Source organism: Spermophilus citellus (assembly GCF_964194105.1).
Source record: "Spermophilus citellus genome assembly, chromosome: 10".
Taxonomy (NCBI): Eukaryota; Metazoa; Chordata; class Mammalia; order Rodentia; family Sciuridae; genus Spermophilus; species Spermophilus citellus.
In genome coordinates this window covers 75,940,391-76,084,569 of record NC_138197.1, presented here as the reverse complement: position 1 = coordinate 76,084,569, position 144,179 = coordinate 75,940,391, and the positions used below count along the sequence as shown (strand labels likewise).

General features: G+C 33.0%; 7 protein-coding genes and 2 pseudogenes across 9 annotated transcripts in view; 7 read left to right on the top strand and 2 right to left on the bottom strand.

The window, feature by feature from the left end:
- Nucleotides 1-6,874: 6,874 nt before the first annotated feature.
- LOC308658266 (uncharacterized protein) lies at nucleotides 6,875-22,057 on the top strand (the record flags this gene model as incomplete). The annotated part of the gene is made up of 3 exons (XM_081310842.1): nucleotides 6,875-7,789; nucleotides 19,630-19,698; nucleotides 21,092-22,057. 3 exons carry the CDS (start codon nucleotides 6,875-6,877, stop codon nucleotides 22,055-22,057), a joined length of 1,950 nt encoding a protein of 649 aa, XP_081166968.1.
- Nucleotides 22,058-29,188: 7,131 nt separating this feature from the next.
- Nucleotides 29,189-30,124, top strand: LOC308658853 (olfactory receptor 6C2-like; the record flags this gene model as incomplete). Its single annotated transcript, XM_081311769.1, has 1 exon — nucleotides 29,189-30,124. One exon carries the CDS (start codon nucleotides 29,189-29,191, stop codon nucleotides 30,122-30,124), a length of 936 nt encoding a protein of 311 aa, XP_081167895.1.
- A 16,290-nt stretch (nucleotides 30,125-46,414) lies between these two features.
- On the top strand, nucleotides 46,415-47,314 carry LOC308658871 (olfactory receptor 6C68-like; the record flags this gene model as incomplete). The annotated part of the gene is made up of 1 exon (XM_081311785.1): nucleotides 46,415-47,314. One exon carries the CDS (start codon nucleotides 46,415-46,417, stop codon nucleotides 47,312-47,314), a length of 900 nt encoding a protein of 299 aa, XP_081167911.1.
- A 1,716-nt stretch (nucleotides 47,315-49,030) lies between these two features.
- Nucleotides 49,031-55,938, top strand: LOC308658265 (olfactory receptor 6C6-like; annotated as a pseudogene). The gene is made up of 3 exons: nucleotides 49,031-49,085; nucleotides 51,046-51,722; nucleotides 55,768-55,938. The product of its transcript is annotated as an olfactory receptor 6C6-like (transcript).
- Nucleotides 55,939-59,141: 3,203 nt separating this feature from the next.
- Nucleotides 59,142-60,086, bottom strand: LOC308658816 (olfactory receptor 6C6-like; the record flags this gene model as incomplete). Its single annotated transcript, XM_081311735.1, has 1 exon — nucleotides 59,142-60,086. The coding sequence occupies one exon, from the start codon at nucleotides 60,084-60,086 to the stop codon at nucleotides 59,142-59,144; it is 945 nt and encodes a 314-aa protein (XP_081167861.1).
- Nucleotides 60,087-72,411: 12,325 nt separating this feature from the next.
- LOC308658264 (olfactory receptor 6C3-like) lies at nucleotides 72,412-82,216 on the top strand (the record flags this gene model as incomplete). Its single annotated transcript, XM_081310841.1, has 2 exons — nucleotides 72,412-73,293; nucleotides 82,142-82,216. The coding sequence occupies 2 exons, from the start codon at nucleotides 72,412-72,414 to the stop codon at nucleotides 82,214-82,216; spliced, it is 957 nt and encodes a 318-aa protein (XP_081166967.1).
- Nucleotides 82,217-108,975: 26,759 nt separating this feature from the next.
- Nucleotides 108,976-109,914, top strand: LOC308658834 (olfactory receptor 6C3-like; the record flags this gene model as incomplete). The annotated part of the gene is made up of 1 exon (XM_081311753.1): nucleotides 108,976-109,914. One exon carries the CDS (start codon nucleotides 108,976-108,978, stop codon nucleotides 109,912-109,914), a length of 939 nt encoding a protein of 312 aa, XP_081167879.1.
- Nucleotides 109,915-111,320: 1,406 nt separating this feature from the next.
- On the bottom strand, nucleotides 111,321-115,208 carry LOC308658263 (ubiquitin carboxyl-terminal hydrolase isozyme L5-like; annotated as a pseudogene). The gene is made up of 2 exons: nucleotides 115,140-115,208; nucleotides 111,321-112,158 (listed from the first exon to the last, which is right to left on the bottom strand). The product of its transcript is annotated as a ubiquitin carboxyl-terminal hydrolase isozyme L5-like (transcript).
- A 23,465-nt stretch (nucleotides 115,209-138,673) lies between these two features.
- Nucleotides 138,674-144,179, top strand: part of LOC308658835 (olfactory receptor 6C75) — a gene marked incomplete at both ends in the record, with an annotated part of 9,152 nt that continues 3,646 nt past the window's right edge. Inside the window, one exon of the mRNA XM_081311754.1 lies at nucleotides 138,674-138,821. Coding sequence (XP_081167880.1) covers nucleotides 138,674-138,821 — 148 coding nt within the window. The remainder of the gene's footprint in view (nucleotides 138,822-144,179) is intronic.

Genomic DNA, 144,179 nt, shown 5'->3' with positions numbered 1-144,179 from the left:
GGCCCAGGAAGCAGGGTTCAGGGGTTCATGGCTCCAGCAGTTGAAAGAAGCTGGGAGGCATGGTTGGGATAGTAGCCCATCTTTATCCAGAGATGACAATACACCCTAGCCAGCCTCCCAAGCCATTTCCACAGGACATTTTTTTTATGTGCAGGTCAAAGAAAAAGCACAATTTCAACAGGTTACATAAGTGGGCACATGTTCTCAAGCAAATGTTTATGACCTTGAGTACATACACTGAATCAGACATTTTTATGACCTTGACTACACACTGAAAACATAACCCTCCAGAAACTTTGGTAAGGGAGCTAGGCTATAGCCATTTTGAGCTTACCCAGCACTCTCTGCCTCTCTCTCTCTCTCTCTTCTTCTTTTTCTCTTTCCACCAGAGACCTAAAAACATGAGCAGTCTACCTGCCTGAAGACCTTTCTTCACTTGATTGCCATGATAAGACATTCACCTGGTATTCTTCCCACTCACCTTTCTATGTTTGCTTGTTACTTGTTTTCTCATCTCTCCTTATTTTGATTGTGCATATTACATTGGATTTTTGGTCCTAAACTCTTGTCTTCCTATACTTACTCCCACATGTCCTCATTCTGGATCATGTCTTAAAGCCAATATACAGTCTTATAAATTCCTAATTTTAATCTCTAGTTCATACCGCTCCACAAACTCCAGACCTGTATGTACAACTATGTAGCTGACTAAACAAATCCCACTGCTCCAAAAAGAATTATTTATAATAACCAATTTTGTTTACTTCTAACTCTTTACTCACAAGATACTAGAGCTAAACCTTAATTTCTTTCTTTAGCACTAAAGGTTATTTTTTTAGAAAATAGCGACAGATCTTCAAAATATTTCTGGAATTTAACCACACCTCATCTTTCTCACTGCCACTTTTCTGGCTATAGCCACTCTTATTTTTTGATATTAAAAAATTGTTTAGTAGACAAAGAGGTTAATATTGAAGCCATACATATCATGAGAAACTCGCATTAGCCATCAACCAAAGGTATGATAATTATTTTTATTATTTTTAAATATATATATATATATATATATTTATTTAGTTATTGATGGACCTTTATTTTATCTATTTATTATTTATTTTGTATTTTATACGTGGTGCTGAGACTCAAACCTAGTGTCTCACACATGCTAAGTGAGTGCTCTATCACTGAGTCAAGTCCCCAGCCCTAATTATTTTATTCTTAACATAAGTTAATATATAGATAAAGATTAGCATTTTAGATAATACTTGAAAACATATCACCACAGATTTTTCTTCTTAGATTTTTATCTTTTTCAACCTATGAAGAAGATAAGTCTATAGATTCAGTGGAGGTGAAAAAAGGGTGACATGAATGAATTAGAAGAGACCAATCAATGAGCAATATGTTGGATGGCAAAGGAGAAGAGGAGGAAAAAAACATGACTATCAGGAATGTTCAGCACATGTAAGAAAATACCTTTTAAGCGTATTTTTAAGAGGTTTTATGAAATATCCCAGTAGATCATTAGTTACACTCCCATTGTTTTATTTCAAAAATTTAATCAGCCCTTAGTGTTAGTACTAACTACATCTGTCTCTGAGAATTTCTGTACTATATAAAAACCTCAGGGCAAAACTGGTTTACATGTACCTTATTCTTCAATTACATCTAAATAAAACATTAGTGTCTTAGTCCATTTGTGGTCCCATAACAAAATATTGGAGACCAGATAAATTATAATAAGCCAACTTTATTTTCTCACATTTATGAAAGCTAGGGATTCTAAGACCAAGGTGCCAGCAGGTTCAGTTGTACAGTGAAGCCTGCTTTCTTCTTCCAAGAGGCACCTTGCGACTGCATCTTTCAGAGGGGAAGAATGTTGGGTCCTCACATGGCAGAAGGTGGAAGGTGAGAGAACCAAATGCTGAATAAAGTCTCTTCATGAGGACCTCAATCCCATTCACTGGAAAGGAGCCCTCATGATCTACTCACTTTTAAAATATTCTGACACTTAGGACCACATTGACCATTAAATTTTGATAACTAAATTTGGGAGAGTACACATTCAAGCTGTAGCAACTATTTTTTTTTTCTTTTTCAAAATTTAAATAGTTATGTTCATTTACTTTAATATTCTATTACCTGTGAGTATCTAAAATCTTATAATTTCATTCTACATATTCTTTGGATATCAAGACTTTCTATAGATATGAAATGATGGGTATTGTAATAACACCATAGGTTTTTTTTATTACTCTTTGATGAATCAGTGAATTGGAACATTTAATAATTACTCTTTTACACCTATTATTTTATATTTTTAGAAATATAAAATATATTTTACTTATTACTTTATATTTTTAGAAATAGAAAATTTTTAGATGAGTCCAATTCTAGACCCATCTAATTTCCACTTCTGTTAACTCAGTCTTCTATTTATTACTCTTCTTATTCAACAGAGAAAATGGATTAAAATTAAAAATATTCAATCATCACTTGTGAGTATCATGACCCTCCATTTATTGTTTATTGGACTTTTTTGACACCATCACCCTCCTCCATAATGTAATCTAGTTCCACTGGCAAATTATCTTTTTGTCCTTGTCCCTATTGGTTATTAATGGACATAATATTGGACATGTAGTAATCCAATATTATGTGTCAGGAATCCTTTCTATTTCCCTTCCAGTGGATCAATTAATAAGATGATATAAATATGGAATGAAAATGAAGCAAGCAAAGAGGAAAATTGATCTTTCTGGGTGTTACGAATATTTCAAACCTTATAGACTGAAGATGGCTCATTTTGTTCCTTTCTAAGTGAAGAAATAAGTTCTAAAAACAAATTGAAAGATGAGGAAAAAAACAACACAATATTTGATTGTTTAGTAAGTCACAACATGGCTAATCACTTGGGGGAAAATTACATATCCTTATACCTTACACCAAATTATGATTCAGATAGGACACAGATGTAAACATAAACAAAGTAAATAATAAAATTATTGGAAGAAAATATAAGTAACATATATGTCCAGATCAGGGTCATAATAAAACCTCAAATAGTCCGCTAAATTTAGAATCATGAATCAAAATCAAGAATATATTTTATGATGTAGTAGAAAATTTTTCTAAATATCAGTACTACTATTAGTATTAAATATTAAATCACGAAGTAACATTTCTAAGATACAAGGCTTCTAAAGACTTAACAACTAGATGTTAAGCACATGAAAATATCTTAAGAAAGGTAAGAATTCAGCTAGCATTTTTATCCAAAAATAGCCACTGGGCAGTAATATCGAATTAATTAAGAATAAATTACAAATACACATTGAAGAAATTTCTATATCATTATCAACCAACATGATGTGAATAAAATGAACAAAAACCAAAATATTATTTGGATCATTATTTTTGGCAAAGATACTATACTGATAATGCATCTTGACCTTGGAACTATAATGCATTGTCATTCTCCAAGGACACTATCCTAATTCCTATGTGCACTAGTTAGCTTTTGTTTTGTCAGTAACAAAAATTACATTTTACTTTCATTAGTGACATTGAGGCAGTGTCACCAAGGACACTTGTTTTTTTAAGCTTAGTTAATCCTTCGTGATACAGGATGATCAAATAAAAGATTCTCCATCATGCCTGTGGTGAAACTCTTAAAGGACTCATCCTATTTCAATCTTGTTGAGATCGGACCCTTCGGTTTTAAAAAATTAAAGAAAATTTCTGGTTCTCCACAGGCAATTTATTACTCTTGCCTTCTCTTAAGCCACCCAAATTTGCAGAAATAGTTTCCTTTTAAAATTTAACATGATATTGGGATTTGTGATAATTGTTAGACATTAGGATATAAAATTTGAGGTAATCTGGTATATATATTTCTACTGCTCCCTTTGAGTGCCAGTTCAATAAGAAAACATGACTAGATTGTATTCACATCTCTACTTACAAATTTTACTTAGTTGTGAAATTGCACTAATGAGACTATGGATAAAATAAAACTAATGCCTGAGTGACAGACTAAAGTGTAAGTAGTTTCATATTTCTCAAGTCAATTTTTCTTTTGTAAATTTGGTTAAATAAGATTTTTCCCATTGCTATTGGAGACAGATAATACAAATATTGATATTGGCATATGTGTATTTGTGTTAATTTAGTTTTTAAGGATATGAGCAATTAATTTCATTTCTTGAATGTCATTTCTTTGTTGATATTATTAACCACAGACACAAATTAAGAAGACTTTAATCCTGTTTATGAATTGAGAAAATGTCTGGGTAATAAAATAGTCAAATACAAAAAGTATTCTCACACAGTTAGGAGTCTAAGTAGATACAGTGCTGTAGAAAAGTTATTAGCTAATATCTACAACTTTTTAAATAACTTGTTACCTTACTTTTATCATTTTTTACATGATCTATATTAGAATTTAAATGACTAGTTGGGCAGATGAAACTCCTATTCTGAGTAATTATATCATAATGCTCAAAATTTGTACTGAGATGTCAGGGAAACACCTGTTTTTCAGGGAAACACCTGTTTTTCTATTCAGTATGAATGTAGTACCTTCTATATGGACCACAGGAGTAAAGACTTTTCTCAAGTAAAGAATACTTCCTGGTATTTGTCCATCAATATCTATGATATGTACAATCAATATCCAAGAAATATATTCTAGGAAATGGATTAAGTATGCATCGTATTGTATAACATAGGGTCTGATCTCAAAAATATCACAGTTTAAGTAGGCAGATTGGTAAATAGCAATACAAAACAGCTCTGGAATTGAGATGATGGTTCTAAAAATGCAGTGGAGATGGATTTAGCTACTTCTACAGGAATTGAGATGGTATGTTAGGACCTACTTTAGATGCAGTATGGAACATGGATTGAAATGATCAGAACAGAAGATGTGAAGTCCAGTTAGAGAATTAATGTTTCCTTCTGAGTGTAAGATCAAAATAATAGAAGTGAGGTGGAAGCATGAAATAGAAAATATGAATTGTGTTTATAATATATTAAGCATCTTAAGAATGTAGATCCTGAAGAAAATGGTCATTCATTATTTAGATGTGTCCAATCATGTGGGATAACTTTAGAGAAAAATCAACACAGTTTTGGGTTTGGCAAGAGGAATGACATTAATAATTATGGAAAAATAATGATTGTGGACTAGTAAATAAAATAGTTATGTATATATTTAATTGTTTTAGAGAATAACAGCCAGAATAATTAAATGCAGGAAAAAGTATAGCAAACTATAGACTGCACAGAAATTAAGAGGGTATATATTGGATTTGGAATGTAGCCCAGTGGTAGAATACATGCCAGCAGGTGCAAGGCCTTGGGTTTGATACCCAGCACTAAAAAACAAAGAAGTATACCCACACACTAACAAGGTGAATTTATGATTTGATTCGAAAGCTTTATATAAATAGCATGGCTTTTGAAATACCATGATTGAGTGTATGTAAATCTGGGCTACACTAAATCAATATAACTTGTGCCAAGCTTTTCATTATATTGCAACAAACTACTTATAGATAAAAAGAGTTTTGTGTATTAATCATTACCAAAATGTATAGAAATAAGGAACTGTTATGAAATATTAAAGGGTCAGATGAAATGACCAACCTCCATAATTTTTCTGTATTTATATTTGTTAAATTAAAAATATTTTTCTTTCATTTTTATTAACATGAATTAATTGTACTTATGAACGGGGTTGTGTGTGATATTTGCACTAATTAAATCTAGCCTCCTTTTATCTGCCCTTGCACCCACCCTTCCCAACCTGCAGTATTCACTATTCTACATTCAGGTTGACAATTTTTGGCTTCCATGTGTTAAAACATGTGTAGTTGTCTTTCTTTCTGTGTCTGGCTTTTCACACTTAACATAAGGCTCCTCCATATAGTTTCATCCATTTTGCTGCAAATGTCAGGATTTCATTCCCTTTTATGGCTTGACAATATTCTGTTATGTATATATGCCACATTTTCCTTACCCAGTCATCTATTGATGGGCATCCAGACTGATTCCTTATCTTAGCTATTGTAAATAGTGATGCAATAATCCTGTACAGCTATTTATTTCTTTGGTGAGTTAATTTCATTTCCTTTGACTGTGTGCCCAGAAGTGACATACCTGGATCATACGGTACATCTATTTTCAGTTTTTAAGGAACCTCCCTACTGTTCTTCACAATAGCTGTGCTGATTTATATCCCTAAGAGTTCCTTTCTCTCCACATCCTTGTGAGCATTTTGGTATTTTGTTTGTGTTCTTGTTTTTTTTTTTGATAATAAAAAAACATCTCACTGTGGTGAGAAGGTGTCTCATTATAGTTTTGATTTGCATTTAATTCCTGGGAAATCTCTAGTGATTTCCTCTTTTGGAATTCCTGATATTTCTAAAATGTGTGTTTTCTTTCTGTTTGTGATATTTTTTTGTGTGTGTTTTTTGTCAGCCTGGTTAGAGGTTTATTAGTGTCATACATCTCTCAAAAGTCAATTTTGCATTTTGTTAATTTTTCTCTATTGCCTTCTTCATTTTCAATTTTATTGATTTTATTGTCCTTATTTTTGCTTGTCTTAGTATACTTCGAGTTAGTTTTACCTTTTTTTTTTAATCGTACTTCATTGTCAAAGCTTATAAGTAGGGAGTTCATAGCCCACTTGAATCAAATATATGAAATATGATATGTCAAGAACTATGTAATGTTTTGAACAACTAATAATAAAAATTAAAAAAATAAGCAAACAAAATAAAACAAAAAATAACTTATAAGTATTATTTTTTCTTCTGTTTAGGTGCTTTGACTTTTGATTTGCAGATTGCCTAAAACATCAAAATCAATTATGATAAATCACACAGCAATAACAACATTCATCTTGTTGGGACTTACAGATGACCCACAGCTGCAAATTCTGATTTTTATCTTTTTATTCTTGACATACATTCTGAGCATCACTGGTAATCTGACTATTATACTTCTCACCCTGATGGATTTCCATCTTAAAACACCTATGTATTTTTTTCTTCGAAACTTCTCCTTCTTAGAAATCTCATTCACAACAGTCTGTGTTCCCAGATTCCTCTATAGTATATCAACTAGGGATAACACCATAACTTACAATGCTTGTGCCAGTCAAATATTTTTTATTGGACTCTTTGGGGCCACAGAGTTTTTTCTCCTGGCCGCCATGTCCTATGATCGCTATGTGGCCATCTGCAAACCCCTTCATTATATCACCATCATGAACAACAGAGTCTGTGCCATCCTAGTCTTCTCTTGCTGGATCTCTGGGCTGGTGATCATCATCACACCTCTCAGCATGGGCCTCCAGCTGGAGTTCTGCGACTCCAATGTCATTGATCATTTTGTCTGTGATGCATCTCCTCTTTTTAAGATCTCATGCTCAGATACGTGGTTTCTAGAACAGACTGTTATTATTTGTGCAGTGTTTACTTTTATTATCACACTAATAGGTGTGATTCTTTCTTACATAAATATTATTAGGACAATTCTACGATTCCCTTCAGCTCAGCAAAGAAAAAAAGCTTTTTCTACATGTTCCTCCCACATGATTGTGATTTCCATCACCTATGGCAGCTGCATCTTCATCTATGTCAAGCCTTCAGCCAAAGAACAGGTGGACATCAATAAAGGGGTATCTGTGCTCACTACATCTGTTGCCCCTTTGTTAAATCCATTTATTTATACGTTGAGGAACAAGCAAGTGAAACAAGCTATCAAGGACACAATCAGAAAGGTAGCAGAATACAACAGACACTAATATGGCATTATGTAAAAATGTGAATATGTAACAGATGTGATTCTGCAATCTATATTTGGGGTGAAAATGGGAGTTCAAAACACAATTTGAGTCTAATGTATGAAAGATGATATATCATGAGCTATGTAATGCTTTAAATAATCAATAAAAAATTAAAAAAAAAAAAAAAAAAAAGGACACAATCAAAAAAATTGCCTTTATCTTACACAAATAGGAGTGTGCTGGATATAAGCAATTAAATGAAAATGAAAAGTTAGTTCCTTTACATCTTTCTTGAAGTTCTCACTAGATTCGCTAGATTATCTTTCTTATGGTCCTTTATTGATTTGTGACAATTTTGTGATTTTTTATACTAATTTGTTATATGTGACATCAGAATGCATTAAAGTTCATATTACACATATAGAGCGCATTTTTCATATCTCTGGTTGCAAATAAAGCATATTCATACCATTTGTGTCTTTATACATATACTTATGGTAATGATATCCATTTCATTCCATTATCCTTTTTACCCCCATGCACCCTTCCTTCCCCTCCCACCTCTTTGCTCTATCTAGAGTTTGTCTAATCCTCTTATTCTCCATCTCCCAACCCCACTACGAATCAGCCTCCTTACATCAAAGAAAACATTTGGCATTTGATTTTTTGGGATTGGCTATCTCCACTCAGCATTATATTCTCCTCTCCATCCATTTACCTCCAAATACCATGATTTTATTCTTTTATTGTTGAGTAATATTTCACTGTGTATAAACACCACATTTTTTTATCCATTCATCTACTGAAGGGCATCTAGGATTGATCCACAGTTTAGCTATTGTGAATTGTGGTACAATAAACATTGATGTGGCTTTGAACTGTAGTATGCTGTTTTAAAGTCCTTTGTGCATAGATTGAGGAGTAAAATAGCTGGGTCAAATGGTAGTTCCATTCCCCAGTTTCCAAAATATCTCCATATTGCTTTCCATATTGTCTGCACCAATTTGCAGTCCCACCAGCAATGCATGAGTGTACTTTTTTCCCCACATCCCCATCAACACCTATTGTTGTTTATATTCTTAATATTTGCCATTCTCACTGGAGTGAGATGAAATCTTATAGTAGTTTTGATTTGCATTTCTCTAATTGCTGGAGATGTTGAACATTTTTTCATATATTTGTTGATTGATTGTATATTATCATCTGAGAAGTGTCTGTTCTGTTTTTTTTGGTGTTAAGATTTTTTTTTAAAGAGAGAGAGAAGATTGTTTTTAAAGAGAGAGAGACAAGATTGTTTTGAGAGAGAGAGAATTTTAATATTTATTTATTTATTTTTTGTTTTTCGGCAGGCACAACATCTTTGTTTGTATGTGGTGCTGAGGCAAGAGTGCTACTGCTTGAGCCACATCCCCAGCCCCGGTGTTAAGATTTTTGAGTTTTCTACATACCCTATAGATTAGTGCTGTATCTGACATGCATATATTAAGAATTTGGTCCCAATTAGTAGGCTCTCTATTCACTTCACTGATTGTTTCTTTTGCTGAGAAAAAAGCTTTTAAGTTTAAATCCATCCCATTTATTGATTCTCAATATTAATTCTTGTGCTATAGGAATCTATTTAAGGAAGTAGGAGCCTAATCTGATATTGTGGAGTTTAGGACCTACTTTTTCTTCTAATAGATGCAGTGTCTCTGGTTTAATTAAAATCATAGGTCTTTGATCCACTTTGAGTTGAGTTTTGTGCATGGTGACAGAAAGGGGTTTAATTTCATTTTGTTGCATATGGATTTCCAGTTTTCCCAGCACCATTTGTTGAAGATGCTATATTTTCTCCAATGCATGTTTTTGGCACCTTTGTCTAATATAAGAAAACTACAATTATGTGCGTTTGTTTCTGTGTCCTGTATGCTGTACCCATTGGTCTATGAGTCTATTTTGATGCCAATACTATGCTTTTTTTGTTCCTATTGCTCTGCAATATATTTTAAGTTCTGGTATAATGATGCCACCTGCTTCACTCTTTTTTCTAAGGATTGCTTAAGCTTTACTGGGTCTCTTATTTTTCCAGTATAATATCATGATGTTATTTTTCTATTTCTATGAGGAATGTCATTGGGATTTTGATTGGAATTGCATTAAATCTGTATAGTGCTTTTGGTAGTACGGTCATTTGACAATAGTAATTCTGCCTATCCAAGAACAATATTTTCATATTCTAAGGTCTTATTTGATTTCTTTTTTTAGCATTCTGTTGTATTCATTGTAAAAGTCTTTTTATCTCTTTTGTTAGATTGATTCCCAAGCATTTTATTTTATTTTTTAAGGCTATGGTAAATGGGGTAGTTTTCCTTGTTTCCCTTTGAGAGAATTTGTTACTGATAATCAGCAGAAATACCTTTGATTTATGGGTGTTGATTTTTCATCTTGCTACTTTGCTGAATTCATTTACTATTTCTAGAAGTTTGCTGGTGAAATTTTTTGGGGGTCTTCTATATATAGAATCATATCATCAACAGATAGTGCTAATTTGAGTTCTTCTTTTCCTATCCCTATCCCTTTAATTTCTTTTATCTGTCTAATTACTTTGGCCAGTGTTTCAAGAACTATGTTTAATAGAAGTGGTGACAGAGGAATCTCTGTATTGCTCCAATTTTTATAGGAAATGCTTTCAAATTTTTTCCATTTAGAATGATGTTGGCTTGGAGCTTAGCACAGACAGCTTTTATGATGTTGAGATATGTTCCCGTTATCCCTAATTTCTCTAGTGTTTTGAACATGAAGGGAGCTGTATTTTGTTGAATGCTTGTTCTGCATCTCCTAAGGTGATCATATGATTTTTATCTTTAAGTTCATTGATGTGATGAGTTATGTTTGTTGATTTCCATACATTTAACCAACCTTGCATCCATGGGATGAATCCCACTGGATCATGGTGCACAATCTTTTTGATATGGTTTTGTATTTGATTTGCCAGAATTTTATTGAGAATTTTTGCATGTATGTTTATTAGTGATATTGGTCTGACGTTTCCTTTTTTTTTGATGTGTCTTTGCCTGGTTCTGGAATCAGGGTAATATTTGCCTCATATAATGGGTTTAGAAGTACTCCTCCCTCTTTTTCTATTTCATGAAACAATTCATAGAGCATAGGTATTAGTTCTTCTTTAAAGGACTTGTAGAACACAGCTGTGTATTGGTCTGGTCCTGGGTTTTTCTTGTTTGGTAGTCTTCTGATGGCTTCTTCTATTTTCTTGTTTGAAATCGATCAGTTTAAGTTGTGTATATCATCCTGATTTAATTTAGACAAGTCATATGCCTCTATAAATTTGTTGATGCCTTCTATATTCTCTGTTTACTAGAGTACAAGTTTTAAAAAATAATTTCTAATTCTCTTTTGTATTTCTGTACTGTCTGTTGTGATATTTCCTTTTTCATCACGTATGTTAGTGACTTCATTTTCTCTTTCCTGCTCTTTGTTAGCATGGCTAAGGGCTTGCCAATTTTATTTATTTTCATGACGAACCAATTTTTTGTTTTGTCAATTTTTTTTTCAATTGTTTCTTTTGTTTCAATTTCACTGATTTAAGCTCTAATTTTAGTTATTTCTTGCCTTCTATTGCTTTTGCTGCTGCTTTGTTCTTCTTTTTCTAGGGCTTTGAGATGTAGTGTTAGGTCATTTATTTGTTGACTTTTTCTTGTTTTAAGGAATGAACTCCATGCAATGCTTTCCTCCTATAACTGCCTTCATAGTTTCCTGGGCATTTTCATATGTTGTATCAGTGTTCTCATTTACTTCTAAGAATTTTTTAATCTTGTCCTTGATGTCTTTTGCAGCCCATTGCTTATTCAGAAATATATTGTTTAGTTTCCAGGTGTTATAGTAGTTTTTATCTTTTATTTTATCATTGATTTCTAATTTCATTCCATTGTGTTCTGATAGAATGCAGGATAGTATTTCTAATTTTTTATAATTTCTAAGATTTGCTTTGTGGCACAATGTATGGTCTATTTTAGAGAAGGATCCATGTGCTGCTGAGAAGAAAGTGTATTTGCTTGTTGAAGGATGAAATATTCTCTATATGTCAGTTAAGTCTAAGTTATTGATTATATTATTGAGTTCTATAGTTGTTTTTCATTTCCTCTTTACAGAATATTTTGCCAAGGATGTTTTGTAGTGTAGGATTTTTTTTTAGCTGTAATTCTTTTTAACTTTTGTTTATCATGGAAGGTTTTTATTTCATCGTCAAATCTAAAGCTTAATTTGCAGGATATAAGATTCTTGGTTAGCATCCATTTTCTTTCAGAGATTAGTATATATTGTTCCAGGATCTTCTAGCTTTCAGGGTCTGGGTTGAAAACTCTGCACATAACCTAATGTTTTTCCCCTATACGTAATCTGATTCCTTTCTTTCGTGGCTTTTATTATTCTGTCTTTATTCTGTACATTAGGTATTTTCATTATAATGTGCCTTGGTGTGAATCTGTTATGATTTTGTTCATTGGTATCATTTACATTCCCACCAACACTGTATAAGAGTTCATTTTCAGGAGGAAAGATGGTGGAATTGGGCTAATCAGGGTCTCTGGAACTCTACACCGCCCTGAAAGGAAGCAGTGAAGGAGCAGCTGACTAGAGAGGGGGTTAACAGAGTAAGTGCTCTGACACTCAATATTGAGCAGTCTGAGACTTGGAGAGGCTTGAAGTTTGATCACCAGAGCTGAAAATAAGGACAGTATTTTTAACGCTGAACCTGAATCAGGTTTGGGGAAGTGGACTGGGGTATCAGAGAGAGAAAAAGGAAGAGAAAAAGCACATAAATTCACTTCCTTACCAACATTTGGAAAGAAAAACAGAAGCAATTAAAACATGAGAGAAGCAGAATAGTCCGTGAAGGAGATCAAGCTGTTTAATTTAAATTGTGAACAGAAAGCCAGTCAAAGTGTGGCAGGCATTTCATGTAATATATACTTGGCCAGCCTCCCTAGAAAAAGTTAAATCAATACAGCTTCTCCCCCCCCTTCAGATAGCAACAAATAAAACCAGAGAGAGCACGTCTGCAGCAGGAAATCTCAACAATACATCTAGAAAAAACTTGTAGCAGGAGGGCTATTACCAAGGAGGTGCTGAAACCCCACAACCACAACATAGACAAGGGGATTTGTTCTTTTAAAGGATAAACATCACTGATAGACCCTTAGCAACACTATCAAAAAGAATGAGAAAGAAGACCCAAATCAACAATTTAGAGGTTAAAAAAAGGAGATATCTTCACAAACACTTCTGAAATTCAGAGGATCATCATTAGGAATTACTTTGAAAAGTTATACTCCAATAAGCTATAAAATCCTGAAGACATGTACAAATTCTTAGAGACAAATGACCTACCCAAATTGGAGCATGATTACATAGAAAACATAAAGAGAACAATATCAAACACTGAAACTAAAGCAGTTGTTAGAAGGCCAGAACCAGATGGATTCTAAGCTGAGTTTTACCAGATCATTAAATTTTTTCATGAAATAGCAAAGGAGAAAAAACTGTCAAATTCATTTTATAAAGCCAGTATAACCCTGACACCAAAAGCAGACAATAACACATCAAGAAGAAAAAAACTTCATACCAATTTCCCTGATGAATGTAGATGCAAAAATCCTTAATAAAATATTAGCAAACCACAATCAAAAACACATTAAGAAGATAATCTACCATAATTGGTTGGGTTTCATGTCAAGGATTCAATGTTGTTTTAACATGCACAAATCTATAAATATAATTCACCACATAAATAGTGTTAAGGAGGGCTGGGGCTGTAGCTCTGTGATAAGCGCTTGCCTCACATGTGTAAGACACTAGGTTTGATGCTCAGTATCATATAAAAATAAATAAAGGTATTGTGTGTCCATCTACAACTAAACAAATTTAATAGAGTTGAGGAAAAGTATCTCATGATTGTCTCAGTAGATGCAAAAGGCCTTTGATAAAATATAGCACCCAGTCATTAGTTCTCCCTAGCTGGAGAAAGTAGGGATAGAAGTAAATTACCTCAATTTTGTAAAGGTTATATATGACAAACTGAAGGCCAACATCATTTAGTATGAAGGAAAACTGAAAGCATTACCTATAAAATCAGGAACAAGACAAAGATGTGCACTCTCACAACTTCTATTCAACATAGTCCTTGAAACTCTAGCCAGAAAAATTGGACAAGAGATAGACTATAAAGGACCTAAATAGGAAAAGAAGAAGCCAAATTTCTCTTTTTGCTGATAACACAATCCTATATTAGAAACAGCAAACATTCCACCAGAAGATTTCTAGAACTTATAATTTAGCAAAGTAGAAGGATAGAGCATATACAAATCAATTGTTTTCCTAAATTCCAATAATAAATCTCCTGAAAAGGAATTAAGAAACTATCCCATTGACAGTAATCTCAAAGATTTTTAAAAAATAATTGGGAATAAAACTAACCAAAGAGGTGAAAGACCCCTGCAATGAAAACTATAGAACTCTGAGGGAAGAAATTTAAAAAGACCTTAGAAGATGGAAAGATCTTTCATGTTCTTGAATAGGCAGAATTGATATTGTCAAAGTGGCCATACTAACAAAAGTGTCATGCAGATTACATGAAATCTCCATCAAAATACCAATGATGTTCTTCACAGAATTAGAAAAAACAGTTCTAAAATTTATAGACCCAGAAAAACAAATGCCAAGCAAAAAAAGCCTGGCTGGAGGCATCGTCACAATACTGGACCTCCAAGTATATCATAGAACTATAGTAACAAAAACAACGTGGTATTGGCACCAAAACAGAAATTAAATTCCAACAGAATAGAAGACACAGAGAGAAATCCACATAATCCATAGAGTCTTCTGGTCCCAAAAACCATACATTTGAGAAAAGATTGCCTTTTAACAAATGGTGCTGGGAAAACTTAATAACCATATGTAGAATAAAAAAAACTTGACCCCTATCTATCACTGCCGCAGTCTGGCTGGGCACAAATCACCAGCCACTGAAGCAGGAACAAACTTTATTTCTGAACTCCAGCAGCACACTCTACAGGCTCCCGGGAACTACCCGAAAGCCCTGTGGCTCATCCAGGAACAGCAACTGGAAATATCCCTCCTCCAACACTTCCCCAACCAATGGGAACTCTCCATGAATCCCCGCAAGAGCTCAAGCGGAGCTCAAGGGGAACTCTGCCAGAACTCAAAGTCATCATCTTAATGGCTCACTAGCGTCACCGTCACCTCTCAACCACTACTTCTGGCAAAAATGCCATGCGTCATCCTTTCTCGGCTGTGGCCCTCAACATATCACTTCACACAAAAGTCAGCTGAAAGTGGATCAAAGACCAAGGAAGTAGACCAGAAATTTGGCAACTGTGGAAGAAGATGTAGACCCAACATTCCAAAATGTTTGTATAGGCACTGACTTCCTTAACAAGACTTCTGAAGACAAGAAACAAACCAAGAATCAATATGTGGGAAAACACAAAATTAAAAGCTTGTGCAGAAAAGGAAACAATTAAAAGCTTGAAGAGAGAGCCCTCAGAATGAAAAATTTTGCCACCTGTGCTTCAGTCAGGAGATTAATATCCATAACATTTAAAAAAACTCAAAAAAGCTTAGTACCAAAAAAAAACAAACAAGGTGATTAATAAATGGGCAAACGAACTAAATAGATCCTTCACGAAAGAAGAAATACAAATGCCAAGTGAATACATGAAAAATGTTCATATCTCTAGCCATTGGGAAAACACAAATTGAAACTACATTTCGGTTTTCTCTCCCTCATCAGAAGGGCAAAGATCAAGAATACAAACAAGAATAAATGCTGGATGTGGGAGGAAAGTACGCTCATAGATTGTTGGTGGGACTGAACACTAGTACAACCACTTCAAAAAGCAGTATGGAGATTCCTCAAAAAACTATGAATGGAAGCACCATATGACCTAACTATCCCACTCCTTGGTATATATCCAAAAGATCTAAATCAGCATATTTTAGGTAATCAGCCATATGAATGTTTATAGCAGGTGCAATCACAATAGCCACATTATGAACCAGCCCAGAAGCCTGTCAAGAGGTGAGTAAATATAGAAAATCTGACATATAAAACTCCATTTTGAGTTTTACTCACCATAAAGAAGAATAAAGTTATGATATTTGATGATAAATGGATGGAACTGGGGAGCATCATACTAAGGCCATGATCCAGAAAGTCAAGGGTAGAATTTTTTTTCTCATATGTGAAAGCTAAAACAAAATAAGGGGAAAATGTGGGGAAAACTCTATAAAATACAAGAGAGATCAGTGGAGTGGAAGAAGGGAATTGAGGGGTAGGGAAACAGACTGGGAAAAAGGAGAAGTGGTGCAATTTGATACAATTCAACATTCCATTATTATAAAGCTCTCAATAAACCAAATCCAAATGTAAGTACAGGAAATAGCTGATTCTACTGAATGAGGACAGTTTAAAGCTCTTCTTTTAAGATCTAGAACAGGAAAAGATACTCACTTTCACCATTCCTATTCTATACAGTGGTGAAATCCCAGACAGAGCAATTACGCTAGAAAAAATAAAGGGCATACAAATTAGGAAGGAGAATATTAGATTGTCCCTGTTTGCAGGGACAATTTTTATATAGAAAAAAACAAAATACTTTTCTTAAAAATGTATTAAAACTGATTAGCAAATTCAGTAAATTTTCAGGATACAAAATTAACATGCAAAAATTAGTAGAATATCTGAAAAGTAATAATAAACTAGCTGAAAAAGAAATCAAGAAAGTCATCCCATTCATAAAAGGTATTAAAATGCAAAATTTGAAGGAATAAACAATGGAAGCAAAAGATCTCTACAATGAAAACCATAAAACAATGATAAAATAAACTGAACAGGCCCAGCAGGTAAGGATATTTCATGTTTCTGGATTTGAAGAATTTATATTGTTAAAATGCAATGCTACCCAAATCATTTACAGATTCTGTGCAATCCCCATCAAAATACCAAACATATTCTTCACGTAACTGCCAAATACTCAAAACAATCTTGAGCAAAAGAGGCAAAACTGGAGCAGCATAATACCTGATTTCAAAACATAATATAAAGCTACTGTAAGAAAAACAGCCTGGTACTGGCATCAAAGTAAATGCACTGACCAATGCAACAGAAGAGATAAGGTCGAAGTAAATCCATAGATATACAGCCAACTGTTTTTCATCAAAGTTTCTAAGAATACACAATGAGTAAATGTCAGTCTTTTCAATAAATAGTGGTAGGAAAAACATGTATTCTCATGCAGAGCAATAAATCTAGATCCCTACCACTCTCTATATACAAACATAATTTGAAAATGGATTTAAGACTTAAATGTCAGGCCCAAACATTTGAAATTACTATCAAACATAGGGAAGCACTTCAGGATATAAGTCCAGGCAAAGTTCTTTTTGGGTAATTCACAAAGGACAGGAAACAAAAGAAAAATAAACAAATGGGTATTCTATCTAATGAAAATGATCTTCTACACTGCAAAGGAAATAATCAACAGAGCTAAGTAAAACTGAAGAAAGGGAATAAGTCTTTCAAACTATCCATTCAACAAGGAATTAATAACAAGAATATATAAGGCACTCAAATACTCAAAAGCAGAAGAAGAAAAAATCCAATTTTAACATGAGCAAATGACCTGAATAGAAATGTCCCCAAAAGAAGACCAGCAGCCAGGTGCCATGATGAGCACCTGTAATTCCAGTGACTTGGGAGGCTGAGGCAGGATTAATGAGAGTTCAAGGCCAGCCTCAGCAATGGTGAGGCACTCAGCGAGACCCTGTCTCTAAATAAAATACAAAATAGGGATGGGGATGTAGCTCAGTATTTGAGTGCCCTGAGTTGAATCCCCAGTATAAAAAAAAAAGAAGACCTACAAATGGCTAAAAGATTATGAATATACACTCAACCTCAGTGATATCAGGGAATGAAAACAAACCACAATGAGATCCTATTTTATCCCAGGTAGAATGGCTGTTAACATAAAGCTAAAACAAAAACACAGAAAAACAAAAAACAAACACACACACACAAAAATAAAACAACTCAGAACTGGTCAACTGGTGAGGCTGCAGAGAAAAAGAAACTCTCATACACTATGGATGGAAATGTAAATACGTATACCCATTATGGAAACCAGTATGGAGGTTCCTCAAAAAACTGTAGAACTACCATATGATCCAGGAATCCTACTGCTAGATTATTTCCTTTTGGAAAGGAAATAAGTATGTGGAAGAGATATCTGCACTCCTGTGTCTACTGCAGCATTGTTCACAATAGCCAAGATATGGAATCACCCCAGGTTTCCATGAGCAGATACAAGGATAAAGAAAGTGTTTGCATACTCACACCCACATACACACATTTTCATAATTGAATACTAACTCAGCCATAAAAATATTGAAAACCACGCACAGAAAGACAAATGCTACATGATCTCATATATAGAATGCAAAAATTAGTTAATTTCATAGAAATCATGAGTAGAATAGTGGCTTCGAGGAGTAGGATAAAAGAAGAATAGAGAGAGCTTGGTGATTGAAGTCAAAAGTATAGGTAGAAAGAACAAGTCCTAGTGTTCTATAGCACAGTAGGTGACCTTAGTTGACCATAAGTTATGTATATACAAAATAGCTAGAAGAAATGATTTGAATATCCCAAAGAAATCATTAATGTTTGAGATGATGAACTTGCTGATTTCTCTAATTTGATCATTATATGTTATATACATGTGTTGAAATATCACACTATAGCCCATAAATATAGACAATTATGTGTTAACTAAAAATAATTTTTAAAAAATAAAATAAGGGCTGGGGTTGTGGCTCAGAGGTAGAGTGTTTGCCTCACTTATGTGAGGCACTGGGTTCAATTCTCAGTACCACATATTAATAAATAAGTCAACAACTAAAAAAATTAAAAACAATAAAATAAATTAATTGCAAAAAATGATTCCAATATGATTACATATATATTAATTTGGAGCATATTTAAAAGTTTAAGAACATTTAACTGGGCTCAGTAGCTCATTCCAATATGATTACATATATATTAATTTGGAGCATATTTAAAAGTTTAAGAACATTTAACTGGGCGCAGTAGCACACACCTGTAATCTCAGAGGCTTGGGAAGCTGAGGCAGGAGGATCAAAGCCAGCCTCAGCAACTGCAATGCACTAAGCATCTCAGTGAGACCCTCTCTCTAAAGGAAATACAAAACTGGGCTTGGGATGTGACTCAGTGGTGGAGTGCCCCTGAGTTCAATCACTGGTACCCCTACCTTAAAAAAAATTAAGAACATTTGGCATTGTATATCCAAGTAAACAAATTATGTTGTTAATGTTTATTTTTAAATAGTGCTTATAAATATATTGATATATTTGTAGAAAAATTACATAACATGGGTTATGTAATTTTATGTTTTTCTTGTCTAATTGAAATTTCCTAACTATAATGAGTAACTCATGTAAAAAACTTTTAATGAGAAATGTGGTTTCTTATGATCTTCCCTCAGTGTATGTGAAGTGAAAGTTTTTAAAAGGAGCTAAAGTTGTATTTTATTTCATAATCAGATTCTTTTTTTTTTTGTTCTATTGGCTTTTATCCACAGATGCATCCTCCTGTCTCTAAGGACACTGTCTCCAAGGAAGCCAAAGGTAGGATACTTTTATTTTTTTTTTTAACCTCAAATTTGGTTACTCCATAGATTTACTAGTAACCATGTGTAGGTCACCAGAGACTCTCTTTTTCATTTAGTTCCATTTTTATCAAACAGAGCAAATTTAAGCTAGATACAGCAAAGGTACCCATTGACCTGAAAAGTCAGAGTGCCAACTATCCTCAGGTAAAGATTCCTAACATTCCACAGTCTTCATATTAAAATGTTTTCTTTTCTTTCTTTGTTTTATTTTAAGGGTTAAAAATAGAAGGAAGTCCAAGGAACTGGTTGAAGAAGGATACCTCTGAGATGTTTATGCAACCTAGAGTTGTCATGAATTTGACAGTGGATTCATAAGCAAACATGACAAGACGTTCATATGACAGTCATCTTAAATATCTTTTCCAGTTTAGAAATTGTACGATTTTGTGCTTCAACAACCAACAGAAACTATAATTGACAGTTAAAATAGTAAGTGCAATAAATTTTATTATTTTAGTTTAATTATATTTACTTTTTTGTAATCTAAATTTTATTATTTCTGGAAGAGAAAAAAATCACCTATTTGTTAAAAAGAAAAAATGTGATAATTTTTATATTTAGTAAAGCAAGCTTTTTTCATTTATAGAATTTGGTTTCCTTGGATATATAAAATGCCACTTTGGGGAGATGTTTATGCATTTAAATTTGACATTGAAATGTTAAAATTTGATAGTTATCCAGAAATATATTACCTATATTATCACCTCACATCAGATACTAAGATATATGTACATATAACTACCCCCAGCCCTCCAAAAGAATGACATCACCTCATTAGAGATCTCTGTCCTCATTTCAAATTTACATTTTGAAAATAGAATAAACAAAAAACAGTCTCATTTAGAGGATGACCAATATCCAGTGGTGATAGGGCTGATTAAGTTTACTCAGTGATGTGATCATTGTGTTACCTGAGAGATCAGAGGGGGAACTGGAAGAAGGAATTATTCCTGAAAATAGTAGCAAAATGAAGGCAATTTCTCTATTATGAGTATGAAGATAATAAATAAAAGCAGAAAATTTGATCTCTTGAAATGTAAAAATTAATAAATTAACAGTGGTTCAAAGTCACAGAAAACTTAAAGAAAATTAATGTTAAAACTTTTAAAATTCAGAGTCCAAATTGAAAGGAAAATGGCTTAGGCATCTAACTGGAAAACATGCAATAGATGAATTCATTTAGGAACATTTTTTGGACAATTGAAAAACATGTGTATAACAGTGTATATGGTGGGGACTGTGATGATGAGAAAACACTTGCAGGCTGATCCCCACCCCAAGTTAGTATTCTTTGTTAAGTGTCAATAGAGTAGCACATGCCCTTTTCTACTATAGGACATGATAGCAGACATCAGACTTGCAGAAAACTTTCCAGACAGCTTAAAACAGAAGTTTAAACTGATCAAATTAAGTATGCTTATTGTAATGTAATGTAATGAATGTTAAAATGTAATATTTTTAAAAATACATTGTGAATAAGAATAACCCAAATTAAAACTGCTATATAGTCTATAACAAACTGTTTCTGAATGTTAAGTGTAGATCTGACAGAAGTCAGAAATCAACAATGAGGAACAATACTGTAACAATTTTCATTCTACTGGGACTGACAGATGACCCACAACTGCAGGTTCTGATTTTTATCTTTCTGTTTCTCACCTACGTGCTGAGCATAACTGGGAATCTGACTATCATCTCCCTCATCTTAGTGGATTCTCACCTTAAAACAGCCATGTACTATTTCCTACAAAATTTTGCTTTCTTGGAGATCTCATTCACATCCGCATGTATTCCCAGATACTTATATAACATAGCAACAGGTGACAAGATGATTACCTACAATGCCTGTGTCAGCCAAGTATTTTTTACTGACCTCTTTGGTGTAACTGAATTTTTTCTCCTGGCTGCCATGTCCTATGATCGCTATGTGGCCATCTGCAAGCCCCTGCATTATGTGACTATCATGAGTAGTAGAGTCTGCAGGAGACTTGTGTTTTGTTGTTGGGCAGCTGGTCTCTTTATTTTAATCCCCCCACTCAGCCTAGGCCTGAATCTGGAGTTTTGTGATTCTAATATCATTGATCATTTTGTTTGTGATGCATTTCCGCTCCTGAAAATCTCTTGCTCAAATACTTGGTTTATGGAACAGACCATTATCATCTGTGCTGTACTGACCCTCATTATGACACTCATGTGCGTAGTTCTGTCCTACATTTATATCATCAAGACAATTTTAAGATTCCCTTCTGCCCAGCAAAAGAAAAAAGCCTTTTCTACCTGTTCTTCCCACATGATTGTGGTTTCCCTCACCTATGGCAGCTGCATCTTCATCTACATTAAACCTTCAGCAAAGGACTCAGTGGCCATAAATAAGGGGGTGACTATCCTCACTACTTCCATCGCTCCCATGCTGAACCCCTTCATTTACACACTAAGGAACAAACAAGTACAACAGGCCTTCAAGGACTCAGTCAAAAGAATTGTAATATTTTCCAAGAAATAAGGGACATGAAGTTGATGTTTGGTGAATTTCCCAAACTCCGCTGGCAAGTTAACTTTTTCAAAATGCTCTTGCTCATCCTCATCCAGTGGCATCTTCTCAACAAGCCTCTTTTAAGATCACGTCATTTCATAATAGGCATTCAAAATTTTAAATCCTTGCTTCATTTTCAAATTTGAAGACCAAAAAATAAAATAAGAGAAAATAAGATAGATATAAACTTTTAGTCATTTTTTACATTTTCAGGGACAACAGAACAAATAATCATCACCACTGTTTCTTCCAATCCAAAATGTCCAAATGATTCATTCATTAATTCACCTAATAAATATGTATTGGGCACTTTCCTTAGGGTAGGTACTGTTCTAGGTCTTACAAAGAGAAGACAAAGCAAAATCAGAATAAAAAAAAATCTTCCTACGCCCCCTCAGAGGTAAAAAGAAGAAATGGAACAAGCAAGCTAAGTGCTTATCAGCTGAAGAATGGATGAAGAAAATGTGGTATATATACACATTGGAATACTTCTTGGGTATAAAATGAGATGAAATTCTGTCATTTGCAAGAAGATAGATGGAAGTGGAAATCATTATATTAAGAGAAATAAGTTGGTGCAGTGGTGCATGCCTGTAATCCCAGTGTCTCAGGAGGCTGAGGGAGGAGGGTAAAAAGTTCGAGACCAGCTTCAGTAATTAGTGAGACCCTGAGGAACTTAGCAAGACCATGTCTCAAAAATAGAAAATAAGAAGAGCTGAAGATGTGGCTCAGTGATTAGGTGCTCCTAGATTTAATCCTCAATCCAGAGAGAGAGAGAGAGAGAGAGAGAGAGAGAGAGAGAAAGAGAGAGAGAGAAAGAAATAAGCCAGGATCAGATAGACAAGTACTTCACAAGTACTTCACTTACTTGTGAAATATAAAAAAAGTATATATCATTGAATTTGTGTGTAGAATGACAGTTGCAAGAGGCTATGGAAAGTAGAATGGAGAAAGGTAAATTGATGAGTAGTAAGTTATAGATAGGAGTAAGAAGTTCTGCTGTGCTACTGCCAAGAGGAGTGACTTCAGATAACAATAATATATCAGATATTACAAAAAGCTATAAGAAAGGATTTTGAATGTTTCCATCAAGAAGAAATGATAAATGTTTGAGAAGATAGCTTGTTTTTATCCTGATAAGAATATTATACAATGTATACAAGCATTGAAAAATCATGTAGTAAATATGTATATTTTTTATGTTTTCATGTTTAAGTTTAAAAAATAAATTTAAATAATAAAACCAAAAAGCTTAGGTTGCACCAAAAATAAGTGTTTTTGTCGTGAAATGGAATTATAAACCTTTCAATTTGAGAAAAACATCTAAAATACTAAAGCTTGAAAATTGCGAGATTTTAAAGTATATCAAACCAATAAAGTCAAAATTTTAAATAGAATAGGCTTTCCTAAAAAAAACAGATTTAAAAGGAATAAGGTAAAAAATGCTATTTTGGGAAATTTAAATGTTTTTGTACTGCAAAATAATCTGCCAGATGTAGGTAGTTATATTGAAACATTTACACAAAATGTTACTAAAATGAGCAAACACAGAGAAAATGAAGTGAAAAGAAATAAAGGAAATAAAAGCAGCCAAATATATGGGATCTTAAAAATTTAAATAATTTTCTAACAGGAATATAAAAAGCTGTAAATAATATGACTGCAGTTTTAGGATGTAAATAGCTATATAATATAAGAGTTCAAATTGTTTACCACATTCCTCCCAAAAAGCTTATATGGTTTATCATCTGAAACTAATACCTTATCCCCAGAGGTATTTGAGTTTACATTTTCCTACTTTTTTGTGCCTCATCTTTTCCATATGAGGTTTACATATCAAATTTTTTCTTTCTTTATTTTTCTATGCCTTGGTTCTTAAAATAACATTCATTCCTCCTGCCCAATCTTACATGCCCCAAACCCCAAAGAGTCACCATGCAGAAACATCCTGTATGTCTGCTATTATTTTTATGTAAATTTTTAAAATTTATATATCACAACATAATGCATTACAATTCTTATTACATATATAGAGCATAATTTTTCATATCTCTGGTTGTATAGATAGTATATTTACACCAATTCATGTCTTCATACATGTAGTTTGGATAGTAATGATCATCACATTCCACCATCATTAATTACCCCATGCCCCCTCCCTTCCCCTCCCACCGCTCTGCCCTATCTAGAGTTCATCTATTCCTCCCATGCTCACCCTCCTTATCCCACTATGAATCATTCTCCTTATATCAAAGAAAACATTTGGCATTTGATTGTTTGGAATTGGCTAACTTCACTTAGCATTAAATTTTTCTCTACCTAGATTGTCAATATTGAAAGCAGAAACTTTGTCAATATAGTTTGTGTCCTTGAGTATGATTAATTTCCAGTATCTTAAAAGCACACATTTTTTTAGTAAAAACGACATTTGAATCATTGTAACAGAAAATAAAAGGGAAAAAATATTTTCAACAAGAGGAATTAAATGTATCAATGTTGAAACAAAAGATGAATTCATGCTATATTGATTATAACATAAATATGCTTCCTGCATTTCATCTTTGCTTGCTGCTTTCAGTGAATATATAGTTCAAATTCATTATACACATATACATTAATTACTCTATGTATCATGTTATTGATTTTCTTGTATATATTTAAATTGTACAACATGATATACATGAGGAAATGATTAGTACAACCAAGAAAACTAATATACCCATCATCTCAAAAAAGTTTTTGTTTTGTGTAGAGGCACCTGATATATCATTAATTTTTCAGTATAAAATACAATATTATAAATTATAGTCTTCCTACTTTATATTGTCTCTAGATTTATTCATTTTGCATAACTTCAAGTTTGTACCCTTTGACCTACATTACATAGATTGGTTGAATATCAAACATTTTATTTTCCTAATAGATGCATACAGATTCTGCTCTGTTGGTTGCAAGTTTCCTAGTAAAAGATATAAAATCACAGACCCTGGGATTTTTCAAAGTTATTCCCTGTTTGAAGGAATATCTAAGCACGAAAACATGGGAAGTGATGGATGCAAGCACATGGCCACCAAATGATGGAGGCAGGAGACAGGAAGCAAACCTCGGATCAGCAAGCTTTCCTCTATTCTGCAGCAAAGTCCATTGATCAGACTTGGGAGGGTTCATTTGTGGGTACAGGAAATGGCCCTCTGGGTTACAGAAGGAGTTTGGGTTTTATAGTTTACAATGAGTGTGACTTAATCAATGGATACTGCAGATGTGCAGTTTGGACAGTCAGGGACCTAGTTGTGCAGGTTAAAATTTTAGCTCAGGAAGGCAGTTGTAAAAAGGTAAACTTGTTGTCATTGGGGAAAGCTCAAAACTCAGTGTTCACTGCTTATTTCTGGTACCCCCTGTTATCTAGAGCTTCACTATTTGCTTTTCTCCTTCCAGGACTCATCTGCAATAGGAAAGGGTAAAAGTCCAGGCTCAGCATTTTGGTATTTGCCTCCTTCCTTCAGGACCCATTGTGTTTGGGAAGGGATGAAGCTTTGCTTTAGGTGGAGATGCTGATGATGAACCGGGAAAGGATGAAAGTTTGCTTTTTCCCTTAGGGCCCATTCTTAATGTTTGGATAATTTCCCTCCCTCCTCCCAAGCCATACTATCCCTCCATGTTTTTCTTGGGGAACTGTCTTGTAGGAGTATTATTTTCCATAATGCTTCACTGGATATGCTAATTAGCATACTTTGATCAGTCCTCATTGTACACATATATCAAATATATATATATATATATATATATATATATATATATATATATATATATATATATATAACACATATATACAATTATGGTTTGTCGAATTAATTCTGTCATTAATTTCATTTTCTTTTTTGAGATTTGGATCATATGTGACTCTAATAAAATATATTTATTTTATGTGAGCTTCAAGTATTCTTATACTTTGTGGAATTACAAGAAATTTGCTTAACTCAACAATATTTTCATGCAGTAGGTTCTATTATATTTCTATTCCCAGAGGAATTATAAAATCAATTTTATGAAAGAATAAATTTCTTATTGTGAAGACCTTTCTGTAGATTTGAAGACACAGAAATTCTGATTTTAACATACTAGATTTTACTATATGTACTAGTATGTATAGTAAAATGATTTTAATGTACTAGATTTTAACATAATTTAAAATACCATATATGTTAGTGCACAAAAAGAAATTGACATTTCTGCTTTCTTTTAGAATGCTCACGGTTGAATCTAGGCATGTTTATTGAAATTATTTATTTGTTTTGACTGAAGAATTTTTATGGTTTGTGTAATAAAAATAACATTCTGAGAAAGGAAGCTGAATGATATTTTTAAATCTTTATGTAAATATATTTTTGGCATAAAAATTGATAAATCAGAAAAAGAAACAGATCTTTTAGTTACTTTGTGTGCTAACAATTAATTAAAAGAAACTGGATTAGTTTTGCTTTTAATGAGATTCTTAAAGTTGTCCTACGAGTCTCTTTTAATGATCCTCATGCTTTCTTCTGTCTCTAAAGTCCACGTTCCCATTGTTACTACGGTAGGTTTGATTGTTTTTCCCCAAGTTAATTACACAAATGATTCATTAGTGGTTTTGAACCTGGGTCACAAAGGACTTTTTTGTTCAACAACTTTGTTGCAGATTTGGCAAATAAAATAAATGTCTAGCTTCAAATTGGAAAACACTTTCTCTGAACAAAAGAGTTCTGAACATCAATTATTCTAAAGGTAACAAGAGTTCCCTTGGACCCACTTTTCAGTGATAGTTAAAAATAAAAAATAATTTCCTGGGCTTATGATAGCACTATATCTATTGTGAGAAAGTTGGTGGAATTTATAAAAGAGAAAATTCAAGGATACTGTTAGTGTTGAAGTGACCAAATTCAATCAGTAGTGGCTAAAAATTATCAAGTTCATTCTTAACATTTTCAAGTTGTGTCTGTAAAAATACATGTAAACAACTAATAGAGGAAGGTTATGATTATCTGCCAGAAGGGTAAATATAATAAATTCTATCTTTAATTTCATTTTCTTTTTTGAGATTTGGGTCATATGTGACTCTAATAAATGAATCTTTCCTGATTGCACTAAAATTTAGAAATGCAAATTAATGTGGTATTAACAGTATTTTTAGAGTGCTTTAATCTTGGGTACTATATAGATATTTATAAAATTATATTAAACAACAATGAAAAAGTAGCATAATTTGAGTCATGTGTAAAGTAGTAATATCTCCAATGAAAGTTTCTGGAAACTGAAAACTAGAAACTACTGGCTAGATATGTACATTTCCCATAAAATTGGATACTGTGGGACAGAGATAAAAATGGAAAAATACAGAGCATTGAAGAGAAGAATACTCCAGATAATCCATGCAAAGTGTTTATTTCAATGTCTAGTCTATAGTAAAGTTTTAATAATTAAAACACACTAATTTGATTATAAAGAGTACAAGGTGAGATGTAAAAAGGGGTGTGGAAAATCATGATTTTCACTTTGGTCGTGTTTGGGGTACATCTAATTATATGATTGAGATCATAAAGAGCAATAACGTTTTAGAGCTGAGAAATTCAGGAAAATAATCCATCAGGAAGAAATAATGCAGCATTAAGAACTATCAACATAAGAGACACCAGCAAGAAAATAAATGTCTAGAAATGACAAAGCAAAAAGGTAAGAAATTCAATATGTACGTAACAATAGGAAAGTAAACAGAGGCTACTAGAAATACTGTGTGGTTGAAAACACTTCTGTGCTGGGGAGGGTGGCACACTCTAATAATCTCAGCCATTGGAGAGGCTGGGATAGGAGGATCACAAGTTCAAGGCCAGCCTGGGCAAATTTGTTGGACCCTGTCTCAAAATTAGGAAAAGGAAAGAAAGAAAACACACATTATAACGTTATACTTAGAAATTTCCTAAACTTCAACAGAAAAAAAAGAGGTGGTTAATAAACTTTCATATAATTCATTTATTTAAAAACATGGGGACAAAATATGATTTCAGTATACTAATAATTGAATGTATGGTAACCAACAAAAGGGTAATAATTATGAATCAGGGCACTGAAGTAGTTAAATTATATTTATTACTAATTATTTATAAATATTTTATATAATATATTATCACATAGTATATGTATGAAGGGTAATAATTTTTTCTATTTTACACTAACAAACTGAGTCACAGTGAAATCAAACCATGCTTGAAGAAATGTGTAATAGTTTAAACCTGATATATTTTGAATTTTGGCATATTAATACAGCATTTTGGAATGTGCTCAACACTTATAGATATTAAAAACTAAAAACAGTTGTGATTTTCATAGGTATGAATTCCATATCTAACTTATCATCCTATACAATAAACTCATTCTCAAAATTCTCTTTCTTATGTACCACAATAGGGAAGGAGTATTATAAATAGAAAATTATGAGGAAAAATCAGGGGAATAAGTAAGGAAGTAGTTGTTTAAAGAAAACACATGTGTACTTGACATCTTAAGCCACAGAAAGAGAGCCTGTATAATTAACTGTTTGTGTGATATAATTGTATTAGTAACAAGACTTCAAGGAAACATGAATATGAAAAAGAAAGTTTAAAATTCAGCTTTAGGATTCACAGAGTAAATAAGGAAAATCTCTCAATCTTACAAAACACTAATAATCAAATCTAGCTGTTTGGGAAAATTAAATCTGAGATTCAGGTAAAATAAAAAAAATGGGAGTTCATAACCCACTTGAATCTAATGTATGAAATATGATATGTCAAAGGCTTTGTAATGTTTTGAACAACCAATAAAAAAAATGAGATCAGAATGTAATAAGAAGAAAGCAACCATAACATTTTGGAATTGGTATAGATAATGCAATTTGATATTTTTAATGTACCCTGAAATGACCAAAAATATGTAATTATAGAACCTAAGCTGCCGTGAATGACAATATTTGTAAACAAAACAGTTAAATACATGTGAATGGGTTTTCAAGGTTCTTTATCTGTGAATTACCATCGCACACAAACATCTCTGAATTTTAAATGCAAATTAAATAGAAGTGAGAATCCAGTTATGAGAAATCACACAATAACAACATTTATCCTGCTGGGACTGACAGATGACCCACAACTGAAGGTCGTGATTTTCATCTTTCTCTTTCTCACCTACATGCTGAGTATAACTGGGAACCTGGCAATCATCTCCCTCACCTTCCTGGATGCAGGCCTCAAAACTGCCATGTACTTTTTCCTACAAAACTTCTCCTTCTTAGAAATCTCATTCACAACTGCTTGTATTCCCAGATACTTGTACAGCTTATCAACAGGGGATAAGACCATCACATATGACAGTTGTATCATTCAGATATTTTTCACTGATATCTTTGGTGTAACAGAATTTTTTCTCCTCGCCACCATGTCCTATGACCGATACCTAGCTATCTGCAAACCCCTACACTATGTGACCATCATGAACACCAGGGTCTGCAGAAGACTCATCCTTTGTTGCTGGACAGCTGCTTTGTTGCTCTTACTTCCACCACTTAGCCTGGGCCTGAATCTGGAATTCTGCAACTCTACTGTTATTGACCATTTTGCCTGTGATGCAGAACCCATCCTAAAAATCTCATGCACAGAAACATGGCTCATAGAGCAGATGGTTATAATTTGTGCTGTGTTAACTTTTATCATGACTCTCATATGTGTAGTTCTATCCTATGTATACATCATTATAACTATTTTGCAACTCCCTTCTGCCCAACAAAGGAAAAGGGCCTTTTCTACCTGTTCTTCCCATATGACTGTGGTCTCCATAACCTATGGGAGCTGTATCTTCATCTATGTTAAGCCTTCAGCAAAAGATTCAATGGCTATTAATAAGGGGGTAACAATCCTTTTTACATCCATCAGTCCCATGTTGAACCCCTTCATTTACACACTGAGAAACAAGCAAGTAAAACAGGCCTTCAAGGACTCAGTCAAAAGAATTGCATTGTTCTTAAATAAGTAAGGGAATTTGCTAATGTAAAAGTATTTTAAGTTTACTGAAAGGATTGTTGATTTCTAAATATGTGTCTTTGACTTTTTACATCAGTCCTCTCCTTGCAAGGAAGGAGTTTCAGGATAAGTTTTCTCAAAAACAACAACAACAACAACAATAACAACAACAACAACATACTTCCAGGCAACTAAAAGACTTCACATAATAGCAAATCTCAATAGAAACTGCGAATAAAATGAAACAAAAAAACAGAATCAATGCATTCATCACATATTTGGGATTGAGTAAGTGTGTTCATAGAATTTGCCAATTCTAATATTGAAAGCCTTTTCTACATTTCAGGCAGTGGGGATGAAATAAATAGAAAACCCACTAATTTCCTGTCCTTTTGAGACTTGTGTTTTAATGGATCCATGGAACGAATGAATTAAAAAACATGATAAAACATATTACACATAAATTATAAACACCGAAAATAACAACTATAAAACAGATGCATTTCAATGTTTAATAAATATCTTTATAAATGTTCATGTCAACCTGGAAACTGAATTATAAAATATGAAATCCTACAATTTTGAATATTCTAAAAACCACAGTTTTTCATGAAGTAACATGATAAAGATCTTTTTAAAAATATTTTTAGTTGATGGACCTTTATTTTATTTATTGTTATTGATGCTGAGGATCAAATTGAGTGCTTCACACATGATAGGCAAACGTTCTACCACTGAGCCACAACCCCAGCCCTAAAAATTTTTGAAACACTAGTATTTACAAGAAAAATGTTCATGTATCTATATCTTTATTTGGTTTTATGATTTATCAATAACTAATCATTTGCTGTTGAGAAATTAAAATTATTAGAAGTTAGGGTCTGTAAACAAGTCAAGATGGCTCCTGGCATTTTGCCAGAGGGAGTGGTTTGTGAAGTAACGCCAGGGAGCCATTAAGTGTGGATATTCCTTATTGGTTGACTGATGTATCTAGTTTATGTTAATTAAGATAAGCTGTGTGGAATGTATATATACCCCTTCTGTCCTACAATAAATGGCTCCCACTCCTGCTGTATCAATGTACACAAGTTGCTCGTCACCTCCAGGCTACTTTGCCCTGCCAGCCAGACTGCGGCAATTAGATGATTATAAAATAACTTAAAAAGTGAGAAACATGAGGGGCTGGGGATATAGCTTGGTAGGTAGAGTGCCTGCCTAGCATGCACAAGGCCCTGGGTTCAATCCTAGCACCACCGAAAAAAAAAAAAAAGAAAAAGAAAAATATGGAATGTATGTAAATTAATTAGCCATATAAATGACTACAACCCAAAGTAAATCTATGTAAGCTGTATCTCCATCTATTTTAAACTTTCTCTGTGTTTATCTCAAGATAGGTAAGGGGCTTTATTGCAATCCAAACAACTTCTTCTTCTCCTTCTCCTTCTCTTTCTCCTTTTCCTTCTCCTTCTCCTTCTCCTTCTCCTTCTCCTTCTCCTTCTCCTTCTCCTTCTCCTTCTCCTCCTTCTCCTTCTACTTCTCCTTCTTCGTACCAGGGAGTGAACCCAGGTGCACTTTACCAATGAGCCATATCCCCAAGCCCCCTTTTTTTATTTTGAAAGTGGGTGATACTAAGTTGCTTAGTACTTTGCTCAGTTGCTGAGGCTGGCCTTAAAATTGTGGATTTCCTGCCTCAGCCTTCAGGGTGGCTGGGATTATAGGTGTGCACCACCACACCTGGCTGTTTATAACAGCCATAATAAAAGATGCTCAATGCAACATACCTTTTTAAAAAATAATTGTTATTTTAATGGTACAACTATATGAGATATAAAGTGATAATTCAATACAAGTGTAGGGTGTTTAAAGGTCAAATTACAGGCTATTAACATTTCCAAATACTAAAACTTAAAAAAAATTTGTCAATGCATCTTATCAATATAAGATTCATAATGAAATTTATCTATGGGTTAACAACTAAAGGAACTATTGGATGAAAATTTCAGTGTTGTGACCCAGTATAATTTGAGATTTTCTGAAAAAGAATTGAATTTTGCATACATAATTCAATACAAACAATGGAAATGGAAATATGTAAAGTGTGCCACTTCTTAGAGCAACACCTAGTAATATTGACCAGGCAAAGAGGGGAATAGAGTAACATGCATTAGGGATGTGGAGAAGCTCTATCTAATGTAGGCATTTTGAGGCCAGTCATATTTTCAGTTGTTCTACAACACTAACTTCAATTTGGTCTCCAGTTCTGATTCTTGTGACTTCTCTTTTCATCACTTTTGAACTTTTTCCCAACCTTCCCACATTTTTTCAGTTGACTCAGTTCATGCCCTAACTCCAAGATCAATAACCCTGTTAATTATATTCTACCAGTTCTAAATCCCTGAATGATAAGCACTGGGTGTTTATGAATGGAAATCAGTGGACTTAGTGACTACTGAGTTATTAGAAATTTTGTTTCAAGAAATTTAGATTGCAGCCAGGCACAGTGGTGCACGCTTGTAATCCCAGCAACTCAGGAGGCTGAGGCAGGAGGTTCACAAGTTTGAAGCCTACCTCAGCAACTTAGCAAAGCACTAAGCAACTTAGTGAGACCCTGTCTCAAAGTAATAACTAAAAAGGGCTTGGGATATAGCTCAGGGGTAAAATGCATCTGGGTTCAATCCATGGTACAAAAAAAATAATTAAAATTTAGATTGTAATAATGCTCTTCACCTACCTTGAGATCAAGACAGTGGAGGAGACCTGTAATAAAGTCACATGAAACTTTGGGTTCACTTCAAACAGATCTAAGGGCCCAGACTGAGAAACAACATCAGGCCATATTTGGAGCCTTTTTTTCACAGCTTGTATCCTAAATTTCTTGAAATGTCCAAAAAATGTTAAAAACACCTTATTAAGAAACATTCTTGAAAGCTTATGCTTTGCCAGATCATATTCTAAGCATTTTACATCTACTAATTTTATATTCACAGAAATAGATACAGTTTCCTTATGAACACCTCTATCACAGTGTCAACAAGTTATCAATTTAAGGCCAATATTGTTTTTTTTTTGTGTTATAATGTATGCATTGTTAAATAATTAATGACAAGAAAAGAAATCTGTATGTCTTCAGTACAGACATAATTTTTCCCAAATATTTTCAAAATGTGGTTGGTTGAATTTATAGTTATACAACCTGCAGATATAAGATCAATTATCTTATATGCAATCAATATGTACCATGTAGCTACCAGGTGGCTTAAGAAATAAAAATTAACAACATCAACATACCTCTCTTGCATTCTCCCCAATCTCTGAGCCCTCTTGAGAGGTAACTACTTTCCAGAACTTGATATTTATTATTCTCATGCATTTATTTTTTTAAATTATTTTATTTTTATTTTTTTAATTGGTTGTTCACAACATTACAAAGCTCTTGACATATCATATTTCATACATTAGATTGAAGTGGGTTATGTTTAATGCAATGCCAATCAAAATCCCAACAGCATTTCTTGTAGAGATGTGTAACCAATATTGTTTTTAAAAAGTTTTTATAGTGCATCTTAACTATATATAATACTTCAGGTCATTTTGACATAATCATACATGCATGAAAAATAATTTGCTCCATTAAAGCCTTCCCTTCCTCTCTCCCCCTATTCCTCATCCTGTACTCTACTGGCCTTCCTTTTATAATTTATGGGAGGAGGGTGCTTTATAGATATATATATATAAAGGGGAAATTCACCATGATATATTCATATATTTACAAAGCATAAATTGTCAATTTCATTCTGCAGCTCCTTCCTTTTCCCGTCTCTCCTCTCAGTGATCTCTTTTCTCTCATCACAGAAATCCCCCCTCCCCCACTTATTTTGGTCTAGCTTCTGTGTACGAGAAAAAATATTTAACTACTGAGTCTGGCTTACCTCACTTAGCATGATGTTCTCCACTTCTATCCATTTAGCAGAAAATGCTGTAATTTCATTCTTCTTTATAACAGAAAAAATACATATATAGTATATATATATATATGTGTAATATGTATATAATATATATAATGTATGTACATATATATGTATATGTAATATATCATATTTTATTTATTGATTCATCTGTTGAAGGGCACCTGGGCTGTTTCCAGAACTTGTCTATATAAATTGCACTACTACAAACATGGGTGTGCCCATATCATATAATATGCTGATTTTAGTTCTTTTGGGTAAATATCAAGGAGTGCAATAGCTGGGTTATATAGTAGTTCCCCTCCTAGTCTTCATACTGTTTCCAAAGTGGTGGTATTAATTTGCAGGCCCATCAACAATGTGTGAGTGTTCCTTTTTTACCACATCTTCATCTCGATTATTATTTGTATTCTTCATGATTGTTATTCTAACTGGAGTGAGCTGAAATATCAATGTAGTTTTTATTTGCATTTCTCTGATTGCTAAGGATGTTAAATAGATTTTAATATATTTTTTTGGTCATTTGTATTTATTTTGAGAATTTTCTTTAGTTATTTAGCTCATTGACTAATTGTGGTTTTATTATATTCTTATTTTTGATGTTTTTTTGAGTTCTTCCTATATTCTGGATATTAATCCTCTGTCACAGGAGTAGCTGGCAAGGATTTTTTTCCCATTCTGTAGGCTTTCTCTTCACTCCCTTGTTTTCTTTGTTGTGCAGAAGCTTTTTAATTTGATGCCATCCCATTTATTGATTCTTGGTTTTATTTCTTGAGCCCTATGTGTCTGATGAACGAAGTCAGTGCCTCACCCAAATAGTTGGAGTGTTGACCCTATGTGTTTCCTCTAAAATCAGGAACCTGTCTTTTTTCCAATGTATGGTTTGGCACCTTTTTCAAGTACCAGATGACTGTAGTTTCATCTATGCATCTTCTATTCTATTCCATTTTAATACATGTCTGTTTTGATGCCAATGCCATTCTGTTTTTGTTACTATAGCTCCATAGCATACTTTGAGACTGGATATTGTGAGGTCTCCAGCATTGCTCATCTTGCTCAGGATTGCTTTGGCTATTGGCTATTCCTTTGGCTATTCTAATTTTTCTAGTTCTATGAAGAATGTCGCTAGTGTTTATGGGGATTTCATTGAATCTCCATAACACTTTTGTTATTATGGCCATTTTGACAATTTAATTTTGCCTTCCCAAAACATAGGACATTTTCCATCTTCTAAAGTCTTCGATTCTATCTAGTGTGTTCTAAAGTTCATTGTAGAGGTCTTTCACTTCCTTGATTAGATTTGCTCCCAAGGTATTTTTGTTTTGTTTTGTTTTTGGAGGTTATTGTGAATGGGATGATTTTCCTGATTTCTTTTTCAGAAGTTCATTATTGGAGTACAGGAAAACTATTGATTTAGGTATTTTGATCTTGTATACTGCTACTTTGCTGAATTTGTTTATCAGCTCTAGAAGTCTGGTAGACATTTTTGGGTCTTCTAAATATAGGATTATGTCATCAGCAAACAAAAAATTGACTTCTTCTTTTCCTATTTGTATCCCTTTAATTTCCTTCTCTTGCCTGATTACTCTGGTTAGAGTTTCAAGAAATATAATTCAATAGCAATGGTAAGAGTGAACATCCTTGTCTTGTTCCTAATTTTGGAGGAAATTCTTTCAGTTTTTCTCTGTTCAGTATGATGGGTTTCAGTTTGTTGTATATAGCTTTTGTAATGTTGGGATAAGTTCCTTCTGCTCCTAGTTTCTCCAGCATTTTAACACAAATGACGCTGGCTTTTGTTAAAGGCTTTTTCTTCATCTATTGAGTTGATCATGTGATTCTTGTCCTTAATTCTACTTATGTGGTGAATTACATTTATTGATTTACGTATATTGAAACAATCTTTCATTCATTGAATGGAACCCATCTGATCATGGTGTACTATTTTCTTAATCTCTTTTTGAATGTGGCTTGCCAATATTTTATTAGGGATTTTTGTATTATGTTCATCAGGGATATTGCTCTGTATATTTCTTTCCTTGATGTGTCTCTATCTGGTTTTAGTATCTGAGTGATACTGACTTTATAGGATACATTGGGAGTGTTCCGTCCCTCGCTATTTAATAGAATAGTTTGAGGAAGATTGGAGTTATTTCATCTTTAAAAGTCCGGTAGAACTCATCAGAGAATCCATCTGTTCCTGGGCTTTTGTGTGTTGGGTGGATTTCATTGCTACTTCAACCTCATTGCTTGATATTGATCTGTTTGTGTTTCTTATATCCACATGTTTCAATTTAAGTAGGTCATATGTGTCTAAAAATTGTCAATATCTTCTATATTTTCCAGTTTATTGGAGTATAACTTTTCAAAGTGCTTCCTAATGATTCTCTGGGTTTCAGAAGTGTCTGTGGTGGTATCTTCTTTTTCACTTTAATTTTATTTATTTGATCCTTCTTTCTCTTTTGGTTAATTTGGCCAAGACTCATCAACCTTGTTTATCTTTTCATAGAACCAATTCTTTGTTGAATTGATCCTTTTTATTTTTTTATTCTTTATTTTATTAATTATGGGTCTCATCTTAATTATTTCATATCTTCTACTGATTTGAAATTAGTTTGTTCTTCTCTATCTAGGGCCTTGAAGTATAACATTTGATTATTTATCTGGGATTTTCCTATTTTTTAATGTAGGTGCTCAATGCTATAAATTTTCCTCCAAGTACTCTTTTTATACCATCCCAGATATTTTGATATGCTGTATCTCTGTTCTCATTTGTTTCAAAGAATTTTTTTTTTAATTTCTCTTTGTTTTTTTCCCTATGATTACCAATCTTGTTTTATCTCTAAACTGATTAGTCCATTTCACCAACCCTTACTGTATTATTTGAAATGGATATACTTATTATTTTATCTGCAATGTTTTAAGATATATCTTTTAATGTATAAATACTTTGTTGAAAGTACTGGAGAATGAACCAAGGAATATTCTACCACTGAGCTACATCCCCACTGAGCACTTTTTATTTATTTTAGTTGCTGAGACTGTCATCAAACTTTTTTTGAAATTAGTTTGATCCTCCTGCCTCAGCCTCCTGGGTGACTGTGATTATAGGCAATGTGCCATCATATATGCTTAAGATATAAATATTTAAAAATATTAATATTAATATTTAACATAAAGTGTAAGTTATAATATTACCAGCACCCAGTCTATTTTCAGCATCCCAAAATCTCTTTAATGCCCATCCAGGTAAATATGCTATTAAATATATCTGCTATGCTAACTAATCTGAAATAAGTTAGTTTAGTTATGATCATCATACAAATACCAAGGCAGTAGTCTCTACCTATTTACATTAAGTTTTGATGTTCACTTTTTAAATACCCTCAATCAATTGTGGTTTGAAATTCATAAATTTTAAATTGCACTCCTTCCAGAGTAGCACGGTAGTATCTCACACACCATCTCACTATATCCTACCCCCACCCTGATCATCCCTTTGTAAACCACATCCACACTCTTGTAGTAACACCCAGCTTGTAGTATCATAGTTACCTCAGTAACTCTTGCTTTTAGTCACCATATGGTGCCAAATAATGAAGCCAAAGCCTAAGAGTAGTTGGTGCTAACAATTCAGATATGCCAAAGAGAAGCCATGAAGAACTTCCTTTAGGTGAGAATGTGAAAGTTTATCATTGCTCTGGATTTATTTTTTAAAAGGGATGTCTAGTGTTTGGTATTATCCACAGTTTCAAGAATTACCTGGTGGACATAGACTGTATAGCCTATGGATAAGGGAGGAAATACTGTACAGAACGTTTATACTTTTGTTCTAGTTTTATCTACTCAACATTATGTCTGTGATAGTTACTCAAGTCATTATATTGGCAACAGTTTTTTTTTAAAATTTTTAATCAACAAATAAAATTTGTGCATATTACTATGTAATATTTTAAAACATGTATCCATTGTGTTACATTCAAAGGCAATCCCTTCACTTCCTAGGCTGATGTTCCACTATTCATCCAAGGCTTGAGTCTTATGTGAGACTCATAGTCTCAGGGACCAACAGAGTTCCAGGGAAATCCCCAGTCCATACCATGGCTGACAGTGCTATATGTTGACATACAGATCCATCCCACTGAAGTTACAAATTTCTACCTGATATCAGGGTAGGTCACAATGTTCTATCCGCAGGCGCTGGCCTGGATCAGGGGCCATGAGGTACACCCTGGTATTAGGTTTTATTGTGACAGGTCTGGTACTGGGTTCTAAGGTCAGCTCTTAATTTCCTCTATCTCCAAAGATATCTCTTACCACACTGCACTCTTTGGTGATGTGGGAAATGTAATATAGGGAACTTTTTCCCTCCTGATTTCTTCAATGAATCTTTTCTTCTTATTATGCTAAAACCAGGTGCTGTGATCTTTCATATGGCTTCCTTAGTTCCCGCAGAGGTAAATTACAAGTGTGAATAGTTCTTCAAGTTGATGATTCTGTGATTAAAGGATCACTGGATGGTCTTGCTCCACAATTATGCTCTTCCTCCACCTAGCAATAGTTCAGTCATTTAATTTCTAAGTTATAGTCAAACATATATAGTTTAGTCATTTAATTTCTAAGTTATAGTCAATCATATATGACGAATATTTACATCATTTTCAGTATGTAACTATTAAAAATAAAAATACTAAAACATTTTTCCAAGCATTTTTATAAATTTATGCACTCATATTTTTAGAATTTTTATAAATTTATGCACTCATATTTCACTTAGGAGTGAAACTGGTAAGCTATATGATACCACTATGTTAAGCTTATATGACAATGCCAAATAATTTTTAAGGATGCTGTATCAATATAGTCTTGCATCACAATGCTGAAGGTTCCCAATTATTGCCAATACTTAACTTTACCAGATCTATTAATTTTAGCTAGTTTGGGACTAGTAATATTAAATACCTTATTATATGTCCTTTGGATTTCAGATATTCTGTTAGTGAAGTGCTTATTCAAATAATATTTCTTTTTGTTAAATTGTCTTTTCATTTTAAAAATTTACTTTTTGGAGTTTGAATGCTCTATATTTTGCATGTGCTGAAGTACCTACCCCCTGTGTCTTGTCTCTTCATGTTTTAAGTTATGCTTTGAAAAACAAGAGGTTCTAAATTTTAATAAACTCCAATTCATCATTTCATCTTTGTTGTTAATAGAATTCTTTATATTTTGCTCAGAAATCTTTGCCTAATCTCACTATCATGCAGACCATTAAACACATTGTATTACACAGGTTTCAATCACAGAGGTGAATGAAGTATATAAAATTTACTTTGTCTCTATTTTGAGGCAAGGAACAATTTCATTTAATCCATGGATAACCAAATAATCCAGCATTCTTTTATCACCCTTTCCTCACTGCATCAAGTGGTAATTTTGTAATAATCAATTGTTACTTAAGTGAATATTTTTCAGGTCTCATTGTTCAATTCCATTGATGTGTTTCTCTACCTTTGAATGGGATACTCAGAGGTACTCTTGTGTTTTAGGTTTTTATTATTGTTATTTGTTTTGTTTGTATATTTTGTATCAATTTCTCCAAATTAACAATTACTATTATATTTACTTAAATGATTTACTTGTAGTGTCTTCTAAATGTTGCTGCATATACAACCAAGTAATCTTCAAATAAAGACAAATTTATTTATTTACCTTTATTGCACAGTGCATGAAAAGTAGAAATTGTGGGATAGGATGCCCTGTCATACGCTCAACAGAAAAGCTGTTAATATTAAAAATAACATAATATTTTCTGGATTCCCTCTTCAGATTAATAAATCTTCAGATTAATAAATCTACAAAAACTTTGCTGAGAATTTGTAATCAGTGAGTCTCGCTCACCTCCTGCATGGGTGAGGGAATAAGTCTGAAGGATGGGCTGGCTGTGAAATAAAAGCTATGAAAGTATAACCATGAAACAGACACCAAAGATCAGAAATATAGTTTACAGAGAGGGGCAGTGACAGGTTAAGCTGAGGGGTACCGCTTCTAACAAAGATGGAGCCTGTGCTTTATTTAGGTATAAGGTTTCAGTGAGTCTTGTCTCAGGAGCTTGCTTCTTCATGAAAAACAGGATAAGGTGAGGGTAAGCAGGCTGTTTGGCTCTTCACGGGTCCCATATCCCATGCTATGCTAGAACTTGAGCAGTGAGCTAGGTAGTGAGCTTTATCAAACCAGTGGGTTCCTACTGGGAGTTCCTGATACAGGCTTTCCTGCCTAATGGTGGAAACACAGCTTTAGTTCATGCACGGCTCATGGATGGCTCCCTGCCATCCATATTTTATCAAACTATTTATATTTTATCAAAAGTTTATATTTATCAAACTATTTTTTCTACTTTATTGAGATCATCATATTTTTATTTACTTACTCTGCCAGTGTGGTGTATTACATTGAGAATTTTCAATTGATGAGCCAACCTAGAATTTCTGAAATAAACTTCATTTTATGCTTATGTGTATCCTTTCCTTTCTTACAATATTTAATTCAATAATTTATATTTAGAGATCCTTACATTTATTTTAACATAAATAAGCTTGTAATTAAACTTACAATCCTTTTAAATTTGGTACCAAGTTTATATTACAAGTTGAGAATATTTCCTTTTACTTTTCTCTGGATGAGTTTATGCAAAATCAGTGTTAATTGTTTTTTCAATGTTTGGATTAATTTACAAGTAAAACCATTTAATCTTGAATTTTATTTGTGAGAACATTATGGATTATGGAATTCATAACTTGACATGTTTTGGAATATTCATATTTCCTGGCCTTACTTGTCTCCATCTGTTTCATTTTATTTTTCAATTAATCTTTATTTTATATATACAATTTTATTGGACTAATATCTTCATAATACACCATTAATAATTGTTGGGTCTGTAATGATGTTCCCTTTGGGACAATTGCCATTTAAATAGTTTCTATTTTATTCCTTTTTTCTGGATAATATTTGCAGATATTTAACAATTTAATTAACTTATTTTTTAAAAATGAATTTTATAATTTTCTTATATTTATGTTAAATAAAACAAATTTTTTTTTACTGTTTAATTTTCTTCCTTATATTTTGTTTTAATTTGTTCTTTTGTATCTTCTTAATATAGATACTTATATTGCTGGGTTTTCTACTGTCATATTTTCTAAAATATGGATTTAAAATAAACATTTTGTGTTCAATAATGCATTAGCTATAGTCTACAAATTTTTATATATTATACTTAATTTCAAAATATGATTTAATTTATATTATTCCCCCCTTTCACCTTAGAAATCATTTAAAAGTTTTAAGTATTTATATTAAGTATTTTACAGGATAACAAGTACGAAAACACAAGAGTGACATAGATAAATTCTGCTTAGGTGCCACCAAACTATATGTAGGTAAAAAGGTGCAATTTAATAATTAAAATATCTTTCTCAGTAAAAAGACAAAGAAAAGATCAAAACATAGAAAATAACATGACATAGACTTAGGATGTAGAAGGGTATCAGACATAGAAATTAATATGAAAACATAAGGTCTGTTTATAAAAATAGAAAAAATCCAAAACATGAGTTTTTATACATCATAACAACATAAACAAAAAGTTAAAACAAATGATAAACTGATGAAGAAATTCTCACATCATATGTGATCACTAGACATAGTCATAAGTATTAGATTAAATGTGTTACATAGCGAGGTCATAAATAAAATTCAACTGTATAATATGGTTTAACCTTTTTGAGGCCACTTTAATAATTCAATATAAAAACCTCAATATGTGAATTTATTTTTATTCTGAAATTCCACCTTTAAAAATCTATCTAGGTATATTTTCTCTAGCAATTGTTACTTTTAAAAATATCCCTGCAAACTAAATGTTTAAAATGATGCAATCATGCAATTGATTATGGTGAAGCTATTTTTAAAAAATAATGATAATTGCACATATATTTAAAACTAATAATAAAGTTTTAAAATACTAATGGATATTCAAAAATCCATATGGAGCATCATGTAATCAAGTGGGATAAAAAAGTAAGTTACAAAGGTAAATAATAGAAATAATATTTTATTTTTAAAAAATATTTGTGTAGCCTTATATTACTTTAAAGTATTTAAAAAATTATCATTTGCTTTGAGTTTTCCAAATTGTTTTCTCTTCTATTGTCTTTTTTAATGTTTGAGAAAAATTAGCAGGTAGGTTCACCTTGTGATCTTTCAACTATCATTTTTAGTAAGGAAAAAATGTGGACAAGACAGATTCATGACCCCTGTTTTTCTACTATTGTATCTTGACCTGCAACTGTGGCTGTGATTGCATCTTTGTGTCCCTGAGGACACTGCCCCCACTGAAGCATCTTTCAGGATTTTTGCCCAAGTTCATTACAAAGAAGTCTCATTAGTAATGTTTGAACGTGGGTCACCAAGGACACAGTCATTTATTTATTTAAATTCAGGTTCAGCAAGTAAATCAAATGCAAATCTTAATAGTGTAAAAGGCCCTCACCCCATCCAGAGAAGCCGTAATACCAATGCCTTGAAACCAATAGAGGAAAATATTGGAAACAATATTTTATTTTCAACCCAAAGAGAAGTAGAAAATATTTCTCATGTAAAAAGGGGACTAAAGTTCTTTGTTAGAAAATCTTCCCAATTTGTTGGAGATGCAAACCTTGAAGAAGCCAGGCATGGTGATGCACCCATATAATCTCAGTGGCTCCAGAGGCTGAGGCAGGAGGATCGCAAGTTGCCAGCCTCAGCAACTTATTGAGGTCTTAAGAAACTTAGTGAGACCTGTCTCAAAATAAAATATAAAAAAGGGCTGGAGAGGTGGCTCAGTGTTTAAGTGCCCATAAGTTCAATCCCTAGTACAAATAAATGTGAAGAATTCTAGGATTTCTCCAAGCAACAATCATAGAAAATAAAGGTGGGCCCTATACCAAGTCAAGAAAATCACTCATAAACTTTTGCTGTTAGGTGATCTTCATCAAATTAGGCATTATCACTCTTGTTAAAGAATCAGTTCAAGCTATTGTTAAGTCTCAAAAGAGTAAGTACAATGGCTATTTCATTTAATCTTTTATAAATCTGTATAATGATTTTCTTGAAGAAGCCAATTGAATTTACATATTGAGGCTTTTATATTGAATTACTTTAGCCTCAATATGTGAATATATTTTTATTCTGACATGATTTAACAAAATTGTATGTGATTAGTTATTTGAATTATTATATAAAGATCCACAGATTTTATTGGGTTGTCTTTTGGAATGCTGAATTTTGTTGTTTTGTAACAATAATGTGAATTTATAGATGGGGAGATGTTATTATTTTCATACCCTAACTTTCCTCTTTAAAGGAAAAAAAAATTAGTATCTGCACTAAAGCTATCCAATGTGACTGTTTATCTGATATTGACAAATTAGTTATCCCTGCACTTTTCCAAATATAAAAATCTTTGACAGTTGTAACAATTTTCCTAAACTTTGCCTCTTAAAAGCAAGCAGTATTAATGAAGGAAATAAGTAAGGGACATTTTTGGGGAAAAAGGCTAACATGCAGAGGGTTCAGAAAAGGGCCTGCTACCATGTAATACCTTTTTTTTAATTAGTTGCTCATGACAATACAATGATCTTGACATATCAAACATTTGATTCAAATGGGGTATGAATTCTCATTTTTCTACGTGTACAGGTTGTAGGATCACATTGGTTATATGGCCACATATATATATACAGCAATACTAGTGTCTATTTTATTCTGCTCCCCTCCTATCCCTCCCTCCAGTCCCCTCCCCTCCCACCTTTACGATCAACTGGGTTGAAAAAAAATGGTTTAGAAACAGAAGTAAGGTGAAAAGAGCATCCTTCCCTTCAATTAAATTATTCATTGTAGTTATTGTGTCCCATAGTTCCTAGGGATGTCAGAAGTCTTCAAGAAATTATTGTCTTTCCTTCCCAATGGTGGTACAATAAAACTCAGGATTTAACTGCAGTAACTGGTCATATAATGAAGAGGTGATCCACCCTGATCTCTTGAAAAAGTGACTATTTTAAAGAAGAAATGGCATTCACATAATATGCTTATTGAGTTTTGTTAGGAAAATGGGGGGTGGTGGTTCCTGTTTATCTACATAAGATAAACACTGGAGATATTAATCTGAGTATGGTAATAAAATTGTGTGACAGCTGAGGAAAACCTACAGAAAACCTGATTCAAGAATTTAAAATTCATTAACTCTTATTTTGAAATATTATTAAAATATTCATTGGAGAGGCTTAAGTGGAAAGTCTAGGGGAAAAAGAAATCTTTGTAGAATAAAATGATGAAATCCTTAAACATAAACTGAACAGAAGATTTTTCCATGGTATAATTGTACGAATTAAACCAAATGTGATCAACACCCATGCCAACTAAAGATGTCAATAATTTTTTCAAAAAGACCTACCATAAGGTACAGTGATTTGAGTGTTGGAACTATAACAGTCACATGTGAGTTAAAGGAAATAAGTGCTATGAAGTTTATAGATGATACAACAAAGGTTGTGTATGTATGTGTGTGTGTGTGTGTGTGTGTGTGTGAGTGTGTGTGAATTTGTGTGTATACACATGCAAATATATATTCTTTGGAATTACATTTCTGATAATTATAAAATTGTGCAATGTTTCTAAACATGCTTTTTTCAGACATCTTAACAGTTGTAGAAAACAAATGAATGTATAATATCATGTTAGGAATTGGTTTAAAATTTGTGGTATATTCATAAATTTATTTTAACATAGGTGAAATTTTGAAATGATAAGAATTTTATAAAACTAAAGAGAAGTTTATAAACTGATAACAGAAATTAAATGGTTTGAAATTAGAGTTCATTGCACTTATTGAGATGTAAAAATACTCATTTTAAAATACTCATTTTAAGATGACTGGCATGTAAAATTGTATATTCAGATATGCAAATTTCTTGACTTTTGGTTTGAATACATTACTGACAGATTCTTCAAGAAAGCAAAAATATAACAAAGATATCTGTTGAAGAGCTAAAACAAGGAAGAGACACCAGCGGACATTTTGGTTGGCATGGAAGTTAACAACATAAGCACAGGAGTGATACTTTCATGGTATGACTTTATTCACTAGCAAAGAAAATAAATGTCAAATATAGGCTCATATGAAATTTAAGTAATTAACTTCAGTGACAAAGTAATTTCAAGATGAAACCCAAATAGAACTGAAGCTAGCTTTGAACATGTAGGCAAATTATATAGATATGTATCTATTCATACAATATTTCTTAAACACACTAATCATAAATCTATGATTGTGTTAGTTTGGGTAGATATCCTAGTTTAAGCAAAAAATATAACATTCTAATTTCAACAAACTTAGTTTCTCATGGGAAATGCTAAAGCTAAAGCCAAGTTAAAATTGCTTGTCACAGGAGCAAAAATGAGCAATTAACACAGACTGCAGATTTTTAGAAGTCTGTCCAATAGAGCAGATGCTGAAACTGAAAATCACAATAAGAGATGTACACAGGCAGACTGTGGAGAGCTTATTTAGTATTTGGAATTTGATTTTGTACTTGATTCTAGTGTTATCAAGTTGTTAGAGTATTTTTCATCGTTAACAGACTGAAAGTATGTAAGTAATATGTTTTATTTTTCCAGCTGTATATCCTTGGATCAAACATTTCTTCATTTGTAGTCACATGTGCACCCCAGCGGATACTGCATATAAATTACACACAATCAGAGAAATGTAAGGAGAATCAAAGGAGTGAGCCAACAATGTGGCAGTTACATTTTAAAACACAAAACAAACTACATATATACAGGCTTGATCATAGCTCGCAAAACATGAAATGCAAGTCATAGTGGACTGGCAAACCTATGCATGGAGTCCAGATGAGATGCTATACATTTACATTTTGACAAGGATCAAATATTCTATGAAAAGGCTGGAAAAAACTTACATTTAAATATCCATTTTAAAATATAGAAGAAATCTTAGAGATAAAAATAATTCATAATTTTATTGAATCACAAGACATTGTGAGCCAAAGCCAACAACATGGAACAACCCAGTTGGATATAGATTACAAATATAAAATAAAAGGAGTAGTCACACCTATCAGGGTATTGACAACATCAATTACAACTTACAGAAGAAACTACATGTGCATTAGTTTTCTGTCTCTAGTAGTGACTATATCTGTCTGGCTTTCATGTTACTCTTGTTAAATAAAATAGCTCTAAATTTTACATGAAGATTGACTAAATAAAAGTAGTTAGTGATGAAAAACTATACAATAACAACTTTCATTCTGTTGGGACTAACAGATGACCCTCAACTTCAGATTCCAATTTTTGCATTTCTATTTCTCACTTACATGTTGAGTATAACTGGGAATCTGACCATCATATCCCTCACTTTATTGGACCCCCACCTTAAAACACCCATGTACTTTTTCCTACAAAATTTTGCCCTATTAGAAATTTCATTTACATCTGCTTGTATCCCTAGATATTTGTACAACATAGTAACCGGTGACAGGTCCATTACTTATAATATTTGTGTCGTTCAAGTGTTTTTTACTGACATCTTTGGAGTAATAGAATTTTTTCTTCTGGCCATCATGTCCTATGATCGCTACGTGGCCATCTGCAAACCCCTGCATTATGTCAGCATCATGAGCCACAGAGTCTGCAGGAAGCTTGTCCTCTGCTGTTGGATGGCTGGTTTGTTGATAATACTCCCACCACTTACTCTCTTCCTAAATTTGAAATTTTGTGATTCAAATATTATTGATTATTTTTTCTGTGATGCATCTCCTATCTTGAAGATTTCATGCTCGGACACATGGCTCATAGAGCAGTTAGTGATTGTTTGTGCTGTGCTTACCTTCATTCTGACCCTTGTGTGCGTTGTTCTGTCCTACATATACATCATCAAGACTATTCTAGGATTCCCCTCTGCCCAGCAAAGAAAAAGGGCCTTTTCCACTTGTTCTTCTCACATGATTGTGGTGTCCATCACCTATGGAAGCTGTATCTTCATCTATGTCAAACCTTCAGCAAAGGAATCTGTAGCTATCAATAAGGTTGTGGACAGTGCTAATGACATCCATTGCTCCCATGCTGAACCCATTCATTTACACTCTGAGAAACAAACAGGTGAGACAAGCTTTCAGTGATTCCTTAAAAAAACTTGCTTTAATCTCAAAGAGGAAAGAAAGTGGTCAAATATAGAAATAAAATATTAACTAAGCACAAACCATTAAACACCACATCTGTTTAAATCTGCTTGATCTGATTTCTATTCAGTTAAATCTTCTCAACATTTCTTGCACCCAGAACATACAGTCTCCGAAACATAAATTCAGTCCTTTAATCCCACTTCAAATAAACCTTTTTCAAGCTAAGTTCCCAATCTAAAGAAATGATAGTGTTTTTGGAGTTCATGTAAACCTGGTTTATTACTTTTAATCTATGGAGGAAAAGAAAGAAAGAAAGAAAAAATAAAACAAAATAAGACAAAAGCAAAACCCAACAAGGAAATAAATAGCTTAGCTTGTATGCATTTGTACTTCTAAGAAAATCATTCATATAGATTTCTCAGTATCTTTTCCACTCTAAATGATGCTAGATGGTTTTAAAAAAAGTTTTTTTGAGTACCTAGCTCTTGGTACCCAAAAAGAAAAAAAATTATAATATCCTTCAATTTATTTAGTTCACTAATAATCCTCTATAACTAAATTTTTTTCAAATCACCATTATCAATAAAGGACATGATATAATTAAAAAATAAAGAACATTAAAATAAATGCATATCCAAATAAATGTGTTTTAAATAAAAGTAGATTTGATATTTAGGATCCTAAAGTTTATTACTATGTATGTAATATTTGCATACATATAAAATGCTGAAATTTTAAAATTAAAATATTCATAAATTATAGGGACTAATAATTAAGATGAGAAAAAAGTTCTTTTCTAGTAGGATATGAAATTATAATTACAATGTCAAAATGTTAACTACAGCTTTAGAATTAAGTTACTAAGAATGGAGAAAACATTCAAATGCAAAAATGGAATATGAATATTTTAAGTCAAATGTAGCTAAATAAAGCAATAAACTTTTGCATATCATGGAAACATCATTTTAATATAAACAAGAAAAAGTCAGCAATATATGTGGAATCTCAGATAATTTATTAAAAGTCAGTTCAAATAAATGATCATAAAGTAATAAACTTTTTCATGCCCTAAAAATCTTATGAATTTGAACACAAAATGCCTATTAATTTCTTTCAAAAGAGTTCACACAATTATTAAATAACTTTTCACATTGAATTTTCTCCTGTCTCTGGGATGCAGGCTAGGTTGTTATCTTTGGAGTCTCCTGGCATCACAAAGGCTTTACACTTACTGTTGTCTCTGTTTAAAAACGAAAAGTTCTTTTCCTTTTCTTCTAAATTTCATTCTTTATTTATCTCTCAACTTAAATGTTATCCATTTAAACATAACTGTTCTTCCTGTCCCCACCACACAGCCTACAAACCAAGTCTAGAGGAATTGTCTCTCCTGTCTGCTCTACTGACCAGAGGTCTCCCTGCTGTGCACCAATATTCCTTAAGTTTTGTTTATATTGTACATTTAATATCTGCCACAAAGACAAATGCTTTATTTTTCATGTCCATGTGAGTGTATATAAAACCTAGTAAATAAGTGATACTGAATACATAATTTTCAAATATATTGAATAAAAGGCTCACAATCCCTACCAAGAAAGGAAAATATTTATTTTTATGACATGAAAAAAATAATTGTAAAAGGATCACATGACTACAGTATAGCATGCATTTTTAAAAAATATGTTTTTTAGTTATACATGGATCTCCTGGGGAAATATGATTCCATTCAATGATAGAAAAGTAGCAAAAGCCCAACAGACCATGTTTTCAGGTGGTGTATATGTTCATTACTAGCATAATAAATAATTAGTGCTGGCTGACTAGGGGTAGTTATTGCTCCATGAACAGAAGCTCAGTTTGTTCCTCTATATGAAGACTACACATAATCATCAGAGATTACATCAACAAAAAAAGGCCTGCAAGAACTCAATATTTTTGCAATCCTGCATTTGTATCTACATTATAATGCAAATATATGAATTTATATATACCACCTCATGTTAAGGGCCACAGCCAAGTTGGGATGACACATGGCATTTTTGCCAGAAGTAGTGTTGAGAGGTGACACCAGCGAGCCATTAAGATGATGACTTTTGAGTTCTCGCAGTGTTCCCGTTGAGCTCTCGCGGGGATTCCTGAAGAGTTCGCGTTGGTTGGTGAAGTTCCTGTGGTGGGAGTTCCAGTTGGTGGTTGGTGGTTCCTGGAGGAGCCCTGTGGTGTTTGGGAGATTTCCCAGGGAGTGTGTGTGTGAAGTGTGCTGGTGGAGTTCAGAAATAGTTTGTTCCTGATTGAGTGGCTCATGATTTGTGCCCAGCCAGACTTTGGCAATCTCAACTCTTATATATTATATAAAAAGGTACATTATTCAAACTTTATGGGTCTTCCAAATATTCATAAAATAATACTACTACATTTATAAATTTGCTAGAATATATGAAGTTTTAATTTTACCATCAAGGTATTCTGGAAATACAAACTATTTTTCTTAGCAGCACACTACCTGTAAAACATGAATGAGCATTGCATAACTCTACCTGAAACATAATTTTGCTAGCTCTAACTTAAGCACTAGCTATCACTCTTATTAGATAGAGATTCTCCTTAACCCTCATCATTTAGACCTGATAAAAGACAGAGGATGGTAATGGAAAACCATAAAGTAGTGACAATGTTCATCATAGTGGGTTCAAATGATGACCCACATTTGAAAATTGTGTTATTTATTTTCCTGTTTCTCAATTATTTAAGCACTGCTTTGATCTGATCATTCCTGCACTCACCCTGCTGAATGCTCACCAGAAACTCATATGTTTTTTCCTTTTTTATAAATTTCCTATACTATCACATGTATCCCTTAATTTTTAGGTATTATGGATACTGGGAAGAAAACTATTTCTTATAACCATTGTGTCACTTGAATGACAATTAGTTTGAAATATTATCAAAATTGAAAAAAAAAATATCAAGCTAGGTGTGATGGTGCTTGCCTATAATTCCATTTGCTCAGGAAGTTGAAATAGGAAGACCTCAATTCCAAGCCAGCCTCAGTAACTTAGTGAGGCCCTAAGCAACTCAGTGAGACCCTGTGTCTAAATAAAATACAGGAAAGGCCTGGGGGTGAGGCTCTGTTGTTAAGTGACCCTGAGTTCAATTCTTGGTTCAAAACAAACAAATAAACAAAGAAACAAACAAATTAAATATTAGAACAGTCTATTAAGATAAAACATTTGAAAGATTGGTCATAGATTAACATGAATCAAACTCAGGAGCTACATTTCAAATGAAGTGTCCTATAAACTCATAAGTAGGACCTACTTCGATTTGGACAAGGGAAGGATTTCTCAGTATTCTAATAAAGATGATGAGTGAAGCGGAAGTTATTTCCATTGTGATGATCTCTAAGCTATTTGAGAAATACTTGTGAATCAGTAAGTTTCTGAAAATGGAACATTATATAGCTGAAAAGGAAGACATAATTTCTTGTGATACTAGTTTTTATTTTCTGTAAATTTTATAGGACAAAAGAGAAATGAAGAAATAATCAGTGGAGATAGAGTTCATTTTGCTTGGACTCACAGATGACCCTCTGCTATAGATTGTGATTTTCTTCTTTCTATTTTTCAATTATATCTTGAGCCTGATGGAAAACTTAGTCATCATCCTCCTCTCCCTGCTGGATCCCCGCCTCAAGACTCCTACATATTTCTTCCTCTGAAATTTTTCCTTCTTAGAAGTTTTGTTTACAACAGTCCGTATCCCACGGTTCCTGATAAGCATTCTCACTGGAGACAGAACAGTTTCCTACAATGATTGTGCAACTCAATTCTTCTTCTTCTTCTTTTTTTTTCCTATTAAGGGCTACAGAGTTTTACCTCCTGGCTGCCATGTCCTATGACCGCTATGTCACCATCTGCAAACCTCTGCATTACCCAGTCATTATGAACAGCACAGTGTGCTACCAACTGGTGCTCAGCTCCTGGGCAGCTAGATTCTTAATCATCTTTCCTCCTTTGCTCTTGGGACTCAAACTGGATTTCTGTGCTTCCAAAGTGATTGATCATTTCTGGTATGACATTTCTCCTGTCCTGCAGATCTCTTGTACAGATACACGATTCATAGAATTGATGGCTTTTGTTTTAGCTGTGATGACACTTCCCCTCACATTGTTCTCCTACACATTCATCATCAAAACCATTCTCAAATTCCCTTCTGGTCAACAAGGAATGAGGCTTTTTCCACCTGCTCCTCACATATGGTAGTTGTCTTTATCACTTATGGGAGCTGTATATTTATGTGTATGAAGCCATCAGCAAAAGAAAGGGTGACTTTAACTAAAGGTGTAGCAGTGCTCAATACCTCTGTTGCCCTTTTACTCAACCCTTTTATTTACACCCTGAGGAACCGGCAGGTGAGAGAAGCTCTCCAACATATGCTCCGTGGGTTTTGTTCTTTTCAAAACAACAAGACAGAGTTAGACACAAATAACATTCTTGGGAACATGAATGAGAAAACTCAATATGGTTATCTATTGCATTACTTTGGATCTCTGCCATTTTTTCCCTTGACTATTTATATCTTATTAAGTTTGCTCTGTCTATCTGCACCTCTCCCCTCTTCTTTCTGAGTGGATCTTCCTAATCTCTGGGAATAAACTGCCTTCCTCAATCCAGAATATAAAATTCTAACTTTACCTAGAAATGTCTATTCTCATAAAGGGCTGCTTTATATACTGAATGCTTTTTGCAAACTTGCTAGACATAGTTAGTTAAATATTTGATACATATATTAATTGCTAATAAATGCATCCACTCTTAAGTATTTTACATTGCTAAAATTGATAGATACACAAAACATGATGATTTATATAAAGTAATTGATGTTGTGATAGAAAAAGTAGAAAATCTAAGTAATTTTAAAGTGCAAAGTAATCTTTCAAGAAGAATCATCACTTACAATGAATCTTGAAAGATGAATAAGGAAATAAAATTCAAGGGTGTTGCAATGAGAGCTATAACACATGAACAGAATGGATATTCCACTGAAAAAGTTTCTCCTGTGGAATCATAATAATTACAAATAAGTTATTTGTAAACATAAATAGATGTCATTTGTGGTAAAAATAATTGAATACCAGGCTTTGGTTCTAAATTTACAGTCTCTGAACACTACAGATGATACTAACTTGTGAAAGAAATTCAACGTACAATTCATTTATATCTTGGCTTGGGAAAATATTTATATATTTGAGGCATGTGTATAAAAACACCTCATCTCATTGAATCAAAGTATACACTGATGATCTTTAGTCACTGCAGATTAGTCATGCGTGTTCTAAAATTTCATATAAAAAAACCTGCACTGTTTGAATTTCATGTCTGACTTCTTTTGTTCAACATAGCAAAGTTCACCCATGCTATTGCAAGCATCCATAGCTCCTTCTGTATGCTGTTGTGATTCAGCAGCATGTCTCCTGTCCTTTGGAAATAGCCCATTTTTCCTCCCTTATTCCAATCCTTTGGTATTTTATTCTCTGAGGGATCTCTCCACAAAAGTGAATCATTTTCTTTGGTGTGGGAAGTGGGTAAATTGAAACACCAATCTCTGAAAACTATCCTTCCATGTCCTTTTGAAATGAAATATGTCAAAGTGGAGTTAATAGGAATGGGCTGTTCTCATGTTATTGCTGAGTCCATTCCTCCATTCCCATCATCCAGGAAGAGACGCTTAAGAAATTATCCCTCAGGGAAAAGAAGAAGAATGCCTTTAGAGGAATACATTCCACATTTTGTTCCTCTCTTTATGAGCTCACTTCAGCAAAGAAAAAAAAAAGCACCTAGATTATTTGTTTTTATAATTTGATAGACTCCAAGACTCTACTTGTTTTTCAAGACCCGAGGGAGCCAAAAGCCAAACTTTGAGTGTTGATGAGAGAATGTTGAGAAAACTAATACTGAAGATTTCAGGTTATGTTACCACTGTTGACCAGTGACAAGTCCTTGCTTCCCCAATGTTGAAGAATAACACCAGAGAAGCATGCCCAGGCAAGGTCAGAGTGGAAAGTAGAGGCTTTATTAAAGGACAGCACAAAAGACATCTCCTGGAGGAAGAAGGGGACCCAAGAGGTGGAATCCATTGAAGGGCAAATGTGTTCTCCTTTTTATAGTTCTTTCAGTGATGGATGTAGGTGGGAAGGCCCAAAGGGTGGGACACAGGTGGGCCAAAGAAGTAATCTGGGCAGGAAGGACTTTTGAGTCAGCATCTTCAAGTTTGCTGGGAGCTGTTTTATTAACACTTCTTTGGGATGGGCTCTGGGCCTTGGGGACATTAACATCTCATGAGTTGTCCTGCGTTTCCAGGACTTCATTAACATTCCAAGAGTTGTTCAGTTTTTCCCGGAATTCATTCTCAACATGGCCTCCATTTTGGATCTTACTCGATATTAGACCCGATTTACCTAACTACACTGACTACCTAACTTTAAATCTGGCTTCAGTTGGAGGCCTGCAGAGAAGGTGCAGGAAGTGTGAATGGGAAATGGCAATGAATTTCTATAATTTCTGTGAGAGTGCTTTGGATACTGCTAGTTACTAGTGACGAGTTATGTTTCCCCACATGTTGAAGTATAACATTAGAGAAGCACACAGAGGTAAGAATATAAAGGAGGGTTTATTTAAAAAGCAGTGACATAGGCTTCCCCTGAGAGGGAGAAGGAGGCCATAGCTGGTATCCTGGTATCCTTAGAGGTGAAGGCGTTCTGGCTTTTTTTTAAAATATAAGTTTTAGGGTTCCTTTGTCTCCTGCTCTCTTCCCCTGAATATCTCTCTCTTTCCTGCTTTCAAGATTAGGCCCTGTGATGTTCAGTGGGATGGCAAAAGGTGAGAAGAAGATTAAAAATAACACCTGTGAAGAAACCCTGTGAAGAGACACATGCGAAGTAGAAGCAGGCAGACAAGGTGGAGTAGAGTGGAGAGAAGAAGTGAGAAAGAGGTGTTTGCTTTCTGCTCTTCCCTCCTGCCAAGTTTATTAACTCAAAAAAGATTACATATTACCCATATTACCCTACACTCTAACCAGTATTCCTTTAACCCTAATGCTACTTAACTGAGATAAGGTCCAGATTAATACAAACACAGAGTCTCTCACATCCAAGGATGTTACTATGGAAACCAGGTAGTGCCTCTGCATAGTTATCTTAATAGCCTCAGTGGGGAACTGCTGGGCATTCCAATCCTGGGAATCAGGACACCAGTTACTCCCAGGGCATCTGCTCACCCGGGGACAGAGGCTTTCCTATTTCCATGGTCAGAATACCTTCAGCAGATGGGCTGGAGGAGCCAAAGTGGGATGATCTGGGCTGGAAGGGGAAGTGATTAACAATTTCCTGTAGGGAGGGACAACCCCTGAGACAAGTTACCTTAGCCACAGGTTGTAGCAGGGGCAGGTTATCTTGATAAGGGTGTAGAAAGGGCTCTGAAGGCATTAGCATTTCAATCTCTCTCCAACTTCCAGACTTACTCAAATTGGCCTCCTTGATCCAACCTGACTTGATTTACCTATCTATACTAAATGCCTATCTAATTCTGGCTCCACTTTTCAAAACCTTATCAGCAAATTAGGTAATTCTAAAACACTTAATTAGAAGGTACTCTGAGTGTCATGTTAACTCATCAGTCTGACTTCAAACCCTTTTGGAGAAAAATAACCTTTGCTTCTCTTTCCACTTTCAAGTTTTGCACAAAGTCCTCTCATGGCTTTAACATACCGTACTGAGAAGGAAACTCTGAGAAGTGGCCTCCTAGTTGGTCATCTGCTCTTAGATAATGACTAGGAAGGTCATGTGTGAGGTTGACTCAGCTACATATACTTCAATGTAGATTGTATGAAAACCAAAACCATGGTCAGGAGTGCAAATCACTGCTTCTATCACTGGCTGGACTCAAAGTGTGATATTGCTGGTGCAGTGGCACATGCCTATAATCCCAGAAGCTCGGGAAGCTGAGACAGAAGGATTGCGAGTTCAAAGACAGCCTCAGCAAAAGTGATGTGCTAAGCAACTCAGTGAGACCTTGTCTCTAAACAAAATACAAAATAGGATTGGGGATGTGGCTTAGTGGTCCAGTGCCCCTGAGTTCATTCCCCAGTACCCCCCCCCCAAAAAAAAAAAGTGATGTCAGTGTTGTGGACAGGTAGGGAGGGATGAGAAATACTAATTAAGTTTTCCCCATCATATAGGGCTGTTTGAAGTTCCTGGCCATTAAGAATGCTTAAATCCATGAAAGCTATTCATGTTGATGTCCTGGTTGGTTTTACAGGGCATAGTAGATGATTTCTGATGCAGGGAAGAATCAGTAAAAAGAGCAACAAACATAAGAAAATATTTTACTATTAAAGCAATTCAATTTTGTCAAGCTAAAACAGGTCTAGGTTTTAAGATCTATATGTGTTCCACGTAGAACAATATCTCTACTCCAAGATCTTCTAGGACAAATTCTTCTCAGTCATTGATTCACAAATCCTGGGATGAAAACTGCTCATTCATTCATTCATTCATTACCCCACCAAACAACTGCCCAAGAACTTGTATCAGACTTGACAAAATGGACAAGCTTCTGGAAATTGAATAACAGTAGAAGGAGGTTTATAAAATAAAATGTCATAGTACAAAAAATATATATTTGGATACTAAAATATATGATAGAGAATTCTAAGTATTTAGAGGGGCAGGAGTTTTTTTTTTTTTTATTAATAAGTTTTCTTCTGCTTATTCCTTACCTAAAGAATCCAAAGTCCACTAACCATAAGGAATTTAAGTTTCAACTACTAGAAATCTAAGGATCTTCTTTGGGCCAGTAAGGTATTGTTAGTAATGGGTGGGATAGATAGGAATAAGCAGGAATAATGGGAGGTCACAGGGACAAAGTCACAGAAGGAGATAAAATCAGCTTTCTCAGGCAGACAGTATGTACAGTCAGCTTTCTCTAGATAACAGGGTGTCTCATCCTGATTCCAAGTGGGGCACACAAACCTCAAGGGCAGAACAGGGATTTCCCCCCCTCCCACATGGAATTCAGGCCTTGAACATAAACCAATCAGTAAAGATTCTAAGGCAAATTGAAGACTTAAAAAGGGTCCTATAAACATACCACCATGGTCATTCTTGGTAAGGATGTGGGGAAAAGGGAACACTCATACATTGTTGGTGGGACTGCAAATTGGTGCAGTCCTTCTGGAAAGCAGTATGGAAATTCCTCAAAAAACTAGGAATAGAACCACCATTGACATACTCCTTAGAATATACCCAAAGGATTTTAAATCACCATAAAATACAATAATATATACATGTGTATAAAATTATGCAAATATTTCTAAAATATTGCTTCCATAGTTGTTTATTACAATAAACCTGCAACCTAGGAAACTTTGATTTCAGAAAGGGATTTGGGAGAGCTTGTAAGGAAAAAGAATGTGCAAGGTTGAGGGGAAAACAATGTGACATTTTCCTTTGGGCTAAGAGAATGAGTTAAAGATGTGAAAAATGGAAAGAAATGAATAATTAGAATCCAAACTATAACTTAATATTTATCAAGTCATAAATGCAGCAGAAAATAATTAAAACAATATTAAAATATCCTAAAATATTTTTATCTTTTTTCTTCTTGGTTTATTTTTTACGTGGTTTACCCAAGTCCTTATTTGATTGAGGGATCTGGTTCTTTGGATAACTTCTCATTTAGGTAATTTCTGTGTGCTTCAAAAGATTTATTAGATGATTATAAAAAACTTTTTAAAAATAATTTAATGTATATTTTTAGGGAGTAGAAATGGTAAATTAAACCCAATTATATCTATTTGATTATTCTCACTAAAAGTTTAAGTATTTTTAGGAAAAAAGAATTAGACATTTAAACTTTTACTTTGTGAATTAAACAATTAAACTTTTAATTTGGGAAAATAATAAAATGGATATAATTGTATTATATAGTGGGTATAATTGTTTCTCACTCTATAACCTATATGCTAGACTCACTATCAATTCTATATCATAAGCCTCAAAATTTATAGAGGTTAAAGCAATGATCTCTTCTTTGTCCTCCTCATTCTAAGACATCCGTGCTCAATTTCATTTCAAAAGCAAACTCCCTAAAATAAAAGAAGTGAATATTGAAATTTCCTTTTTACATACTCTTTCAATGACTTTAGTTGAAAATGTTAAGAAAGTCTCAAAATAATGGGAGGTGCTTATTTAATATATGATGTATTGACTATGTATGACCTTTCCCTTATGAAGCCCTAGGAATAAAAACTTGGTACATCAAAAGAACTGGTGAATATATGAGGCCATCTATATAGTAAATATACTGATTTGAGTATTTATTTATTTATTGAATATTACATTTATTGAATATTACACTGTATACCATAAATATATACAAATTTTATGCATCAATTGAAAACAAAAAATAAGTTAAAATTTAAATCTACCTAGGTAATCACTATAAAGGTATTTGAAAATTACTGATTCATTAGGTATAATTCCAAAACAGTATTCTGGCTAATAGGCTCCTGTAGGTTTTAACCTTTCCATCTCTTTGATTTCTTTTTCTTCTTCTGTTTTTTTTTTTTTTTTTTTTGGTTCAAGGGATTGAACTCAGGGACACTTGACCACTGAGCCACATCCCCAGGCCCAGGCCTATTATGTATTTTACTTAGAGACAGGTCTCACTGAGTTGCTTAATGCCCTGCTTTTGCTGAGGCTGGCTTTGAACTCTTGATTCTATTGCCTCAGCCTCTGAAGCCTCATTGAACCTTACTGCACCTCTTTAGTGTTGTTACCTGCATCAGCATATCAAACAGCGTATTCTTGAATTCTTCACAGACTTAAATGTTATCCTTCAAAGAGCAACTCAAACAGAATATTTTTACTGAATGAGAGGAATGGCTTTTATTTCTCTTGCATTACATATGGAGAAACTAAGGCAAGAAAAGTGCATGACTTATGAACTTTTATTTTCTAGAGAGTGTATGGTAAAACTTTTACTGAACCAAATTAAATATCTCAAAACCCTATTCTAACCATTAGTCTTACTGTCTCCAAATGCATATAGTTACCTAATAGCCCTGTGTTATTTGTACCTCAGTCTTCTTTCCTTACACATATTTTTAGTTTCAGCAGAGTTATTACTTTTTTCTGAATAATATTCCTCATCTTTTAAATGCCATATAAGTCATCTTATCCACACCATAATATTTTTGTAGACTTTTATTATAAAACTAATTACACACACTGTGCAACAATATTTGGCTTATATATATGTGTCCTTCAGGTAACAAAAACTTCTTAAAACTAAGGATTTTACTCCACCCAATGTCTGGAACAAAACATGATGAATTAATTAATTAATTATATCCATCAAGGAACATTTATGCAAATTTCAAAGTCATGTTTTGGGGAATCTAATATTTTATAAGGAAAGGTTAGTTACAGTTTGGATTTTAAAACTGCAGGACATGGGGCTGGGATTGTGGCTCAGCGGTAGAGCACTCGCCTATCACAGGCGGGACCCGAGTTCCATCCTCAGCACCACATAAAATAAAGGCATTGTGTTGTGTCCATTTACATAAAGAAATATACTCCTAAAAAAAAAACCTGAAGGACGTTACCATAGCAGAGCAAAATCCTTTGTGAGAAAGAATAAAATGAACAGTGGAATACAGACTTTTCAAGAGAATCTCCTTCCTGAAGTAACTGATGAGGTAGAAAAACATGATCATAACAAATATATGGAACTGGTTTTCAGTTTTTAAGTTTATAATTTATATCATGTTCTTAAATTTTGTTTTTTGAAAAACACATAATCTTGTGTAATACATCCCAGAAGACTTCTTTCACCTGCTGGTTTCTTAGAGTATAGATGAAGGGATTTAGTAAAGGGGAAACTGAGGTATACAGCAAAGCTACACCTTTGGATACAGTCACTCTTTCTTTTGCAGATGGTTTTATATACATAAATATACAACTACCATATGTCATGGAGACCACAATCATGTGGGAAGTACAGGTGGAGAAAGCTTTGGTCCTTTGCTGTGCAGAAGGGAATTTCAGAATGGTCCTAACAATGCAAGCATAAGAGAGAATCACTAATACCAACGTGATTGCAAGTGTCAGAACAGCTAAGACTAGCGACATCATTTCAAGGACATGTGTGTCTGTGCAAGAGATCTGTAGGATAGGAGATGTTTCACACATAAAGTGATCAATGATTCTGGAAGCACAGAAATCCAGCTTGAGTCCCATGACCAAAGGGGGAAAGATGATTAAGAATCCAGTTGCCCAGGAGCTGAGCACCAGTAGGTAGCACACTCTGCTGTTCATAATGACTGGGTAATGGAGAGGTTTGCAGATGGCGACATAGCGGTCATAGGACATGGCAGCCAGGAGGTAAAACTCTGTAACTCCCAGTAAAAGGAAAAAAAATAATTGAGCTACACAGTTATTATAAGAAATGGTTTTGTCTCCATTCACAATGGTTATCAAGAATCTAGGAATACACACTGTTGTGAATATGATTTCCAAAAAGGAGAAATTACGGAGAAAGAAATACATGGGAGTCTTGAGGCGGGGATCCAGTAGAGTGAGAAGGACAATGATTAAGTTCCCAGTTAGGCTCAATGAGTAGTTGAGAAATAGAAACAGAAAAATCACAATTTGAATTTGTGGATCATCTGTCAGTCCTAACAGAATGAACTCTACTTCCATTGATTGGTTCTTCATTTTATTTTATTTTTTTGGTGAACCTTATCAAATCTGTATAGGAAATGAAGAAAAATTTAAATAAATGTGCATTAGAACACACACACACAACACACACACACAAAGAAGAAAAAGATAAACATTCTTAGATTTATGCATTTGAAAGGTTTTTTTCTAGCCAAAAATATTAGATGACACGAAATTATATGTTATAGGTTAATTCAAAATTCCTTCTAGTCAGCTTTCTTTAACATCCAAACAAAATTTCCCCAGAATTTTAATAATGTATATATTTTTGTTAATATGTACTTACTACTTATAAATGACCTCTTACATGTACATATAATTAAATTATATGTTAATTATTTAAAATTCATTTTTCTATTACTTTCATTATACCTGCACAAAGTGTTCTAAATTTGTCTTTTTAGAATGAGTGTCAGCGATATTTCAAAATCAGGATCATATTACAGTTACTGTGTTGGTCAGTGACTAAGATACTATAGATTTCTAATAGTTGAAAATTTTACTTTTAATTTTTTTGAAATATTCTCTGCATTGAGTATATGATTACTATTATCAATTTTCTTGTATTTTTTTACTCAACAGAATATTCATTTAGCAGTGTTTAGGACAAACAAAACAAAGAATGATAAAATCATATAAATTATATATTTTAATAAACAATATTTTGTCTTCTTTTTAGATGGTCTTTTTGAAAAATATTCTCTTACGTATTTATATAATTTGGGCACTTTGTTTTACTTCCACCTATTATTTACAAAACTGTCTAGAATATGCAGAAGAGAATTTTTTTTCTATTTTTTTTTTACATACAGGAATTCTATTTAGTCTCATACTATTCCTCTGTTTGATTAAACATGTCCATCTGCTTCATTATATGCTTTATTTGTGGACTTTTAAAAGAAATGGGTTTCTGAAGCATTGTGTGTTACATTTATTCTTTTCCTTTGTTTTATTAATATTGCTTTCCTTTCCATATTAATATTGTTTTCCTTTATAAACTAATATGAAAAAATAACTGGTATATTTCATGTATAATGTGATTTTCCAAAATAAATATTAGTGAGCAGTTTTAATATTTTAAAATCAAAACTGAACACCTGCAGTCTTCATCTAATAAGTGGTCACAAACTTTGTAGAATTGCATATTTCTGTCATTGTTATGTCTAAGATTTCCATTTTTGCTCTGTTCTGATTTTCAAGCTTTTCTAGAAGTTAGTCCAATCTTTTCTGAAATATGTGAGTCTAAGAGACTGTTGTAAAACCATGCTCTCCCAAATTCTAGGGAAAAATTTCTCAGTATTTTTTTTCTACATCACTTTACCCATGCCAATATTTGATTAAAAGGGTCAGAGAGAGAAAATAACGGTATGTGAATAGATTATATTATTAGTATATAGAGTTGGGAGTTCTCCTTATTTATTTGCCTTAGTTTCTGATTTTGAAATTAAGTTAAAATTATGGTAGACTTACCTTTTTTGAGTCATAATTCATTCCATTCTGTGACAATTTCACTTGTTTATATAATAATATTTTATAATCCAGTAAGATTTATTACCAATGATTTTTGTGGAGAGAGGCAAAGGAAAGAATTTCCACCTTTCCTCAGATTAATATGCCTTTGGAAACTTGGGACCTTATGTCAAACATTTTAATAAGCACTTAATTTTCATTTCAGATATGCAGAATGTTTGAAATTTTGTTCTTAAAATTGAGATTTCTATTATACAAAGTCTCAACTGGATACATACTCTTTAAAATGAAAGAAAAATGGGAAATTAAAAATAAATCACTGTTGAAACATAAATAACTCTTCTAAGAAAGAGATACCACTTATAAATGCTGCAGTCACATCATTTTCTATTTACGACCAACTCCAGGGAATCTGTTGAAATAAAACAAAAACAAACTCTTCTCTGGGGACCAGTGTGACAAAAGTACTAATCATTGGCAATAAAATCCCCCTCCTCTATAATTTAAGTAAAAAATGAAGAAAAGTATTCTTGAGAAATATCACAAATGATTAGGAAAAATCAATAAAATATGTAACAGGAACATCAACAATTCACTATCTGGAGCAACAGTGAAAAATCTCAAAGTGATTTACACATACAATTGAATGAAATACCCATATGTATAAAACATGAATGAATCCTAAAAATTGTATACTGAGTGAAAAAAAGTGAAATAAATTGGGTTTATAATCATACAAAATACTGTATAATTCCATTTATGTGGAAAATACTGAACTATTGAGATAAAAATATAATCAGTGAGTGTCTGCTTGGGCTGAAGGCAGGGGTTGGCTAGAGAAGTATTATGGGAGAACATTTAGGGGGTGAAAGAAATATTTTATATTTTTATTCTGGTAGTGGTTGCATAATTACACATGTTTGTCAAAGTTCATCCAACCATATACTCAGAGAAGATGAACATTTTCATTAAATTTAACCTCAATCATCTTTCCAACAAAATCATTTGTCAATAATACGTCTCTTTTCTAAGCAGCTGTTGAGAAGACCACTTAGGATAATACTGCATAAGAAAATAGCTACTACCCATATGGGGAAGGATATATATTTTTAATTTAAGTTAAATATTCAGTTTCTAAGTCAAACTAACAACATTTCAACTACTAAACCAATATAGTGGCAATAAAAAGGTAATTTTGCCATAAAAATATAATTGGAATTTTGATAGGGTTGCATTGACTCTGTAAATCATGATGGGTTTGTATGGACATTTTAACAATAACAAGTTAACTAATCCGTGGACTTGGGTGTCTTCCATTTACCTATGTATTCTTAACATTCTTTCATCAAGGTTTTATAGTTTTCAGAGCCCTAGGCTATCAATACCTTAGTTTATTTCCTAGTTTATTTCTTTTAATGTTTTTATGAATGAATTTTTTCTTAATTTCCTTTTCATATTTATCTTTTGCATTTTTATCCCAGCCATATTTTTCTTGAGAGATTGTATTTGCACTAGATTGCATAACATGATGATTAATGTCATCAGATTAGTTCATTTTGATGTCTCACTATAAACACAAGCATACATGTTTGTTATAGTTAACTTTTCATTGATGTGACCAAAGTACCTACAAGAACAAATTATAGTAGGGAATTGTTTGGGGCTCATGGTTTCAGAGGCCCTAGCCTAAGATGGACAACTCCTTTGCTCTGGTCCCAAAGTGAGGTAGCACATCGTGGGAGAAGGGCCCAGGGGAGGAAAGCAGCTAACATTACAGAGTTAGGAAATAGGAGCGGGTGCATGGGGAAGAGGCACTCTTCCAGGGTCTGCACTCATCTCTTCCAGTCATGCTCCACCTGCCTACAATTACCACCCAGTCCATTTTCAAACTAGAATGGACTGATTAAGCTCCAACTCTTACAATCCAATTATTTCACCTTTGAAAATTACAGTATTAACACAGGAGATTTGGAGAAACACTTCATATAGGAATGATAGCAATGTCAGGGGAGATTTATTAAATCTTGAAATTATGGCTTCTCAAGTAATACATACTTAATAAGCCCTTTGAACATTTTAGCTATAAATTTTTTTCATTGAGGCTTAAGAAGATGATATTATATATTTCCATTTAAAGATAAACATGTTTTTAAGTGTTACGTCTACTAACATCACCATTTTTACTTTTTAAAATAGCATCTAAAACACATGGCCAAAACATTAATTTTTTTTAAAAAGTGCTTTGCTTTGCTTAAATACAGGAATAATTAAGATGCAAAGAAACTAAAGTAAAACACATGAAATAAATAAAAAGTGAAAGGATAGAAATCCAGGAATAAAAAGAGATCTCCTTGAGCATACAGGAATTTTGTCATGACACCTGAGGACCTTCAGATTTTTAAATAGCATTTTCCTTCAATAGGCTTTGAATTTCTAACATGCTGTCAGATGATGCCGATGCCGATGCCGATGGGCTATGTCACACTCCTGAGAACAATTTTATTGGCAACACTGAGGAATTTCTGTATATGTGTTTCTGATTCAAAAGTTGATAAAATTTTTTCTGTAGAAATCCTGGGAGAAAAATAAAGTAAAATATAAAATAAAGGTTAAATTTCTGTGGTGTTCAAACCCTTAAAAATCATTCATATATAAGAACATTTTCTTCCAGTTATTTTTGTTTAGGTGTAGCTGAATCAGACACTGAGTTAAACACCTTACTTTGTTATTTGCCAAACTATGGGCATTTTCACCATGTATTAATTACTTTTAAAAATTTTTTGAAATCATTTTGCTTTTGATGAACATGCATTAAGTGTGTGTTTAAAATAATATCTCAACACATATATACAGTGTTTGCTAATCAAATCCAGACTCCTTTACTCACTCTTCATACACCCGAACTCTTGCCAATCTCAGCTAATCACTGTTCTGCATTCAAGTTATCATTCTTAGGTTTCTAAATGTGAGAGAACATGTAGTACTTATCTTTCTGTTTATGGCTCAAATCACTTAACACAATGTCCTTCAGTTACTTCTACTTTTCTGCCAAAGACAAAATTTCATCCTTTTATGGCCAAGTAATATTCCTTTGTGTATATGTTCCACATTTTCTTTATCTATTGATCCCCTGATGGGCAACTAAGTTGATTCTATATCTTAGATATTGTGAGTAGTTCCACAATAAACATGGGAGTGTGTACATGTCTCTTTCTTATGCCAATTTCATTTTCTTTCCATACATAACCGGCAGTGTGAAGAAGTGTCATAACTGGACTATAAAGTAATCTGGTTTTAGTTTTTTGAGAAACTGCCATACTATTTTCTCAAATTGCTGTACTAATAAAGTTCATTCTCACCAGCAGTGTACAGGGTTCCCTTTCCTCCACATCCTTTACAACACTTGTTATCATTCATCTTTCTTATGACAGGCATTCAAAATTTTGTGAGTTGATGTCTTATTGTGGTTTTAATTTTAAAATCCCTGATGATTAGAGAGGCTGTGTATGTTTTCACAAACTTGTTTACCATTTGCTCCTCTTCTTTAAAGGAATGTCTGTTCTGAATCTTTGCCGATTTTTAAATTGAATTATCCATTTTGTATAGATTTTTGATTAGACGCCCAATTTTACTGTGTGAGATGAAAGTTCAACTTTGCCCTTCTGTATGTGGATATTCAGTTTCTCTAACTCTATTTATTAAAAAGAATATTATTTCTCTGTTGTGTGTTCATGGAAACTTTGTTAAAAATAAAATGATTTGGGGTCGATATCTGGGCTTTTTATCCTCTTCCATTTCTTGTTGTTTTTGTTTATATGCCAGTGCCACATTGCTTTGATTATAATAGCTTCATAATGTATTTTAAAATTAGGGAAGTTTAGAGTTCCAGTTTTGTTCTGTTTGCTCAAGATTGCTTTGGTTTGTTGGAGTCTTTCCTGAGTCCATATGAATTTTAAAATGAGTTGTTTCTGTGAAAGTGACATTAAAATTTTGATAAGATAAGCATTGAATAGCCTGCACTCTTTATCAGCCTTCTCACTTTCAAACTAGAGAGATAATTTGCAAATGTTAAATTAACCTCTTTATTCTTAATAGTATAGGAGACTCAGGAATTCTGAACTCTGTCAAATTTCAAGAATACAGTGATTTTGTAACCAATACCTTGGATGAACACTGAAAAATTGAGACACTGAGTGCTTGCAAAAACCACTTCCAGAGAGAGTTTTAAAGATCTGGATTTATTGCGAGAGCAATCTAGGGAAGAAATTGTGAGTGCCCACTCTGCTGCCTAAATAAGCAGAGGTCTCACATCCTTCTAGTAAGGGGGTGCTTCTGGTATGTACTTATTGCTAGAAAACCAGAGAGAAAGGAGAACTATGTCTTTTGGGATTGTCAAGGTCTCCTTGTCTTCTTTCAACGAATGATCATAGAAATAAATCTCAGGAACAAGTCTGCGGAGGTAAAGACAGGGGGTACCATCCTTTCTGTTCTCACTGAAGGAAAATCTCCATCCATGGAGAGATTGTAGGGTTGCTAATTATCCCTAAAGGAAGCAGAAGAAGAATGTGCAGAAAGCAAGCAGAAGTTTCGCAGTGCATCCCCAATTGGTCTACAGATGGAATGGGTGAGAAGGCTGGGCAGCAGCCCTGTTGGACTTACACACCCACCTCTGGACACAATATGGAGAGAGAGAGAGAGAGAGAGAGAGAGAGAGAGAGAGAGAGAGAGAGAGAGAGAGAGAGAGAGAGAGAGAAAAGAGGCAGGCAGGACATGTGTCAATGTTTAGAGGAAAACAGAAGGTATCAGTTAATTAATAAAAAAAAATTAACAAAAAGTAGATGTCCTGAAAGGCAAAAATTAAGGAGTGCATAGATTTATGAAAAAGACTGAAATGATAGGAGGACAACAAGTCTCTTGCAAAAAAGAATATTTTTTTCCCAGAAAAGTAAGAAGCTTAATTATCCCAGGTCAATTTTATAGTTCAGCAGATCCAGTTCCATCCTACCTGTAAGATTGCATATGGATATTATTAGTGAGAATTTTAGGGTAAAAAATGTTACTAATAGAAGATTAAAGTGACCTTGGTCTCTTGATAACTCACTGTCCAGCCTCTCATATTGTTTATATAGACCTTGGAGTTGTTAGGTAAGTTGGCTTTCCACTGGAAAACAAAAACAAAAACAAACAAACAAACAAAAAACAAAAAACAAAAAAATAGATCCGTATCTCACAGAGAAATAAATTCTGGGGCTAAGGGTGAAGCTCAGAGGTAGAGCATTGCCTAGCATGGGTAAAAGCCTGAGATTGCTCCCCAGCACTGCAAAAAAAAAAAAAGTCCTGGATGAATTAAGGATACAGATGTCAAAACAATATGCATAAAAGTATTAAATTTACACGAATATAATTTTTTTTATAAATTTGAGGTCTCTGGATAAGGATGTTTTTAGAAAGACAGACCACTAAGAATCCATGAAAGACTGCCAGTTGAACTACACTGTAAAAAGTTAAAACATAAGCTGAAACTACATTGCAACAGAAGATATAATATTATACATATATGTCTCCTGCTAGTAAAGAAGACAAGATAATGTAAAATGAACATAAACTAGCCAATTAATGGACAAGAAAAACAAATATTTAAAAATGTTCAGTCTCTATTAGTTGGAAAATGTACATTTTAAAAATATATAACACTTATATAGTAAGGATTTGTATAACTTAACTACTCTACTAAGCACTTTTGTGCATTATCTCATTTAATTGTTACAGAATCCTATGAGTCAAAAGTACCAATCTTTTCATTTTGTGCATAGGAAACTGATACTAAGAAAGGGCAAATAAATTTTGCAAGTTTACTAAGAAATTTTCTCTCTCTCTCTCTCTCTCTCTCTCTCTCTCTCTCTCTCTCTCTCTCAACTTTAAGAAAGCAGGTTTACTGATTGCAGGGTCCAGAGGGCCTATCACCTAAAAGATTCTCTGGACAAAGTTTAGAAATTCTTTGAAGTTTATACCTATTGGGAAGAGGGCCTTGAAGGTTTACATTTTTGCAGAGGTCTACATAAAGTAATGTTTTCTTTGAGTTCTCAGAAAGTGTTTTTCATCTATGTTTTAGAACAGTCAGAGTTTTTAACATGTGTTATCACAAAAGCAGGAGTAATATCAGCAGTTAAAATCAGTTTTTGCAAGACAGAGCAACAGGAACTAGGAAGTTCTAACACCCTAAGCTCTTTTGCAGAAATCTTTGCTGATATTCTGTTATGAAGAACAACTGTGGTGAGGATCTTCGGGTAGGGGGTCTCTGGCCTGCTTCACTACAACATATTTACACAGTCCATGTGGGGTGTGGGATCACTGAAGGGAGTCAAGTCAATTGTTTCTACATGTGCCATAGGAAGATGGTCACCAGGACGCAGTTGCCTAATGCAGATACCCAGCTCTACCTGAATGAGGAACTAAGAGGAGACAGAGACCTAAACCTATGTCAAGAATGTCCTCTCTGATATAAGGGGGATGACTCAAAATGGGGTAGGGAGGAAGAGCATGAGAAAAATATTACCACTAAATAGGGAAGAGAGGTGGGAGGGAATTGGAAGGAGAAGGGGAATTGCACGGAAGATGGAAGAAGACCCTTATCGTTTTACAAAATACATGTATGATGATGTGAGGGGGAAGAAAAAAAAAAGAAATGTGTCACATTAGATTGGGTAGAGAGAAGTGATGGGAGGGGAGGGGAGGGGAAGGGGGGTTAGGAAGGGCAGCAGAATAAAATAGACACTAATATTGCTGTATGTATATAGGTGACTGTATAACCAATGTGATTCTGCAACCTGTACACTTGGAAAAATGAGAAATTATACCCCATTTGATTCAAATGTATATGTCAACATCATTGTAATGTCATGCGCAACTAATAAAAAAATCTAGATGTATGTATTCATTATGGCATTTCAAAAATTAAAAAAATAAAAAAGAAATACTAATAACAAACAAACAAACAAACAAAAAAGAGTGGCTAAGTCCTGCTTCTGGCATAAAAAGTAAAATCTAGACTCCGAATGGATGCCAAGGCAACAAAGAGTTAAGGTAATTCACTACAGAGTGCTTTGATTTTTATACTTAACTGGTAATGAATGTCCTGTCATCTTACAACAAGGAAAAATATCTACTGTATGCCATATATGTGCAAATATTTTACTGCATATTATAGTATAATTTTAAAAAGTCACTCTTAGCAGTAGATATTATAAGTTTCCATTTTAAAGTAAATGGATATGAGACAGAGAGACACTAAATGATTTGTTCAGTGGTCTGGGAAAGAAGTTATTTTTCTTCCTCTTTCACATTTGTACAATGGAGACTTCTCTCTACTTCCATGAAGGAAGGTTGTGGGCTGAAAGCCTGGCCTGTTGGTTCCCTGACTTCTCTCCAGGGTGATCTATCAGGGATCTGCAAGAAACTCTGCAGTCTGACTCCCACCTCCAGAAATTCTTAGTTAAACTGAGATACGTCTTGACTACCGGAATTCAGGACATAAAATCTTTAAAATCTCCCTCGGTGATTCTAATTTGCTACAAAGGTTGGGAACAGCTATGCTTTCAAACTTGCCCCTTCACTCCCTAACTAATAGAAATGTTGATAGCCTGTTATTGATTGGGTAGAAAAAAGGAAATGGCTCCCTCTTTATTGACTTCTTGTTTCACCATTTGCACCAAGGATTTTGAGGACATCTGTGCTCAGTGCAGACAGGTATCCTGCAGAATCTGCTCCAGCTAAGTCTTTGTTCCATTATGTCTAGTTTTTTTTTCAATTAATTTTTATTAGTTCTAATCAGTTATACATGATAGCAGAAAGCTTTTTGATTCATTACACACAAATGGAGCACAACTTTTTATTTCTCTGTGCATGATGTAGAGTCACACCACATGTGTAGTCATACATGTACCTAGGGTAATGATAAGAAATTATCTCTTTAACCTCAAAACCCATCTACTATGATCTGGTTCTAATGATACTGCTTTTATCATTAAATTAATTAGCATATCATTTTTGTCTGCTTGTGAAACATAAGTGATTTATAACATCCAGTGTTGGTTAGGATGCAACACAAAAGATTTTTTCTTGTCTGTAGCAGAGAAATGTTGAAGTATCAGAAAGTTATATTTGTACAGATGCAAAGGAATGCATAAGAGCATACTATAACATCATAACTAATGATATAAAATTAAAAACAATATAACCCATAATTTCAAGCCAGCAATTAAATTTATTACATTAAAAATAATTCCTTCTGGTATTCTAGCCAATTGTTACAAAAGGATGAGTTCTTTCTGGATAACTTGATAAGGAATAATGTTCATTAAACATTACTAACTGAAAAAAATCAGGAAAGTTGCAGAATATACTGTGTATTAAAACTGCATTATTAATTCTATGAGTGTAAATATAATCATGTTTTTAGGAGGATACAGAAAACAATGCTTTTATGCTGGATAATTTGAAGACTTGAGGGAAATGGAAGTTTGTTTGGAAATTTAAAGAACATTCCACTGGTTACTTTATACTCTCGATTCTCATAATTAAGCATGCATTAACTTTAACATTAAAAATTAAAAGCTAAAGCTTGAGGTGCTCTTCTGAGTTTTAAATTTTTTTATAGTTTGACATAATTGTCTTATATACTTATTTTTATGTGGTGCTGAGGATTGAACCCAGTGCCTCACACATGCTAGGTGATCACTCTACAACTGAACCAGCCCCACTCTTCTGATTTGTAAGGATTTTAAAAGGATTTCTTAGTCATTCATTCTGATCTATGTTGGCAGAGATGTATAAATGAATTCAAGATGGATACCATCCACTGTGGAGTTGCTCAGTCCTGGATTTAATCAACCCCCAAGGAATTGAAAATACATTATCTCCTGAGTATAGCCTAAGTCTATGTGCATGTTAGGAAAATTAGGTACGGCCAAAGGGAAAGTAGGTTGATTGTATTAGTTGACTAGAGCTCTTTTGCTTTTATGCTGCTCTATGGCTTGGCTCTCCAGAAAAGTACATCATGACACCACTACCTCTCTTGAACTTATCTCCACTTGAATGCTTCTTTTCTTCAATCTAGCCTCTGGGGGTTATATAGTACACAGAGAACATAAAGTTGTGTTATCTTTGTGTGATACTCTATCTTATGCACAGAGTTTTGAAATGTTTCACCTTACAGTATGTTGAAGCAGTAATCTGTGGAAATTTATATAAAGAACATTCAGGTTTGCAGGAGTAGGTTTTGAAGTTCAGGTCAGAGCAATGATTTTGTTTATAATCAAGGCTAACAGAAATCTGATATGATATTCAGCCTATACTTTCTCTATGTGAAAGGCTTTTTTGTAATAGACACAGGGAAAGAGTGAGCAAAATGACAAAAAACCCTCCTGAAGTATGTTATGAATGTGTTAAATTTTATATTTGAAGAAAATCAAGAAATATTTGGCTTATATTTCTGATTGGCATCATCAGACATACTAGAAAGTATGTTCCATATATTTTTTTCTCTCATACAAAAGCCTGTTTTGTTGGAATAAATAACAAGGATGGTCAAATTACCAATTTAACAGAAATATTATTGTAATTTTACATTTTAATGTTTCAACCTTTTTTCAAACCACAGTAATAGTTTCTGCATTTGAGTCGCTAGTTTCGCTGATATATTCATGACAACTATATGCTGATTGACAGAAAAAATAAAATGAAAAGAAGAAAAAAATGCACACTGTCAGCATTAATACTTCTCATCTGTTGAGTTGTCCTATTTGTGCTAAAGAGAAAAAGAAATACAACAAATATAGTTGAGAACTTCTATTGCAGATATGGTGCTGACTGCTAGGGAGACAGAACAGGACAGATAGAAGTCCTATAGGGTATATTGTGGAGAACGTGATTTCTATAAAGTGAATCCTAGAGAAAATTCCATTTATTCTGATTGTTTAGCCTTGAGAAGGAAAAACAATGCTATATATTGGCATATGGAAAACCCTTATGATTTCTGTCTTGTCCTCAGGGAAGTTGAAGAGTAAATGGACAAAGTTAATATAATACAAATTTAAAACTCATTTGTTAATTTAAATAATGAGTATAAAATGCTATAAAAGCATTACTAGTTGTATATATCTATACATTATTGAGTTCTATCTCAATGTTAACTAATTTCTCTGGCCTCTGTATTTCTTTTCATAAATTTAGAACATTTTTTTAACAACCACGGTAACTCTAGTTCTATATTTCTGTGATCGAAACACACTTATTCCCATGGCTATATTTAAAAAGTATATTTATTGAATATAATAAAAATAATCACATTTATATATATTGAGAATAAAAATAATCACTATTTAAGTTTAGTGACTGTGATTAGGTCACCAATTCCCACCAATCAATTTTCTAAGTTTATAAAAGGCATCAGAATTAAAGTAAAAATTAGTTAATTTAGTCTTAAAAGTATATAATCTTGGAACCTGGAAGACAATGTCTAAATTTTCAAACTACAGATTTATTTGATAAATATTTTTGAAGAAATCTGTAAATCAAAGGTATACTGCACATACAGAAAATTTGAGAATACTTCAAGGTTTGATGTAAATTTATTGATGAAGAGACTTAAAATATGTCTGGGATCCACATTTGATCACAACTGAAGATGTGTGTATGTTTTCTGATTTGATAGGAATGAGTGGATGTTGCAAAAGCATCATTGGAGATATTAATATCAAATTTAATTTTTAATACTTTACCACCAAACTTCTTCTACATATTTGCTTTGTTTTGCATCAATAGACTTTGTTGGAAGAGAGAAAAATTCAGAATGAGAAACCACACAATGATTAAAGAGTTTGTACTCTTGGGCATATCAGACAACCCAGAGCTTCAGGTTATACTTTTTATCTTTTTATTCGTAACTTGTTTATTAAGCATCACTGGAAACCTAACCATCATCATTCTCACCTTGCTGGACTCACATCTAAAGACCCCTGTGTATTTCTTCCTCCGGAATTTCTCCTTCTTGGAAATTGCATTCACCAGTGTTTCCATCCCCAGATTTTTGGGGTCAATAATTACTAAAGTCAAGACCATTTCCTATAACAACTGTTTAGCTCAATTATATTTCTTCATCTCCATGGGTGTGTCTGAATTTTTCCTTCTGACTGCTATGTCCTATGATCACTGTGTTGCCATCTGCAAGCCACTGCATTACACCACCATCATGAATAAGAAAGTTTGCTCCCTTCTTGTCTTTGGTTCATGGATGGCAGGATTTCTGACCATCTTCCCACCCCTTATGCTCATCCTCAGGTTAGATTTCTGTGCTTCCAATGTCATCAATCACTTCTCTTGTGACTACTTCCCCATCTTGGAACTCTCTTGCTCTGATACGTCGCTTTTAGAGATGATTGGCTTTTACTTTGCCTTTGTTACTCTTCTCTTCACGTTGGCTTTGGTTATTCTGTCCTACATCTGCATCATTAGCACCATTCTGAGAATCCCATCTGCCAGTCAGAGGAAAAAAGCTCTCTCCACTTGCTCCTCTCACATGATTGTCATCTCCATCTCTTATGGAAGCTGCATATTCATGTATGTCAAGCCTTCAGCAAAAGAAAGAGCATCACTGACCAAAGGAGTCGCTCTCCTCAACACTACTATTCCTCCCATGTTGAACCCTTTTATTTACACTTTGAGGAACCAGCAAGTAAAACAAAGTTTCTGGATAGACCACAGCTACCTGCAATGCTGAACTCCTTGGCTTCAGCTTTCTTTTTAACCTGCAAGTGACTATGTTCTGTCTCCCATTAAAACTATCTGTAGGTTTCATGTAATCATTGATTTAGAAAACTGACTAGAAAACCAGTGGCTATAGAACTTAAATCACTTTACTAGTTATTCTTAATAAAGAAAATATTTTATAATACATTGTTGTTTTAATAATATTAAGTTTATTTTTCATTTAACTACCGTACAGTTTCCTTTTAAAAATTAACCTGAACTATGTAACTAATTATTATCTGCTACAAATTATTTTGCATGTTGTTTGCAATATTTGTTCAATTATTACCAGTCTCCGTAGGACTTGGATATATATTTTTTTCCACTTAGAAGTAATTGCAATTTCTCTGTTTCCTTGATTTGATTTAAGTACATGTTCTATGTAGTTTTATATGTTCTCCTTGTTTATCTATACATATTTTTTTCAAAATGTAGACATAAAGTTGAATATTTATGTAACCACCAATGCTCTTTTGCAAACTGCAAGTGTGATAGAAATTTCATTAAAAACTATTTATTCCATGCTTTATTTTAGACTAGGTTGTCCTGTACCATATCTTATTTAATCATTACAGCTATATGGCAAAATAGACATGGTTACCTATTTTTTTATAAATGGGTAAATTAATGCTTAGAAAAGTTGAGTAACTTGACTAAGATCCTTGTGCAATAGTAGCCAATATAAGAGTCTGAAAAAATAAAATGCAAACAAATATAAATACTAGTATTTGCTTTATTTTTATATTTTGTATTTTTTTTTTGCTAAGGATCTGAACAAATGTTTGGCTTTTCTCCATATTTATACCTCATTAGGGTATAGTGGAATAATGATAGTTTTATCCAGGAGGATAGTAACTCCAGATATTTTATTTGACACAAAACTACAACATTAATAAATCCAAACAGGAAACCCTTCACACAGTACTGTTGAGCAAAAGAATGAGAAAGAAAAAATATTTATAGTGTTAGCAGTATTATGGTAGAAAAATTATTATAGGAAAGCAGACTAACAATGGAAATAAAGGAGTGATTCAGTATAAAGTAGTAGATTTACAGTTTGAAAATTGTCATGGAAAATTGGATAGAGGTCTTCATTAGGAATTGAGATTCTGTATTTGGTTGCCCTTTTCATCCCAGAAGATGACATCAAAGGAAAAAAATCTTTATACTTAGTGTTGCTATTTGTTTGTTAATATTTTTTTCTCTGTCTTATTGGACACTGTCTCCCAAGCTTCCTTTTAGAACTTCAGTAGTAATGTGTATTATGTTTATATTCCTTTGAGTTTTGTTTACATTTTTCTTCTGGCAATTTTCATTCACTAAATTGGTCCCTTGAGCCAGTGACAGAGAAAATGGACAAAAATATTACGTAGCTCATGCTACATAAAATTTATATAGAAACCATGTCAAACATTTTTAAGGCACTTCTGATACTATTTTATTTTTTTATTCTTCCTCACAATTTTATATTTTTGCTTCTTTTTCACTATTTGTAGTCAAAGAAATATATCTGCTCTGAATAAAATGGAAAAATTAAGGCAAAAGTTTTGACACTATCAAAATTGACTTTTATTTTAAATGGTACAAAATCTACAATTCAAAACAAATCATACTAGTTCAGAGGAAGAAAGAGAGAATATTTTTAGAAACACTGATTCCCCTGGATTAAAACAAAGGCATTGTCTAATTTTTTTATTATTCCAGTCATTCTGGATGTTAGTGAAACTGGATGAAAACCAGAGGTAAGTTGGATGTAAAGAGGGTGGAGGAACACTCTCAAATCTCAGCATTGATTCAGTACTTCACAGCTTGACTTAACCTTAGAGACTGAGATAACAGACTTTGGTTTCATTTGATGGAGGTTAAATAGAATATGATAGCATATATTTTGAAACTTGACACATTAGAAGTCATATAAAATGACCATATGTAAAATGGTTAGGATATTTTATTTTATCTATTCCTTTTTTATTGATTAAAATCAGGAAATTATTATCTGTATCTTTGTATTTTTAATTAAATATAGACATGTAGTACTGTTTTTAAGAGAACAAACTTTAATTGTAGATCACCTGAGATTAGATTCCACATTTGCTAGCTGTTGAATTAATGGAAGTACAGGATCTCTGAGTCTTAATGCTTCATTTAAGAATAGGAACAACAATTTCATATTTATCTTATAAAGATTGAGATAGAATATAAATGTTTTCAGTCACTGGAAAAAATTTGCACTTGGTAAACCACAACTACTCTTTACACCCTTCCAAGAGTTGAGATTTAATTCCAATCAAAAGAAAAATCATCAACACAGCTATTCTTAGAACCTAAGAGTCACATGATTTATGAAGTACTTTTGTTTACATAATATAATTCTCAAAAACACTCTTAAAATTCCAACTGCATTTTAAGAATGAAGCTTAATGAAATTAAGTAACACATCCAAAGTCACCAGTCCATTGCATGACACATTTGTATTTTAATCTACGTCTAAAAGCTAAGCTCATACCTATTGTAATAAATAATAAATTAATCATGGTTTGAGATGACAATTTTGTTATTAATTCATTTCCTCTTCCTTTCTTGTATAAATTATAGATCACTAGTTAATGGAATGAAAGTATAAACCCTTACAGACACGAGTGTTAGTATTTATGAAGTGATCACCAAATGTGATTTGATGTCTTTTCCCTTAATTTGTTTTGTATGCATTGCTACAAATGCAGAGAACTAAACCTGCCCATCATTTCTAAAATTAATGAATATAAATTATTCTTCTTATTATTACTCTTTGTAAATTTTTTTTAAAGTTGTCAATGGATCTTTTGTTTTATTTATTTATATGTGGTGCTGAGGATGGAACCCAGGGCCTCATACATGCCAGGCAAGCACTCTACCATTGAGACATAACTCCAGCCCCCTATTATTCTTTTAGAGAAAAATATTCTAAAATAACTGTGAGAAACTGTAAAAATAAAACAACATTTTAACCACTCAGTTGGTTCTCCCGAGGAGTTTTTGCTTTCTCAAAGGAACATATTCTAGCTCAGAGCCTGGAATGCGTGAAAAGTATCAGAAGTGCATTTTCTTGTGATTACGAAGCTGAGCTAGAGATTGCCCACACTTTGAATTCAATAATTAGCCTGTTCTCTAATGTACTAACCTAGACTTTGAACACCTGTTGAAACTTATAAAATAGAAATAAAGAGTGTGGCAATATCAGTTACTCTGATATTTTTCTGATGATTTCTACTGGGGTTTAATTGAAGAAGACATAATTGAGCAAATGAAATATTTAAAAATTAGATTCTCAAAGTTTTTGCTTTACTAAGAAAGATTTCAACCCAGGGCAACATAAAAGAAAACTATTACAAACAGCAGACACACACACACTGAAAGAGAGAGAGAGAGAGAGAGAGAGAGAGAGAGAGAGAGAGAGAGTGTGAGAGTGAGGGATGGATCAGAAATCAAATGGAACAAAAGTCTCTTACCTCAGACTCAAAGGAACATCCTTTGATACTTTAAAACTAATATATCTTTTAGTATAATGTTAATTTTTTACCTTGGACATCAAATATATTGCCCATATGTTATCTGATTTGTTTAGGCAATCATTATTAATATTCATTTGGTGGTAGAGATTTGGAAAGTGCCAATTTTATTTAATAAGTAATAAATATCACTATTAAATTTTATTTTTTTGTGACTCAAGGAATCTGTCTTAGGTTCATTGAAAAGAAAGTAAGAAGTAATTTTGGTACAATGAACAAAATGAAATGAGAACTTAACAACCTAAGATATGTTCTTCCAGGAGAAAATATGGGTCTGCATTCACAAATAACAAACTGAATTGATGAGTTACATTTTTGAAGATACCCATCATCCTCTACACAAACACATCCTTGGAATAGTTTAAGGCTGTAGGAATCATATATACCTTATTCAATATTTAATTATTGTTTCAAAGGAATATGAATACTCATACTTTTATTATACTTATTTTGTATTAACAAATGAAAATAATCCATCAAATTTTTACATAAAAGCACAGTATACCACCCCCAATTATTGACATTAGATCTACCAATGCTAGAGATTCATTAAACCTGTCTGTTGGTTTTTGAAAACTTTCTATAGAAGTGTTCATTTTTTGGTGATGTGCTGAAAAAATTGTTCATTTTTTTAATTGATATCTTCCTTCAGAAATCCTCCTATAGGGGCTGGGGATGTGGCTCAAGTGGTAGCACGCTCGCCTGGCATGTGTTTGGCCTAGGTTCGATCCTCAGCACTGCATACAAAGATGTTGTGTCTGCCGAAAAAACTTAAAAATAAATATTAAAAAATTCTCTCTCTCTCTCTTTTTTAAAAAAGAGATCCTCCTATATTTATTCAGATTTTTAATCAGTAGCAAAAAGAAAATAGTGAGTAGTGTTATTATTAATATTCAGAAAAAAATGTTAAAATTAACAAAGATTTGGAAGAAAAATAGATATCCAATAAGTTAGAACCAAGATTAAAATACAGTGCATTCATACATTTTCACTATGGAATAATAATAATGTAAAAATAATAGTAATAATGTACTAAAAATAGTAAAATGTATTTTTAAAAATCGGAGTTTCCAACATCAGTAAGTAATTACAAGGACTTTAAACTTGAGACTGACACCAAATTTTGTCTATTTGATGGGAGTGTAGTTTGTTACTTCAAGGTATTATGAGAAATTATTGATTTTAACACAAACAAAACCCTGTTAAGGTAAGATTGATATTACTGGAGGTGGAGTAAAGTGAATAGAAAGGATGGATTATAAAGAAATGTTACAAAAGTAATTAGAAATAATGTTTAATGAAGTTTTTCAAAATTTATGTATCAATAAAATATGGTTTCCTTTACATGTTTTTGGTTTTAAATTTATTCAATATAAGGAATTTGGGTCAAGTGTTTAAGCATACCTTGTAAGGTAAGTAATGTGGGGAAACACATCTTATAAGAGAAAACTAAAGTATAAGTACTGTCCAAGCTAGAATATAGCATTAAATAGAGAACTGTGCCTGATGGCAGCATTTATTTTAACAACAAACACAATATTAACTAGATGAAATTTTATTTTAAACCAATATAACTATGCTAGTCACTAGAAAATGTTGAAATAGGAGTAAGAACCTGTTTTCTCAAGAATGTGCAGAGTAATGGCAGAGTTCACAGGAGACTTCGGCATAGTTTAAGTGTAGTGGGTTGGGAGGAATGACTAGGGGTTCTTATGATATGTATACAATGGATACTCCTCCTGTGATGGAAAGAGGTGTTTTGGAATGTCATTACAATATGCCACTCACAATTCTGTTGTACTTGACTTCAAACTTCACAATCACTTCCAGAAAGGTTATAATTAATGAATACAGAAAAACAAACTAGCCATGGTTCATGTTGATGTGCTGTGAATACTTAATTTCCAGGGGCAATGACCATATCCTGGAGAGAGATGGGAGTAGAATGTGTGTGTGTGTGTGTGTGTGTGTGTGTGTGTGTGTGTGCATGGTAGCATGGAAGAAGTACATAAAACATGGTTAGAAAGGTCAGCATAATGTAGATAGGGTAAAAGTATAAAGCTAAGCATCATTTGCCTAAATGTGATAGGTGCTGTACAATCAGGTAATTCCTACTCTATTATTGTTGTTGTTGTTCTTGTGAAATTCTCTTGGGGTTAAATGTATTTGTTCCTATTTATCTAAAATAACCTTGGGTTGAGGACCATCATCCTAATCCCAAAGGTATTCATATCAGTGATTAGAGAACATTTTCTCTATAGAAAAATATCAATACAATTTCCATTAAGTGTTAAGCATTTTTCCAAATGCTTCACATATATTAACTTATTTAAATCTTATCAAATGAGATTGATGTGTATTGTAGATAAGGAAACTGAGCACAGAGGAGTAAGTGATTTTAAGACCTAAAAATTGGATTGGATTCAAAACCAGACATTCCTCCTCTTTCTTAGGCAAATATCTTTGGCAATAGCATTTAAACTTTAGCTCTAAAAAAGCATTAGAACTTATTATTTTAAAAAATATAAATAAAACTACTAAAGCAGGTTTTCTTGGGATATGCCTATCTATCTATCTGAGGGCATCCTCAAATATGAATAACAATAATAGTGATATTTATTATTTTAATTAGAAAGCAAAATAATTCGATTAGGAATAAACATCATAAAAGTGACACAAGTAGACTAAAATATCATGAAATTTTGCAAGAGATTTATATACAATAAATCTCAGGTTCAAGCCTTCCAATGTACATTCGTTTTCTGCTTCTTTCTCCCCTCCATCCCTGACATCTGAGGCTGCTCATTGCAATGACATCAGTATTTCCAACTTCCAATGAGGTAGTAGCAGGAGTTGGAAAAGCCAATGAGTGTTAATCAACATTGGTAGATGGCTAAGGACAAAACAACCACTTTTAAAAAATTATCTTTTCCCATTTTTGGCAGTTCTCAATGTAATTAAACTATTAAATAAAGGGAAATGTCTATTGAGATTGGAGCAGTGTCTCAAAAGGAAGATATTTTGTAGCCACACATCTTAACCTTTCAGTAAGAAATAACATTTGGAATCAGAAAAGTCTGGCTAAAAATCTTGGCCCTACCATTTCAAGCTGTGTGATACAAAATCATTTTCTTATTATTTTTAAATTTATTTTATGCACTCATATTAATTGCACATGTTAATGACATTCAGTGTGATATTTACATAGGTGTATATACAGCATGCATTGATGGTATTCAATCACCCTTCTTCCACTCTCCCACCAACTCACCCCCCTTCTTCCACTCTCCCACCAACTCACCCCTGTATCCTTCATAATCCCTATTCGTCACTATTCTACTTTTTCTTTTTGAGTTTCCACATATGCGAGAGAATGTGTGATACTTGTCTTCCTGCGTCTAGCATACTTCACTAAACATAATGCCCTTTATTCTACCCATTTTGCTCCAAATTATTTCATTCTACTTCATGGTTGAATAATACTCCTTGGTGTATATACTATATATTATTCATCCATTACCCTGTTGAAGAACATCTAGACCCTTATTATATTTACAATGTGAATTATGTCACAAAAACATGGGCATGCAAGTATATCTTTTGTATGCTGACGTTATTTCTTTTGAATATATACCCAGTAGTATAAAGATTAGACAATTTTGTAGTTCTGTTTTTAGTTCTGTTTGTTTTTTTTTTTTTTTTTTGGTGGGGAGCATACTGGGGATTGAACTCAGGGACATTCAACCACTGAATCGCATCCCCAGCGATTTTATATTTTATATTTTATTTAAAATGTAACAAGAGTGTCATCATTGCTGAGGCTGGCTTTGAACTCATGATCTTTCTGCCTCAGCCTCTTGAGAGGCTGGGATTACACGACTATGCCACCACACCTGGCCTATTTTTTAGTTTTTTGAGCACCTACATATGCTATTCTTCATATGGCTGTCCTAATTTACATTATTACCAACAGCTTATAAGAGTTCTTCTTCTACATATTCTAATCAACATTTCCTCGTGTGTGTTTGTGTGTGTGTGTGTGTGTTTGTGTGTGTGTGTGTTTGACAATAAACATTCTAAGGGTGAGATGGCACCTCATTGGATTTTTGATACTTAAGTAGTTTTTAATCTGCTAAAACTAGAGTTTTTCACTGTAAAATAGAGAAAATTAAAGGATCATTGTCATTATCAGGTGGCTTTCCATTTTCTCTAAAGGTGGAAATGGCATAATAGTTCAGGAAAATTCCAGCTTCACACTTGAATATTTTAAAATTCTAAACTTAAGTGCTTTATTTGTGTTTTTTTTTCTATAGGTACAACAAGAAAAATATACTGAAGAAGCAAATGAGAAATCATACAGAAGTAAGAGCCTTTATCCTCCTGGGATTGTCAGATGATCCCAGGCTCCAGGTGGTACTATTCATCTTTCTCTTCCTCACCTACATGCTCAGCATCACTGGGAACCTGACCATCATCACCCTTACCCTGCTTGATCCCCATCTTCAGACTCCCATGTATTTCTTCCTCAGGAATTTCTCCCTATTAGAAGTTTCATTCACAACCGTCAGTATACCCAAGTTCCTAAGTACCATTATTTCAGGAGATAAAACCATTTCTTTTAACAACTGTATAGCTCAGTTATTTTTTTTCATTCTCTTGGGAGTCACTGAATTTTACCTTCTGGCTGCCATGTCCTATGATCGATACATTGCCATCTGCAAACCTCTGCACTACATGACCATCATGAATCGAAAAGTCTGCACAATGCTTGTCTTTGCTTCCTGGCTGGTCTCATTCCTAATAATCTTCCCTGCTCTCATGTTGCTGCTACAGCTTGATTACTGTAGGTCCAATATTATTGACCATTTTACCTGTGATTACTTCCCCCTACTCCAACTTTCTTGTTCTGACACTAAATTCCTAGAGATAATGGGGTTTTCCTGTGCTGTGTTTACTCTGATGTTCACCTTGGCACTAATATTTCTCTCCTACATATATATTATCAGAACCATTTTGAAGATTCCTTCTACTAGTCAGAGGACAAAGGCCTTTTCCACGTGTTCTTCTCACATGATTGTCATCTCCATCTCTTATGGCAGCTGCATTTTTATGTACATTAAACCCTCAGCCAGAGAGAGAGTGTCTCTGAGCAAGGGAGTGGCTGTGCTAAACACCTCAGTGGCTCCTATGCTCAATCCCTTTATTTACAGCCTGAGGAATCAGCAGGTCAAGCAAGCCTTCATGAACATGGCAAGGAAGATTGTGGTTTTTACAAGTACACGGAAAGACGTGGTGTCTTGAGGTAAAGGCACATTAATGTGTAATTAAAAGTACAAAAAGAATGAAAATTTAGTAGCCAATTCAAATAAGTATTGCCCTTCTTTTCATTCTTTACATTACGTTTTTCTTTTTCCTAACAGTTTACTGGAATATTTGTTTAACATATGTCTCACCAAATTTAAATAATTTTTTATGACTTTCTGACACCCCGTTTTTCTGTGCTTATTCATCACAACCTCTTAATCAATAATTATTTTACAAAGAAAATTGAAATTTGAATTTTGTTCAGGAAAAAACATATCTTTCTATATAGGAGACACAAAGATATTGATATATTTTAATTAACACATCTCAAAATATAAGTTGTGATTTTATTTATGTTTTACAGAAATTCCCTTGAGTTTTTTTTTACATTTTTTTCTAGAAAAATCTTAAATGCTACATAAGTGAATGAAAAATGTATTTTTTTTCATTTAAAACCAAGAACTAGGTCTGGGGTTGTAGCTCCATGGTAGAGCACTTGCCTTACATCTGCAAGGTCCTAGTTCAGTCCCCAGCACCACAATAATAAAAAGAATACTAATAATAATTCAAAAGTTAAAAATGAAAATGAATGACAAAACATGTTATTTTTCTATTCACAAAGTAACATGGGCCATTCATTAATAATACATCTTTAGATTTAAGTGCTCAATAGACTTTCATATTCTCATTTCCTACAATGTCTCTGTAGACGTATAGGTAGACACAGATATAAATATATACATACATATGTGTGTGTATATATATATATACACACACACACACACACACACAAACACAAATACCTAATGAACACATGCTATAGAAAATAGTGAAGAAATAAGTATTAGATATATGGGATAAATTTATTTTCTCAAATTCCATTGTAAGCTCTCTTTTGATTATGAGTGTGTTTGTGTGTGTGTACACATACATGTGTTGTTTAAAACTAATCCAAAATACAATATGTGTGTATAAAATATATTAAATATATATTATATATAATATAGCCTTTGAACATATTTTATATATATAATATATAAAATATGCATGTTTTTAATAAATATATATATGAAGAAATATTTAGATATGGGATTAGATATCCTTCTCATGTTTCATGGACTAGTTATAAACAGGGAATATATCCAAATTAGTAGATACTAAAGTAAAATATTTTAAGTTTCTGTTTTGTATAAAATATAAGCTTCATTGCAAAGAAAAATATTTCATTATGTATAAAGTTCTGGTTTCATTTATTAAATTTCTATTCCACATAGTATACTCAAAATCTAAAATAATGTGTATCTGTGTATAACTTAAGATTATGGATACTGAGAAGTAGTCTAACATTTGAGAAAACATACTGTAATTCTTATCAATGGAGGTACATTCTTAATATTATAATCAATTGAGAGATTAAGTATGAAATTTGCTGAGAGAGATAAAAAGGGACAGGATCTTGAAGAGGACTCCAAATTTTGGAGGAAAATTATAAATGACTTCTAAATTACATTGCTTCCAAATGAATTGCAATTTTTATGTTAAGAAGTAAATAGTTAAAAAACCTTAGATTTATATAACCTCAAAATACCTACTTCTTCACCAATAAGTAAGGTCTATTATCACGGATAAATGAAGCATTAATAACTTATTATGAGGATAAAAACAAATCTGTAGAGCATATAGAATAATTGTACTATTAAATATCAGCAATTAGGGGCTAAGGTTGTGGCTAAGTGGTAGAGCACTTGCCTCACATATACTGGGTTCGATTCTCAGCACCACATAAAAATAAATGAATAAAATACAGTTCCATCAATAACTGAAAAAAATTTTAAAAATCAGCAATTATTATAGTTTTCTCTAGATACAACTGATATAGTTTTGAACACTTTCAGATAAAAATTGTTATTGGAGTAAGAACACCTGACATGAGATCTAAATACTGCAGAAAGTTTTAAAGGCACAATACATCATGGCTAAATATAGGCACAATATTTTACAGGAGATCTCTAGAATTTATTCATCTTGCATAGGGGAAATCCAGTATACAACTTGAACATAACTCCTGTTTTCTCTTCTGCCAATCATGTAGAAACTGTCAGTCTACTCTCTGCTTCTATGAGTCTACTCTAGATACTTCATATAGGTAAAATCATTGTGTTTGTCCTACCGTGATTGGCTTATGTAACTAAGTATATTGTCCTTCAGGTTCATTCACATTATATGTATGTCAAAATTGTCTTAAAAAATAATTTGTGTGTGTTTAAAATGAAATATATATATATATATATTTATTTTCATATCTTTTTTTGTGAATAATGCTACAATGAACATGATAGTGAGATAGATCTTTATGATCTTCATTTCCATTGTTTTGGATCTATACACAGAAGTTGGATTTCTAGATCATAAGTTGGTTCTACCTTTAATTCTGTGCCATTTTCCATAGTGGCTGCACCATTTTATATTCTCATCAACCATGTACAAGAGTTCTAATTCCTCCACATTCTCTCCAATGATTGTTACATTTTGTCTCTTGGATAATAGCTCTCCTAACAAACAAGGGTGACATGGTATCTCATTGTAGTTTTGATTTAATTTCCCTAATGATCAGTGACATTGAGGTTCTTTCCATATACTTGTTGGTCCCCTCTTAGAGAAATTTCTATTCAAAATCTTGCCCATTTTAAATTAGGTAATTTGTCTTTCTTTTCTACGTAGTTGTACAAGTTTCATATGTATTTTAGACATTACTCCCTTATCTGATATTGACAATGAAGTCAGACATAAATCAGTGACATTACTTATATGGCCATGAAAAGGACCTTTTGAAATCAAGGTTCAATTTTGTATTAATTTTATTAGGAAAATCACTGTCTCAGTTGCATATTCCTTTTCCTTAGAAAAAAAACATGCCTTATATGGTTGTAAATCAAATGTATAATTCTAATGGAGTATTCTATATAAGGCTTCTCCTCCTGTAAGAAGTTGCAAATATCTTTAAAATGAGTGCATATTCTGTCTACTTCCCAGCAGGTATCTAGTGTAGTTGAGGTTTTCCAATAAAGTGCAGAATGCATAATTACTTTTAGGCAGGTTCAGTCCATTTTCCAGGCCAAAACTCTACATAAATTTTTCTTTACATACTCTAGAGAATGTTTATGATATGAAATTAGACAGAACCCAAATGTAATATATGTTTCAAATTTATCACCAATTATTAGGGTAGTTTAGAGAAGATGGCATTGGTTGAAGAAGATTGCTTATAGATGGAATGTAAGTCTATAATGTAGAAATAGGTTGTGCTCTGCATTTGTGTGATTAGTGATCCTTGAAATTTATCTCACTTGTCAATTAGAGTCTGCAACAAGAGAATTGTATTTTTTCTTACTAATATCTTTTAGGAATATGACAGTAGTTTTATAACTTTGAGAAAAATTGTGCCCTACTTAATATTTTCATAAAGATTTGATAATGTTCTCTAAGCATAGTTAATATGTGCCAGGACCCATGGTTACCATATATAATATGAAGAACACAAATCAATACACTCAATTTTGAAAAAATTTTGCTGAGCTAGTACATACATAGAATGAATCTTGATAAAATAAAACTCTCTGAATGTTAGGCTTTTTTCTCTATCAATATGTAGTCTTCTGCAGTTGCAGAGTAGTTTAAAACACACATCTTTTAGAACAAATAACTGTTTTAAAATCACCAGTTACAAGAGAGATGTGTCATAAATCATGCCCAGTATGTAAATAAGGGGAACTAATTCCTAGAGAAATAATGACAAGAAATAGAAATTTGCCAAAACCCAAATATTTCAAAAAGACACAAAATAATATGCACAAAGCTGCAAAATGGAAATGTTAAAAAGCAAAAAAGAATATTTTAAAAAACAAAGCCAAACATAATCTCAGATCTCATAATCTTATTAAGTCAGTGTGTCCAGAATTCATTTTAAGATTTTTCTAACACCATTTTTCTAACATTAAACTTAAACTTAAGAAGAAGTAGTAGCATACCCAGTTCTTAATTCCTGAAAGGTATTTTTTCTATGTTCCTAAGTAGAGTGTATTAGTAAAATTTCTCCAAAGAAATTAAAGCAATAGGAGATATAAGTCCAGAAAAATTTTATTAGAAAGATTTGACTTATGCAGCTGTAGTAATAGACATCACATAATCTGCCATCTGCAAACTGGATGCCCACCAAGCCAATGGTGTAGCTCTAACCCATGACCAAAGATCTGAGGTGGAGGAGTACATAGCTGAAGGCCTTGTCTGAGTTCTAAGCCTTAGAACTGTCCAAGGGCAAGAGTAGTTGGATTTCTTAGGTCAAAAGAGAGAAAATTCAATCTTCCTTCTACCTTTTTGTTCTGTTTGAGTTATCAATAGAAAGAATGATGTCCACTTACAACAGGGAGGCCCTTCCTCTTTAAGTCAGTGTACAAATTCAAATGCAAACACCCTCACAGACATACCCAGAAATAACGTTTAATCAGTCATCTCGGTATCCCTTAGTTCAGCCAGGATGACACCTAAAATTAACCAGCTCATCCTTAATTCTTCTAGAACCAGATTAAGTGGGAAAAGGTACAGTTTGATACATTTTGAAAACGTTTAAGATGAACTAACAAAACAAGCCATAAACGGATTATTTTATAATAGGCCCTGTAATATGTAACCAGGCTCTGTGTGGCATATAAGATAAAATATTGAGTCATATGAAAAGCCTGGAAACTCTGTCAGTAATACTTATAGATCACAAAATCTATGTGATCATCTCAGTTCTTGGGTTTTCCTGACACACTCATAAAAATTTCTGTCACTGAAATCTCCTTAATGAGCATTGTTACTTTAATGAGCAAGTCCTAAATATCTGACTTAATCTTAAACCTAGCTCTACTGCAGAACTCTACATAATCCTTAGCCTAGTCTATGTGTGTGGGCTTTCATTGATTTTTCTGTAGTATTTTATTACCTAATAATATAATTTTAAAAATTATTATGTTTATTATTTACTGTGTCTCTAGCTCGGGTGAACTAAGTCTCTATCACTTTTCTTGACTATTATTTCTCAAGCATGTAAAAGAATGCTTGATATAAAGTTTCTTTGTACCAAAAACAAACAAAAAATAAGCTTTGCTTACTAAATATGAGGGAGGACATGATAAACTAAAGAGATTAATAAAACAAATGAAAAGTGAAAGAAAACAACAACATACAAAAATACATATGGTCAGTCAAAAGTTGAAAATATTTATTGGAAAATGTGATTATATTTTGAGGAGATGTTGACATTAAGTCTTGATTTTCTCTTCATCTCACTACTCAGACATGAACACTAGGAAATAAAGTTTCAAACATCTTTACAACAATGTCTGAAGGCTCTGGGAAATCTCATGCCACTTTTATAGGGATCCCCACCACACCCCTTTCCCCCCTTATCTTTCTTTGGCTTCTGTACATGAGAGCAATCATTTCTGAATCTGGCTTATTTCACTTAGCATGATGTTCTCCAGGTCTATCCACTTACCAGCAAATTCCATGATTTCATTCTTCCTGATGACTAACAATTCCATTGTGTTTCTATATCACATTTTCTCAATCCATTCATCTGTAAACAGGCATTTAGGCTTGTTCTATAACTTGGCTAATCTGAATTTCACTGATATTAACATTGGTATGCATATATTACTGTAGTGTGCTGATTTTAGTTCTTTAGGATAAATTCTAAAGAGTGGAATAGCTGGGTCATATAGTGGTTCCATTCTTAAACTTTTGAAGAATCTCTATACTGTTTTATCGAGAGGTTGTGTGAATTTGCAGTCCCACCAACAATCTATGAATGTACATTTTTCAAATCCTCCCCAGAATGAATTATTATTTGTATTCTTTTTTTAAAAAATATTATTATTTTTATTTATATATGACAGTGGAATGCATTACAATTCTTATTTACACATATAGAGCATAATTTTTCATATCTCTGGTTGTATACAAAGTATATTCACATCAATTCGTGTCTTCATGCATGTACTTTGGATAATAATGATCATCACATTCCACCATATTTCTAACCCCATTCCCCCTCCCTTCCCCAACCCCCTGCCCTATCTAGAGTTTGTCTATTCCTCCCATGCTCCCTCTCCCTATCCCACTATGAATCAGCCTCCTTATATCAGAGAAAACATTCAACATTTGGTTTTTTTGAGATTGGCTAACTGATGATTGCCATTCTAATTGGAATGAGATGAATTTTCAATTTAGTTTAATTTCATTTCCCTAATCTTTAGGGATATTGAATTATTTTTGTTTATATTTGTTGCCCATTTGTATTTCTTCTTTTGAAAAGTATCTGTTTAGTTCTTTGGCTTATTTATTAATAAAATTATTTGTTTTGCTAGTGCTAAGTGTTCGAGTTCTTTGTTCTGAATATTAATCCCTGGTCAGAAGAGTAGCTGGAAAAATTTTTCTCCCATTCTGTAGGCTCTTCTCTTCATGCTCTTAACTCTTCCCTTTGTTGTGCACAAGATTTTCAATTTGATTTCTTCTCATTCATTGATTTTTGGTTTTGTTTCTTGAGCTTTATTGGTCTTCTTAAGAAAGTTGGTGCCTGTACCAACCTATTGGGGTGTTGACCATATAATTTGGATCTAATTTCTAGGCCATTGATTCACTTTGAGTTGACTTTAGGGCAGTATGAGAGATCAAGATCTAGTTTCATTCTTCTACATATGGCTGCTAGTTTTTTAAAAATTATATATATATATATATATATATATATATATATATATATATATATATATATCACAATTTGTTAAACAGGCTATCTTTTCTCCAACACATATACATTTAATTTTTAAAAAATTATTTGTTCTAATCAATTATACAAGATGGCAGAATGCTCTTTGATTCATTGTGAACAATTTTTCACTTCTCTGATTATACACAAAGTAGGGTCACACCATTCGTGCAATCCTACATGCACCTAGGGTAATAATGTTCATCTCATTCCACCATTTTTTCTATTCCCACCCCTCTCCCCTGAACTCCCTCCCCTTTGGCCAATCCAAAGTCCCTCCATTCATCCCATGCAACCCATCCCCCCATTATGGATTAGCATCCACTTCTCAGAGAAAACATTTGGCCTTTGGTTTTTTGGGATTGGTTTACATAGTTTAGCATGATATTTTCTAACTCCAGCCATTTACCTGTAAATGCCATAATTTTATTCTCTTTTATTGCTGAGTAATATTTTATTGTGTGTGTGTGTGTATATATATATATATATACACACCACAGTTTCTTTATCCATTCATCTACTGAAGGTCATCCAGGTTGATTCCACAGTTTGCCTATTGTGAATTGTGCTGCTATAAATATTGATATAGTTGCATCACTGTAGTGTTCTCTTTTAAAGTCCTTTGGGTATAGACTAATGAATAGGATAGCCAGGTCAAATGGTGGTTCCCTTCCAAGTTTTCTTTCATATATATTTTTTAGTTTGTAGATGATCACAACATCTTTATTTATTTATATTTATGTGATGCTGGGGACGAACCTAGAGTCTCACATGTGTGCGGCAAGCACTTTACCACTGAGCTACAGCCCCAGCCCCCATTCCAAGTTTTCGAAGGAATCTCCATACTGCTTTCCAGATTGGCTGCACCAATTTGCAGTCCCACCAGTAATGTATAAGTGTGCTTTTTCTTTCATATCCTCATCAATACTTATTGTGTTCTTGATAACTGCCATTCTGACTGGAGTGAGATGAAATCTTAGAATAGTTTTGATTTGCATTTCTCTAGTTACTAGAGATGTTAAACATTTTTTTCATATATTTGTTGATTGATTGAATATCTTCTTTAGGATATATAAGAAACTCAAAAAACACCAAAATCACTAACAGTCCAATCAATAAATGGGCTAAGGAGTCAGTCCAACATATATTTTTGACACCTTTGTCAAGTATCAGATTACTCTGCTTTTGGGTTTGTCTCTGTGCTTTCTATTCTATTCCAATAATATTTCTATTTTTGATGCTAATAACATGTTTTTTTTTGTTATTATAACTCTATAGTATAATTTGGAGTCAGGTATTGTGATGCATCCCGATTTTCTCTTTTTGCTTAGGGTTGCTTTGGCTATTCTGGGTCTCTTAATTTTCCAGATAAAATTCAGGAGTGCTTTTGCTACTTCTGTGAATAATATCATTAATATTTTGATGGAAGTCACATTAAATCTGAATGTTGTTTTTCATAGTATGCCCACTTTGACAATATTAATTCTGCCTATCTAGGAACATAGGATATCTTTCTGTCTTTTAAGGTCTTCTTCAATTTTTTTTCAGAATACTATAATTTTCATTATAGAGATCGTTCATCTCCATGGTTAGATTAATATTAATACCAAGGGATTTTTTTTGAGATTACTATGAATGGAAGAGTTTTTCTGATTTATTTCTCAGCAACATCACCATTCATGTATAGAAAATATATTAATTTAAGAACTTTAGACTTAAATTCTGGTACTTTGCTGAATTCATTTATCAGCTCTAGAAGTCTTCTGGTGAAGTTTTCTTTCTTTTTCTTTTTCTTTTTATGAGGAGGGAGTTTTGTAGATATAGGATTATATCATCAGCAAACAGAGATAATTAGACTTCTTCCTATATGTATTTATTTAATTTCCTTCTCTTGTCTGATTTCTCTGGTTGGTTCAACACAATAAATCAATAAATGTGATTTGCCACATAAATAGAATTAAGGACAAGAGTTATCACATCCCCCAATAGATGTAGAAATAGGTTTGGACAAAATACAGCACCTATTCATGTTAAAAATCCTGAAGCAACTAGGGACAGAAGAAATTTACCTCTACATCTTAAAGGCTGTATATGATAAAACTGGGGCTAGATTCTTACCTCAGTTCATAATTCCCAATAAAGTAAGAAGACTTTGGAGAAATTATTAATTCCAGGTACAATGTAGAAAAGTGCTGGAAGAGTCTGGAAAAAGTATTAGATGAGAAGAGAGAAATCAAAATTTAATATGTGCTTTCAAAAATATTAAACAAAAACAAAAACAAACAAACAAAAATAATACCAAAATGCTTTGCCCTAACTGAAGCACTCCAAAGACATATAATTGTCAATTTAAATTTTCCTTGTTATATCTATGAAAATACTAATGTGGTATAGGAGAACTTTTAAAGCTATAAATTCATATGTCCATGTAATTCAACATAAAACACAAGAGAACCAACTTTATCTTGTTCCTTCAGCTCCTCTCCTTCCCCTTTGCCATCTTCGTCTTCTTTTCCTCCTTCTTCCTGCCTTCCATGAGTTGAGAAGTTCTACTCCACCATGGCCCTTTGACCATGATATTCTGTCTCACTGGGGCACAGAGCAATGGAGTTCACAGACCATGAACTGAACCTCTGAAACTGTGAACCCCCAAATGAGTGTTCCTCCTTTAAGTTGGCCTTGTCAGGTATTTGAGTCACAGTAATGAAAAACTGACTAACACATCTGATATTTTATTTTTATTGTAAAAATATTTGAGAAGCATGAAGAACATGAAAGAGAATAAAGAGGTTTAATCCACCAACAAAATGTCATATAAACAAAGGTTTATCATTTTGTGATTATTTTTTATTAAAATGTTGAAGCGATGATAAATAAAGGTAAAGCCAAGATGAATAGTAAGATGAGGAAAGTTAACATGGCATTAAATATTGCACTTTAGAATGAGGATGAAATTAGTTAAAGTAGGCAATAATATTTTCTTAAATTATGAGAAAAAATATGTACATTATAATAGTTATTCTTTAACTTACTGTAATAGAATAACCACTAGTTTACAGGTGACCAACATCTAACAAAGATAAAGTATGAACAATCAAAAAGGCATATGTAGAAAATTTTTATATTTTAAAAATGTAATTAAATATAATTTAGATTAAGGGTTCAGGTTTTGTAACAAAGTATGTTTCATAGCTATTTTTGTTGCTCATGAAACATTATATAATAATAAAATATTACATAATTGCAATCAATGGAAATAAACAGTTTGTAGAATAGCATTGAGCATTGTAGATTCTCTATGGGATACAAAAATGAATGTAACCATTCTCAAGGGAGATCCCCAATAGAGAAGAGTTAGGAGGCTACCGAGAAACTGAAGGATGGCTAACAGAAATCCCTCAAGGTCAATAAGATAACAGAGATATGGCCTGGACTTTATCTTGTTCCCAGGAAATCAAATCTTCAGAAAACAAAAGAAGTAGACTTGAAGTATTTGAGATATAAAGTAAAACCAGTTGGAAGCAAAATTCTGATTTAAGAATCTGTACTTATAATACCTAATGTTATCATATCTTTCTCTGTTCTTTCTTTAAATATTACTTTCTTAAACTTCTAGATCAGATTAGTGAAGGGGAACATATTTTTTTTCTGAAGGTTTTTTTTTTTCTGAAGGTTTCTGACATTACATTCTTATTTCCTAAAATATTTCCCTTCTGTCATTGTAAAATAGAGAAAATATAAAATCAAATTTGATTAGTGTGAACTTTGCTAACATCTGTCCTGCATAGCAGAAATGTGAAAATCTAAAATATGGAAAAGATAGCGGTCAGGACTTAGCAGACCAAATCCACAGAATAGCATACCCAGGCAGTGTTTGAAGAGCTGGGACTAACTGAATGGGTTACGGTGAATGGGAGAGGTTTTCCTGTACATTTTTAGACATCCTGGTGGATGAGTGGATCTGTGGAATGAGTGCCTAATGTTGGAAAAAATGAAAAAGGAAGAAAATACTTTTCCATAAAACTTAATGGATAAGGAAGGATGATGTTCAATTGGAAAATATACTATTTTATAATCCAAGTGACAGAGCTGCTAAGATCTAAGGCAAGTATTACTTTCAAATTTATGCTTCAAAGCAAAATGAAAAATAATGTTTCTTTAAGCTCAAAAGTGAAAAATGTATACTATGTGCCCCATATATGTAGGTATATATGTGTATACGTGTGTGTGAGTGTGTGTGTGTATATATATATATATATATAGACAAGTGCATGGAGTACTGCATACATGGCATATGTTAAGGGCCCCTAAGTGGCAAGCCACTCCCCTTGTGCTAGGTACATGGGCAGCAAAATGCTTACCCTGTAGGCACAGCCCTTGGTGGGAGGCCATGTGTTGTGGTTCCAGTTCTTGCTCCATGACCTGCTCCTCAAATGTTTGCTGCAAGGACAATTAGCAAGAAATTGTATTGGTGGCTGTCTGTCATCTGCTCAGCTACTGCCTGAGTATATATACATGGTAACTATGCAATAAAATCAGACTTGCTTCCACTTTGGTCTCTGGAGGTCTTGATTCACGACTCTATAGCCATACTCTCTTCTACCCTGTTTTATGGACCTCCTTCCACACTGGGTGAGAGAGAGCCCACACACGTGTGTATGTATGTGTGTGTGTATGTATGTGTATATATATATATATATATATATATATATATATATGTATAAAATTATTTTAAAATTATGTATTTTTTCTAAAAAGATTATCAAAGACAACAAACATTAAAGATTTTAATAGAATTATAAAATAAATCAATAATTAAACATAGTATCTGTTTACTACATAAAATAATCACATTATTTATTTTATAGTAAATATATATATATATATACATAATATGTGTAGAATGTTCTTATGTTATCTTGATAATTACTCCAAAACAGTAATACTAAAAATAAAATGAATAATTAAATCAAATAATTTATGTTTTTAAAATGTATTTAATATTTTAACAGAATTATTAGTTGATTTCTTATATCATAAAAAGGAGTAATGGGTGATTACTTTAGTCTTCAAATTTTTACTTTTACCCTTTGATAAAATCAAGATAAAAATCTAGTTTTGTTTTTAGGTTGTAGTATGATCTAATGTATTCACCATTGGAAAAGAAAGAAAAATGCATGATTCATGTGATTATTTCAACAAAAATGATAATAATATTTTGCATAAATTTTCCCCAGTAATAATTTTTAAATTATTGATTTTATATGCCATCTCTCAATGATGTGGCTTACTGTATAAAAATTCCCTAAACACTGCTGCTAGATTTAAAATAAAAGAACCAGAAACAAAGAAGCTGGACTTATAAATATGTAATAAAAAATTTTAACACAAAGAGAGTAATGTAGATAAAATTGTTAGAGATTAGGGAAAATATTTTAGAATTTTATCAATAAAGACTATGTTGTTCATAATAAATTATATCTTTCTTCTCTCTTTAATTCTCTTTTACACCCAAGATCTTTAAAAGAGAGAAAAAAAAGGAGAGACCAAGCAACAAGGAAAAAGAGAAAGAGAGAGAGAGATGAACCACTCAGTGATCACAGAATTTGTGCTACTAGACCTTTCTGATGATCTTGAACTTCAGATTGTGATTTTCCTGGTTTTATTTCTCGTGTACATATTAAGTATCACTGGGAATCTGACTATCATCACTCTAACCTTGGTGGACTCCTATGTATAGGCTCCTATGTATTTCTTTCTTTCTCCCAAACTTCTCTTTTTTAGATATCCCATTTACAACTGTAGATATGTATCCCTAAGTTTCTAGGCACTATTGTCACCCAGGATAAGACCATTTCCTATAACAACTGTGCAGGTCAACTCTTTTTCTTTATCTTCATGGGGGTGATTCTCACTGCTATGTCCTATGACCACTGTGTTGCCATCTGCAAGCCCCTTCAATACACAACCATTTTTTTTATATATTTTTATATATTTCTTTTTATTTCTTTTTTCTTTTTTTTATTGGTTGTTCAAAACATTACAAAGCTCATGACATATCATCTTCCATACATTTGATTCAAGTGGGTTATGAACTCCCATTTTTTACCCCAAATACAAGTTGCAGAATCACATCGGTTACACATCCACATTTTTACATAACACCATGTTAATGACTGTTGTATTTTGCTACCTTTCCTATCTCCTACTATCCCCCCTCACCTTCCCTCTCATTTTCCCTCTCTACCCCATCTGCTGTTGTTTAATTCTCTCTTTTGTTTTTTTTCCCCTTTCCCCTCACAAACTCTTATATGTAATTTTGTGTAACAATGAGGGTCTCCTTCCATTTCCATACAGTTTCCCTTCTCTCTCCCTTTCTCCCACCCCACTCATCTCTGTTTAATGTTAGTCTTTTCCTCATGCTCTTCTTCCATGTTCTGATCTTAGTTGTTCTCTTTATATCAAAGAAGACATTTGGCATTTGTTTTTTAAGGATTGGCTAGCTTCACTTAGGATTATCTGCTCTAATGCCATCCATTTCCCTGCAAAATCCATGATTTTGTCATTTTTTAGTGCTGCATAATACTCCAATGTGTATAAATGCCACAGTTTTTTTTAATCCATTCATCTATTGAAGGGCATCTAGGTTGATTCCAAAGTCTAGCTATTGTGAATTGTGCTGCTATGATCACTGATGTGGCAGTATCCCTATAGTATGCTCTTTTAAGGTCCTCAGGGAATAGACTGAGAAGGGCGATAGCTGGGTCAAATGGTGGTTCCATTCCCAGCTTTCCTAGGAATCTCCATACTGCTTTTCATGTTGGCCGCACCAATTTGCAGTCCCACCAGCAATGTACAAGTGTACCTTTTTCCCCACATCCTTGCCAGCACTTATTGTTACTTGACTTCATAATGGCTGCCAATCTTACTGGAGTGAGATGGTATCTTAGGGTGGTTTTGATTTGCATTTCTCTGACTTCTAGAGATGGTGAGCATTTTTTCATATACTTATTGATTGATTGATTGTCCTCCTCTGAGAAGTGTCTGTTCAGGTCCTTGGCCCATTTGTTGATAGGGTTGTTTGTTATCTTATTGTTTAATTTTTTGAGTTCTTTGTATATTCTGGATATTAGGGCTCTATCTGAAGTGTGAGGAGTAAAAATTTGTTCCCAGGACGTAGGTTCCCTGTTTACCTCTCTTATTGTTTCTCTCGCTGAGAAAAAAACTTTTTAGTTTAAGTAAGTCCCATTTGTTTATTCTTGTATATAACTCTTGTGCTATGGGCATCCTATTAAGGAATTTGGAGCCCGACCCCACAATCTGTAGATCGGAGCCAACTTTTTTAGTCCTTGAAATACTAGCCAGAGCAATTAGACAGACAAAAGAAATTAAAGGCATAAAAATAGGAAAAGAAGAACTTAAAATATCACTATTTGCGGACGATATGATCCTATACCTAGAAGACCCAAAAGGGTCTACAAAGAAACTACTAGAACTAATAAATGAATTCAGTAAAGTGGCAGGATATAAAATCAACACACATAAATCAAAGGCATTTCTGTATATCAGCAACAAAACTTCTGAAATGGAAATGAGGAAAACCACCCCATTCACAATATCCTCAAAAAAAAAAAAAAAACTTGGGAATCAACCTAACAAAAGAGGTGAAAGATTTATACAATGAAAACTACAGAACCCTAAAGAGAGAGATAGAAGAAGATCTTAGAAGATGGAAAAATGTACCCTGTTCATGGATAGGCAGAACCAACATCATCAAAATGGCAATATTACCCAAAGTTCTCTACAGGTTCAATGCAATGCCAATCAAAATCCCAATGGCATTTCTTGTAGAAATAGACAAAGCTATCATGAAATTCATATAGAAAAACAAAAGACCCAGAATAGCAAAAGCAATTCTAAGCAGGAAGTGTGAATCAGGCGGTATAGTGATACCAGATTTCAAACTATATTACAGAGCAATAGTAACAAAAACAGAATGGTACTGGTACCAAAACAGGTGGGTGGACCAATGGTACAGAATAGAGGACACAGAGACCAATCCACAAAATTACAACTTTCTTATATTTGATAAAGGCACTAAAATCATGCAATGGAGAAAGGATAGCATCTTCAACAAATGGTGCTGGGAAAACTGGAAATCCATATGCAACAAGATGAAGCTGAACCCCTTTCTCTCGCCATGCACAAAAGTTAATTCAAAATGGATCAAGGAGCTAGATATCAAATACACAACCATTATGAGCAGGAAACTCTGCACCCTGCTTATGCTGTGTGCCTGCCTGGGTGGGTTTCTGACCATTTTCCCACCCCTAATGCTTCTGCTCCAGCTGGATTACTGTGCTTCCAATGTCATTGTTCATGCATGTGATTATTTTCCTCTCTTACCACTGTCTTTCTCAGATACATGGCTTCTAGATGTCATTGGTTTCTACTTTGCTCTGGTTACTTTGCTATTTACTTTGGTATTAGTGGTTTTATCTTACATGTACATTATCAGGGCAATTTTGAGAATTCCCTCTGCCAGAAAAAGAAAAAAGTCTTTCTCCACCTGTTCCTCTTACATGATTGTCATTTCTATTTCTTATGGAATTTGTATATTCATGTATGCTAATCTGTCTGCCAAAGAAAAGGCATCACTAACTAAAGAAGTAGCTATTCTCAACACCTCTGTTGCCCCCATGCTGAACCCTTTCATCTACACTCTGAGGAACCAGCAAGTAAATAAGCCTTCAAGGATGTGGTCCACAGGGCAGGGTATTCTACAAATAAATAAACTTTTTTCAATTACAAAGGACAGTATAAAATCAAGTTGATAAAATATTGAAATTCATAAATATCTTTATTAAGTATTCTTGTCCTCTAATAATTTTTTAAATGCCACATTATACTTAATTTGAGATTTTCCTAATCCATTTCTTCTACTTCCACAACCAAAGTATATTCAACATATTGTTTACCAAGTTATTTAAAAGTATGCCTAAATTTTCCAGTACATAGTTTTCTTGAAATGGCATGTATTTACTTAAAGCACACTCTATGATATGGTAAATAGTTTTAATTCTTAGTCCTTACATCCCAACTGTCTGCTAAAATCTGGAAATCAAAGGATTCCAATACAAGAAATTTAAATGGTAATGTCTTTCTGAGAAATTCAATCTTTAGGATTTTTTATGATTTTTAGGTGAACACATGGCTTTTAAGTAAATGTTTTCCAGTAGCTTTTTGAATTAAATATTTCCAAGGAATTTCACATATGTATTACATTTATTTATTCAAAAATATGTCTACTGAAAAATAGTTCAGCAATTGAACAATTTTTTTCTTGCTCTTATGCAGACCTAAGCAAGAGAGGAAAAAATAAGTAAATAGGCTATCACAATGTAATTTTATAAGTTTTATGTCTCTATGAGAAATATATTGTACATATTTTTAGATTATTTTTATGCATAAATGGATACATTGCCTTTATTTATTTATTTATATTCTGATGATCAAACCCAGTGCCTCACTCGTGCTGAACAAGTGCTCTACTACTCATCTACATATTTAGAAACATATTGAGAAATAAATAATAATAGTTTGCTTATAATATTAACAATTTGCATAATTTTACCAATAAGTAAGATAGAATAATTGTTATTTTTATTTATTGTACCAGTATAATAGCCATGTTACATAGGTAACAAGTAAACAAACAAACATATTTTATATATATATATATATATATATATATATATATATATATATATATATATATATATAATAATCTCAAAGCCTCCAATAAATAGACATGCCACTTATAACTAACATTCTCTCTCTCTCTCTCTCTTTGGGGACTGGTAAATGAACTCAGGGGCACTCAACCACTGAGTCACATCCCCAGCCCTATTTAGTATTTTATTTAGATACCCCCTCAACATCTCATCCTACACTACACTACACTTCTTTGTCCAATATCAGAAACCTTTTGCAAACCTACTATTTATATTGTAGATAATAATTTAACTCATAATTTCTGTATATTATGACCAAACTTTAAACATCTAAATAGGAAATATTTTGTTTAAAGTTATATATTGTTTGTATTTGGAACTGTTAACATTGTTCTTCCTCTCAAAGGAGAGGTATCAGAACCTTGCAGGGGCACTATAAACATGTAGGGTAAAAATGATAATGCCTCAGATCTGCAGTGCTAGAAGGGAAGACACATGAAGAATATAAAACAAAACAAAACAAACAAACAAACAAACAAAAATACAAGGGAAAAAAGTGCCCCAAACCAACCAAGATGCTACATTATTGGAGTCTATGGCAAGCATAGCAGAAGAAATGAAAGGGAAGGAGTTCAGGATGTACATAATTAAAATGTTCTGTGAATTAAAGGATGACATAAGGGAGCAAATACAGGCAGTAAAACATCATTTTGATAAAGAGCTACATAAGCAAATTCAGGAAACAAAAGATTACTTCAATAAGGAGATGGAGATTCTAAAAAAAAGCATAAATTCTTGAAATGAGAGAAACAATAAACCAAATTAAAAGCTCAATTGAAACATCACCAACAGATTGGACCACTCAGAAGATAGGACCTCAGACAATGTATACAAAATATATAATCTTAAAAAGAATGTTGACCACACAGTGAAGATGGTATGAAACCATGAACAGAACATTCAAGAAATATCCCTTATTTACTTTGATTTACTACATGTATTTAAAAGCACCAAAATGTATTTTATTATTCCCCTTTTGCTAATAAAGGCTAGTCTCCCCTGAAAAAAAAGAAATATTGGATAGCATAAAAAGACCAAATTTAAGAGTTATTAGGACAGAAGAAGGCATAGAGTTCCAAACCAAGGGGAAAATAAATCTATTTAATAAAGTATTATCAGAAAATTTCCAAAACATGAAGAATGAATTGGAAAACTAAATGCAAGAGACTTACAGTACACCAAATGTACAAATTAACAACAGATCCACATCAAGATACATTATAATGAATAAGGAGAAAATTTTAAAATCCACAAGAGAAAGGAATAAGATTACATATAGGGGAAAACCAATTAGGATCTCTGCAGATTTTCAACACAGACCCTGAAAGCTAGAAGATTGAGGAACAACATATAACAAGCCCTGAAAGAAAATGGATGCCCACCCAGAATTTTGTATCCAGCAAAATTAAGCTTTAGATTTGATGATGAAATAAAAATCTTCCATGATAAACAACAGTTAAAATAATTTACAACTAGAAAGCCTGCTATATAGAACATCCTTGGCAAAATATTCCACAAAGAGGAATTGAAAAACAACAATGAAAATCAGCAGGGTGAGGTATTACATTAAAAGAAAAACTAATCAAAGGAGAAACTAAGTCAAGTTAAATACCCAAAATAAACAAAAATGGCTAGGAATACAAATCATGTCTCAATGATAACCATGAATGTTAATGGCCTAAACTCACCAATCAAAAGACATTGACTGGCAGATTGGATTAACAATTACTTAAAAATTAATTGTTTTGGAATAATTATGTATTAATTAATGTATTTGTTTTCATGAAATGCATCAAGAATTATTAAAAATTCTAATTAAAATCCATTTCAAACAAAATTTTTCTAAGCATAAAAATAAGAATATACATTTATGTTTAAGTAAAATAAAACTGATCATTACATTGATTATCTGAAACATCAAAAGTTACAAAAACAGAACAACTGTTTGCCTAGTACACTGCATATACATTATTCTAATTTATACCCTTATCTGTTTCCAATACTATTTGATATTTTCCTAAGAAATTAATTTTTTGTGATGCTGGGTATTGAAATCAGGGCCTTATCATGTGAGGCAAGCATTCTACCAATGGAGCTATATCCCCAGACTAAAAAATCATTTTTTTAAACACGATCTTATTATGATTTTTACTATAAAATTGCCTACAGTCTTACTCTGAGTGTAGTTTCTTGTTAATAAATGTGAAATTATTCTCATATTTAATACACTTATCTGTATATCAAAAAACTTTAAATTGAATAAAAATTCTTTATTTAAGCAAAAATAAACAAACAAAACCCCAAACACCCATAAACCCAAAGGCATTTCTGTATAGTGACAAATCCTGTGAAAGGGAAATAAGGAAAACTACCCCATTTATAATAGCCTCAAAAGCATAAAATACTTGGGAATCAACTTAATGAAAGAGGTGAAAGACCTCTACAATGAAACACTAAAGAAAAAAATTTTAAAAAGACATTAGAAGATGAAAAGATCTCCCTTGTTCTTGAATAGGCAGAATTAATATTGTCAAAATTACCATACTATCAAAAGCACTATACAGATTTAATGCAATTGCCATCAAAATTCCAAGGACATTTCTCATAGAAATAGAAAAATCCATCAAGAAATTCATCTGGAAAAATAAGAGACCCAGAAGAGCTAAAGCAATCCTTATCAAGAAGAGTGAAGCAGGTGGCATCACTATACAAGACCTTAAACTACACTACAGAGCAATAGTAACTAAAATAGCATGATATTGGCACCATAATAGACTTGTAGACCAATGGTACAGAGTAGAGTACATAGAGACAAACCCACATAATCACAGTTATCTTATATTAGACAAGGTGCCAAAAGCATATATTGGAGAAAAGATAGTCTCTTCAACAAATGGTGCTGGGAAAAGTGGAAATCCATGTGCAACAAAATGAAATTAAATCCCTATCTCTCACCATGCACAAAACTCAACTCAAAGTGGATCAAGGACCTAGGAATTAAACAAGAGACACTGAACCTTATAGAAGAAAAAGTAGGCCCAAAACTCCATCATGTCAAAGTAGGCCCCAACTTCCTTAATAAGACCCCTATAGCACAAGAATGAAATCAAGAATCAATAAATGGGATGGATTTTAACTAAAAAGATTCTTCTCAGCAATAGAAACAATCAGTGAGGTTAATAGAGAACCTACAATTTGGGAACAAATTTTTACCATATGCACAGCAAATACAGCACTAATCTCTAGGATATACAAATTCTAATTCTAACAAATTAGAATAAATTAAAAAATAAAGAAAGAAGGTGGAAACTCAAAACCCCCAAATAACCCAATCAATAAATGGGCCTAGGAACTGAACAGATGCTTCTCAGAAGATACACAATCAATCAACAAATATATGAAAAAATGTTCAACATCTCTAGCAATCAGAGAAATGCAAATCAAAACTACTCTAAGATTTTATCTCATTCCAGTCAAAATGGCATCTATTACGATTACAGGTAAGGATGTGGGGAAAAAGGCACACTCATACACCACTGTTGGGACTGCAAATTGGTGCAACCAATATGGAAAGCACTATGGAGATTCCTTGAAAAACTGGAATGGAACCACCACCATTTGATGCAGCTATCACACTCCTTGGTTTATATCCAAAGTACTTAAAAACAGCATTCTACAAGGACACATTCATATCAATTTTTATAGCAGCACAATTCACAATTGCTAAACTGTGGAACCAAACTAGATGCCCTTCAGTAGATGAATGGGTAAAGAAAACGTGGTACATAAACCCAATGGAATATTAGTCAGCACTAAAAGAGAATAAAATCATGGCATTTTCAGGCAAATGGATGGAGTTGGAGAATGTAATACTAAATGAAGTAAGCCAATTCCAAAAAACCAAATGCCAAATGCTTTCTCTGATATAAGGATGCTGATTCATAATGGGGATGGGGGGTGTAGCATGGGAGGGATAGACAAACTCTAGATAGAGTACTGGGGAGGGAGAAAAAGGAAGGGGGCATGGTGATAGGAAAGGCAGTGGAATGAGATGGAGATCATCCCTCTAATTGCATGTGTGAAGACACAAATGTTGTGAATCTATGTTGTGTACAACCAGTGATATGAAAAATTATGCTGTATATTTGTCTTATGAATTTAGATGCATTCTTCTGTCATATATAATAAATTAGAATAAATTAAATAAAGAAGGCAGAAACAGAGAGTCAAGTAATTCATGATGTCACTCATATATGAAATACACTCACACATAATGTTTATTTCTTAGAAGGTGTGTTAAATGATATTAACAGAGGAAAGAAAGAATGGGGATGGTAGGAATAACAGGGAAATGTTGACCAAGGTGTACTAAATTACAGTTAATTAGGAGCCAAAAGTTCTGATGTGCTATAGCACAGCAGGGTGACTGAAAATAATAATAATGGACTGTGTATATCAGAAAATTAGAGCAGAATATTTTGAATGTTTTCATCATGAAGAATGATACTGGTGAAAGAAGATAATTTTTTTAACCCAATTTAAACATTGCACAATTCCATGGTATTTTATTATCATGTATAATGTTTATATTTTATGTATGTTTAAAAATTTATTTAATTTTAAAAATAAAATAAAACACATGAAAATTTTTAGTTTTCTGGAAAACTTAATCTTGCCTTCATTTCTGAAAGACAACTTTTCCGGATACAACATTACTGTTTGGCAAAGTTTTTTGTTGCTGTTGTTGTTTTGCTGTGTTTCAGTTCTTTGAATTCATAATCCCACCCTACCTTCTAAAATTTCAGCTGAGAAGTCTTCTGTAGGTACACTCAGTGTCCCCTATATATTATTTGTTTCTCTTGTCTTGCTGCTTTCAAGATTTATTTTCCATCTTCGATGGCTTGATTACAATATGTCCTGGGACAGTCTTATTTGAATGATCCTTATTGGGGACCTTTGCCCCCATCCCCAGATATTCATATCATTTCGCATGTTTGTAAAGTTTTCTGCTATCATTTTCTGAAATAATCTTCCTACCAATTTATCATTCTCTCCCTCTTGAATACTAATGACTTGTACATTTCTTCATTTTTGTCACTGTTCCATAAATTCTATTAACTTTTTTCATTATTTTTAGTTTCTTCTCCTAACATATTTCTTCTCTTAAATGTAATTATTTGAATATAGATTCTCACTTATTTCAGTGTCAGGTAGATTCTTTTTCATCAGTTCTGTTATTAATGCTCAGAATTCCATTTTTCATTGTATTTTTAATATTTATTTGATTTTTCCTGTTATTTCAATCTCTGTATTAAATTTACTGAATACATTTCTGAATTGTTTCTCTGTATTTTTTTTTTTGAAGTTCACTGAGCTTCCTCAAAACAGCTATTTTGAATTCTTTGTTAAGTAGTTTCTACGTATCTGTCTTTAGAACCAGTCATTGATGCCTTATTTTATTTACTTGGTGACATCATGCTCCCTCAATTGTTCTTAATTCTTGTGGTCATGCATTGATGTCTACTTGTTGAAAATGTATACATTTTTTTCAGTCTTTTCAATCTCACTTTGTTAAGGAACATCTTTTAAAGGTAACCTTATTCAGAGATTCTGGGTAGATATCTGGCATGATTCCTAAGCCCATAAATACTGCAACCATTGCCACAGGATTGCCACAGCTGGCAATGTGGGCTATAATTCTTTGGCCTTATAATCTTGGGCTGCAAAGAGTAGCTCAACAATGGAATGTAATTGTGTGGCCATTGAACCTGGTGCAGTGCTGGGGCAACCTGAAGCCTACAACTGCTATGGTCTTTCATCCAAGACATTTGTCCAAAACCCAAGTCCACAGCTGTTCACTGGTAGTTTTGAGAACCAGAAAGTGAGTAAATCCCAAAGGATTTGTGCTTTCTCTTGTGCCAGGGTGAATCTAGAAGTTCAGTCCATGGGTACAATCTTAAGTCAATAGTCTACCTGGTGCTGTGTTTATTGTGGTAGGTCTGGAATTGGGGCCTAAGGCCAATTTCTACACTCATTTACCTCTCCTTCCCCCATTCAGATGGTGTCACTCTTCACACTGAGCTGCCTAGGGTTAGAGAGAGGTGAAAAAGATTATACAAAACCATCAATTGTACCGTCTTTGATGTGTCAATTTTTATTCTTATACTACAACCAGTTTCTGTTAATGTTTTTACCTGATTGCCTTCGCTGTTCTGAAACTGATTGCATGTGAGTATAGTTGTACAAATTATAAAGCAATGGTGGACAGAGAGTCCTGTTCCACCATATAGCTCTGCCAGTCACAAAATTCCACTCCCCTTTCAAAGAAGTGCAGGACCTGGTAGCTGAACTATGTTTAATTGGTTTAAAACATAGTGACAATTCATTCCCAGAGCAACTTGGGGATAAGTGGGCATATTATTTAAAAAGCAAGTGTCCTATATTGTTTTTGGAAGTATGTGTAACAGATCAGTCAAAATTAAAAATGAAATATTAGGAGGTCAGGAGAAAAACTATAGTACTAATAGAAACTAAAAATGATGAAATAAAGATAGGAAATAAAAAGGAGCAAGTGATTGTGGAAAAAGAGAGTCAAACTGCGTGGGCTCTCTTTCATCCAGCGAGGAGATCCACAGAACAGAGTAGAGGAAAATGTGGCTGTGGAATTACCAATGAAGACCTGTGGAGACCAAGCAGGAAGCAGGTCTGATTTTATTGCACAGTTACCATGTATATTTACTCAGGTAGTAGCTAAGCAGACACCAATACAATTTCTTGCTAACTGTCCTTGCAGCAACCAATTGAGGACTGGGTCTTAGAGCAAGCACGGGGACTGCAACACGTGGCCTCACAACCAAGGCTGTGCCTACTGGGTAAGCAGTTTGCTGCTCACATGCCTAGCATGAGGGGAGTGGTTAGCCACTCAGGGGCCCTTAATATTTGCCATGAATGCAGTACTCCATGCACTTGTCCCCATAGAAGGCCATTCATTATTTAAGATTTTGAGAAAAGATTTTAAAGAAGCACATATAATAGGATATTTACATAAAATGCTATGTTTTGTCTGATAAGAGATTCATCTTATTTGTCCTCTAAAAATATCAATAAGGTTACACTGCTGACAAATACACAAATGATGGGGATTAGATACTTAACTAATTTCTTAACCACTTTCTTCCTCAAGCATTTATATGAATATATGTTGCCTCATATGGTTTTTGTTCTGTTTAGAAAAAACAGATAAGCAAAATATTTGGTCAATACCTGATAATCAATAAATCTCAAACAATGATTGCTATATTTATTACTGTTAAAGGATTTAGAGAGAAAAATAGGAAAATTATTCCTATTTGTATTTAAAAACAGAGGCCATGGAATGCAGTTTTCATAGATAAGAAATAGTTTTTATTATTTATACATAAATATGTTGAATCAGACATTTCAATGCCTTTCATAATGTGTATCAATCATAAATTCAACACAACTCAACACCATTGTATTTTTCTGAGTTAACTAGTGGTTTACTCATCTTTCCCTCTCTTCTCTTCTCTGTCCCACCTTCAGATCATCTCATTTTCCAATCTATCAGCGGTTGCACTTCTAAAATTTAACAAACACATGCTTTGCATACTTGTTATATATGAAAAAATAAGAGGAAATTGCTAAATAGAAAATGTGTGTTATATATAAACTTATGTATGATGTATGAGTATTATACTTTTCTAGTTATAAATTTATATCCCTCAACGCAGAACAATTTTAATACATAATTATAAATATTTAATACCAGATTTCTAAATATTAATTTTCTTGCTTCATAACTATTCTTGCAGTAAGAGGATGTCATATGTAAAACTATAAGCAACAGTTCAATGAAAGTATACAATACAATGAAGGGGAGTAAATGCAACTTTTAGCAAATATTGTTATGACATTAGTTATAGGCATAGGAGGTCTCTTCCTAAATGTAAATGATGATAGAGGGATAAAACTCATCATAGATCCTTAACACAGGCCATTTCGGAAGACTCTTAAGTAGTGTTTTCTACCATCTCCCTGTGTTATTGTAAAGAAGATTTGACTGAGTTTCCAAAATTCAAGAGATACAAATATGCTAACATTCCTGAAGATAGATCCAGAATTTCTCAAAGTAAAAAATATGAATTCAGGGCTGGGGTTGTGGCTCAGTGGTAGAGTGCAGGTCTTGCACATGCAAGACCCTGGGTTTGATCCTCTGCTCCACATAAAAATAAATGAATAAAATAAAGGTATTGTGTCCAACTACAACTAATTTTTTTTAAAATGAATTGAAACAACCATAGGAGAATCAAATTCTAAATCCAACTTTTATACACTCAATATCACATGTTATTTATATACTTGTGTTTTTAACATCAATACATTTTATATTTTCTTTTAATATTAATAAAAAAGACCAATGTCAATGATTAATCTTTTTTTTAATGATGACCCTTCTTGGCATTCTTTGTTTGCTTAATGAATTCCCAAGGTAATAAGAGACAGATAAATATAACACAACTCCACTTCTATATCATACATAGATTGAAGTAGTTCTTATTTTATATTGTTCAAATCAGCATTTGCAGGAAAATGTAGCATTCTCTGAAGCCTAAGGAAAATGTTATATGCATGTAGGATTATAGGTTTGCAAAATATTTATTTAAAACGTTTGTGTAAATGCAGAAAAAAGTTTTTTAAAGTATTTTTTATTGTATGGAACGGACAAATGGAAGAGTACTTTAGTTAATGTAAACTTAACTCTGTTTACACATGGATCTTGTGAGACAGAGAAAAGTATGATTGATTGTAATATAAAATGTTCCAACAAATTTACTGTAAAAAGAATTAATTTTCTTGTTGGTCAAATACGACTGGTCTCTAATTAAAGTGAACAAAATTTCAGAGATCCATGAAAAGGTTAAATCACCACATTTGTTTTGAGAGTACAAAGGAAATCAAATATATTGCTGAATCATTTGGCCAGATGTGAAATATGACTATTTAAGAAACCCAAGTAGTAGAATTTCAGACTTGATCATCAAGAAATACCAGAAAGTAAGCTTGTTATTCTTCAATTATTTAATTTTCAATATTAAAAGTGTTCTAAATTTATAATTATATTTTGAAATGTATAAATTAAATGTAATATGTATTATGTTAGAGAATAACAAAATTACTTATTATTTATTACTGGTAATACCATCAATGGGGTCCCAAGACAAGAACACAGAAACGTGTGGATTTTTTTTTTTGCTATTTATCCCTATGGTTACATGTTATTCTATGATGGAAATAATATTTAAACAGGGCATTCTCTATCTGAAAGAATATATTCTCCCCAGTAAATGTTATTTTGATCATCCAATTGTTCATTTACTACAGCAATATTGTAAAAATAATTGAATCATGCATTTTATGAATTAAAAATGTCTAGACAATGATTTATTTTGGTCCTTTTACTAGAAAAGTAAATGAGGAAATGAAAGTAATTGCATTAGCCACACCTTGAAGTAGGAAATTTAGGAGAGGATGCTAACACATTTCCATGAATAAACATCTATTTTTTAATGTGAGATGATTATTACAGTGACTGGTTGTTAAACCTGTGAAAGTTGCCAAAGCTACATGGGACTGTTACTCAAAATATAACACCTGAAGGTAAGCCTAAATAAGTATTGAAGATTTTCAAACTCTTATTTTATTATGCAGTATTATAGATTAGTTTTGTAATATTGAGGAAAGGAAAATATATTCATATATTACAATATATTCATGTGTTTTACAAAGTAAATATTTTTATAAATAAATAGAAACAATTTTAAAGAAATACTGGAAGAAATAGCTTCTATTTAAATATTATCATTGTAACCATTTACCCATGTCTGGTAACAGTATATTTTCAATGAAGAGGATCAATATTTCACTTCTGGTAATACAAGTTATTTTGATGTAAGATGCAATAGAAATTGAAGGGGGTTACTGATGAACACAAAGTTTTATTTTATTTTACATAGAACTCATCTTTATGAATCTTTGTAAAGTGTTTTGCCCTATCTTCAAATCTCATGCTAATATTTTTACATTATAGGGGAACATACATTGTATGTTCTAAAAGGGTGGAAAAAGGATTGACAATGAAAAACCACACTGTACCCACAGAATTCATTCTACTAGGGCTATCAGATGACCCAGAGCTTCAGGTTGTGATTTTTCTCTTTTTAATTATTACATATATATTGAGTGTCACTGGAAATATGACAATCATCACTCTCACCTTGGTGGACTCCCATCTACAGACTCCTATGTATTTCTTCCTCAGGAACTTCTCTGTATTAGAAATCACCTTCACAACTGTATGTATCCCTAGATTCCTGGGCACAATTATTACTAAGGACAAAACAATTTCATATAATAATTGCACAGCTCAGTTGTTTTTCTTCATCTTCATGGGTATAACTGAATTTTACCTTCTAACAGCCATGTCCTATGATCGCTATGTAGCCATCTGCAAACCCCTGCATTATACCACCATCATGAACAAGAGATTCTGCATATTGCTTGTCTTTTGTGCTTGGCTGGCAGGATTCCTAAACATCTTCCCACCAGTTATTCTTTTTCTCCAGTTAGATTATTGTGGCTCCAATGTCATTGATCACTTTGCTTGTGACTATTTCCCCCTATTGCAATTATCCTGCTCAGACACATGGCTCCTAGAAGTGATTGGATTTTATTCTGCTATAGTGATTCTGCTTTTCACTTTGGCATTAATAATTCTATCCTACATGTTCATCATGAGGACAATTTTGAAACTCCCTTCTGCCAGTCAGAGAAAAAAGGCATTTTCTACATGCTCCTCTCACATGATTGTCATTTCCATCTCTTATGGAAGTTGCATATTCATGTATGCTAATCCCTCTGCAAAAGAAAGAGCATCATTGACCAAAGGAGTTGCTATTCTCAATACCTCTGTTGCTCCCATGATGAATCCATTTATATACACTCTGAGGAATCAGCAAGTAAAGCAAGCCTTTAAGGACACCATCCAGAAAGTGATGCTTCTCTCTGGTAAATGAAAGTATTAGTAATGATAGAAAAATAAATTTCTTGTTAATGTTTTTCTGTTAGGCATAACCTCTCAAAACTTTCCTTTACTTATGGTTGTTGTTGTTTTCCCTTCCATGTCCTTGTTAAAATTTCTCTTCTTAATAAATTTGATAATTCTAAATATTGCTTCAGAATTTTCTAATATTTCAAATATTTTATTCAAATGTATTTGGGCAAATGTGAATATTTGGATTAATGACTATGATTTTAAATAGGAGTGGATTGCTTTGGAATAGACAAAGGATATTTAGTTTGAAAGCAAGAGGATCAGGATAGATGTGGACTTTAGAAATTTTCATTCTTACCTGGTATTAAATGTGAGTGTTCATAATAAAAATAATTATGACAATAATGAGGAGAAATAGTAAGAAGAGGAAAGTAGAGATAAAGTTTTTCAGTATTATTGTACAGTAGACAAATTCTTTTTTGTTTTTTAAACAATTCATACATTTTTATTCACAAGCAGAAAAAAAACTATGATGTCACAATACATTGGCAATCATGAAAGAAGAAGCAGATCAACCATGTTAAACTATGAAAAATTCTATCATGGACTTTATAAGAATTAAATCTTGGGCTGGGCATGTGGCTCAAGTGGTAGCGCGCTTGCCTGGCATGTGTGGGGCGGTGCTGGGTTCGATCCTCAGCACCACATAAAAATAAAATAAAGATGTTGTGTCCACTGAAAACTAAAAAATAAATATTAAAAAATTCTCTCTCTCTCTCTCTCTCTTAAAAAAATAATTAAATTCAAGGAATAAAATTCGTATACTTATTAACCTAAATTTATAAAGCTAGTTTAAAGATGTCATTCTATACAAGCTACTCTTGCTAAGGTGTCTTTTAATGACAGGTTTTTAATTTTTTGATGAACCCTAATTCTGGATCTTTTATGGTTAATGCTTTCTATGACCTGATAAACCTTTGGCTACTCCCAAGTCACAAAGATATTCACCAATGTTTTCTTGAAAAAAATTTTATATTTTTTAGCAAGTACATTTATATCTATGATTCAACTCAGCTTCATTTTTGTGAGGTAGGGGGCTCGTGATTCATTTTTTTCCAAGTGGATATTAAGCTCCACTAGTCTGCCTCCATTAGTTGAAGACTCTTCTTCCCTGTTTGATTGCTTTGACACCTGTGTTAAAAATCAAGTTGTCAGATAAAAAATGAATGTATCACTTTTATTTAATATGCACTGCATGCATATTAAATTAAAAAAGTTTATTAATCATGCATTAAAGACAAGTCAGACTGGTGCTGTTGCCCAATGTGCACTGAGTCAATTAGGATGTTGCTCAAAGTTTTCTTATACTTAACTGTCATAAAAATAAGTACAGAAGCAGAAATGTGTAGACGTCCCAAAGCATCCTCTTTATTTGGTTTCCTGAGCTTTCTTTGAATTTTGTTTTCCTTTTGCCTTTTCTACAAGAGGTATTAGCTGATAATTATGCTTCCTTCTAATATTTTCAATATTGTATCTTTTAATCTTGTACTTCTTCTTCAATAAGCATCTGATTTTGGGCAACTTCTGATAGAACAGGACTTAACATATTACTACCGTGATCTGTATCTTTACAAGTTGTCTTTGTAACTCTGCTATCTTCTGCTTATATGTTATTTTTCCTGTCAGACACATGGCCATTAAGTTAAAGCAAATTTCATCTTCACTGTACTTTTGTATTCTTTTTTCTATGGCTGGCTATACTGTGCTAATCCTGTCATATTGATTGCACACACCTAAATAAATGGGTCCTTCTCTTAATCCATTTAATTCTTACAGTCTTCCATTAAAAAGAACATAATGACAAGATGAAAAACATCTTCTTCTTTGGCGTATGTCTTTGCATCAAATTAAAACATTTGCTGTCTGGCAAAATTGTGGTGTATCTGTTGAATCACATCCAAGTTGTTCAGGGCCAAACCCTTCATAGCTGCATCAAATCTTGGTGAAAAAATTTTAAACTCTGATAATGTCTCTTCTAAATAGACACATTGATGGGTATGGTTCAATACACACGTCCAATGCCTCGAGTAACACATGCATCGTTAATTATCTGCTTTGTAAAACATATCCATGTTAAGTCTGGCATATTGAACAGCAGAGCCTGCTGGTTCTTCTGGCTGGCACTTGAAATGAAAGTTAAACTATGAACTGGCTTTAATTTTTCAAAATTCTCAGGCTCTAAACTCCATATTTCTTTTACTTGGGCCTTTTAGCAACCAAATTCTTTAATGAGCTTGGTGAAGACCCCAGCATTACTTTCCATGAGGCACCACTGCTAAGTCTTGCTGGTCATTGTCATTGGCCATACACTGCCCTGCTCTGCCTGGCATTCTTCTGCACCAGCTGCCCCTGGCCACATATCTTAGCAAACCTGCTGCAGAGCTAGTCAGGTAGACTAATTCTTGAAACATTTTGACATCACCTAGAATAGATAGGGTGTAATTGTTGATATGACTTTTTTTTTCAATTAAACCTAGGGGGAACATTTAATTCTTTCAACAATTTTATTAGGAATGTACAATTAATAGTCTCCATTAATCAGAGGTATTTTTCTTTAGGTATATTAAGTAACTCCAAAAATTATATACATATGTGAGAAAGAGGACAGAAAATGTAAAACCTATCAAGAAAAATGAAATTAATTTGATTAACTCATGTGCATGTACAAAATAACACAATGAAACCAATTATTCTGTGTAATTAATATGCACCAATGAAAACTTACACATGAAAAAATGACTAATAAAAATGAATGATAAATTGGCAAGAGTTTATGGAGAACTGAAAGTGAAAGTCTAGAAATGAGTTTATAGTTTTTAACAGTAGGGACAAGAAATAACATTTGTAATATTATTCCACATTGTCTATTTTGTATTAAGCAAACCATATGCAATATTTATTTTATAAATTCCCTTCGAGACGCTGGGGCTGTAGCTCAGTGGCAGAGCACTTGCCTTGCATGTTTGAGGCACTGGGTTTGATCCTCAGCACCACATAAAAAATAAGCAAATAAAATAAAGACATGCTGTCCATTTACAACTACAAAACTGAAATAAAAAATAAATTCCCTTAGGAAATAAGTAGTGTTATTTGTAATTTATCATGAATAAACAAAGTGAAATAGACATTGATAATTCAATATTTCAGATATTACAGTTGGCAATTATGGTACAAGTCTACTTCTCTCATATCACGAGTTAGATTATATATTTATAATACAGTGATTTTCATTTGAAATAATGTATTAGAAGTTTCTGATAAGAAACACAATTTTTAAAGAACTTTCTATTATTTCTATTATAATTATTCAGATTATGCTTAATTATGTTATGACAGATTTGGGGGCTATTGTTAAAAAAAAAAAGTGTGATTCTTCTCTAAACATTCTAAAATTCACATGCATAAAAATAGTCCAGGCAATGTTATCATTGATGATGATAGAAGGTTGGATTTTGTGCTTTTTACCCTATCAGAATTATGATCAATTCCACAATAATTGGTAAATGTGAGCTCATTTTTGTCCTAAGCCTGTGATAAATCTTGTATTCTTTTGTTGTTACTTTAGTTTTCATTCTTATCATCTTATATTTTGTGTTTAAAAGAATCACATTATTTCTTGATTAAAAAGATTTAAAAGATAATAACTTAGATTATTTAACATGTATTAATTGCACAGCTTTCCTGTTTGCTTTTTTCATGGACTTAAATCAAATAACAAACCCCAGTCTTTCTTCAATATAAAATGAGAATAAGATCACAAAGCTCTCAAAGCAGTGGCAAAACTCTTCCCAATAGCTATATCTGGCTTCAACTCATATCATAAATCATGAACTCATCTTCTACTCAGTTGACCAATGTACCAGTCCGTGTATATTATTCCCCTAGATTTATTTGACAAAAAAAAGTTATATCAACTATACCTAGATTTTTAGGCCATGTCAAACTATTTAAAGTTTTTCTCATTTTACATCCAGAAAATATTGGGATTTTATTTTTTATTAAAGTTCATGCGTAAAACAGGAAAATTGTGAAATAATACGTGTTAAACAATCTGGGATAACATCTCATAAATAATAAAATAAGCGATTATGCATAGACTATGTCTTTTTACCTCAACATCTACATATGGATATTAACATATTCTACAATCAAGATAAGTATATTCCTGCTCTTCCTAATTTTTAAGTGATTGTGATGATTCAGACATTATTCTAAAATATTTTTAAAACAACAGAATTGAAAGTACATGCCAGTTATTTAAGTAGATAAGATAATACCATCTCCACTATACTTAAAATGCTAGACATTTATAGAATCAATTTTTATAAAAACATACCAAGTGCTACATCAATGTAAAGGGCGGGGATTATTCACAACATTTGCATTATTCAGGAGGGAGTATCAGTAAATACAAATGTAATGAATATGGATATTCTGGGCAAAGACAACCATGATTATAAATAACCCAAAGTTGTAAAAGTGAAGGATGAAGCATGTGGTCAATCATGAGGAAATGAATAGAAAGCAGGAAATAGGAATTACTCCTTTCGTATGCTTTCTAAGAAAGAGCTACATTTTGGTGGGGTGAACTACAGATTGAACCCAGAGGTGCTTATCCACTGAGCCACATGCTCAGCCCTTTTTAAATTTTTACTCTGAGACAGAGTCTCTTAGAGACTTGCTAGGGCTGGCTTTGAATTTGCAATCCTCCTGCCTTAGTCTCCTGAGCCACTAGGTTTACAGGCATGAGAGCTATTTTTTTTTTTTTGAGTCAATCTATTATGAGAAACAAATGAAACCAATACTCTTTAGGTGAATATAGTATTTTGATCTATATTAAGATTTTACTGATCCCTCCAAGATTATAACAGTACCTTGAAGTGAGTATTTTTTGTCTCCCCTTTAAAGAATGTAGAGAGTCACAGGAAATAAGTAACTACATATGGCCAATGCATATCTTAAGAAAGGTTTGATTGGAGAGTTTGCCCCAGCAACTCCTGGAGGAGGGGAGAAACCTTGTGAAGTGAAAACACACAAGGCAATCCTGCTAAGTGAGCACATCCAAACATCACACTTGAATTGTGGGGATTTCTATGGAAATTATCATACCCTAGAAAATTAAATATTCTGGAGAAAATTGCTCCTTAGGAATTAAACTTAAATCTCTTGGACAACACATAAAATTACTTTAGTCAAAGAAACTCTGGATTCCTTGACTCTTCTTCTGATAAGTTCAGATATAACATATGTATTCATGGTAACGGTGGTACACTTTCAGTGTATTCTATTTTCCTTTGTCTCGTGGGCAAGACTCTGTCATATTTGTATTGAACACTGAATTCATACCACCAGCCTCAGCCATAGCCATACAATGTGTGGTTGATAATTCATTATCTCCCTCATGACTATTACTTAGTCACTCTCCATCAGGTATTTATCATGTCTGACATCTCTTTCTGCTGATTTTCTCCAGAATTTTATTCTTTCTAATTTTCTCCAGAATATTTAATTGTTTACTGTTAGTCTCCTGTGTGTCAGTCCCCAAGCCCAAGTCACTTCTTTTATTACTCCATCTATATCATTGGATATATTGCTAAATAAAGATGGATATATTGATTTTATTTTATAGGATTACCTAAGTATGTAAGAATGATGCAGAAGGCTTACCAATTTGAGAATAATTTTTACTAAATACTGAGATCTCATTTATCTTAATTATCCATGTAATTTGTCCAGTAATGAAAACATTTGTTCCTTATTGTCTCTCAAAGGGTTTATTGTAGTATTCAAACCAGAGTTAGAAACAAAACCAGAATCTCTGTTTCTTCTGGTGGGTAGGGTCTATGTAAGTTGCAGGCCTGTTTTATTGTTAGCAGCTAATCATGGCACAGGAATGCCTGCCCATGTCAGCTCAGAGGGTCACAGTTGTCACAGCTGGATTCTTATCCAGTATTGCTAGTTGGATTCCTATGATCAGATTCTCCCAGGTATCACACTTTTGTTGTTGTTTTCTTAACTTGAAATGTTTCCTTAGAGACAATAGTGATGTATTATAATGACATTCAACAATATGATTAACTTAGGAAAGTTCTGTCTCACTTTTGGATCACTCTGTGTGATCTTAGGAAACACTATCTGTTTCCATGATGATCTTAGGCAAATGAGCTCAACTTTCAATTATCAGTTTTCCCACATGAAAATTAGGAACAGTAATTTTTTCAGAGAGTAGCTGTGAATATTTCTTAAGATGAGGCTTAAAAAGTTCTTACAAAAGTGCCACTACCTTTCCAACTACTTAATGAAGTATAACTATTATTTTAAACAATGCCAATTATAATTTAACGGCATACAACCATTCGCATATAACCTACTCAAAAAATATTTCAGTTGTATGAAGATCAATAGTGTTAATAGGACAACTGTCTTTGTATGGTACCTAATGTGGTTCTCCTTAACCACAATTGCAATATCCTAGCTTTCTCATCTATAAATTAGAGATTGTAATAAATTTCATTTAATTTATTCATTCAAATTACATTCCAAGATAGAAAATTTTAAAGCATTTTATGTATTTGGCATCTTCCCAAATTCTTCAAATATGCTTATCTCTAGCAGAGACATAAGAACTACATTTTCAGTTGTAAATGGCATTTGATTCTGCTAACCATATATACTCATTAAAAATGTGAATTTTCACAGCAGGTGAAGATGAACTCAGAGCTTACAGTAACAGCACTAGATTGTTGAGGAGCAAATTTTCATAGAGACTCAATTTTGTGAAGTGTCTTTGAGTTATTATAGAAACCTTGACCTAAAATCTCTCCTCAAACTTCCTGAGAATTCCTTAAGCCATTATAACTGTAAATTCAAAATTTTGTATTTAGTTACATAGAGTAAATTCTGTTCTCTTCAAATATCATTTGATATAAAAATTATATTCAGGAAACAAATTCACAACAAAAGAAAAAAAATCTGTGACCACTTAATTAACTTGATTTGGTCTGAAATCACCAATGATTCTATAAAAAAAAAAGCACTGGTAGTCTACATTAACAAATAAAAAAGGTATATATCCAGAATATATAAATAATTATCCAAACAGAAAAAAACTGAAAACGAGTTTTTAAAAATGACTAAATATCTGAATACAAACTTTACTAAAGACAATACAGAAATGTCAAATGTCAAATAAAATTTGTTCAATATTATTGGTCCTCAGGAAACAAAAATTAAAACACAATGAACTCCTACCACATTATCTATTAGAATGACTAAAATTAAAAAAAAACATACATACAAACAAACAAACAAGCAAAAAAATCCTTACTAAAACCAGAAAAAAGATGAAGCAAGAGCAAGAGATTCTCACACATGGTTGATAAAGTATAAAATAGTACAGCCTGATATTTTCTTACAGTGTTAAACATACACTTAATAACAAAAAAAGAGCAATCCCTCTCCTAGTTAAATGAAAACTTGTATTTACACAAACACATCTCTGTTAATGCACATAATATCTTTAGTCATGGTTGCTATAAAGTGGTGATCATCTTAATGTTTCTCAGAAAGTGAATGGAAACACAAGAGTGGTAATCTCTATCATGCAATAGTATTTGGACCAGGACAAGCCAATTATGGATTCATAATTGACATTAATAAAACACAGTTATACTAAGTGAATGAATGCAAACCAAAAGTCTGTGTTTTATATGATTCCCCTTGTATGACATTCAAGTATGCTAAAACTATAGATAGAATACAAATCAGTTGCTGTCAGAATTGAGAGGTTATGTGGGTTATCCACAAAGGGGCTACATGAGAGACTTTGAGAGATGAGGTAACTGAGACTGAAGGAAAAATCATTAGCTGCTCTTTATTATGGGTGGAAAACTTACTTCTCACAAGCATATACATTAACAGTTCTAAATTTCTCAATGTTCATGAGATTTAGACAAAGTGAATATATTTTCATATCCATAGTAAGGTTCTTCCCTACCAAGGAAAGAAATTATAACTAAATAAATCAGAAATGCTAGGCTGAACTCCAGATGTGAGGACTGATGTTGTAAGTATTTATTTCACATAAAATCAGACTACATTGTTGATTGACTTTGTACTTGAAAATTTGCCAATTGTCTAAAGTATATTTAAAATCCTCAAATTAACACGTGGGTCAATTTCAGTCATTTAGGGAACTGCTCAGAGCAGGAAAAAAATACATTTGAGTTATGCATCATGCACATTCCAAGGGGAGATTAAACAAGATGATGTTCTAATTCTTGCTTTGTATCTCATCACTTTTCATGGTATACTCAGTGCCAAATATTCCCATTTTGTGTTTTTTTTAATTGATTTTGGTGTTTCAAGTGGTCTGCAAGCAATATAATAAAGTACTGTTTTTAAAAACAAGAAGTTGGTAATATGACTTATGAAGAAATACAGTTTTATTTTCATTTTTAAATCTTAATTTGTTATACATTACAGCAGAATGCATTTCAATTCATATACACATATACACATATAGAGCACAATTTTTCATATCTCTGTATACAAAGTAGAGTCACACTATTCATGACTTTATACATGTACTTAGGGTAATGATGCATCTCATTCTGCTGTTTTTCCTAATCCCATGCCCCCTCCCTCCCCTATCTCCCCTTTTCCCCTTTGCCCTAACTAAAGTTCATCTAATCCTCCCATGCCTCCCCCCCATCCCACCACATTATGAATCAGCACACTTAAATCAGAGTAAACATTTGGCATTTGTTTTCTTGGGATTGGCTAACTTTACGTAGCATTATATTCTCCAATGCCATCCATTTACCTGCAAATGCCATGATTTTATTCTCTGAATAAATAATAATGCTGAATAACATTACATTGTATATATATATATATATATATATATATACCACATTTTCTTTATCCATTCATCTACTGAAAGGCATCTAAAAGTTGATTCCACAGTTTAGCTATTGTGAATTGTGGTGCTGTAAGCATTGATGGGGCGGTGTCCCTGTAGTATGCAGTTTTTAAGTCCTTTGGGTATAGACTGAGAAGTGGAAGAGCTGGGTCAAATGGTGGTTCCATTCCCAGCTTTCCAAGGATTCTCCATACTGCCTTTAATATTAGCTGCACCAATTTGCAGTTCCATCAGCAGTGTATGAGTGTACCTCCCCTACCACCGCATCCTTGCCAACACTTATTATTGTTTGTATTCTTAATATCTGCCATTCTGACTGGAGTAAAATCTTAGAGTAGTTTTGATTTGCATTTCTCTAATTGCTGGAGATGTTGAACATTTTTTCATATATTGATTGATTATACATATTCTTCTGAGATGTGTCTATACAGTTTTTGGGCCCATTTATTTACTGGGTTATTTGTTTCTTTGGTGTTAAGATTTTTGTGTTCTTTACGTATCCTAGAGATTAGTACTCTATCTGACATGCAAGTGGTAAAAATTTGCTCCCATTCTTTAAGCTCTCCATTCACCTCACTGATTGTTTCTTTTGCTGAGCAGAAGCTTTTCAGTTTGAATCCATCCCATTTATTGATTCTTTATTTCATTCTTGTGCTATAGGGGTCTTATTAAGGAAGTTGGGACATACTCTGACATGATGAAGATTTAGCCCTACTTTATCTTCTATAAGGCTCAGTGTCTCTACTTGAATTCCTAGGTCTTTGATCCACTTTGAGTTGAGTTTTGTGCATGGTGAGAGAGAAGGGTTTAATCTCACTTTGTTGCATATGGATTTCCAGTTTTCCCAGTATCATTTGTTGAAGAAGCTATCTTTTCTCCAATATATGGTTTTGGCTCCTTTGTCTAATATAAGAGAACTGTAATTATGTGGGTTAGTCTCTGTGTCCTCTATTCTGTACCATTGGTCTACCAGTCTGTTTTTGTGGCAATACCATGCTGTTTTTGTTCCTGTTGCTCTGTAGTACAGTGTAAGGTCTGGTATAGTGATGCCACCTACTTCACTGTTCTTGCTAAGGATTGCTTTGGTTATTCTGGGTCTCTTATTTTTCCAGATGAATTTCTTGATGGATATTTCTATTTCTATGAGGAATTTCATTGGGATTTTGATTGGGATTGCATTGAATCTGTATAGTGCTTTTGGTAATATGGTCATTTTGACAATATTAATTCTGCCTATCCAAGAACAAGGTAGAACTTCTAAGGTCTTCTTTAATTTTGTTCTTTAGCATTCTGTAGTTTTCATTGTATAGATATTTCCCCTTTTCATTTAGTTTATTCTCAAGTATTATATATTTTTTGAGGCTATTGTAAATGGGATGATTTTCCTAGTTTCTTTTTTTTCTTTTTTTTTTAAATTTGTTTCAATTACTTACACATGACACCTAGTTTCTCTTTCGGAGGATTTGTCACTGATTTACAGAAGTGCCTTTGATTTTGGGGTGTTGATTTTATATCCAGCTACCTTGCTGAATTCATTTATTAGTTCTAGGAGATTTCTGGTGGAATGTTTTGGGTCTTCTAGGTACTCTAGTTAGAATGGCAGCTATCAAGAATACAAACAACAATAAGTGTTGGTGAAGATGTGTGGAGAAAGGCACACTCATACATTGCTGGTGGGACAGCAAATTGGTCTGGCCAATCTGGAAAACAGTATGGAGATTCCTTGGAAAACTTGGAATGGAACCACCATTTGATTCAGCTATCTCATTCCTTGGTTTATACCCAAAGGACTTAAAAAGAACATTCTACAGGGACACAGACATATAAATGTTTATAGCAACACAATTCACAAGAGATAAATTGTGGAACCAACCCAGATGCCCTTCAGTAGATAAATGGATAGGGAAACTTTGGTATATATACATAATGGAACATTACTCAGCATAAAAAGAGAATAAAATCATGGCATTTGCAGGTAAGTAGATGGAGTTGGAGAATATAATGGTAATTAAAGTAAGCCAATCCCCCAAAACCAAAGGCCAAATATTTTCTTTGATATGAGGATGCTAACTCATAATGGTTATGCAATGGGGGCAGAGCATGGGAGGAATGGAGGAACTTTTGATAGGGTAAAGGGGAGGTAGGGAAAGGGAGGGGGCAAGGATGTAAGAATGATGGTGGAATGAGTTACACATCATTACTCTAAGTACATGTATGAAGACATGAATAGTGTGAAAATACTTTGTGTACACCAGTGACTTAAAATATTGTGCTCTATATGTGTAATATCAAATGAATTGTATTCTGCCATCGTGTATAACAAATTAGAATAAATAAATAATGTAATACAAAAAGATTATAGCATCAAATGAAATTTAAAGTATGAAAAGTAAAATTCTCTTAGGCTGTTTTCCAAAATAAATAAATGGATTTAGTAAATAAATGCATTTTATTGTCTCATTATGAATCTTTAATTTCCATTAGTATTTATTTGATTAGCTTAAAAATTGCAAATCACTTGGTTCTTTTTTGAAGTGTGGAGATAAGCTGGCAAACAATTCAGTTCTTCTGCTGCAAGGGATGTATTTCCAACAAGGCTGACTCAAGTAAGGCAAACTTAAAGCAAATATCTAAAGGAAGATATTTTTCTTAATTTTGGCATATTTTATACATCTTAAAATGAGGATAGTGGAATAACCATGGATATTTAAGGACCTTCAGAATATTATAGCATCCAGGCTCTATGATTATATCTGTGGGAGTAGTAGTTTGATGTGACTGCATTTATCAATTTTTGATATTTTCTGAGCTATAGGGGTCCTATTCAGGAAGTCTGTGCCTATGCCTACATGTTGGAGTCTTCCCCTATGTTTTTTTTTTTAAATAGCATTTGCAAATTATTGGGTCATACACCTAGGCCTTTGATCCACTTGTACCTGTTTTTTCTTTTTCTTTTTTTTCTTTTTCTTTTTTTGGTCTGTGTATGTGTGCAGGTGATTAATGAGGATCTAGTTTCATTTCTTCTGCATGTAGACATCCAGTTTTACCAGCTCCATTTATTAATGAGTCTGTCTTTTCCCTAATGTATGTTTCGGCACTTTTGTCATGAGTCAAATGACTATAGTTTTGTGGTTTTGTCTCTCTGTCTTATCTTCTGTTCCATTGTTCTATATGTCTGGTTTTGTTTTGTTGTTTTCTCAGATTCAGGCCTGTATTTTTTATTATTATGTCCCTATTGTATTTAATATTTTTAAAGAAGAATTAGAGGTGCAAAAGAAATAAAAGGAATACAGATTGAAAAGGAAGGATTTGAATTATCCTTATTTTCAGATTATATATTTATATTCACTGTTCTTGGCAACAGTTCTTTAAAAGGCTAGCTTTTCTCCAACGTATGTTTTGGCAACTTTGCCAAGTATCAGATAACTATATCTGTATGAGTTTATCTCTGTGCCTTCTATTTTTTTCCATTGGTATTTATGTTTTGCTGACAATACCACACTGTTGTTGTTTTTATAAATCTGTAGTATAATTTGAGATCAGGTATTGTGATAAATCCAGCATCCTAGTTCTTTGTTAGCATTGTTTTGGTTATTCCGGATCTTTTATTTTTTCCAAATGAATTTTAAGATTTTTTTTCTAGGTCTGTGAAGAATTTCAGTGATATTCTAATAGAGATGGCATTAAATATGTACAGTGATTTTGGTATTATGGCCATTTTGAAAATATTAATTCTGCCTATATCCAAAAATATGGGAGGTGTTTCCATCTTCTGAGGTCTTCCTCAATTTCTTTCTTTAACGTTCTGTAGTTTTCATTGTAGAGGTAGGTCTTTAACCTCCCTGATATGATTTATTCCCAGGTTTTTTTTTTGTGGTTATTGTGAGTGGGATAGTTTTCCTGATCTATTTCTTTTTTCTTATGTATCAGTTCTAGAAATCTGTTGGAATTTTAGAGTATTCTACAAATAAGATCATGCCATTAATAAATAAATAATTTGGCTTCATTTTTACTATTTATGTCCCCTTAGTTTTTTTCTCTGACCTAATTGTCCTGACTAGAGTTTCAACAACTATATTGAATAGCAGTGTTGAGCATGAAAATCCTTCTCTTGTTTCTGACTTTAGAAGAAATGCTTTGTTTTCCTCTGTTCGGTATAATGTTGGCTTTGGGTTGGCCATATACAGCCTTTATAATGTTGAGGTAAGTTTCTTCTATCCTTAGTTTCTCCATTATTTTCAACATAAATCACTACTGAATTTTGACAAAGCTTTTTCTGTTTCTATTGAGATGTTTCTGGGATTCTTGTTCTTAATTCTATTTATGTGGTGAATCATATTTATTGATTTGCATATGATGAGCCAACCTTGCATCCCTGGGATGAAACCCTCTTGATCATTGTCTACTATATTCTTAATGTGTTTTTAAATTCACTGTGCTAAGATTTTATTAAGATTTTTTTACATTGATTTTCAGCAGGGATTTGGTCTGTGGTTTTCATTCCTTGTTGTATTTTTGTCTGGGTTTGGTATCAGGGTGATACTGGTATCACAGAATAAATTTGGAAGTGTTCCCTTCAATTCTATGTCATGAAAAGATTTGAAAAGCATTGTCATTAGTTCTGCTTTAGAGGTCTGGAATAACTCAGCTGAGAATCTATCTGGTGAACAGCTTTGTTGTTATTGTTGTTGGAAGAGTTTTAATTGCTTCTTCAATGTCATTCCTTGATATTTGTTTGTTTGGGTTTTCAATATCCTCATATTTCAATTTGTGTACATCATATACCTAGAAATTCCCATATCTTCTAGATTTTCTAGTTTTTTGGAATATAGATCTTTAAGTATTTCTAAAGATCTTCTGGATTTCTGAAGTATCTTTGGTGATAGCTCTTTTTTCATACCTAATTTTATTGATTTGGATATTTTCTGTCTTTCTTTTGGTTAGTTTAGCTAAGGCTTTATCAGTCATATTTACCTTTTCAAATATCTAACATTTCTGCATCTATATTTTGTATTTTTTATTATGAATTATATTAATTACAAATCTGAAAATTATTTCCTGTCTTCACTGATTTTAGAATTAGTTTCTTCTGGCTTTTCTAGGGCCTTGAGTTATGGGAAAGTTTCTGTTTTTTTTTTCTAATGTAAGTACTAGAGATGATGAACACTTTTTCATATGTTTGTTGATTATATATACTCTTCTGAGAAGTGTCTGTTCAGGTCCTTGGCCCATTTGTTGGTTAGGTTATTTGTTTTTTTTTTAAAGAGAGAGTGAGAGAGGGAGAGAGAGAGAGAATTTTAATATTTTTAATTTTTTAGTTATTGGCGGACACAACATCTTTGTTTTGTATGTGGTGCTGGGGATCGAACCCGGGCCGCACACATGCCAGGCGAGCGCGCTACCGCTTGAGCCACATCCCCAGCCCAGGTTATTTGTTTTTTTGATGCTTAGCTTCTTGAGTTCTTTATATACACTATAGATTAGTGCTCTATCTGATGTGTTAGGGGTAAAAATTTGCTCCCAGCATATAGGCTGTAGTTATGTGGGTTAGTCTCTGTGTCCTCTATTCTATAACATTGGTCTACCAGTATGTTTTGGTGCAAATGCCATGCTATTTTTGCTATGTTGTTCTGAGGATAGTTTAAGGTCTGGCATAGTGATTCCACCTGCTTCACTCTTCCTGCTAAGGATTGCTTTAGTTATTCTGGGTCTCTTATTTTTCCAGATGACTCATACATTGCTGTTGGGACTGCAAATTGGTGCAGCCAATATGGAAAGCAGTATGGAGATTCCTTGGAAATCCGGGAATGGAATCACCATTTGACCCAGCTATCCCTCTCCTCGGTCTATACCCAAAGGACTTAAAAACAGCATACTACAGGGACATAGCCACATCAATGTTTATAGCAGCACAATTCATAATAGCTAAACTGTGGAGCCAAACTAGATGCCCTTCAGTGGATGAATGGATAAAAAAATTGTATACATACACAATGGAATTTTACTCATCAATACAAGAGAATAAAATTATGGCATTTGCAGGTAAATGGATGGCGTTGGAGAAGATAATGCTAAGTGAAGTTAGCCAATCCCCAAAAAACAAACGCCGAATGTTTTCTCTGATATAAGGATGGTGACTCATAGTGGGGTAGAGAGGGGGAGCATTGGAGAAATAGATGAATTCTAGATAGGGAAGAGGGGTGAGAGGGAAAGGGAGGGGGCAGGGAATTAGCAAGGATGGTGGAATGTGATAGACATCATTATCCAAAGTACATGTATGAAGATACGAATTGGTGTCAACATACTTTATATACAACCAGAGATATGAAAAAAACGTGCTGTACATGTGTAATAAGAATTGTATGCGTTCCACTGTCATTTTTTAAAAATAAATAAATAAATAAATATCATTACATTAACCAATACTTCCCAACCCTGGAGTTTTCGGAATCAATAGTTACCAAAGTCAAGAGCATTTACTATAACAATTTAGCTTAACTATTTTTCTTCATCTCCATGGGTGTGTCTGAATTTTGCCTTCCAGCTCATATGTCCTATGATAACCATTTTGCCATCTGCAAGCCACTGCATTACACCACCATCATGAATAAGAAAGTCTGCTCCCTCTTGTCTTTGGTTCTTGGCAGGATTTCTGACCATTTTCCCACCACTCATACTTATCCTCTGGTTATATTTCTGTTCTTACAATGTCACTGATCACTTCTCTTTCTCCATCTTTTTCTTCTCATATTATTGTCATCTCCATCTCTTATTGAAGCTGCATATTCATGTATGTCAAGCCTTCAGAAAAAGAGAGAGCGTCACTGACCAAAGGAGTAGCTCTTCTCAACACTACTATTCCTCCCATGTTGAACCTTTTATTTATACTTTGAGGAACCAGCAACAAAGCTTCAAACACTTGGTTCATAAGGTAGTATTTTATAGAAGCAAATGAAAGTATGTATTGACCTGAATGAGTGCAATGGTGAATTTTCAACCAGAGAAATCAATATTTATTTCTCTATCCATCTATATCTAAACCAAAGCTACCTGCAGCGCTAAGTTCCTTGGCTTTAGCGTCCTTTAATTTTTTAAAGTTTGTTTTAATTACTTATACATGACAGTAGACTGCATTTATGCACTTTGATATATCATGTTGTGGAATGAAATTGGTCTTGCAGACACACACACACACACACACACACACACACACACACACACACAGCAATAATGTATGCTTTGTTATACTATCTTCCCTATCCTCACATTCCCTCTCCTCCTCTTCCTTGACTTCCCTCCACCTAATCTAAGGTAACTCTATTCTTCTCTAGTGCCCGCTTATTATGATTTAGCATCTGCATATTATAGATAACATTTGGTCTTTGCTTTTTTGGGATTGGCTTATTTCATTTAGCACAATATTCTCCAACTCTATCCATTTACCAGCACATTCCATAATTTCATTATTTTTTAAAGTTGAGTATTATTCCATTGTGTATATATACCACATATTCTTTATCCATTCATATATTGAAGGATGGTTGATTCCATAGTTTAACTATTGTGAATTGAGCTGCTATAAGCATTGATGTGGCTGCATCACCGTAGTATGCTTATTTTAAGTTCTTTGGGTATAAACCAAAGAGTGAGATAGCTAAGTCAAACGTGGAGGAATCTTTTTTTTTCTTTTTTTTATTGGTTATTCACAACATTACAAAGCTCTTGACATATCATATTTCATACATTAGATTGAAGTGGGTTATGAACCCCCAATTTTACCCCAAATGCAGATTGCAGAATCACGTCGGTTACACATCCACAATTTTACATAATGCCCTATTAGTAATTGTTGTATTCTGCTACCTTTCCTATCCCCTACTATCCCCCCTCCCCTCCCCTCCCATCTTCTCTCTCTACCCCATCTACTGTAATTCATTTCTCTCCTTGTTTATTTTCCCATTCCCCTCACAACCTCTTATATGTAATTTTGTATAGCAATGAGGATCTTCCTTCATTTCCATGCAATTTCCCTTTTCTCTCCCTTTCCCTCCCATCTCATGTCTCTGTTTAATGTTACTCTTTTCTTCCTACTCTTCCTCCCTGCTCTGTTCATAGTTGCTCTCATTATATCAAAGAAGACATTTGGTATTTGTTTTTTAGGGATTGGCTAGCTTCACTAAGCATAATATGCTCTAGTGCCATCCATTTCCCTGCAAATTCTATGATTTTGTCATTTTTTATTGCTGCATAGTACTCCATTTTGTATAGATGCCACATTTTTTTTTATCCATTCATCTATTGAAGGGCATCTGGATTGGTTCCACAGTCTAGCTATTGTAAATTGTGCTGCTATGAACATCGATGTGGCAGTATCCCTGTAGCATGCTCTTTTAAGGTCTTCAGGGAATAGTCTGAGAAGGGCAATGGCAGGGTCAAATGGTGGTTCCATTCCCATCTTTCCCAGGAATCTCCAAACTGCTTTCCAAATTGGCCGCACCAATTTGCAGTCCCACCAGCAATGTATGAATGTACCTTTCTCCCCACATCCTTGCCAACATTTATTGTTGCCTGTATTCTTGATGATTGCCATTCTGACTGGAGTGAGATGAAATGTTAGTGTAGTTTTGATTTGCATTTATCTAGTTGCTGGAAATGTCGAACACTTTTTCATATAGTTGCCAATCTATTGTACCTTCTTCTTCTGTGAAGTGTCTGTTTAATTTCTTAGCCCATTTATTGATTGGGTTATTTGTTTTTATTGTATTATGTTTTTTTTTGAGTTCTTTATATATCATAGAGATTAATGCTTTATTGGAGGTGCATGTGGTAAAGATTTTCTCCCAATCTGTAAGCTCTTTCTTCACATTATTGTTTCTGTTGCTGAGAAAAAGCTTTTTAATTCTTTTTAATTTGAATTCATCTCATTTATTGATTTTTGATTTTATTTCTTGAGCTTTAGAGGTCTTGTTAAGGAAGTCAGGGCCTGGGCCAACATGGTGACGAGTTTGGTCTACTTTTTCTTCTATTAGGTGCAGGGTTTCTGTTTTAGTTAATCTGCAAGTGATTATGTTGTTTCACCTTTTAAATCTATCTGTAGTTCCCACGTAATTGTCAATTTATAATCTGACCAGAAAACCAGTGATTGGAGAATTAAATCACTTTGCTAGTTATTCTTATAATGAAAATATTTTACATTCTGTTGGTGTTTTAATAATCTTAAGTTTATGTTCTCTGTCACTAACATGGTTTTCTTTTTAAAATTACATGAACTATGAAATAGTTCAAATAGAACAAACTATTTTGTTCTATTTATTTTTAAAGAAAGACTGAATAAAATTTTGTTCTATTTATTTATTAAAGAAAGACTGAATAAAAATAAAGAATATAAATATTCAAATAGAACAAACTATCTTGTGTGCTGTTTTCAGTATCTGTCCAATTCTTCCCATTCTCTGATGGACTTGGGCATTTGTTTTTCCACTTAAAAGTAACTGAAAGTTTAAAATATTATCTGTTTCTTAGTTATGCTGAAAGTATGTGTTCTTTGCAGTTTTATATGTTCTCCTTCAAACATTCATATAAAAATGAATATTTTGGTTGCCTTCGTTGCTCTTATGCCACTTGCAAGTCTGGCAGAAATTTATATATATATTTATTTTTTCTTTTTAGATAAGAATGAAATCTCTTAAAAAATAATTGCTCTTATACAAAGCACATATTGCATATCTTTTTTTTGGACTAGGCATGTTCTGTACCATATCTAACTTAATCATCACAGCCATATGGCAAATTAGAAGAGGTAATGTCCCTTTTATAAATGTGTAAACTAATGCTTTGAAGGGCTTAGTTACTTAAGATCATTGAGCAATAATAACCAATATAATAACCTTATTTAAAACAACAACAACAAAACACTCCTTACCCTATTTTTATATTTTGCATAGCTTTTGCTAAAAACCTGCACTGTTTTTCAACTTTTTTCCCTATCATTTTATTTATTTTAAGTATAAGTATATTTCAGTTGTTTCAGGGTATATATTAACTCAAAATATATACTTGGGCTGTGGCTGTGGCTCAGGTGTAGAGCACTCACTTAGTATGTATGAGGCCCTGGGTTCGATTCTCTGCACACATAAAGATAAATAAATAAAAGTATTATGTTCATCTACAACTAATAAAATATTTTTTAAAAAGTATTTTATTTATATAAATTACAACATTAATCAATCAAAAGAAGAAACTCTTCACTGATGTTGAGCAATGGGGAAAGCAAAAAAAATGTATAAAGCGTGAGCAGTATAATGGTAGTAAAAATTATTAAAGAAAGACTGAATAAAAATAATGAATATAATGTTAATGAAACACACCAGTTTCTCAGTTTGAAAAATGTCATGGGGCATTGGGTAGAGATCTGCAGCAGGAATTAAGATTCTGTGTTTTGTTGCTATTTCCATCCCAGAAAATATCATCAAGGGAAAAAATTTTCAGACTTGGTTTGTTGTCATTTGATTATTATCATTTTTCTTCTTTGTCTCACTGGACACTGTTCCCCAAGCTTCCTTTCTGAATTTCAGTACCAAAGTGTATGACGTTTTATATTCCTTTGAGTATGGTACATTCTTTTTGTGATTTTCACTGAATGGGTCCCTTGAGCCAGTGGAGACAGCATGGATAAAACATTAAGTAGTTAATGCTACACAAAATTTATGTAGAAGTCATGCTAAACAACTTTAAAACACCTTCTGATATTTTCTCTATTTTATATTTTTGCTTCTCAATTTCCACAGTCCAAAAAAAAAAAAATAGATCCACTCTGGACGAAATGGAGAAACAAAGATAAAAACATTGATGATAAAAATCAAACGAGTTCAATGGAAGAAAGAGGGAAACTTTCTTAGGACTTCTGGTTTCCCTGGATCACAACAATACTATTGGGTAATATTTTTACTGTTCAACAGCCATTCTGAGTAGTACTGAAATGACATGAAAATCAGAGGTAAGTTGGACATACAGACGGCACAGGAACACTCAAATTTCAGCATTGATGCAATACATTTAATCATATTAAAAAGAATGTATTTGGGTTCCATTTTGAAATGATATATTAAAAAGCACATAAAATGGTTAGTATGCTTTTTATTATATTAGTTTGTTCATTTTTACTGATAAAAGCAGAAGTTGCTATCTGTATCTCTGTATTTTTAATTAAATACAGACTTGTAATTCTGTGCTTAAGAAAATATACTTTAGTTTTGGGGAGTCTGAGATCATAGTTGACATTTGCTAGTTGTATGAATTTATGGAAGTTACACAAAAATCTTTGAACTCCAACACTTTATCTAGGAATAAAGACAACAATTTCATACTTGTGTTTTAATTGAGATAAAATGTAAGTTTTCAGTCACTGAAATAAATAATGCACTTAGTTGACCAAAAGTACTCTGAATACCCCTCCCAGAGTTGAGAATTAATTCTAGTTAAAAGAATAATAAAATAATTAAAACATCTATTCTAAGTGTCACATGATTTATGGAGCATATTCATATAATTTATTTAGTTATCAAAAATACACTTGAAATTTCAACTGCATTTTTCAACAGAGAACAGAGCAGGGAGGAAGAGTAGGAAGAAAAGAGTAACATTAAACAGAGACTTGAGATGGGAGGGAAAGGGAGAGAAAAGGGAAATTGCATGGAAATGAAGGGAGACACTCATTGCTAAACATAATTACATATAAGAGGTTGTGAGGGGAATGGGAAAATAAACAAAGAGAGAAATGAATTACAGTAGATGGGGTAGAGAGAGAAGATGGGAGGGGAGGGGAGGGGGGATAGTAGGGGATAGGAAAGGTAGCAGAATACAACAGTCACTAATATGGCATTATGTAAAATTGTGGATGTGTAACTGACGTGATTCTGCAATCTGCATTTGGGGTAAAATTGGGAGTTCATAACCCATGTCAATCTAATGTATGAAATATAATATGTCAAGAGCTTTGTAATGTTGTGAACAACCAATAAAAAAAAAAAAAAAAAAAAAAAAAAAAAAAAAAAAAAAGAGAAAGTGAAACTTAATGAAATTGAGTAACTCAAAGTAACAAACCCATTGCATGGCACATTTGTATTTTAAACTTAGGCCTCTCTGACAAACACAAATACTTTCTATGAAAGAAAATTGTCTTTATGTCATAAATAATAAATCAATCGTGTTTTAATATGATAATTTTATCATTATTTCCTCTTCCTCTCTTGTGTAAATTATAGATGGCTAGTTAATGAAATGAAGTTATGACCTCTTACAGCTATGAGTGTTAGAGTGTATGAAATGATCATCAAATGTGGTTTGATAATCTCTTTTCCCTTTGGTTTGAATGTAGAGAATTGAACCTGCCCATCATTACTGAAATTATTCAATATAAATTATTTTTATTTCTTTACAGAACACCACCTTAATGATTTTGATAAACAGTAAAAAAAAATTCAATAAGTCTTCCAACTGCTCAATCTGTTCTCCTGAAGAATCTTTGCTTTATTCATGCTGACAGATGTTCTCAAAGGAACCAACCCCTGGATGGCATGGCCCAGGGCCTAGAGTGCCTAAGCAGTGCCAGAAGTGCATTTTACTGTGGTTATGAAGCTGAGATAGAGTGGCCCACATGTTGAATTAAATAATTATCGTGTTCTCTAATGAGTTAACCTAGACACTGAACAGCTCTTGACATTCAGAAAGTGGAAAGAAAGAGTGTAACTCCATCTGTAAGTACTTTTTATTTTTTTTTATTTTTTTATTTTTTTTTAAGAGAGAGTGAGAGAGGAGAGGAGAGAGAGAGAGAGAGAATTTTTAATATTTATTTTTTAGTTCTCGGCGGACACAACATCTTTGTTGGTATGTGGTGCTGAGGATCGAACCTGGGCCGCACGCATGCCAGGCGAGCGCGCTACCGCTTGAGCCACATCCCCAGCCCTGTAAGTACTTTTTATGGAGATCTGATCTATAGAATTTCTCTAATGACCTCTTCGAGGGTTTTAATGGAGAAGAGAGAATTGAGTAAATATAGAAACACTTGAAAAAGTAGCTTTTCAAAGTCACTGCATTGCTAAGGAAAATTTCAACCTAGTGCAACAAAAGCAAAAACAATTATGACAAATAACACACACACACACACACACACACACATCACAAATCAAATGGAACCAAAGTCTCTTATCTCGGTCTCTAAAGATCAAGATCGCTTTGATCTTCTGAAGGATCTCTTTGATTCTTCAAACTTAATGTATCCTTTAGTAAGAATTTCTTTTCACATTGGGTATCCAATATATTGCCCATATCTCACCTAAACTATTTGGAAGGTCATTTTAAATATTTTTTGATGGTAGGATTTGGAAGGAATAGGAAAGTCCCGACCATGTTTTGTTGCCCCCAACTTATTTCAAAAATATTAAATGTCACTTTTAATTTTTATTTTGAATGACTAAAGGAATGTGTCAGATATTTGAATAAGAAGTAAGAAGTCATTTTTATGTAGTGGGTAAAAGAAAATTGGAGTTGAATAACATAAGCAAGGAAAAAATATCAGATATGAAAGCTGAAATGTTGACTTAAATGTTTGAAGATATACTTTATCTGCTACACAAGTAAATCCTTGGAATAGATGAAGGCTCTGAAAATCCCATGCACCTTATTAAATATCAAAATTTTAAAAATGTTCACAATTTTATCAATCTTATTTAATACTGGCAAATGAGTAAAATCTGTTGAATTTGTATAAGTATTCTTAAATTAAAAGAAGAGTATTCTATCCTTAATTCTTGATTATAGATCATCTGCTACTAGAGTTTCTTTAAGTCTTATCTCTGGTCTTTGGAGACTTTCTATAGAAATGTTCTTTTTTTGATGTTCTCATGAACCCCTCCTGTACCTCTTGATGTCTTCCCTCACACCTCCTCCCATATTCCTTACAGATTTAATCAGTAGTAAAAAAAGGATGAGTCCTGGTATTATTATTATCATTCAAAAATGTTATATTAATAGCAATTTTAAGAAAGAGACACCCATAAAGTTGAAATGAGTTAAAAAACAGCATTTATATTTTTACTATATAAACATAATGTAAAATATATTTATACAATAAAGGTATTCCATATCTGTAAGAATTGAAATTCCTTCAATAAAAACCAAAACTTGTTTATTTAGTGAGAAGGTAATTTGTCACTTCAGGGTGTTCTGGAAAACTCTTGCTTATAATTACAAACTCTGAGGCAGTAAGAGTGACATTACTAGAGCAGGAATAAAGTAGCTTGAAAGGAGAATAAAAGAAATGTTAGAAAAATGTTTTCTTTAAACTTATATATCAAGGAAACATAGTTTCCTTTACCTGTATTTTGTTTTAAACTTACTCAGTATAAGAAATTTGATCAAGTATGTAAGAATACTTTGCAATGTAAGTAATGTTGGGAAATACCTCTTGTAAGAGAAAGATAAGTACTGTCCAGGCTGGCACAGAGCATAAAATAGGGAACTGTGCCTAAAGGCAGCATTTGATTCAACAACAAACTCAATATTAATTAACTAGATGACTGTTTCTTTTAAATTGAGTGTACCTAAGCTAGTCACTAGAAAATGTTGAAAAATAGCCTTGAAAATCCTGTCCTAACTTTCAAGAATGCACAGAGTAATGGAATTCACTAAAGATTTCAACAGAGTCTAAGGGTTGGGAGGAATGAGTATAAGGTTCTAATGGTAAGTGTACAATCAGTATTATACCTTATGGGATGGAAAGGGGATTTGGGGAGTCATTACAACATGTTACTCAAAATTCTAGTTATAGTGTATGCATATATGTGTATGTGAGTGTGTATTTGTCTGCAAGTTTCACAATCCTTCCAGAAAGATTAATATTAATGAGGCTCTGAGAAACAAATTGGGCCATGTATACCAATGTTGAAATGCCATGAAAAAACATGCCTAATGTGCAATGACCAAATCCTGGCTGAGGATGCCACAAAGCTAAGAAATCCCTTACCTAATAAAGATAGGTCTGATGTAATCAGGTAATTCCTACTCTGTTGTTATTATGCAATCTTCTTGGTATTAAATATATTTATTGCTAATTATTGGGCTGGGGGATATAACTCAGTTGAGGCTGGGGATATAGCTCAGTTAGGTCTGGGTAGAGTGTTTGTTTTGCATGCACAAGACCCTGGGTTCAATCCCCAGCAAACCACACACAAACACATACACACACAAAACCAAAACCAAAACCAAAACAACCCAACAACAACAAAAAACTCTATTTATGTAAGACATAGACTTTTGTACCCACATAATGCCAAAGATTTCTGGCTCAGGGTTAGGGAATACTTTATCCATAGAATGAAGTCTATACAGCTTTCATTAATTGTTAAATATTTTCCCAAATCTTTCACATGTATTAACTAAATTAATACTTATAATCATCCTATGAGATTGACTTGTATACAGAAGAAAAAAAACATTTTTATAGATGAGTAAGCTGAGCACAGAGGAATAAGCAATTTTCTAACTTAAAAAATGGAATGGATTCAAAACTTCATGTCCTCATGCTTTTCTATGGAAATATCTATGACCCTGTGGATAGAAGTCAGGGGTGTTTTATGAGTGAACTACCCCCAGTCCTTTTAATTTATTTTTTATTATTTATTTATTTTGTTACTGGGAGTTGGACCCAGGTTCAGTTAGCCGCTGAGCCACATCCCTAAGACATTTTATTTTTTATTTTGAGACAGGATCTTGATAAGTTGCTGAGGCTGACTTTGAATTTCTGATCCTCCTTGTGTGAGCCTCCTGAGTTTCTGGGATTACAGGCATGTATCACTGCACCTGACCAAAATATTGTTTTTAAAAGTGAAAGCATAAAAACTTACCATTTAAAAAATAATTAAAACAAATTTTCTCAAGTTATGTTTTTCTATCCTTTTAAGTGATGACATCCTCAAATATCAGCAATAATAATAACATTTATTATTTTAATTAGAAAGAAAACTAGGTAGAATAGGCATAAAGGTCATAAAACAGTGCTCAGGTCTACCAAAATATCATAAAATTTTGCAAGAGATTCACTTGATACAAACTGCAGACTCCAGCCTTCCAGGGTACATTGCTTCTTTCTCCCCTCTGTCTCTGACACCCGAGGTTGCTCATGGCAATGGCTTCAGTATTTCTGACTTTCAATGGGTTGGTAGTAGGAGTGGAAAAGCTGATAAATAAGTGGTAGTAAAAGTTGAGAGATAGCTAAGGACAAAGCACTCACTTTATATAAATAATGTATCTTTCCTATTTTTAATAATTCTCAAAGTAATTTAAATTTTTTGTTTTACTAGTTCATTATAGTTGTACATAATAGTTGGGTTCATTTTGGCAAAGTTATACCATCAAGAAATGTAATTTATTCCACTTCAGTCCCCAGTGTCCCTTCTCCCTTTCCTTCCCCTCTCCCCCCTATACTCCTTCCTCTACTGGTCTTCTTTTCACTTATTTATTTATTTATTATTAATTTGTACTTTATAGATATATATAAAGGTGAAATTCACTATGGTATATTTATACATGTACATAGTGTAATTTTGTTAAATTCATTCAGTATTTCCTCCCCTTTCCTATCCTTCCTCCCTCTCTCTCTCATCATCTTCCTGTACTCCACTGATTTTCCCTATATATTTATGACCCCTTATCTTTTCCCCTTATTTTTCTCTAGCTTCTGCATATGAAAAAACATCCAACACTCAATTTTTTTGAGTCTGGCTTATGTCCCTTAGTGGTGTTGTCCATTTACATCCATTTACTAGAAAATGCCATAATTTCATTCTTTTTTTATGACTGAGTGAAACTTCATTGTGTATATATACCACATTTTCTTATTTCATTCTATTGTTGACCTGCACTGCTTGTATAACGTGGCTATTGTGAATTGCACTGGCTATTGTTAAAAAATTGATGTGACAATATCGCTATAGTATGCTGATTTTAGTTCTTTTGCATAAATACCAAGGAGTGGGATAGCTGGGTCATATGGTGATTTCATTCTTGGTCTTTTGAGGAAACCTCATACTGCTTTCCAAAGTGGTTGTACTAATTTGTATCCCCACCAACAATGTATGAGTATACCTTTTCCCCCACATCCTCACCAGAATTTATTATTATTTGGATTCTTCATAATTGCCAGTCTGACAGGAGTAAGATTAAATCTCCTTGTACTTTTGATTTGCCTTTTTCTGATCACTAGAGTTTTTAAATAACTTTTTTACATGTTGATGATTTGTGTTTCTTCTTTTGAGAAATGTCCATCTAGTTTTTTGCCAATTTATTAATTATGTTATTTGTTTTTAGTGTTGAATATAATGAGTTCTTTATATATTAATCCCCTATCAGAGGAGAATCAGGCAAAGATTTTCTCCCATTCTTTAGTCTCTCTATTCATGCTCTTAATCATTTCCTTTGCTATGTAAAAGCTTTTATTTGAGGCCATTCCACATATTGATCTTTGGTTTTATTTTTGAGTTTACGGGGTTTTGTTAAGGAAGTTGGTGGCTGCACAAACATTTGGAGTGTTGACCCTATGTTCTCTTCTAGTAGTTGCAGAATTTTTGTTCTAATTTCAAATTAGGTCTTTGATCCACTTTGATTTCACTTTTGTGCAGTGTGAGAGATTGGGATCTAGTTTCATGCTTCTCCATATGGATGCATAGTTTTCTCAGCACATTTGTGACACAGGCTATCTTTTCTCCAACATGTGTATTTGGGTACCTTTGTCACATGTCAGATAGCTGTAAGTATGTGGGTTTATTACTGTGTCTTTAAGTCTATTCTATTTGCCTATATTTAAATTTAATGCTAATGTCATAATGTTTTTATTAATATAGCTCTATAGTGTCATTTGAGATTAAGTACTGTGATTCCTCCAGCAACCTTCTTTTCTTGTTCAGGATTGCTTTGACTATTCTGGGTCTCTTATTCTTCCAAATGAATTCCAGGACTGTTTTTCTAGTTTGTAAAGAACACCATGGTTATTTTGATGGGGATTGCATTGAATCTGTGTGTTGTTTTTGGCAATATGGCCATTTGGGAAATATTAATTCTGCCCAATCCAAGAACATAGTGGTCTTTCCATTTTTGAAGATCTTCAATTTTTTCTTCAGTATTCTATAATTTTCATTGTAGAGCTTTTGCCACCTTAGTTAGATTAATTCCAATATTTTTTTGTTTGTTTGGGTGATTGTTTTTTTTGGGGGGTGTTTGTTTTGTTTTATTTTTTTTTAGGTTATTGTGAGTGGGATAGTTTTCTTGATTTCTTTCTCAAGAGAAGCACTCTTGGAGTATAGGAAAGCAAATTATTTATGAATGTTGGTATTGTATCCTGACACTTGAGAAATTAATTTTTATCAGCTCTAAAATCTTCTGGTAGATATTTTTGGGTTTATAGTTATAGGATCATGTTGTCAGTAAACAGATAAGTTGATTTTTTCCCCCTATTTGAAACCCTTTAATGTTCTTCTTTTGCCTGGCTGTTCTGACAAGTTTTCAAAGACTATATTGAATAGAAATGGTGACAGTGGACAATCTTGTCTTGCTTCTGATTTTAAAGGAAATAATTTCAATTTTTCTCCATGTGGTATTGGCTTTGAGTTTGTCGTATATAGACTTTACAATGTTGAGTTAAGCTGCTTCTCTTCCTAGTTTCTCCAGCATTTTAAACATGAATGGGTGATATATTTTATCAGAGAACTTTTCTGCAACTATTGAGGTGATCATGTGATTCTTATCCTTTTAAGAAAGGGAGATGTCTACCTAGATTGGAAAATGACTTAAAGGTGATTCTATTTGGAAAGAACTGTTGCAGGAACATCTAAGAAAGGTAAGATATAATAACTGTAATCAGAAAAATGTAGTTACAAACACTTGCAATCTTTGTTATACCTATTATTTTTTCTTATTTTTTATAAATGCATTTAATTACCTATGTTAATGGAATTCAGTATGAATTTCAATAGATGCCTATAGTTTGCATTGATCAATCACCATTCTTCCTTCCATCCACCCCATTTAACCCCCCCATTTTCCCTCTCAATCACCAGAAATCAATATTTCTACTTTTCAGTATTCGACTTTTCTTAGTTTCCTTATATAATAGAAAACATTTGATACATGACTTTCTGTATTTGGATTATTTCACTTAACATATATCCTCCATTTCCAACTAATTTGCTGGAAATTATTTTGTTTTTCTTCATAGCTGAATAATACTCCAGAATACATATACCACATTATCTTTGTCCATTCATCTACAGATTTGATATGCTTACCTCATTTCCTTTAAATATATGCTTAGGAGAGGAAAAGCTGGATCATCTAGTAGTTCTGTTTTTAGTTTTTTGTGAACCACCATGCTATTCTCCATACATTACTAATTTACCTTTTGAACTAAAATTTATGAGTTATTTCTCCACATATTCACCAGTATATCTGTGGGGCAGGGCTGTTTGGTTTGCTTATTTTGTTAACAATAATCATTCTAACTGGGGCAAAATGGCATCTCATTGAAGTTTTGATACAAAATGATGTCTTAATCCACTTTGACTAAAGTATTTTTCACTGTAACAGAGGAAATTAAAGGATCATTGTCACCCTCAGGTGGCTTTCCATTTCCTCTAAAGATGGAATAATTCCAGATCCAAACTTAGATATTTATTAAACTAAAACTTGTGTTTTTTTTCTTTGTGCTTTCTCCTATAGGTTTGATAAGACAAAAAATAAGCAAAAAAGAATGAGAAACCACACAGAAGTAACAAAGTTTATCCTCCTGGGATTGTCAGATGACCCCAGGCTGCAGGTAGTAATATTCATCTTTCTCTTCCTCACCTACATGCTCAGCATCACTGGGAACCTGACCATCATCACCCTTACCCTGCTCGATCCCCATCTTCAGACTCCCATGTATTTCTTCCTCAGGAATTTCTCCCTATTAGAAGTTTCATTCACAACTGTCAGTATACCCAAGTTCCTAGGTACCATTATTTCAGGAGATAAAACCATTTCCTTTAATGGCTGCATAGCTCAGTTATTTTTTCTCATTCTCCTGGGAGTCACTGAATTTTACCTTCTGGCTGCCATGTCCTATGATCGTTACATTGACATCTGCAAGCCTCTGCACTACATGAAAATCATGAATCGAAAAGTCTGCAAAATGCTTGTCTTTGCTTCCTGGATGGCCTCATTTTTAATCATCTTCCCTACTCTCATGTTTCTGCTACAGCTTGATTACTGTAGGTCCAATATCATTGACCATTTTACCTGTGATTACTTCCCCCTACTCCAACTTTCTTGTTCAGAAACACAATTCCTAGAGATAATGGGGTTTTCCTATGCTCTGTTTACTCTGATGTTCACTTTGGCACTAATATTTCTGTCCTACATATATATCATCAGAACCATTTTGAAGATTCCTTCTACTAGTCAGAGGACAAAGGCCTTTTCCACGTGTTCTTCTCACATGATTGTCATCTCCATCTCTTATTTTAGCTGCATTTTTATGTATATTAAACCCTCAGCAAGAGAGAGATTATCATTGAGCAAGGGAGTGGCTGTGCTAAACACCTCAGTGGCTCCTATGCTCAACCCCTTTATTTACAGCCTGAGGAATCAGCAAGTCAAGAAAGCTTTCACCAACATGGCAAGGAAGATTGTGTTTTTCAAAAGCAGATGAAAAAATGTGGTGTCTTGAGGTAAAGGCATATTGATGTGGTAATTAAAATATAGAAGAATAATATTTCAGTAGCCAATTCAAATCAGTATTTCTCTCTCTTTCTTTCTTGTTCATTCATTCTTTTTTCTGTAGAGTTTATAAACATTTATTTAATCTATTTCCCACTCTAATTAGTCATCTTCTCTCTTTCTGATATGCCACTCTTCCAATACTTGTTGATCAGAACCTTTTAATAATAATTGTTTTACCAAAAAATGTATATCATGTTTTGCTCAGGAAAAGACATTATCCTCAGGTATAGAATAGACAATATTTTTAAATATTGGTGTATTTTACTTAGTATACATTGAAAATATATTTTGTGATTTTTTACTTACTTTTTCCAGAAATTCCCTTTACTATTTTGCAAAAGGAAATATTATAAACATTATATAATTGATTAAAAATTTAATTAGTTTTCCTTGAAAATTTGGGAAAAGAAATATTATCCAGCTATACCACTTCTTGACATTTATCTAAAGAATAAAGTCAGCACAATATAGCAAGCTGTACATGTATACCCATCCTTAGTGTAGTGCAATCCACAATAGCCAAGTTATGGACCCAGCCTTGATGTGCAAAAACAGGTGGATGTACAAAGATCATATGATATAAATACACAGTGGCATTTTATTCAGCCATAAAGAAGAATGAAATTGTGCCATTTGCAGTAAAACTGGTAGAATTAGAGTGCATGTTTAGCAAAATAACTCAGACCAATAAAGTAAAGAATCTTGTTTCCTATCATGTGTTGGAAGTTAAAGAGAGAAGAGAAAAGAAAGCAATCTCATGAAGATAGAAGAAGAGAGGTTTGGGGCTGGGGATGTGGCTCAATCAGTAGCGCGCTCACCTGGCATGCGTGCGGCCCGGGTTCGATCCTCAGCACCACATACAAACAAAGATGTTGTGTACACCAAAAACTAAAAAAATAAATATTAAAATTCTCTCTCTCTCTCTCTTTCTCTCTCTCTCTCTCTTAAAAAAAAAGAAGAAGAAGAGAGGTTTGTAGGGCAAAAGAGGGGGATGAGAGGATGAAAGTGGGAAGAGTAAGAGGAGGTACTGGGGAATTAAACTGATGAAATTATGTATATGTATTATATGAATATGTTACAAGGAATCCTTCTATATGTGTCATTCTTATCTACCAATCATAAAAGATAAAAGAAAAGGGGCTGGAAACATAGCTCCGTGATAAAGTGGTTACCTTTCTTGAGATTTTGCTATTTTTCTATAGTATCTCCAACATCTAACAAATTAAAATTTTTACTTATTGTGTATCAACATAATGAATTACCATATTCATTGTTTGTCTCTATCCAATCTATGTGGATAGGTGTCTTTGTCATTTTTCTCAGTTGTTATTTCTAAAGAATCTAAAACAGTGCTAAAATTTGTACTGTTTTTGTTAATTTGCACCTAAAAATTGCATCAAACAAAGAAATGAGTAAACACAAACTTTTTATTAAATTTATATAGAGAGGCAATGAGAAATGAGTCAGATTACTAAAAGCAATGGAAATGAAAATAGCAATATACCATTTCTGATTTAGGACAAGTATGGCCCTAAATTATATTTAAGAGTGGAAGTTTTTCTTCACTGGTAGCCATTAAACAGGTGTATATCTGGTGTTCATGTTACCAAGAAGCCTAAACGTAGCCAGATACAAGACTTTACACTGACTCATGATCATTAGTTAAATTTTGCACCAGGCACTTGTGTAGCCAAGCATTTCAAAAGAGAAATTAAAGTGTCTGGTGCTTGAATGAGTCTTCCAATGGAACTAGATTATTTAGGTGTTTGTGTTCCATGTGACTTTCCAGCAAAATACCCATTTGAAGGAAGATATATGGTAAGTAAGAGGATAAGATGACTAATTTTGCAAAAGATGTTGTTACCTACCCTGAATCAATTATCTAAATACTTAATAATGGACTCATGAAAAAAATATAGCTATGGGACCAAGGATTAAATTTAAACCTGAGTTTCCCAGAGGTCAAACTGCCAATATCAGAGACCAAAGCTGATACAGCTCATATGCTAGAGGAAGAAACCAGAAACCTGACAGCAAATTCTTATTTTTACACACACCCCACACTGCCTTCATGAAGGGGATTACCATTTGCACTGTCTTATTCAAAATATGCATTTGTTTTTGTTTCTCATGGTTCTCTTCCAGCAATTATCATATTTAGTTTACTATTTTCTTTAATTTCTGTCACAAAGAGCTAAATAAATTGATTCAGAGAAATAAACTCATTTTACATTATAAGAAATGAGGCAGAACTTTGATGAATAATTTTCCTTATTTATGGAAACATAGCATCTAGTTCAACAACTGGAGCTTTTAGAACATATATAGTATCATCAAGGATCTTTCTGATAAGAACACACACCATGATAAACTAGAATGGGACAAATTTGGCAGATAGAGTGAGCATCTATGCAAGGAAAAACATGATTACTCAAGGAGTTGTAGGTCCCACAACCATCAAGCAAATTAACTGGCTAAGGAAAAAAAACAGTTATATATTTATATTATATTTTTTATATATTTTATATTCTATATGTAATTCAAACAAATGAAAATATGTATATCCAGAATATGTAAAGAAGTGTCAAAACACAACAAAAAAGAAACACATCTTTTACATGGCCAAATATCTAATACATGACTTTACCAAAGGCCATATACAAATGGCAACTAAGTGTAGTAAAAGATCTTCAATATAACTGGTTTCTGGGTAAACTAAATGAAAGTCAATGGAATCCTCTAGCTAATAAAATGACTAATATTTAAAAATCAAAACTTGAAAATGAAATACTCAAGAGGAGGTGGAGCAAGAGAGACTCACACATGGCAGATAGGGAAAATAATGGTAGAATTTGACATTTCTTGTGATATTAAATACACACATAACAACAACAAATCTCAACGATCCCACTTCTAGTTATTGTAACCAAGTAAAGTGAAAATTTACATTTATTACAAACACATCTCTGTTAATATGCATAGCATCTTTATGCAGAATTGCTATAAACTGGAGATCACCCAAATGAACCTAAAAGAAAGTTACAAATACAAATAAGAAAAGAATTAGTTAATATGTTGTAGACAAAATACATCCATAATTTTTAACTTTTCTTTCCTTATTCATAGTTGTAACCATATTTTTAAATAATTTTTCTTCTTGGTATTGTAAAACAAAGACCAAAACTACATATTCATATATTTTCTTTCCTTTACTTTGCATATTGGCAACTGATAAATAGTATCCCTTCATTCACTTGGGAAAAATATGATTTCAGTCTTGAATTTCAAAATGAACTAAAGCTAAGATAAGGTCTTATCATTAGTAAACTAAAACAATGGGTTTAAGGCAGTCTTCAGTCTTCAATGGCATTATTTTAAAAAGCTATATTAAAATATTCATTTACTTCTTGATTAAATTGTATACTTAAGGTTTAATCAGTTATGTTCTGTCAGAGTTATATGTCTATAAACCATTATGGAAAATACTGATATAAATGAAAGATCTGCTAAATTTTGTGAAACCATATAAATTGTTACATTCATGAGAGGTATGGCATGGTTTTAAATTGTTATTCTATGCCTGGGTTTTCAATACTGTATTGGTTTTGTAATATATTTCAACAATTCAGGTCCACCTGGAAACTGAAGATGACCTTCTTTGGAAACAGGGATTTTGCAGATATCAAGTTAACATGAAATCAGTTCTATAGATTAAGACCATTTCCACTTGTCTTCATTTAACTACAGATATTGTATAAAGAATAGTTTTAAATGATTCTGACCTACAGACAAACACATATCATTATTTTTCCAATGATATTTTTAATTAAACATGAGCATGCTTAAAGCATATTACTCAAGTATTGATTCTGATTATTGATAAATTTCTGTGACATACATGAGTTTAATACAGGTGTTCTTTTTGATAGTTTCTTTCTTGTGCATATACTCTGTATTTCTTAGCTTTTTTCTTTACCATAGCAATTTTATGTATTAAATAATTTCATCTCTACCAAAGAAACAGTGATCTACCCAAATTTTGATTGAATTTTAAATATTTATGTACATGGATACCTGATAAGCATCAACTAAATAAAACTATAAAAATAATGATGTGAATGGAGTCTTTTTAGTTCAAACCAGTGTGTAATAAGATAAACTGTGAAGGAATATTGTTTGCGATGGACTTGGATAAGTCACTATGAGATTTTTAAATAATATAAAATTCTCACTCCTTCAGTAAGAGTAAAAAAATAAAAACTAAGTTTGAATTCAACACATAATAAATATGCCAAAATAATTAGTAAATGAATAAATGGTAGTAATGATAAACATGACCAGATTTTCTATGTTATCAGTCAGAGAAACTGTAAAACCTTAAAAGGTAGCCTTATATCTTTTGTGATGTAGAATAATGGAGATTGCTTTAGGCCATTCTAAACCATCACAATGAATTCTTAGTTTTTCTCTAAAATAGAAAAACTCGTGCTTTCACA